This window comes from Somniosus microcephalus, chromosome 9, assembly GCF_052327205.1.
Source record: "Somniosus microcephalus isolate GS21.2 chromosome 9, FLI_Smic_1.0, whole genome shotgun sequence".
Taxonomy (NCBI): domain Eukaryota; kingdom Metazoa; phylum Chordata; class Chondrichthyes; order Squaliformes; family Somniosidae; genus Somniosus; species Somniosus microcephalus.
In genome coordinates, this window is record NC_140995.1 from 241,852,917 (window position 1) to 241,962,002 (window position 109,086).

The window sequence follows — 109,086 nt, forward strand, 5'->3', positions numbered from 1 at the left end:
TACCTGGGTCCATTCCCCTCTCTCTGTGATTACCTGGGTCCATTCCTCTCTCTCTCTCTCTCTCTGTGATTACCTGGGTCCATTCCTCTCTGTGATTACCTGGGTCCATTCCTCTCTCTCTCTCTGTGATTACCTGGGTCCATTCCTCTCTCTCTCTCTGTCTGTGATTACCTGGGTCCATTCCTCTCTCCGTGATTACCTGGGTCCATTCCTCTCTGTGATTACCTGGGTCCATTCCTCTCTCTCTCTCTGTGATTACCTGGGTCCATTCCTCTCTCTCTCTCTGTGATTACCTGGGTCCATTCCCCTCTCTCTCTCTCTCTCTGATTACCTGGGTCCATTCCTCTCTCTGATTACCTGGGTCCATTTCTCGCTCTCGCTCTCTGTGACCTGGGTGCATTCTCCACCCTCCTCTCTCTCGCTGTTTACCTGGGTCCATGGGTATAGACTGCCGACTGCTCTGCACTGCAGCCTCCTCCTCCTCCTCGTCACTGTCCACTGGTGCCTCAGGCAGGTAAAGCCGCAATTCCTGAAAAGACCATGGAGAAGGTCAGGTACTCATCCAACCTGAAAACACCCAAGATGCTGAGGGACACCAGTAACCAAGATGCTTTGCTCAGCATCCCATTTTCCCTCTATCGCTGTAATGAGGCAACAAGAGCAGGTCAGAGGCTGGGTATTCTGCGGCGAGTGTCTCACCTCCTGACTCCCCAAAGCCTTTCCACCATCCACATGGAACAAGTCAGGAGTGTGATGGAATACTCTCCACTTGCCTGGATGAGTGCAGCTCCAACAACACTCAAGAAGCTCAACACCATCCAGGACAAAGCAGCCTGCTTGATTGACACCCCATCCAGCACCTTAAACATTCACTCCCTCCACCACCGGTGTACCATGGTTGCAGTATGTACCATCTACAAGATGCAATGTAGCAACTCGCCAAGGCTTCTTTGGCAGCACCTCCCAAACCTGCGACCTCTTCCACCTAGAAGGACAAGGGCAGCAGGCGCATGGGAACACCACCACCTCCAAGTTCCCCTCCAAGACACCCGCCATCCTGACTTGGAAATATATCGCCGTTCCTTCATCGCCGCTGGGTCAAAATCCTGGAACTCCCTCCCTAACAGCACCGTGGGAGTACCTTCACCACACGGACTGCAGCGGTTCAAGGCGGCGGCTCACCACCACCTTCTGAAGGGCAATTAGGGATGGGCAATAAATGCCGGCCTTGCCAGCGACGCCCACATACCATTAACTAATTTTTTTTAAATGTCAAACACGATTTCATAAAACCATGCTGACACTGCCTAATCATGTTGTGATTTTCTAAGTGCCATGTTACCACGTCTATAATAATGTTCTAGCATTTTCCTTACTACTGATGTCAGGCTAACTGGCCTATAGTTCCCCGTTTCCTCTCTCCCTCCTTTCTTGAACAGTGGGGTGACATTTTCTACCTTCCAATCCATGGGGACTGTTCTAGAATCTAGGGAATTTTGGAAGATGAAAACCAATGCATCCACTATCTCTGTCGCCACCTCATTTAAATCTCTCGTGTGTAGACCATCAGGTCCAGGGGATTTGTCAGCTTTTAGTCCCATTAATTTTTCCAGTACTTTTTCTTTACTAATATTAAATACTTTAATGTCCTCACTCTCAGTAGACCATTGGTTCCCCACAATTGCCAGTATGTTCTGTGTGTCCTCTACTGTGATGACAGATACAAATTATTTGTTTAACGTCGCTGCCATTTCCTTATTCCCCATTATAATTTCCCCTGCCTCTGCCTCCATGGGACCCACATTTAATGTCAATAATCTCTTCCTTTTTACATACTTGTAAAGCTCTTACAATCTGTTTTTATGGCTCTTCGTAGTTTACTCTTCGTCTATATTCTCTCCATCAATTTCTTGGTCATCCTTTGCTGAATTTTAAAACACTCCCAATCCTCAGGCTTACTCCTCTTTTTGGCAACATTGTAAGCTTCTTTTAATCTAATACTATACTTAACTTCTCTAGTTGGCCATGGCTGTACCACTTTTCCAGTGGAGTTTTTATTCCTCAAGGGAAAGTATATTTGTTGAGAATTATGAATTATTTCTTTAAATGTTTGCCATTTCTTATCTACCATCATATCTTTTAATCTAATTCCCCAATCTACCTCAGCCAACTCGCCCCTCATGCCTCTGTAATTGGCTTTGTTTAAATTTAAAACCCTAGATTTGGACTTAACCACATCTCTTTTCTTCTTAGGCAGTCCCTCGGAACCGAGGACTTGCTTCCACACTAAAAATGAGTTCTCAGGTGACTGATGAGTCCAATGTGGGACCTACAGTCTCTGTCACAGGTGGGGCAGACGGTGGTTGAAGGGATGGGTGGGGTGGGGTGCTTGGGTTGACGTGCGCTCCTTCCGCTGTTTGCGCTTGGCTTCCGCTTGCTCCTGGCGAAGAGACTCGAGGTGTTCGGCACCTTCCCGGATGCTTCTCCTCCACTTTGTGCGGTCTTGGGCCAGGAATTCACAGGTGCCGGTGGGGATGTTACACTTTTTCAAGGAGGTTTTGAGGGTGTCCTTGAAGCATTTCCTCTGCCCACCTGGGGCTCTCTTGCCGTGTCGGAGCTCCAAGTAGAGCGCTTGTTTTGTGAGTCTCGTATCGGGCATGTTCATCAGAGCTGATCGAACGTGGTCAAAGCTTCGATGCTGGGGATGTTGGCCTGAGCAAGAACACAGACGTTGGTGCGTCTATCCTGCCAGTGGATTTGCAGGATCTTGCGGAGGCAGCGTTAGTGGTACCTCTCCAGCGCTTTGAGGTGCCTGCTGTACATGGTCAATGTCTCTGAAGCATACAGGAGGGCGGGTATCACTACTGCTCTGTCGACCAGCTTGGTGCCGGGTTTGAGGTCCTGGTCTTCAAACACTCTCTTCCTCAAACGACCGAAGGCTGCACTGGCACACTTAAGGCGGTGTTGAACTTCGTCATCGACGGCTGCCCTTGTTGACAGTAAGCTCCCGAGGTATGGAAAGTGGTTCACATTGTCCAAGGCCTCGTCACACTCAAACTTAATATGAAATTCTATTATGATCACTCTTCCCCAGAGGATCCTTTACTATATTACTCATTAACCCTGTCACATTACACAATACTAGATCTCAAATAACCTGTTCGTTAGTTGGTTCCTCGACATATGTTCTAGAAAACTGTCTTGAATGCATTCCATCAACTCATCCTCCAAGCTATTTTTACCAATTTGGTTTGCCCAGTCTATATGAAGATTGAAGTCACCCATGATTACTATGTTACCCTTGTTACATGCTCCTCTAATTTCCTGATTTATACACTGTCCAACACTATAATTACTGTTAGGGGGCCTATAAACTACTCCCACCAGTGTTTTCTGCCCTTTGTATTTTTTGGCTCCATCTGTCAATTATGCAGTACCTTATCAAAAGCCTTTTGAAAATCCAAATATATTACCCTTGTCTACCATGTCTGTTACTTCTTCAAAGAATTCAATAAATTTGGTCAACCATGGCCGTCCCGTTTGAAATCCGTGCTGACTACTCTGATTATATTTGCAGTTTCTATCTTTACATCTTCGAGTGAAGATTCCATTATCTTTCCTGCCACATTAAGCGAATGGTCTGTAGTTCCCTGGACTACTTCTATCTCCTGTTTTTAAATATTAGGAATAACATTAGCTAGTCTTCAAGCACTATTGATTTTCTATTGAATTGAATGTTTATATATAATAGTGCCACTGCAATCTCTTCCCAGCTCTATCTCACTACCACCTCTCTCGACCCCTCCAAAGTCTCTAATTTGTCACATGGCTTATCCAACATCCAGTCCTGGATGAGCAGAAATTTCCACCAACTAAATATCTTCAGTCCCTGCCACAAACCCTTACCCTAACCCCAATCACTAACTCCATCCATCTCCCTGGCAACTGTCTGAGGTCGGACCAGGCCATTCACAACCCCGAGATGAGATCTGACCCCAAAGTACCAAGACCCCCTACTTCCACCTTCATAACATCGTGCGACTCCGCCCCGCCTCAACGCATTTGCTGCTGAACCCTCATTCATGTCTTTGTTGCCTCTAGACTTGACTATTCCAACAGTCTCCTGGCCGACCTCCCAGCCTCCAGCCTCCACCCTCCATAAACTTGAATGCATCCAAGACTCTGCTGCCGGCATCCTAACTCACACCAAGTCCCATTCACCCATCACCCCTGGTGCTCGCTCCTGTTCCTGATGATCGCTCCAGAAAATAATTAAAAAGGCTAATGGGATGCTGGCCTTTATATCTCGAGGACTAGAATACAAGGGGGTAGAAGTTATGCTGCTGCTGTACAAAACCCTGGTTAGACCACACCTGGAGCACTGTGAGCAGTTCTGGGCACCACACCTTAGGAAGGAGATATTGGCCTTGGAGGGAGTGCAGCGTAGGTTTACCAGAATGATACCCGGACTCCAGGGGTTAAGTTACGAGGAGAGATTACACAAATTAGGGGTGTATGCCCTAGAATTTAGAAGGTTAAAGGGGGTGATCTGATCGAAGTTTTCAGGATATTAAGGGGAACAGATAGGGTCGATAGAGAGAAACTATCTCTGCTGGTTGGGGAGTCTAGGACTAGGGGGCAGTGTCTAAAAATTAGAGCCAGACCTTTCAGGAGTGAAATTAGGAAACACTTCTACACACAAAGGGTGGTAGAAGTTTGGAACTCTCTTCCTCAAACGGCAATTGATGCTAGATCAATTGTTAATTTAAAATCTGAGATTGATAGCTTTTTGTTAACCAAATGTATTAAGGGGTATGGAGTTAAATCACAGATCAGCCATGATCTCACTGAATGGTGGAACGGGCTCCAGGGATTGAGGGGCCTCCTCCTCCTGAGAGACTTGGGTTAATGGTTAAGGCCGCTGGCCTTTCCTCACAGCCTCCGCCGCCTGCTCACCTGCAGCCGCTCCCCAATGTCTTGCTCGGCGGCCCCGCTGTCGGCCGCCCCCTGGCCGGGCTCCTGATTGAGGGGCAGGTACTGATAGCCGCCGCCGGGGCCTGGCCCGGGGCCCTGGTAACTACCCGCCGCCGCCGCCGCCTCTTCCTCCTCCTCCTCCTCGCTACTCCAGAGCGCCGGTCCCAGCCCCAGCCCCAGCCCCGGGCCCAGCTCCTGCTGCTGCTCGTCCTCGGGTTCAGGCAACACTCGCTCCGGGCTCATCCTGAAAGCCGCTACCTCCACCCGCAGGCCTCGGGCCTCCGCCTTGCCATTGACGACCGCAACTTCCGGCCGCCAGCCCCAAAACTTCCGGTCAAGGAGATGGTTGCGGAGCAAGAGCGGCAGCCCAGCCCGGCTCGCCTCTGCCCCCTGGCGGCGGAGGTCAGGCAGCGGCTGCAGCAACACTGCAGGAGGCTGCTGGCTGCTGTGGTGCCTCCCAGGCACTCAACTCAGTCAACTGGGCTAGCTCACTCGCCTCTGGGTCAGAAAGAGCTGTGAGTTCGCAGTCCCACTCCAGAGACTTCAGCACATCATCTAGGCAAGGGAGTGCTGCACTGTCCGAGGTGCCGTCTATCAGATGAGACATTAAACCGAGGCCCCGTCTGCTCGCTCAGGTGGGCGTAAAAGATCCCAAGGCACTATTTTGAAGAAGAGCAGGGGAGTTAGCCCCAGTGTCCTGGTCAATATTTATCCCTCAACCAACATCACATTGCTGTTTGTGGGAGCGTGCTGTGCACAAATTGGCTGCTGTGTTTCCTACATTACAACAGTGACTACACTTCAAAAAGTATTTATAATAGCAAAATACTGCGGATGCTGGAAATCTGAAATAACAGCAGAAAATGCTGGAAATACTCAGCAGGCCAGGCAGCATCCGTGGAGAGAGAAACAGAGTTAACGTTTCAGGTCTGGGACCCTTCATCAGAACTGGAAAAAGCTGGAAATGTAACAAATTTTAAGCAGGTACAGAGACAGGGGGGGAGGGGTTTAGGAGGGGAGGAAGGAATTGAAAGAACATGCTGTGAAAATGTTGTAAATGGGAATGGCAAAATCATACTGCATGAAAAATGGGGGATGGGATTATTATCTGAAATTGTTGAACTCAATGTTGAGTCCGGCAGGCTGTAAAGTGCCCAATCGAAAGATGAGGTGCTGTTCCTCGAGCTTACGTTGAGCTTCATTAGAACAATGTATTAGGCCGAGGACAGAGAGATCAGAGTGGGAGTGAAGTGGAGAATTAAAATGACAGGCGACCGGAAGCTCAGGGTCACCCTTACGGACTGAACGGAGGTGTTCCGCAAAGCGGTCGCCCAATCTGCGTTTGGTCTCCCCAATGTAGAGGAGACCGCATCGTGAGCAGTGAATACAGTATATTAAATTGCAAGTACAAGTAAATCGCTGTTTCACCTGGAAGGGGTGTTTGGGGCCCCGGACAGTGGGAAGGGAGGAGGTAAAAGGGCATGTGTTGCATCTCCTGCGCTTGCACAGAAAGGTGATTGGGGGTGATTGAGGAGTGGATCAGGGTGTCACGGAGGGAGCGGTCCCTTTGGAATGCTGAAAGGGGAGGTGAGGGGACGATGTGTTTGGTGGTGGGATCACGTTGGAGGTGGCGGAAATGGCGGAGGATGATCCGTTGAATGTGGAGGCTGGTGGGGTGAAAGGTGATGCGCTATCAATTACTGCGAAAGACTGGAAGTTAAGTCAGTAACAAACAGGCTTTTATTAACTAAAGAACGAAGGCATGCCTCCAGTGGTCGACCAGTCCTGAATGCCTGGGGAACTGCAGAGCAGCCGCCTTTATACCAGGGCATATGGGTGGAGCCAGGGGCGAAGCCAGCTGAGGCATGCACAGACAGGTACAACAATGGGCAAGAGTGAACAACAGTGACGTGAACAACAGTGGTTTACCACATTCACCCCTTGCTTAAAAATGAGTCCGACGGGGTGAAGTGTATTAAAAGTTCGTATAATTGAGTCTTTCTGGGGGTCTTGTATGCCGTCGTGGTGACGGCAGAGGTGGTGCAGCTTCCGACGCCGAGTCCCGCGTGGGCCGGCGCACTGGCGTGTCGTCCTCCTGGGTGTTGAGTTGGTTGGTGATCAATGGTGGGTCACGGGGCCACGGCGTGCCGTCTACAGGGGTTAGGTATGGGTCCGTTGCCGCCGGTACATTGTGGGTAGCGGTGATGTTGGTTTCAGGGGCCCCCGAGGGTGCGAGGTCTCGTATGGAGACTGTGTCCTCCCGCCCGTCCGGGTACGCAATGTAAGCATACTGGGGGTTGGCGTGGAGGAGGTCGACCCTCTCGACCAGGGGGTCCGTTTTATGGGTCCTCACGTGTCTTCTCAGTAGGACCGGCCCTGGGGACGTCAGCCATGGTGGTAGCGATGTCCCCGATGTGGACTTCCTTGGGAAGACAAACATTTTCTCGTGAGGGGTGGAGTTAGTGGCAGTGCAGAGCAGTGACCGAATAGAGTGGAGCGCATCGGGGAGCACATCCTGCCAGCGGGAGGTCGGAAGGCCCCTAGACTTTAAGGCTAGCAGGGCGGCCTTCCAAACTGTCGCATTCTCTCTTTCCACCTGTCCGTTCCCCCGGGGGTTGTAACTGGTGGTCCTGCTTGTGGCAATACCCCTAGCGAGCAGGTACTGATGGAGTTCGTCGCTCATAAACGATGAGCCCCCGTCGCTATGGATATAGCTGGGGAAACCGAACAGGGTGAAGCAGTCGTTCAGACATTTAATGACCGTGGCACTGGTCATGTCCGGGCAGGGGATGGCGAACAGGAAACGGGAGTACCCATCAATAATGTTGAGGAAGTACACATTGCGGTCGGAGGAGGGGAGAGGCCCTTTAAAATCAACGCTCAGGCGCTCGAAGGGGCGAGTGGCTTTTATCAGGTGAGCCCTGTCTGGTCTATAAAAGTGCAGTTTGCACTCAGCGCAGACTTGGCAGTTCCTGGTCATGGTCCTGACCTCCTCAATGGAGTAAGGCAGGTTGCGGGCCTTGATAAAATGGAAGAACCTGGTGACCCCCGGGTGGCAGAGGTCATTGTGGAGGGCCCGCAGTCTATCAACCTGCGCGTTGGCGCAGGTGCCACGCGATAGAGCATCCGGGGGCTCATTGAGTTTCCCGGGCCGGTACAAGATATCGTAATTGTAGGTGGAAAGTTCAATTCTCCACCTCAAAATCTTGTCATTTTTGATTTTGCCCCTCTGCTTGTTATTAAACATAAAAGCAACTGAACGCTGGTCAGTGAGTAGGGTGAATCGTTTTCCGGCCAGGTAATGCCTCCAATGTCTCACAGCTTCCACAATGGCCTGGGCCTCCTTTTCGACAGAGGAGTGTCTGATTTCGGAGCCTTGGAGGGTTCATGAAAAAAAGGCCACGGGCCTTCCCGCCTGGTTAAGGGTAGCGGCCAGGGCAAAGTCGGACGCATCGCTCTCCACCTGGAAGGGGATGGACTCATCCACCGCGTGCATGGTGGCTTTAGCGATGTCCTCTTTGATACGGTGGAAGGCTAAGCCGGCCTCTGCCGCCAGGGGAAAAGAGGTGGACTTGATAAGTGGACGGGCTTTGTCCGCATAATTAGGGACCCACTGGGCGTAGTAGGAGAAAAACCCCAGGCATCTCTTCAGGGCCTTGAGGCAGTGGGGCAGGGGAAGGTCCATAAGGGGGCGCATCCGGTCGAGGTCGGGGCCGATGACTCCGTGTTCCACAACACAGCCAAGGATAGCGAGGCGGGTCGTGCGGAATATGCACTTCTCCTTGTTATACGTAAGGTTTAGGAGTTGGGCAGTGCGGAGGAATTTGTCGAGGTTGGCGTCATGGTCCTGCAGGTCATGGCCGCAGATGGTCACATTGTCCAGGTAGGGAAAAGTGGCCTGCAACGCATTTTGGTCGACCATCCGGTCCATTTCCCTTTGGAAAACGGAGACCCCGTTGGTGACGCCGAAGGGGACCCGAAGGAAGTGGTAGAGGCGGCCGTTTGCCTCGAAGGCCTCATAGCGGATAGGGAGTTGGTGATATGCTGACTTAAGGTCAATGGTGGAGAATACGCGGTATTGCGCGATCTGATTGACCATATCAGATATGCGGGGGAGGGGGTATGCGTCCAGTTGGGTATATCGATTTATTGTTTGGCTGTAGTCAATGACCAGGCGCTGCTTCTCGCCAGTCTTGACGACTACAACCTGGGCTCGCCAAGGGCTGGTGCTAGCTTCGATAATCCCCTCCTTCAGGAGCCGCTCCACCTCAGATTTAATAAAAATTCTGTCACCAGCGCTGTATCGCCTGCTTTTGGTGGCAATTGGCTTACAGTCTGGGGCGAGGTTGGCGAACAACGGGGGGGGGGTGACTTTAAGCGTGGAGAGGCTGCAAAAGGTGCACGGCGGGCAATTTGAAAACTGCTGGTTGCACCGTACACCATCGTGACACTCTTAAGGTGGCACTGAAAATCCAACCCCAGTAGAACGGCAGCGCAGAGATCGGGTAGGACAAGCAGTTTAAAGTTTCTGTACTCTGTGCCTCTCACCGAAAGGGTCACCATGCAGTAGCCGCCGACGTCCGCTGAATGGGACTTGGAGGCCATAGAGACCCGGTGGCGCGCTGGCAGGACTGGGAGAGAGTAACGCCGCACCGTGTCGGGGTGGATAAAGCTCTCCGTGCTCCCGCAGTCGAAAAGGCAGGTCGTGGCGCGGCTGTTTACCTTAATGTCCATCATGGACCTGGCTAGTTGGTGAGGTCTAGACTGGTCCAGTGTAACGGAGGCCAGCGTAGGGTCAGGCGCATCGCTGTAGTCATCAGGTGAGGCGGTGGGTGAGTCGGGGGCCCGTTGCAAAAATGGCGGCCGGAACGGATCACCCATGGTCGAAGGCGTCGAAGATGGCGTCGAAGATGGCGGCGCCCATGATCCACACGTGGCTGGAGGCGTCCAAGATGGCGGCCCGCTCGGCCCACACGCGGCGCTGCTGGAGTTTGGGGTAGGTTTAGCCTTGCAGACGCTGGCGTAGTGCCCTTTCTTCCCACAGCCAGAGCAAGTAGCGTTTTTCGCCGGGCAGCGCGCTCTGGGGTGTTTGGCTTGGCCACAGAAGTAACACTTCGGGCCCCGGGACATCGCTGCAGAAGTTGGGCCGTTGGCGGGATGTGGCGGGGGTGGCGCGGCGCCGGGTGGCGGTCCTACCGTGTCCCAGGATGGCGGTGCTCGCGCCATCCACGATGCGGCCGCGCGGTCAGGGGAGTAGGCATCCATATTCCGTTGGACCACATCTAGCGAAAGTGCGAGGGCCGTGGCCTTCTTCAGGTCGAGTTCGCCCTGCTCTAACAGTCTCTGCCGGGTGTAGTTGGACCTGAGGCCCGCGACGAAGGCGTCCCGGACAAGTTCCTCCATGTACACCGCGGCCGACACCTCTTTACATTTGCAGGCCCGGCCGAGCACCTTCAGCGCCCGTAGGTATACCTCCATCGATTCCCCGGGTTGCTGTTTGCGGGACCCCAGGAGATGTCTGGCGTAAACTTCATTTACCGGGCGTGCGTACTGTTCTTTAAGGAGGTCGAGGGCACCCTCATAGGTAGTCGCATCTTGGATGAGCGAATAAGCTTGGTGGTTCACCTTGGAGGTCAGAATTTTTAGTTTGTCGCCATCGTTTTGAACAGAATCAACGGAGGCTTCTAGGAAAAGTTCAAAGCATCGCAGCCAGTGTGCGAACTTGGTAGATGAATCCGCCTCTTGAGGGTCTAGTTCCAGGCGTGCTGGTTTGAGGATTTGCTCCATCGAAAAAACTTTAGCTAATAAAATTGATGCGCTATCAATTACTGCGAAAGACTGGAAGTTAAGTGAGTAACAAACAGGCTTTTATTAGTTAAAGAATGAAGGCATGCCTCTAGTGGTCGACCGGTCCTGAATGCCTGGGGAACTGCAGAGCAGCCGCCTTTATACCAGGGCATATGGGTGGAGCCAGGGGCGGAGCCAGCTGAGGCATGCACAGACAGGTACAACAATGGGCAAGAGTGAACAACAGTGAAGTGAACAATAGTGAACAACAGTGGTTTACCACAAAAGGTGAGGACAAGGGGAACCCTATCGTGGTTTTGGGAGGGAGGGGAAGGGGTAAGAGCAGAAGTGCGGGAAATAGAACAGACACGGTCACGGGCTGTGTCAACCACGGTAGAGGGGAATCCTCAGTTGAGGAAAAAGGAAGACATGTCGGAAGCACTGGTATGGAAGGTGGCATCGTCGGAACAGACGCAGCGGAAATCGTGTCCGTTCTATTTCCCGCACTTCTGCTCTTACCCCTTTCCCTCCCTCCCACAACCACGATAGGGTTCCCCTTGTCCTCACTCTTCACCCCACCAGCCTCCACATTCAACGGATCATCCTCTGCCATTTTCGCCACCTCCAACGTGATCCCACCACTAAACACATCTTCCCCTCACCTCCCCTTTCAGCATTCCGAAGGGACCGCTCCCTCCGCGACACCCTGGTCCACTCCTCAATCACCCCCAACAGCCCTTCTCCTTCACCTGGCACCTTCCCGTGCAAGCGCAGGAGATGCAACACATGCCCTTTTACCTCCTCCCTTCCCACTGTCCAGGGCCCCAAACACCCCTTCCAGGTGCAACAGCGATTTACTTGTACTTCTTGCAATTTAATATACTGTATTCGCTGCTCACGATGCGGTCTCCTCTACATTGGGGAGACCAAACACAGATTGGGCGACCGCTTTGCGGAACACCTCCGTTCAGTCTGTAAGGGTGACCCTGAGCTTCCGGACGCCTGTCACTTTAATTCTCCACTTCACTCCCACTCTGATCTCTCTGTCCTCGGCCTAATACATTGTTCTAATGAAGCTCAACGTAAGCTCGAGGAACAGCACCTCATCTTTCGATTGGGCACTTTACAGCCTGCCGGACTCAACATTGAGTTCAACAATTTCAAACTATAACCCCTGCCCCCATTTTTCATGCAGTATGATTTTGCCATCCCCATTTACAACATTTTCACATCATGTTCTTTCAATTCCTTCCTCCCCTCCTAAACCCCTCCCCCCGTCTCTGCACCTGCTTAATATCTGTTACATCTCCAGCTTTTTCCAGTTCTGATGAAGGGTCCCAGACCTGAAACGTTAACCCTGCTTCTCTCTCCACGGATGCTGCCTGGCCTGCTGAGTATTTCCAGCATTTTCTGTTGTTATTTCAAAAAGTATTTAATTGGCTGTAAAGCACTTTGGGATGTCCTGAGTGTGATGAAATATTCCATTCATCACTGCCTGTGACTGTGGTTGGTTTCAGTTTCATTTCCCTTACCTCTGTTCCGTTTCCTCACCATTGTATTGTACTATGTGTAGGGCTCCGCCCATACCTGGCCCATTGTATTGTACTATGTGTAGGGCTCCGCCCATACCTGGCCCATTGTATTGTACTATGTGTAGGGCTCCGCCCATACCTGGCCCCTATGTAAGCTGGCCCAGCCTGCAGCACATCCAGTATGGCAGAGCTCTGGATGGAAGATACATCTCTCCTGTGTGTTACCTTCTAAGTCAATAAAAGCCTTGTTTTGTTTCGCTAACATCGAGTCTCGGATTTATTGAGGCACATCACTGAGGTCATGAAAGGCTCTATATAAATGCATATTCTTACTTGCTTTGAAAACTATTGCAATGTCTCTTACAGTGAAAAGTAAGCACAGTGCCACATATTAAATTGGTCTTACAACCGATCACACATTTTGATCAGGACTCACACTCTAGAACTTGTGAATGTAATTGTCTGAGGAGGCTCCCCAGCAGCAAGCTGAACTGCAGAGACTTGATCTTTGATGTATAGAATGGATAGGACCTATTTCCCTTAGCAGAGAGGTCAATATCCAGGGGGCATAGATTTAAAGTAAGTGATAGAAGGATTAGAGGGGAGTTGAGGAGAAATGTTTTCACCCAGAGGGTGGTGGGGGTCTGGAGCTCACTGCCTGAAAGGGTGGTAGAGGCAGAAACCTTTAACATATTTAAAAAGTTCTTGGATATGCACTTGAAGTGCTGTAACCTGCTAGGCTACAGACCAAGAATTGGAATGTGGGATTAGGCTGGAGAGCTCTTTTTCAGGCTGCACAGACACGATGAGCCAAATGGCCTCCTTCTGTGCCGTAACATTCTATGGTTCTATGTATGAGTAAAATCGGAGTTGACCCTGCCAGTCTTACTCAAGCTGTCCGCTGTCACACTCTTCAGGGTCACCGCATTGCAAACAAGCACATGTGTGGAAAAAAAGCATCTTCAATTGCAAACCTATTAGAATTAATACAGCTCTATCTCCCCACCGCCCCAGCCACCATGCAGTATTCTCCCCTCCTCTCCTGGAGGTACTGACTCCGAGTTGGAAATGGTTCCACAGGCATCGAACACGTCAGAACTTCACACAAGGTGTCAATTATTTAGCACCGTTAACTTGAAAAATCTGAAGGTGCTTCGCAGGGAGGGCGATAGAGAATAAATAAATAACAGTTAAAGGAACAGAGGGCGGCCCATGGTGTGGGGGTTGGGGACAGGGGGCGGTGGGGGAAGGGAGCGACAGGAGCTGGCTTGTCCAGTAGATTATTCCCTGTTCAGTGGGATAACTGTGGGATTCCACAGAACCTACAGGCCAGAAACCAGTGTTCAGACTTCCCACAGGCTCCTCACACATTCTCTGCCCACTCTATCCCCCAGCCCTCTTCCATTGCCCCGCCTATGTACCAGGGCCTCATTCCAGCGGGAACCAGGGAACCAGGGCCCGCGCCAGCCTGCCGACACACGCCCTGACGTCACCCGACGGGGTGTGGTGTGACGTCACGCGAGGGGGCGGGCGTGGTGTGGCGTCACGCGACAGGGCGGGTGGGGGTGACGTCACGTGACAGGGCAGGCGGGGTGTGGCGTCATGCGACAGGGTGGGCGGGGTGTGGCGTCACGTGAGGGGGCGGGGTGTGGCGTCACGTGAGGGGGCGGGCGTGGTGTGGCGTCACGCGACAGGGCGGGGCGTGACATCACGCGAGGGGGGCGGGCGTGGTGTGGCGTCACGCGACAGGGTGGGCGGGGGTGTGGCGTCACGCGAGGGGGCGGGCGTGGTGTGGGCGTCACGCGACAGGGCGGGCGGGGTGTGGCGTCACGCGACAGGGCGGGCGGGGTGTGGCGTCACGCGAGGGGGCGGGCGTGGGGTGGCGTCACGCGAGGGGGCGGGCGTGGTGTGGCGTCACGCGAGGGGGCGGGCGTGGTGTGGCGTCACGCGACAGGGCGGGCGGGGTGTGGCGTCACGCGACAGGGTGGGCGGGGTGTGGCGTCACGCGAGGGGGGCGGGCGTGGTGTGGCGTCACGCGAGGGGGCGGGCGGGGTGTGACGTCACGCGACAGGGCGGGCGGGGTGTGGCGTCACGCGACAGGGTGGGCGGGGTGTGGCGTCACGCGAGGGGGCGAGCGGGTGTGGCGTCACGCGACAGGGCGGGTGGGGGTGACGTCACGCGACAGGGCGGGCGGGGCGTGACGTCACCCGACGGGGCGGGCGGGGCGTGACGTCACGCGAGGGGGCGGGGCGCGGGCTGACGTCAGTTCCGGTCGAGCGGTGCGGGAAGATGGCGGCCGAGCGAGCGGACGGCGGCGGCGCGGGGCCCGAGGGAGAGGCGGGCCCGGACCCGGGGACTGGGCCCGGCACCGAGCCGCTGCACCAGGACAACCCGCTCCTCAACCTCCCCATCGTTGCCATCGACTCCATCCTCGGACTGCTCTCCTACGACGAGATCAGCGGCCTGCGACTGGTGAGGGACTGGGGGATAAATAACACCCGGAGGGAGGGAGGGGGATAAATAACACCCGGAGGGAGGGAGGGGGATAAATAACACCCGGAGGGAGGGAGGGAGGGGGATAAATAACACCCGGAGGGGGATAAATAACACCCGGAGGGAGGGAGGGAGGGGGATAAATAACACCCGGAGGGGGATAAATAACACCCGGAGGGGGATAAATAACACCCGGAGGGAGGGGGGATAAATAACACCCGGAGGGAGGGAGGGGGATAAATAACACCCGGAGGGAGGGAGGGGGATAAATAACACCCGGAGGGAGGGAGGGGGATAAATAACACCCGGAGGGAGGGAGGGGGATAAATAACACCCGGAGGGAGGGAGGGGGATAAATAACACCCGGAGGGAGGGAGGGGGATAAATAACACCCGGAGGGAGGGAGGGGGATAAATAACACCCGGAGGGAGGGAGGGAGGGAGGGGGATAAATAACACCCGGAGGGAGGGAGGGGGATAAATAACACCCGGAGGGAGGGAGGAAGGGGGATAAATAACACCCGGAGGGAGGGGGATAAATAACACCCGGAGGGAGGGAGGAAGGGGGATAAATAACACCGGGAGGGAGGGGGATAAATAACACCGGGAGGGAGGGGGATAAATAACACCGGGAGGGAGGGGGATAAATAACACCGGGAGGGAGGGGGATAAATAACACCCGGAGGGAGGGAGGGAGGAAGGGGGATAAATAACACCCGGAGGGAGGGGGATAAATAACACCCGGAGGGAGGGAGGAAGGGGGATAAATAACACCGGGAGGGAGGGGGATAAATAACACCGGGAGGGAGGGGGATAAATAACACCGGGAGGGAGGGGGATAAATAACACCGGGAGGGAGGGGGATAAATAACACCCGGAGGGAGGGAGGGAGGGGGATAAATAACACCCGGAGGGAGGGAGGGGGATAAATAACACCCGGAGGGAGGGAGGGGGATAAATAACACCCGGAGGGAGGGGGATAAATAACACCCGGAGGGAGGGAGGGAGGAAGGGAGATAAATAACACCCGGAGGGAGGGGGGGGGATAAATAACACCCGGAGGGAGGGAGGGGGTTAAATAACACCCGGAGGGAGGGAGGGGGATAAATAACACCCGGAGGGAGGGAGGGGGGTTAAATAACACCCGGAGGGAGGGAGGGGGATAAATAACACCCGGAGGGAGGGAGGGGGATAAATAACACCCGGAGGGAGGGAGGGGGTTAAATAACACCCGGAGGGAGGGAGGGGGATCAATAACACCCGGAGGGGAGGGAGGGAGGGGGATCAATAACACCCGGAGGGAGGGAGGGGGATAAATAACACCCGGAGGGAGGGAGGGGGATAAATAACACCCGGAGGGAGGGAGGGAGATAAATAACACCCGGAGGGAGGGAGGGGGATAAATAACACCCGGAGGGAGGGAGGGAGGGGGATAAATAACACCCGGAGGGAGGGAGGGGGATAAATAACACCCGGAGGGAGGGAGGGGGATAAATAACACCCGGAGGGAGGGAGGGGGATAAATAACACCCGGAGGGAGGGGGATAAATAACACCCGGAGGGAGGGAGGGAGGAAGGGAGATAAATAACACCCGGAGGGAGGGGGATAAATAACACCCGGAGGGAGGGAGGGAGGAAGGGAGATAAATAACACCCGGAGGGAGGGGGATAAATAACACCCGGAGGGAGGGAGGGAGGGGGATAAATAACACCCGGAGGGAGGGAGGGGGATAAATAACACCCGGAGGGGACGGGAGGGAGGGGGATAAATAACACCCGGAGGGAGGGAGGGAGGGGGATAAATAACACCCGGAGGGAGGGAGGGGGATAAATAACACCCGGAGGGAGGGGGATAAATAACACCCGGAGGGAGGGGGATAAATAACACCCGGAGGGAGGGAGGGGGATAAATAACACCCGGAGGGAGGGAGGGGGATCAATAACACCCGGAGGGGAGGGAGGGGGATAAATAACACCCGGAGGGAGGGAGGGGGATAAATAACACCCGGAGGGAGGGAGGGGGATAAATAACACCCGGAGGGAGGGAGGGGGATAAATAACACCGGAGGGAGGGAGGGGGATAAATAACACCCGGAGGGAGGGAGGGGATAAATAACACCCGGAGGGAGGAGGATAAATAACACCCGGAGGGAGGGGGATAAATAACACCCGGAGGGGGATAAATAACACCCGGAGGGAGGAGGATAAATAACACCGGGAGGGAGGGGGATAAATAACACCCGGAGGGGGATAAATAACACCCGGAGGGAGGGGGATAAATAACACCCGGAGGGAGGGGGATAAATAACACCCGGAGGGAGGAGGATAAATAACACCCGGAGGGAGGGAGGAAGGGGGATAAATAACACCCGGAGGGAGGGAGGGGGATAAATAACACCGGGAGGGAGGGGGATAAATAACACCCGGAGGGAGGGAGGGGGTTAAATAACACCCGGAGGGAGGGAGAGGGTTAAATAACACCCGGAGGGAGGGAGGGGGATAAATAACACCCGGAGGGAGGGAGGGGGATAAATAACACCCGGAGGGAGGGAGGGGGATAAATAACACCCGGAGGGAGGGAGGGGGATAAATAACACCCGGAGGGAGGGAGGGGGTTAAATAACACCCGGAGGGAGGGAGGGAGGGGGTTAAATAACACACGGAGGGAGGGAGGGTGATAAATAACACCCGGAGGGAGGGAGGGGGATAAATAACACCCGGAGGGAGGGAGGGGGGTTAAATAACACACGGAGGGAGGGAGGGGGATAAATAACACCCGGAGGGAGGGAGGGGGATAAATAACACCCGGAGGGAGGGAGGGGGATAAATAACACCCGGAGGGAGGGAGAGGGTTAAATAACACCCGGAGGGAGGGAGGGGGATAAATAACACCCGGAGGGAGGGAGGGGGATAAGTAACACCCGGAGGGAGGGAGGGGGGTTAAATAACACCCGGAGGGAGGGAGGGAGGGGGTTAAATAACACACGGAGGGAGGGAGGGTGATAAATAACACCCGGAGGGAGGGAGGGAGGGGGATCAATAACACCCGGAGGGAGGGAGGGGGATAAATAACACCCGGAGGGAGGGAGGGGGATAAATAACACCCGGAGGGAGGGAGGGGGATAAATAACACCCGGAGGGAGGGGGGGGGATCAATAACACCCGGAGGGAGGGAGGGGGATCAATAACACCCGGAGGGAGGGAGGGGGATCAATAACACCCGGAGGGAGGGAGGGGGATAAATAACACCCGGAGGGAGGGAGATAAATAACACCCGGAGGGAGGGAGGGAGGGGGATAAATAACACCCGGAGGGAGGGAGGGAGGGGGATAAATAACACCCGGAGGGAGGGAGGGGGATAAATAACACCCGGAGGGAGGGAGGGGGATAAATAACACCCGGAGGGAGGGGGATAAATAACACCCGGAGGGAGGGAGGGAGGAAGGGAGATAAATAACACCCGGAGGGAGGGAGGGGGATAAATAACACCCGGAGGGAGGGAGGGAGGGGGATAAATAACACCCGGAGGGAGGGAGGGGGTTAAATAACACCCGGAGGGAGGGAGGGGGATAAATAACACCCGGAGGGAGGGAGGGAGATAAATAACACCCGGAGGGAGGGAGGGGGATAAATAACACCCGGAGGGAGGGAGGGAGGGGGATAAATAACACCCGGAGGGAGGGAGGGGGTTAAATAACACCCGGAGGGAGGGAGGGGGATCAATAACACCCGGAGGGAGGGAGGGGGATAAATAACACCCGGAGGGAGGGAGGGGGATAAATAACACCCGGAGGGAGGGAGGGGGATAAATAACACCCGGAGGGAGGGAGGGAGGGGGATAAATAACACCCGGAGGGAGGGAGGGAGGGGGATAAATAACACCCGGAGGGAGGGAGGAAGGATGATAAATAACACCGGGAGGGAGGGAGGGGGTTAAATAACACCCGGAGGGAGGGAGCGGGTTAAATAACACCCGGAGGGAGGGAGGGGGTTAAATAACACCCGGAGGGAGGGAGGGGGATAAATAACACCCGGAGGGAGGGAGGGGGATAAATAACACCCGGAGGGAGGGAGGGGGATAAATAACACCCGGTGGGAGGGAGGGAGGGGGATCAATAACACCCGGAGGGGGGGGGGGGGGGGGGATAAATAACACCCAGAGGGAGGGGGATAAATAACACCCGGAGGGAGGGAGGGGGATAAATAACACCCGGAGGGAGGGAGGGGGATAAATAACACCCGGAGGGAGGGAGGGGGATAAATAACACCCGGAGGGAGGGAGGGGGTTAAATAACACCCGGAGGGAGGGAGGGGGATCAATAACACCCGGAGGGGAGGGAGGGGGATCAATAACACCCGGAGGGAGGGAGGGGGGATAAATAACACCCGGAGGGAGGGGGGGGGATAAATTACACCCGGAGGGAGGGAGGGAGGGGGATAAATAACACCCGGAGGGAGGGAGGGAGGGGGATAAATAACACCCGGAGGGAGGGAGGGAGGGGGATAAATAACACCCGGAGGGAGGGAGGGAGGGGGATAAATAACACCCGGAGGGAGGGAGGGAGGGGGATAAATAACACCCGGAGGGAGGGAGGGAGGGAGGGGGATAAATAACACCCGGAGGGAGGGAGGGGGATAAATAACACCCGGAGGGAGGGAGGGAGGGAGGGGGATAAATAACACCCGGAGGGAGGGAGGGAGGGAGATAAATAACACCCGGAGGGAGGGAGGGGGATAAATAACACCCGGAGGGAGGGAGGGGGATAAATAACACCCGGGGAGGAGGGTGCGGGCTGGGCCGGGGATTAATAACAGCCTGTTCCCAGGTGAAGTGTCAGTGTGTTTGGTGTGGGAATCCCGCTGTGTTCCTGTTGAAGGGTCCGGCTCTCGGCATCCCTGGCTGATCACAGAATCACAGAAACCTCACAGTGCAGATAGAGGCCATTTCGGCCCATCGAGCCTGCACCGACACATACCCCACCCGATCCCCGTAACCCCTACACCAACATATATCCCACCCTATCCCCACGTATTTAATCCCCCTAACACTAAGGGTCAATTTTTATCATAGCCAATCAACCTAACCCGCACATCTTTGGACTGTGGGAGGAAACCGGAGCACCCGGAGGAAACCCACGCAAACACGGGGAGAATGTGCAAACACGGGGAGAATGGAAGAATGAGGGTGGGGGTTCACTCAGGGTTTGAGATACAGTATGTTTGTTTCTACACCTCAGAGTGCTGGAGGTGCGAGTGGGAATCTCCATCACCTTCTCCTGTCCTTTCCCCAGGTTTGTAAGCGGATGGATGCTGTCTGCCAGCGGATGCTGAACCAGGGATTCCTGAAGGTAGAGCGGTACCACAGCCTGTGTCAGAAACAGGTGAAAGCTCAGCTGCCACGGTGAGTAACCAGTGGGGTACCGTACGGTCCTCGCCACAGGCTCAGATTTCACACACTCTTAGCTTAAAGTTCTCATCTGACAGTAAGCGTGGAAGGGCAGCAGGCCCTCCACAGATCCTTGGGAACCCGAATGGGGCGCATTGGGAACCCGGATGGGGCGCATTGGGAACCCGGATGGGGCGCATTGGGAACCCGGATGGGGCGCATTGGGAACCCGGATGTTGTGTATTTGTTGGCATTAATGGTTAGACAAAGAGCGAAGTGTGCAAGTGCTTTTTGTTCATTTAGTGATTTGCTTCCTCGGTTACTGAATAGTGGTAGACGTTTAAGTAGATAAACATGTGAAGTGCATTATACACGATTGTAGTGTGTGAAATGGTTTTTCTATTAAAATCAGTGGACGTGGCTATAAAGGTGTCGCCATGGACACACCTGCAGCCAGTCAGCAATTTCTGTTGGACAGCACTAGACTGGGCTCAGCCTCCTGCCGATACTGTCGCGTCTAACACACGAGCAATCGCTACGGGTCAGGAGGTGGAAGGCGGATGATGGAGCGGTGCCCGAGCCCCAGTCATTGCTGTCTGAGAGAGATGGGCACTGACTGCACTTTGTTGATATATCACCCGTTAAGAGGTGCTTTAATTCATTGGGAAGGCATTGCAGAGACTGCGCGTTAACTCTTGGTGCCCTTCGGCTGTTGCTGTGAACTCACATGCTGTCAGTGAGGAGCACCCAGGAGCCTGGGTCACCCGTCAGTGAGGAGCACCCAGGAGCCTGGGTCACCCGGCAGTGAGGAGCACCCAGGAGCCTGGGTCACCCGGCAGTGAGGAGCACCCAGGAGCCTGGGTCACCCGGCAGTGAGGAGCACCCAGGAGCCTGGGTCACCCGTCAGTGAGGAGCACCCAGGAGCCTGGGTCACCCGTCAGTGAGGAGCACCCAGGAGCCTGGGTCACCCGGCAGTGAGGAGCACCCAGGATCCTGGGTCACCCGGCAGTGAGGAGCACCCAGGAGCCTGGGTCACCCGGCAGTGAGGAGCACCCAGGAGCCTGGGCCACCCGGCAGTGAGGAGCACCCAGGAGCCTGGGTCACCCGTCAGTGAGGAGCACCCAGGAGCCTGGGTCACCCGGCAGTGAGGAGCACCCAGGAGCCTGAGTCACCCGGCAGTGAGGAGCACCCAGGAGCCTGGGCCACCCGGCAGTGAGGAGCACCCAGGAGCCTGGGTCACCCGGCAGTGAGGAGCACCCAGGATCCTGGGTCACCCGGCAGTGAGGAGCACCCAGGAGCCTGGGTCACCCGGCAGTGAGGAGCACCCAGAAGCCTGGGTCACCCGTCAGTGAGGAGCACCCAGAAGCCTGGGTCACCCGGCAGTGAGGAGCACCCAGGAGCCTGAGTCACCCGGCAGTGAGGAGCACCCAGGAGCCTGGGCCACCCGGCAGTGAGGAGCACCCAGGAGCCTGGGTCACCCGGCAGTGAGGAGCACCCAGGAGCCTGGGCCACCCGGCAGTGAGGAGCACCCAGGAGCCTGGGTCACCCGGCAGTGCTGGCAGTGGGCAGAACTGTTGCAAATGGAGTTTGATGTGAGGTCATCCACTGTGGCTCTGAGAAAGACAAATCGGTATTTCCTTAATGGTGAGAATCGAGCAGAGAGATTTCGGTGTCCGTGTGCACAAATCACTAAAAGCTAGGGGACAGGTACAAAAAGTAATCGAATGTTGGCCTTTATCACACAGGGGTTGGAATACCAAAGTGAGGAGGTGATTCTTCAGTTGCACAGAGCCTTGGTCAGACCCCGTCTGGAGCACTGCCTTCAGTTTTGGATGCTGCACCTCAGGAAATATATTTTGGGTTTAGGGGTACAGCGCAGATTAACCAGAATGATACTCGGGCTAAAAGGGTTAAATGATGAGGACAGGTTGTAGAAACCTGATGTGTATTCCCTCGAGTTTACAAATTGAGCGGTGACCTAATTGAGGTGTTTAAATGATAGAGATTTGACAGGGTAGGTACAGAGAAATCATTCTCTCTGGTGGGAGAATCCAGAACAACAGAACATCTTTAGCAGTGAAATCAGGAAGCACTTTTTTACGCAAAGGTTAGTGGAAATCTGCAACTCTCTCCCCTAAAAGGCTGTGGATGATGAGGGTCAATTGGAATGTAGAGACTGACGTCGATAGATTTTTGTTAGGTAGGGATATGGAACAAAGGCAGGTAGATGGAGTTGGGACACAGATCAGTCATGATCTAATTGACAGGCAGAATAGTCGAGCGAATGGGGGGTGGGGGGGGTTGTTAGATTGGGAGCCGGGGGGGGTGGTTAGAGCAGGGGGGGGGGTCAGAGCGGGGGCGGGGGTTAGAGCAGGGGGGGGTCGGGGCGGGGGCGGGGGTTAGAGCAGGGGGGGGTCGGGGCGGGGGTTTAGAATGGGAGGGGGGTGTTAGAGTGGGAGCTGAATGATGAACAACATGCATTTGTATAGCGCTTTTAATGCAGTAAAAATCCAAGGCACTTCAGAGGAGCGATATCAACCAAAAGTTGACACTGAGCCACAGAAGTGGGTATTCGGGCAGATGACCGAAAGCTTGGTCAAACAGGTAGGTTTTAAGGAGTGTCTTCAAGGACAAAGGAGAGGCAGAGGGGTTTAGGGAGGATATTCCAGAGCTTAGGGCCTTGGCAGCTGAAGGCACGGCCATCAGCGAATAAAATCGGGGCTGCTTAACAGGCCAGAATTGGAGGAGTGCAGATATCTCGGGTTGTAGAGATAGAGAGAGGCGAGACCACAGAGGGATTTGAAAACAAGGATGAGAATGTTAAAATCGAGGTGTTGCTGGACTGGAGGTAATGTAGGTCAGCGAGCACAGGGGTGACGGGTGAACGGGAATTGGTGCGAGTTAGGACACGGGTCAGCGAGCACAGGGGTGAAGGGTGAACGGGACTTGGTGCGAGTTAGGACACGAAGCAGTGAGCACAGGGGTGAAGGGTGAACGGGACTGGGTGTGAGTTAGGACACGGGGCAGTGAGCACAGGGGGTGATAGGTGAACGGGATGGGGTGTGAGTTAGGACACGGGGCAGTGAGCACAGGGGGTGATGGGTGAACGGGACTTGGTGCGAGTTAGGACACGGGGCAGTGAGCACGGGCGAAGGGTGAACGGGACTTGGTGCGACTTAGGACACGGGGCAGTGAGCACAGGGGTGAAGGGTGAACGGGACTGGGTGTGAGTTAGGACACGGGGCAGTGAGCACGGGGTGATGGGTGAACGGGACTGGGTGTGAGTTAGGACACGGGGCAGTGAGCACAGGGGGTGATGGGTGAACGGGACTGGGTGTGAGTTAGGACACGGGGCTGTGAGCACAGGGCGTGATGGGTGAACGGGACTGGGTGTGAGCTAGGACACGGGGCAGTGAGCACAGGGGGTGATGGGTGAAAGGGACTTGGTGCGAGTTAGGACACGGGTCAGCGAGCACAGGGGTGAAGGGTGAACGGGACTGGGTGCGAGTTAGGACACGGGGCAGCGAGCACAGGGGGTGATGGGTGAACGGGACTGGGTGTGAGGACACGGGGCAGTGAGCACGGGGTGATGGGTGAAAGGGACTGGGTGTGAGTTAGGACACGGGGCAGTGAGCACAGGGGTGAAGGGTGAACGGGACTGGGTGTGAGTTAGGACACGGGGCAGCGAGCACAGGGGGTGATGGGTGAACGGGACTTGGTGCGAGTTAGGACACGGGGCAGCGAGCACAGGGGTGATGGGTGAACGGGACTTGGTGTGAGTTAGGACACGGGGCAGTGAGCACGGGGTGATGGGTGAACGGGACTTGGTGTGAGTTAGGACACGGGGCAGTGAGCACAGGGGGTGATGTGTGAACGGGACTGGGTGTGTGTTAGGACACGGGGCAGTGAGCACAGGGGGTGATGGGTGAACGGGACTGGGTGTGAGTTAGGACACGGGGCAGTGAGCACAGGGGGTGATGGGTGAACGGGACTGGGTGTGAGTTAGGACACGGGGCAGTGAGCACGGGGTGATGGGTGAACGGGACTTGGTGTGAGTTAGGACACGGGGCAGTGAGCACGGGGTGATGGGTGAACGGGACTGGGTGTGAGTTAGGACACGGGGCAGTGAGCACACGGGTGATGGGTGAACGGGACTGGGTGTGAGTTAGGACACGGGGCAGTGAGCACGGGGTGATGGGTGAACGGGACTGGGTGTGAGTTACGACACGGGGCAGTGAGCACGGGGTGATGGGTGAACGGGACTGGGTGTGAGTTAGGACACGGGGCAGCGAGCACGGGGTGAAGGCTGAACGGGATTTGGTGCGAGCTAGGACACGGGGCAGTGAGCACAGGGGTGAAGGGTGAACGGGACTTGGTGCGAGTTAGGACACGGGGCAGCGAGCACGGGTGAAGGGTGAACGGGACTGGGTGTGAGTTAGGACACGGGGCAGCGAGCACGGGTGAAGGGTGAACGGGACTTGGTGCGAGTTGGGACACGGGGCAGGGAGCACAGGGGGTGATGGGTGAACGGGACTGGGTGTGAGTTAGGACACGGGGCAGGGAGCACGGGGTGATGGGTGAACGGGACTGGGTGTGAGTTAGGACACGGGTCAGCGAGCGCGGGTGAAGGGTGAACGGGACTTGGTGCGAGTTAGGACACGGGTCAGCGAGCACAGGGGTGAAGGATCAACGGGACTGGGTGTGAGTTAGGACACGGGTCAGTGAGCACGGGTGAAGGGTGAACGGGACTTGGTACGAGTTAGGACACGGGGCAGTGAGCACAGGGGGTGATGTGTGAACGGGACTGGGTGTGAGTTAGGACACGGGGCAGTGAGCACCCGCTGATGGGTGAACGGGACTGGGTGTGAATTAGGACACGAGGCAGTGAGCACGGGGTGATTGGTGAAAGGGACTGGGTGAGTGTTAGGACACGGGGCAGTGAGCACGGGGTGATGGGTGAACGGGACTGGGTGTGAGTTAGGACACGGGGCAGTGAGCACGGGGTGATGCGTGAACGGGACTTGGTGCGAGTTAGGACACGGGGCAGCGAGGACAAGGGTGAACGGGACTTGGTGCGAGTTAGGACACGGGGCAGTGAGCACGGGGTGATGGGTGAACGGGACTGGGTGTGAGTTAGGACACGGGGCAGTGAGCACGGGTGAAGGGTGAACGGGACTTGGTGCGAGTTAGGACACGGGGCAGTGAGCACGGGTGAAGGGTGAACGGGACTTGGTGCAAGTTAGGACACGGGGCAGCGAGCACGGGTGATGGGTGAACGTGACTGGGTGTGAGTTAGGACACGGGGCAGTGAGCACAGGGGGTGATGGGTGAACGGGACTGGGTGTGAGTTAGGACACGGGGCAGTGAGCACAGGGGGTGATGGGTGAATGGGACTGGGTGTGAGTAAGGACACGGGGCAGTGAGCACGGGTGTAGGGTGAACGGGACTTGGTGCGAGTTAGGACACGGCAGTGAGCACGGGGTGATGGGTGATCGGGACTGGGTGTGAGTTAGGACACGGGTCAGTGAGCACGGGGTGATGGGTGAACGGGACTGGGTGCGAGTTAGGTCATGGGGCAGTGAGCACGGGGTGATGGGTGAACGGGACTTGGTGCGAGTTAGGACACGGGCCAGTGAGCACGGGGTGATGGGTGAACGGGACTTGGTGCGAGTTAGGACACGGGGCAGTGAGCACAGGCGGTGATGGGTGAACGGGACTGGGTGTGAGTTAGGACACGGGGCAGTGAGCACAGGGGGTGATGGGTGAACGGGACTGGGTGTGAGTTAGGACACGGGGCAGTGAGCACAGGGCGTGATGGGTGAAGGGGAATGGGTGTGAGTTAGGACACGGGGCAGTGAGCACGGGGTGATGGGTGAACGGGACTGGGTGTGAGTTAGGACACGGGGCAGTGAGCACAGGGGTGATGGGTGAACGGGACTGGGTGTGAGTTAGGACACGGGGCAGTGAGCACAGGGGCTGATGGGTGAATGGGACTGGGTGTGAGTTACGACACCGGGCAGTGAGCACAGGGGTGATGGGTGAAGGGGACTGGGTGTGAGTTAGGGCACGGGGCAGTGAGCACGGGGTGATGGGTGAACGGGACTGGGTGTGAGTTATGACACGGGGCAGTGAGCACAGGGGGTGATGGGTGAACGGGACTGGGTGTGAGTTAGGACACGGGGCAGTGAGCACGGGGTGATGGGTGAACGGGACTGGGTGTGAGTTAGGACACGATGCAGTGAGCACAGGGGGTGATGGGTGAACGGGACTGGGCGTGAGTTAGGACACGGGGCAGTGAGCACAGGGGCTGATGGGTGAACGGGACTGGGTGTGAGTTAGGACACGGGGCAGTGAGCACAGGGGGTGATGGGTGAACGGGACTGGGTGTGAGTTAGGACACGGGGCAGTGAGCAAGGGGTGATGGGTGAACGGGACTGGGTGTGAGTTAGGACACGGGGCAGTGAGCACGGGGTGATGGGTGAACGGGACTGGGTGTGAGTTAGGACACGGGGCAGTGAGCACAGGGGGTGATGGGTGAACGGGACTGTGTGTGAGTTAGAACACGGGGCAGTGAGCACAGGGGGTGATTGGTGAAAGGGACTGGGTGAGTGTTAGGACACGGGGCAGTGAGCACGGGGTGATGGGTGAACGGGACTGGGTGTGAGTTAGGACACGGGGCAGTGAGCACGGGGTGATGCGTGAACGGGACTTGGTGCGAGTTAGGACACGGGGCAGCGAGGACAAGGGTGAACGGGACTTGGTGCGAGTTAGGACACGGGGCAGTGAGCACGGGGTGATGGGTGAACGGGACTGGGTGTGAGTTAGGACACGGGGCAGTGAGCACGGGTGAAGGGTGAACGGGACTTGGTGCGAGTTAGGACACGGGGCAGTGAGCACGGGTGAAGGGTGAACGGGACTTGGTGCAAGTTAGGACACGGGGCAGCGAGCACGGGTGATGGGTGAACGTGACTGGGTGTGAGTTAGGACACGGGGCAGTGAGCACAGGGGGTGATGGGTGAAGGGGACTGGGTGTGAGTTAGGACACGGGGCAGTGAGCACAGGGGGTGATGGGTGAATGGGACTGGGTGTGAGTAAGGACACGGGGCAGTGAGCACGGGTGTAGGGTGAACGGGACTTGGTGCGAGTTAGGACACGGCAGTGAGCACGGGGTGATGGGTGATCGGGACTGGGTGTGAGTTAGGACACGGGTCAGTGAGCACGGGGTGATGGGTGAACGGGACTGGGTGCGAGTTAGGTCATGGGGCAGTGAGCACGGGGTGATGGGTGAACGGGACTTGGTGCGAGTTAGGACACGGGCCAGTGAGCACGGGGTGATGGGTGAACGGGACTTGGTGCGAGTTAGGACACGGGGCAGTGAGCACAGGCGGTGATGGGTGAACGGGACTGGGTGTGAGTTAGGACACGGGGCAGTGAGCACAGGGGGTGATGGGTGAACGGGACTGGGTGTGAGTTAGGACACGGGGCAGTGAGCACAGGGCGTGATGGGTGAAGGGGACTGGGTGTGAGTTAGGACACGGGGCAGTGAGCACGGGGTGATGGGTGAACGGGACTGGGTGTGAGTTAGGACACGGGGCAGTGAGCACAGGGGTGATGGGTGAACGGGACTGGGTGTGAGTTAGGACACGGGGCAGTGAGCACAGGCGGTGATGGGTGAACGGGACTGGGTGTGAGTTAGGGCACGGGGCAGTGAGCACGGGGTGATGGGTGAACGGGACTGGGTGTGAGTTATGACACGGGGCAGTGAGCACAGGGGGTGATGGGTGAACGGGACTGGGTGCGAGTTAGGACACGGGGCAGTGAGCACAGGCGGTGATGGGTGAACGGGACTGGGTGTGAGTTAGGACACGGGGCAGTGAGCACAGGGGGTGATGGGTGAACGGGACTGGGTGTGAGTTAGGACACGGGGCAGTGAGCACAGGGCGTGATGGGTGAAGGGGACTGGGTGTGAGTTAGGACACGGGGCAGTGAGCACGGGGTGATGGGTGAACGGGACTGGGTGTGAGTTAGGACACGGGGCAGTGAGCACAGGGGTGATGGGTGAACGGGACTGGGTGTGAGTTAGGACACGGGGCAGTGAGCACAGGCGGTGATGGGTGAACGGGACTGGGTGTGAGTTAGGGCACGGGGCAGTGAGCACGGGGTGATGGGTGAACGGGACTGGGTGTGAGTTATGACACGGGGCAGTGAGCACAGGGGGTGATGGGTGAACGGGACTGGGTGTGAGTTAGGACACGGGGCAGTGAGCACGGGGTGATGGGTGAACGGGACTGGGTGTGAGTTAGGACACGATGCAGTGAGCACAGGGGGTGATGGGTGAACGGGACTGGGCGTGAGTTAGGACACGGGGCAGTGAGCACAGGGGCTGATGGGTGAACGGGACTGGGTGTGAGTTAGGACACGGGGCAGTGAGCACAGGGGGTGATGGGTGAACGGGACTGGGTGTGAGTTAGGACACGGGGCAGTGAGCAAGGGGTGATGGGTGAACGGGACTGGGTGTGAGTTAGGACACGGGGCAGTGAGCACGGGGTGATGGGTGAACGGGACTGGGTGTGAGTTAGGACACGGGGCAGTGAGCACAGGGGGTGATGGGTGAACGGGACTGGGTGTGAGTTAGAACACGGGGCAGTGAGCACGGGGTGATGGGTGAACGGGACTGGGTGTGAGTTAGGACACGGGGCAGTGAGCACGGGGTGATGGGTGAACGGGACTGGGTGTGAGTTAGGACACGGGAGCAGTGAGCACAGGGGGTGATGGGTGAACAGGACTGGGTGTGAGTTAGGACACGGCAGTGAGCACAGGGGGTGATGGGTGAACGGGACAAGGTGTGAGTTAGGACACGGGGCAGTGAGCACAGGGGGTGATGGGTGAACGGGACTGGGTGTGAGTTAGGACACGGGGCAGGGAGCACAGGGGGTGATGGGTGAACAGGACTGGGTGTGAGTTAGGACACGGGGCAGTGAGCACGGGGTGATGGGTGAACGGGACTAGGTGTGAGTTAGGACACGGGGCTGTGAGCACGGGGTGATGGGTGAACGGGACTGGGTGTGAGTTAGGACACGGGTCAGTGAGCACAGGGGGTGATGGGTGAACGGGACTAGGTGTGAGTTAGGACACGGGGCAGTGAGCACGGGGTGATGGGTGAACGGGACTAGGTGTGAGTTAGGACACGGGGCAGTGAGCACGGGGTGATGGGTGAATGGGACTGGGTGTGAGTTAGGACACAGGGCAGTGAGCACAGGGGGTGATGGGTGAACGGGACTGGGTGTGAGTTAGGACACGGGGCAGTGAGCACGGGGGTGATGGGTGAACGGGACTGGGTGAGAGTTAGGACAAGGGGCAGTTAGCACAGGGGGTGATGGATGAACCGGACTGGATGTGAGTTAGGACACGGGGCAGTGAGCACAGGGGGTGATGGGTGAACGGGACTGGGTGTGAGTTCGGACACGGGGCTGTGAGCACGGGGTGATGGGTGAACGGGACTCGGTGCGAGTTAGGACACGGGGCAGTGAGCACGGGGTGATGGGTGAACGGGACTGGGTGTGAGTTAGGACACGGGGCAGTGAGCACAGGGGGTGATGGGTGAACGGGACTGGGTGTGAGTTACGACACGGGGCAGTGAGCACGGGGTGATGGGTGAACGGGACTGGGTGTGAGTTAGGACACGGGGCAGCGAGCACGGGGTGAAGGGTGAACGGGACTTGGTGCGAGCTAGGACACGGGGCAGTGAGCACAGGGGTGAAGGGTGAACGGGACTTGGTGCGAGTTAGGACACGGGGCAGTGAGCACGGGGTGATGGGTGAACGGGACTGGGTGTGAGTTAGGACACGGGGCAGTGAGCACAGGGGTGAAGGGTGAACGGGACTTGGTGCGAGTTAGGACACGGGGCAGCGACCACAGGGGGTGATGGGTGAACGGGACTTGGTGCGAGTTAGGACACGGGGCAGCGAGCACAGGGGTGAAGGGTGAACGGGACTTGGTGCGAGTTAGGACACGGGGCAGTGAGCACGGGGTGATGGGTGAACGGGACTGGGTGTGAGTTAGGACACGGGGCAGTGAGCACAGGGGTGAAGGGTGAACGGGACTTGGTGCGAGTTAGGACACGGGGCAGTGAGCACGGGTGAAGGGTGAACGGGACTTGGTGCCAGTTAGGACACGGGGCAGCGAGCACGGGTGATGGGTGAACGTGACTGGGTGTGAGTTAGGACGAGGGGCAGTGAGCACAGGGGGTGATGGGTGAACGGGACTGGGTGTGAGTTAGGACACGGGGCAGTGAGCACAGGGGGTGATGGGTGAATGGGACTGGGTGTGAGTTAGGACACGGGGCAGTGAGCACGGGTGAAGGGTGAACGGGACTTGGTGCGAGTTAGGACACGGCAGTGAGCACGGGGTGATGGGTGATCGGGACTGGGTGTGAGTTAGGACACGGGTCAGTGAGCACGGGGTGATGGGTGAACGGGACTGGGTGTGAGATAGGACACGGGGCAGTGAGCACGGGGTGATGGGTGAACGGGACTGGGTGTGAGTTAGGACACGGGGCAGTGAGCACGTGGTGATGGGTGAACGGTACTGGGTGCGAGTTTGGTCATGGGGCAGTGAGCACAGCGGGTGATGGGTGAACGGGACTTGGTGCGAGTTAGGACACGGGCCAGTGAGCACGGGGTGATGGGTGAACGGGACTTGGTGCGAGTTAGGACACGGGGCAGTGAGCACAGGGGGTGATGGGTGAACGGGACTGGGTGTGAGTTCGGACACGGGGCAGTGAGCACAGGGGGTGATGGGTGAACGGGACTGGGTGTGAGTTAGGACACGGGGCAGTGAGCACAGGGCGTGATGGGTGAAGGGGACTGGGTGTGAGTTAGGACACGGGGCAGTGAGCACGGGGTGATGGGTGAACGGGACTGGGTGTGAGTTAGGACACGGGGCAGTGAGCACAGGGGTGATGGGTGAACGGGACTGGGTGTGAGTTAGGACACGGGGCAGTGAGCACAGGGGCTGATGGGTGAATGGGACTGGGTGTGAGTTACGACACCGGGCACTGAGCACAGGGGTGATGGGTGAACGGGACTGGGTGTGAGTTAGGGCACGGGGCAGTGAGCACAGGGGGTGATGGGTGAACGGGACTGGGTGTGAGTGAGGACACGGGGCAGTGAGCACGGGGTGATGGGTGAACGGGACTGGGTGTGAGTTAGGACACGGTGCAGTGAGCACAGGGGGTGATGGGTGAACGGGACTGGGTGTGAGTTAGGACACGGGGCAGTGAGCACAGTGGGTGATGGGTGAACGGGACTGGGTGTGAGTTAGGACACGGGGCAGTGAGCACAGGGGCTGATGGGTGAACGGGACTGGGTGTGAGTTAGGACACGGGGCAGTGAGCACAGGGGTGATGGGTGAACGGGACTGGGTGTGAGTTAGGACACGGGGCAGTGAGCACAGGGGGTGATGGGTGAACGGGACTGGGTGTGAGTTAGGACACGGGGCAGTGAGCACAGGGCGTGATGGGTGAACGGGACTGGGTGTGAGTTAGGACACGGGTCAGTGAGCACGGGTGAAGGGTGAACGGGACTTGGTACGAGTTAGGACACGGGGCAGTGAGCACAGGGGTGTAGGGTGAACGGGACTGGGTGTGAGTTAGAACACGGGGCAGTGAGCACAGGGGGTGATGGGTGAACGGGACTAGATGTGAGTTAGGACACGGGGCAGTGAGCACGGGGTGATGGGTGAACGGGACTAGGTGTGAGTTAGGACACGGGGCTGTGAGCACGGGGTGATGGGTGAACGGGACTGGGTGTGAGTTAGGACACGGGTCAGTGAGCACAGGGGGTGATGGGTGAACGGGACTAGGTGTGAGTTAGGGCACGGGGCAGTGAGCACGGGGTGATGGGTGAACGGTACTGGGTGCAAGTTAGGACATGGGGCAGTGAGCACGGGGTGATGGGTGAACGGGACTTGGTGCGAGTTAGGACACGGGCCAGTGAGCACGGGGTGATGGGTGAACGGGACTTGGTGCGAGTTAGGACACGGGGCAGTGAGCACAGGGGGTGATGGGTGAACGGGACTGGGTGTGAGTTAGGACACGGGGCAGTGAGCACAGGGGGTGATCTGTGAACGGGACTGGGTGTGAGTTAGGACACGGGGCAGTGAGCACGGGGTGATGGGCGAACGGGACTGGGTGTGAGTGAGGACACGGGGCAGTGAGCACGGGCTGATGGGTGAATGGGACTGGGTGTGAGTTACGACACGGGGCAGTGAGCACAGGGGTGATGGGTGAACGGGACTGGGTGTGAGTTAGGGCACGGGGCAGTGAGCACGGGGTGATGGGTGAACGGGACTGGGTGTGAGTTACGACACGGGGCAGTGAGCACAGGGGGTGATGGGTGAACGGGACTGGGTGTGAGTTAGGACACGGGGCAGTGAGCACGGGGTGATGGGTGAACGGGACTGGGTGTGAGTTAGGACACGGGGCAGTGAGCACGGGCTGATGGGTGAACGGGACTGGGTGTGAGTTCGGATACGGGGCTGTAAGCACAGGGGGTGATGGGTGAACGGGACTGGGTGTGAGTTAGGACACGGGGCAGTGAGCACGGGGTGATGGGTGAACGGGACTGGGTGTGAGTTAGGACACGGGGCAGTGAGCACGGGGTGATGGGTGAACGGGACTGGGTGTGAGTTAGGACACGGGGCAGTGAGCACGGGGTGATGGGTGAACCGGACTGGGTGTGAGTTAGGACACGGGGCAGTGAGCACAGTGGGTGATGGGTGAACGGGACTGGGTGTGAGTTAGGACACGGGGCAGTGAGCACAGGGGGTGATGGGTGAACGGGACTTGGTGCGAGTTAGGACACGGGGCAGTGAGCACGGGGTGATGGGTGAACGGGACTTGGTGCGAGTTAGGACACGGGGCAGTGAGCACAGGGGGTGATGGGTGAACGGGACTGGGTGTGAGTTAGGACACGGGGCAGTGAGCACAGGGGGTGATGGGTGAACGGGACTGGGTGTGAGTTAGGACACGGGGCAGTGAGCACAGTGGGTGATGGGTGAACGGGACTGGGTGTGAGTTAGGACACGGGGCAGTGAGCACAGGGGGTGATGGGTGAACGGGACTTGGAGCGAGTTAGGACACGGGGCAGTGAGCACGGGGTGATGGGTGAACGGGACTTGGTGCGAGTTAGGACACGGGGCAGTGAGCACGGGGTGATGGGTGAACGGGACTGGGTGTGAGTTAGGACACGGGGCAGTGAGCACGGGGTGATCGGTGAACGTGACTGGGTGTGAGTTTGGACACGGGGCAGCGAGCACAGGGGGTGATGGGTGAACGGGACTGGGTGTGAGTTAGGACACGGGGCAGTGAGCACAGGGGAGATGGGTGAACGGGACTGGGTGTGAGTTAGGACACGGGGCAGTGAGCACGGGGGTGATGAGTGAACGGGACTGGGTGTGAGTTAGGACACGGGGCAGTGAGCACAGGGGGTGATGGGTGAACGGGACTGGGTGTGAGTTAGGACACGGGGCAGTGAGCACAGGGGGTGATGGGTGAACGGGACTGGGTGTGAGTTAGGAGACGGGGCAGTGAGCACGGGGTGATGGGTGAACGGGACTGGGTGTGAGCTAGGGCACGGGGTGACGAGTGAACGGGACTGGGTGAGAGTTAGGACACGGGGCAGTGAGCACAGGGGGTGATGGGTGAACGGGACTTGGTGCGAGTTAGGACACGGGGCAGTGAGCACAGGGGGTGATGGGTGAACGGGACTGGGTGTGAGTTAGGACACGGGGCAGTGAGCACAGGGGGTGATGGGTGAACGGGACTGGGTGTGAATTAGGACACGGGGTAGTGAGCACAGCGGTGATGGGTGAAGAGGTCTGGGTGTGAGTTAGGACACGGGGCAGTGAGCACGGGATGATGGGTGAACGGGACTGGGTGAGAGTTAGGACACGGGGCAGTGAGCATAGGGGGTGATGGGTGAATGGGACTGGGTGTGACTTAGGACACGGGGCAGTGAGCACGGGGTGATGGGTGAACGGGACTGGGTGTGAGTTAGGACACGGGGCAGTGAGCACAGGGGTGATGGGTGAATGGGACTGGGTGTGAGTTAGGACACGGGGCATTGAGCACGGGGTGATGGGTGAACGGGACTGGGTGTGAGTTAGGACACGGGGCAGTGAGCACAGGGGTGATGGGTGAACGGGACTGGGTGAGAGTTAGGACACGGGGCTGTGAGCACGGGGTGATGAGTGAACGGGACTGGGTGAGAGTTCGGACACGGGGCAGTGAGCACAGGGGGGTGATGGGTGAACGGGACTGGGTGTGAGTTAGGACACGGGGCAGTGAGCACAGGGGGTGATGGGTGAACGGGACTGGGTGTGAGTTAGGACACGGGGCAGTGAGCACGGGGTGATGGGTGAACGAGACTGGGTGTGAGTTAGGACACGGGGCAGTGAGCACGGGGTGATGGGTGAACGGGAGTAGGTGTGAGTTAGGACACGGGGCAGTGAGCACAGGGGGTGATGGGTGAACGGGACTGGGTGTGAGTTAGGACACGGGGCAGTGAGCACAGGGGGTGATGGGTGAACAGGACTGGGTGTGAGTTAGGACACGGGGCAGTGAGCACAGGGGGTGATGGGTGAACGGGACTGGGTGTGAGTTAGGACACGGGGCTGTGAGCACAGGGGGTGATGGGTGAACGGGACTGGGTGTGAGTTAGGACACGGGTCAGTGAGCACAGGGGGTGATGGGTGAACAGGACTAGGTGTGAGTTAGGACACGGGGCAGTGAGCACAGGGCGTGATGGGTGAACGGGACTGGGTGTGAGTTAGGACACGGGGAAGTGAGCAGAGGGGCTGATGGGTGAACGGGACTGGGTGTGAGTTAGGACACGGGGCAGTAAGCACAGCGGGTGATGGGTGAACGGGACTGGGTGTGAGTTAGGACACGGGGCAGTGAGCACGGGGTGATGGGTGAACGGGACTGGGTGTGAGTTAGGACACGGGGCAGTGAGCACGGGGTGATGGGTGAACGGGACTGGGTGTGAGTTAGGACACGGGGCAGTGAGCACGGGGTGATGGGTGAACGGGACTGGGAGTGAGTTAGGACACGGGGCAGTGAGCACAGGGGGTGATGGGTGAACGGGACTGGGTGTGAGTTAGGACATGGGGCAGTGAGCACAGGGGGTGATGGGTGAACGGGACTGGGTGTGAGTTAGGACACGGGGCAGTGAGCACAGTGGGTGATGGGTGAACGGGACTGGGTGTGAGTTAGGACACGGGGCAGTGAGCACAGGGGGTGATGGGTGAACGGGACTTGGTGCGAGTTAGGACACGGGGCAGTGAGCACGGGGTGATGGGTGAACGGGACTTGGTGCGAGTTAGGACACGGGGCAGTGAGCACGGGGTGATGGGTGAACGGGACTGGGTGTGAGTTAGGACACGGGGCAGTGAGCACGGGGTGATCGGTGAACGGGACTGGGTGTGAGTTTGGACACGGGGCAGCGAGCACAGGGGGTGATGGGTGAACGGGACTGGGTGTGAGTTAGGACACGGGGCAGTGAGCACAGGGGAGATGGGTGAACGGGACTGGGTGTGAGTTAGGACGCGGGGCAGTGAGCACGGGGTGATGAGTGAACGGGACTGGGTGTGAGTTAGGACACGGGGCAGTGAGCACGGGGTGATGGGTGAACGGGACTGGGTGTGAGTTAGGACACGGGGCAGTGAGCACGGGGTGATGGGTGAACGGGACTGGGTGTGAGCTAGGACACGGGGCATTGAGCACGGGGTGACGAGTGAAAGGGACTGGGTGAGAGTTAGGACACGGGGCAGTGAGCACAGGGGGTGATGGGTGAACGGGACTTGGTGCGAGTTAGGACACGGGGCAGTGAGCACAGGGGGTGATGGGTGAACGGGACTGGGTGTGAGTTAGGACACGGGGCAGTGAGCACAGGGGGTGATGGGTGAACGGGACTGGGTGTGAGTTAGGACACGGGGTAGTGAGCACAGGGGTGATGGGTGAAGAGGTCTGGGTGTGAGTTAGGACACGGGGCAGTGAGCACGGGATGATGGGTGAACGGGACTGGGTGAGAGTGAGGACACGGGGCAGTGAGCATAGGGGGTGATGGGTGAATGGGACTGGGTGTGACTTAGGACACGGGGCTGTGAGCACGGGGTGATGGGTGAACGGGACTGGGTGTGAGTTAGGACACGGGGCAGTGAGCACAGGGGTGATGGGTGAATGGGACTGGGTGTGAGTTAGGACACGGGGCATTGAGCACGGGGTGATGGGTGAACGGGACTGGGTGTGAGTTAGGACACGGGGCAGTAAGCACAGCGGGTGATGGGTGAACGGGACTGGGTGTGAGTTAGGACACGGGGCAGTGAGCACGGGGTGATGGGTGAACGGGACTGGGTGTGAGTTAGGACACGGGGCAGTGAGCACGGGGTGATGGGTGAACGGGACTGGGTGTGAGTTAGGACACGGGGCAGTGAGCACGGGGTGATGGGTGAACGGGACTGGGAGTGAGTTAGGACACGGGGCAGTGAGCACGGGGTGATGGGTGAACGGGACTGGGTGTGAGTTAGGACATGGGGCAGTGAGCACAGGGGGTGATGGGTGAACGGGACTGGGTGTGAGTTAGGACACGGGGCAGTGAGCACAGTGGGTGATGGGTGAACGGGACTGGGTGTGAGTTAGGACACGGGGCAGTGAGCACAGTGGGTGATGGGTGAACGGGACTTGGTGCGAGTTAGGACACGGGGCAGTGAGCACGGGGTGATGGGTGAACGGGACTTGGTGCGAGTTAGGACACGGGGCAGTGAGCACGGTGTGATGGGTGAACGGGACTGGGTGTGAGTTAGGACACGGGGCAGTGAGCACGGGGTGATCGGTGAACGGGACTGGGTGTGAGTTTGGACACGGGGCAGCGAGCACAGGGGGTGATGGGTGAACGGGACTGGGTGTGAGTTAGGACACGGGGCAGTGAGCACGGGGTGATGAGTGAACGGGACTGGGTGTGAGTTAGGACACGGGGCAGTGAGCACAGGGGTGATGGGTGAACGGGACTGGGTGTGAGTTAGGACACGGGTCAGTGAGCACAGGGGGTGATGGGTGAACGGGACTAGGTGTGAGTTAGGGCACGGGGCAGTGAGCACGGGGTGATGGGTGAACGGTACTGGGTGCAAGTTAGGACATGGGGCAGTGAGCACGGGGTGATGGTGAACGGGACTTGGTGCGAGTTAGGACACGGGCCAGTGAGCACGGGGTGATGGGTGAACGGGACTTGGTGCGAGTTAGGACACGGGGCAGTGAGCACAGGGGGTGATGGGTGAACGGGACTGGGTGTGAGTTAGGACACGGGGCAGTGAGCACAGGGGGTGATCTGTGAACGGGACTGGGTGTGAGTTAGGACACGGGGCAGTGAGCACGGGGTGATGGGCGAACGGGACTGGGTGTGAGTGAGGACACGGGGCAGTGAGCACGGGCTGATGGGTGAATGGGACTGGGTGTGAGTTACGACACGGGGCAGTGAGCACAGGGGGTGATGGGTGAACGGGACTGGGTGTGAGTTAGGGCACGGGGCAGTGAGCACGGGGTGATGGGTGAACGGGACTGGGTGTGAGTTACGACACGGGGCAGTGAGCACAGGGGGTGATGGGTGAACGGGACTGGGTGTGAGTTAGGACACGGGGCAGTGAGCACGGGGTGATGGGTGAACGGGACTGGGTGTGAGTTAGGACACGGGGCAGTGAGCACGGGCTGATGGGTGAACGGGACTGGGTGTGAGTTCGGATACGGGGCAGTAAGCACAGGGGGTGATGGGTGAACGGGACTGGGTGTGAGTTAGGACACGGGGCAGTGAGCACGGGGTGATGGGTGAACGGGACTGGGTGTGAGTTAGGACACGGGGCAGTGAGCACGGGGTGATGGGTGAACGGGACTGGGTGTGAGTTAGGACACGGGGCAGTGAGCACGGGGTGATGGGTGAACCGGACTGGGTGTGAGTTAGGACACGGGGCAGTGAGCACAGTGGGTGATGGGTGAACGGGACTGGGTGTGAGTTAGGACACGGGGCAGTGAGCACAGGGGGTGATGGGTGAACGGGACTTGGTGCGAGTTAGGACACGGGGCAGTGAGCACGGGGTGATGGGTGAACGGGACTTGGTGCGAGTTAGGACACGGGGCAGTGAGCACAGGGGGTGATGGGTGAACGGGACTGGGTGTGAGTTAGGACACGGGGCAGTGAGCACAGGGGGTGATGGGTGAACGGGACTGGGTGTGAGTTAGGACACGGGGCAGTGAGCACAGTGGGTGATGGGTGAACGGGACTGGGTGTGAGTTAGGACACGGGGCAGTGAGCACAGTGGGTGATGGGTGAACGGGACTGGGTGTGAGTTAGGACACGGGGCAGTGAGCACAGGGGGTGATGGGTGAACGGGACTTGGAGCGAGTTAGGACACGGGGCAGTGAGCACGGGGTGATGGGTGAACGGGACTTGGTGCGAGTTAGGACACGGGGCAGTGAGCACGGGGTGATGGGTGAACGGGACTGGGTGTGAGTTAGGACACGGGGCAGTGAGCACGGGGTGATCGGTGAACGTGACTGGGTGTGAGTTTGGACACGGGGCAGCGAGCACAGGGGGTGATGGGTGAACGGGACTGGGTGTGAGTTAGGACACGGGGCAGTGAGCACAGGGGAGATGGGTGAACGGGACTGGGTGTGAGTTAGGACACGGGGCAGTGAGCACGGGGTGATGAGTGAACGGGACTGGGTGTGAGTTAGGACACGGGGCAGTGAGCACAGGGGGTGATGGGTGAACGGGACTGGGTGTGAGTTAGGACACGGGGCAGTGAGCACAGGGGGTGATGGGTGAACGGGACTGGGTGTGAGTTAGGACACGGGGCAGTGAGCACGGGGTGATGGGTGAACGGGACTGGGTGTGAGCTAGGGCACGGGGTGACGATGTGAACGGGACTGGGTGAGAGTTAGGACACGGGGCAGTGAGCACAGGGGGTGATGGGTGAACGGGACTTGGTGCGAGTTAGGACACGGGGCAGTGAGCACAGGGGGTGATGGGTGAACGGGACTGGGTGTGAGTTAGGACACGGGGCAGTGAGCACAGGGGGTGATGGGTGAACGGGACTGGGTGTGAATTAGGACACGGGGTAGTGAGCACAGCGGTGATGGGTGAAGAGGTCTGGGTGTGAGTTAGGACACGGGGCAGTGAGCACGGGATGATGGGTGAACGGGACTGGGTGAGAGTTAGGACACGGGGCAGTGAGCATAGGGGGTGATGGGTGAATGGGACTGGGTGTGACTTAGGACACGGGGCAGTGAGCACGGGGTGATGGGTGAACGGGACTGGGTGTGAGTTAGGACACGGGGCAGTGAGCACAGGGGTGATGGGTGAATGGGACTGGGTGTGAGTTAGGACACGGGGCATTGAGCACGGGGTGATGGGTGAACGGGACTGGGTGTGAGTTAGGACACGGGGCAGTGAGCACGGGTGATGGGTGAACGGGACTGGGTGAGAGTTAGGACACGGGGCTGTGAGCACGGGGTGATGAGTGAACGGGACTGGGTGAGAGTTGGGACACGGGGCAGTGAGCACAGGGGGGTGATGGTGTGAACGGGACTGGGTGTGAGTTAGGACACGGGGCAGTGAGCACAGGGGGTGATGGGTGAACGGGACTGGGTGTGAGTTAGGACACGGGGCAGTGAGCACGGGGTGATGGGTGAACGAGACTGGGTGTGAGTTAGGACACGGGGCAGTGAGCACGGGGTGATGGGTGAACGGGAGTAGGTGTGAGTTAGGACACGGGGCAGTGAGCACAGGGGGTGATGGGTGAACGGGACTGGGTGTGAGTTAGGACACGGGGCAGTGAGCACAGGGGGTGATGGGTGAACAGGACTGGGTGTGAGTTAGGACACGGGGCAGTGAGCACAGGGGGTGATGGGTGAACGGGACTGGGTGTGAGTTAGGACACGGGGCTGTGAGCACGGGGTGATGGGTGAACGGGACTGGGTGTGAGTTAGGACACGGGTCAGTGAGCACAGGGGGTGATGGGTGAACAGGACTAGGTGTGAGTTAGGACACGGGGCAGTGAGCACAGGGCGTGATGGGTGAACGGGACTGGGTGTGAGTTAGGACACGGGGAAGTGAGCAGAGGGGCTGATGGGTGAACGGGACTGGGTGTGAGTTAGGACACGGGGCAGTAAGCACAGCGGGTGATGGGTGAACGGGACTGGGTGTGAGTTAGGACACGGGGCAGTGAGCACGGGGTGATGGGTGAACGGGACTGGGTGTGAGTTAGGACACGGGGCAGTGAGCACGGGGTGATGGGTGAACGGGACTGGGTGTGAGTTAGGACACGGGGCAGTGAGCACGGGGTGATGGGTGAACGGGACTGGGAGTGAGTTAGGACACGGGGCAGTGAGCACAGGGGGTGATGGGTGAACGGGACTGGGTGTGAGTTAGGACATGGGGCATTGAGCACAGGGGGTGATGGGTGAACGGGACTGGGTGTGAGTTAGGACACGGGGCAGTGAGCACAGTGGGTGATGGGTGAACGGGACTGGGTGTGAGTTAGGACACGGGGCAGTGAGCACAGGGGGTGATGGGTGAACGGGACTTGGTGCGAGTTAGGACACGGGGCAGTGAGCACGGGGTGATGGGTGAACGGGACTTGGTGCGAGTTAGGACACGGGGCAGTGAGCACGGGGTGATGGGTGAACGGGACTGGGTGTGAGTTAGGACACGGGGCAGTGAGCACGGGGTGATCGCTGAACGGGACTGGGTGTGAGTTTGGACACGGGGCAGCGAGCACAGGGGGTGATGGGTGAACGGGACTGGGTGTGAGTTAGGACACGGGGCAGTGAGCACAGGGGAGATGGGTGAACGGGACTGGGTGTGAGTTAGGACGCGGGGCAGTGAGCACGGGGTGATGAGTGAACGGGACTGGGTGTGAGTTAGGACACGGGGCAGTGAGCACGGGGTGATGGGTGAACGGGACTGGGTGTGAGTTAGGACACGGGGCAGTGAGCACAGGGGGTGATGGGTGAACGGGACTGGGTGTGAGTTAGGACACGGGGCAGTGAGCACGGGGTGATGGGTGAACGGGACTGGGTGTGAGCTAGGACACGGGGCATTGAGCACGGGGTGACGAGTGAAAGGGACTGGGTGAGAGTTAGGACACGGGGCAGTGAGCACGGGGTGATGGGTGAACGGGACTTGGTGCGAGTTAGGACACGGGGCAGTGAGCACAGGGGGTGATGGGTGAACGGGACTGGGTGTGAGTTAGGACACGGGGCAGTGAGCACAGGGGGTGATGGGTGAACGGGACTGGGTGTGAGTTAGGACACGGGGTAGTGAGCACAGGGGTGATGGGTGAAGAGGTCTGGGTGTGAGTTAGGACACGGGGCAGTGAGCACGGGATGATGGGTGAACGGGACTGGGTGAGAGTGAGGACACGGGGCAGTGAGCATAGGGGGTGATGGGTGAATGGGACTGGGTGTGACTTAGGACACGGGGTGATGGGTGAACGGGACTGGGTGTGAGTTAGGACACGGGGCAGTGAGCACAGGGGTGATGGGTGAATGGGACTGGGTGTGAGTTAGGACACGGGGCATTGAGCACGGGGTGATGGGTGAACGGGACTGGGTGTGAGTTAGGACACGGGGCAGTAAGCACAGCGGGTGATGGGTGAACGGGACTGGGTGTGAGTTAGGACACGGGGCAGTGAGCACGGGGTGATGGGTGAACGGGACTGGGTGTGAGTTAGGACACGGGGCAGTGAGCACGGGGTGATGGGTGAACGGGACTGGGTGTGAGTTAGGACACGGGGCAGTGAGCACGGGGTGATGGGTGAACGGGACTGGGAGTGAGTTAGGACACGGGGCAGTGAGCACGGGGTGATGGGTGAACGGGACTGGGTGTGAGTTAGGACATGGGGCAGTGAGCACAGGGGGTGATGGGTGAACGGGACTGGGTGTGAGTTAGGACACGGGGCAGTGAGCACAGTGGGTGATGGGTGAACGGGACTGGGTGTGAGTTAGGACACGGGGCAGTGAGCACAGGGGGTGATGGGTGAACGGGACTTGGTGCGAGTTAGGACACGGGGCAGTGAGCACGGGGTGATGGGTGAACGGGACTTGGTGCGAGTTAGGACACGGGGCAGTGAGCACGGTGTGATGGGTGAACGGGACTGGGTGTGAGTTAGGACACGGGGCAGTGAGCACGGGGTGATGAGTGAACGGGACTGGGTGTGAGTTAGGACACGGGGCAGTGAGCACAGGGGTGATGGGTGAACGGGACTGGGTGTGAGTTAGGACACGGGGCAGTGAGCACGGGGTGATGAGTGAACGGTACTGGGTGTGAGTTAGGACACGGGGCAGTGAGCACAGGGGAGATGGGTGAACGGGACTGGGTGTGAGTTAGGACACGGGGCAGTGAGCACGGGGTGATGAGTGAACGGTACTGGGTGTGAGTTAGGACACGGGGCAGTGAGCACAGGGGGTGATGGGTGAACGGGACTGGGTGTGAGTTAGGACACGGGGCAGTGAGCACAGGGGGTGATGGGTGAACGGGACTGGGTGTGAGTTAGGACACGGGGCAGTGAGCACGGGGTGATGGGTGAACGGGACTGGGTGTGAGCTAGGGCACGGGGGTGACGAGTGAACGGGACTGGGTGAGAGTTAGGACACGGGGCAGTGAGCACAGGGGGTGATGGGTGAACGGGACTTGGTGCGAGTTAGGACACGGGGCAGTGAGCACAGGGGGTGATGGTGTGAACGGGACTGGGTGTGAGTTAGGACACGGGGCAGTGAGCACAGGGGGTGATGGGTGAACGGGACTGGGTGTGAGTTAGGACACGGGGCAGTGAGCACAGGGGGTGATGGGTGAACGGGACTGGGTGTGAGTTAGGACACGGGGCTGTGAGCACAGGGGGTGATGGGTGAACGGGACTGGGTGTGAGTTAGGACACGGGTTAGTGAGCACAGGGGGTGATGGGTGAACAGGACTAGGTGTGAGTTAGGACACGGGGCAGTGAGCACAGGGCGTGATGGGTGAACGGGACTGGGTGTGAGTTAGGACACGGGGAAGTGAGCAGAGGGGCTGATGGGTGAACGGGACTGGGTGTGAGTTAGGACACGGGGCAGTAAGCACAGCGGGTGATGGGTGAACGGGACTGGGTGTGAGTTAGGACACGGGGCAGTGAGCACGGGGTGATGGGTGAACGGGACTGGGTGTGAGTTAGGACACGGGGCAGTGAGCACGGGGTGATGGGTGAACGGGACTGGGTGTGAGTTAGGACACGGGGCAGTGAGCACGGGGTGATGGGTGAACGGGACTGGGAGTGAGTTAGGACACGGGGCAGTGAGCACAGGGGGTGATGGGTGAACGGGACTGGGTGTGAGTTAGGACATGGGGCAGTGAGCACAGGGGGTGATGGGTGAACGGGACTGGGTGTGAGTTAGGACACGGGGCAGTGAGCACAGTGGGTGATGGGTGAACGGGACTGGGTGTGAGTTAGGACACGGGGCAGTGAGCACAGGGGGTGATGGGTGAACGGGACTTGGTGCGAGTTAGGACACGGGGCAGTGAGCACGGGGTGATGGGTGAACGGGACTTGGTGCGAGTTAGGACACGGGGCAGTGAGCACGGGGTGATGGGTGAACGGGACTGGGTGTGAGTTAGGACACGGGGCAGTGAGCACGGGGTGATCGGTGAACGGGACTGGGTGTGAGTTTGGACACGGGGCAGCGAGCACAGGGGGTGATGGGTGAACGGGACTGGGTGTGAGTTAGGACACGGGGCAGTGAGCACAGGGGAGATGGGTGAACGGGACTGGGTGTGAGTTAGGACGCGGGGCAGTGAGCACGGGGTGATGAGTGAACGGGACTGGGTGTGAGTTAGGACACGGGGCAGTGAGCACGGGGTGATGGGTGAACGGGACTGGGTGTGAGTTAGGACACGGGGCAGTGAGCACAGGGGGTGATGGGTGAACGGGACTGGGTGTGAGTTAGGACACGGGGCAGTGAGCACGGGGTGATGGGTGAACGGGACTGGGTGTGAGCTAGGACACGGGGCATTGAGCACGGGGTGACGAGTGAAAGGGACTGGGTGAGAGTTAGGACACGGGGCAGTGAGCACAGGGGGTGATGGGTGAACGGGACTTGGTGCGAGTTAGGACACGGGGCAGTGAGCACAGGGGGTGATGGGGTGAACGGGACTGGGTGTGAGTTAGGACACGGGGCAGTGAGCACAGGGGGTGATGGGTGAACGGGACTGGGTGTGAGTTAGGACACGGGGTAGTGAGCACAGGGGTGATGGGTGAAGAGGTCTGGGTGTGAGTTAGGACACGGGGCAGTGAGCACGGGATGATGGGTGAACGGGACTGGGTGAGAGTGAGGACACGGGGCAGTGAGCATAGGGGGTGATGGGTGAATGGGACTGGGTGTGACTTAGGACACGGGGCTGTGAGCACGGGGTGATGGGTGAACGGGACTGGGTGTGAGTTAGGACACGGGGCAGTGAGCACAGGGGTGATGGGTGAATGGGACTGGGTGTGAGTTAGGACACGGGGCATTGAGCACGGGGTGATGGGTGAACGGGACTGGGTGTGAGTTAGGACACGGGGCAGTAAGCACAGCGGGTGATGGGTGAACGGGACTGGGTGTGAGTTAGGACACGGGGCAGTGAGCACAGGGGGTGATGGGTGAACGGGACTGGGTGTGAGTTAGGACACGGGGCAGTGAGCACGGGGTGATGGGTGAACGGGACTGGGTGTGAGTTAGGACACGGGGCAGTGAGCACGGGGTGATGGGTGAACGGGACTGGGAGTGAGTTAGGACACGGGGCAGTGAGCACGGGGTGATGGGTGAACGGGACTGGGTGTGAGTTAGGACATGGGGCAGTGAGCACAGGGGGTGATGGGTGAACGGGACTGGGTGTGAGTTAGGACACGGGGCAGTGAGCACAGTGGGTGATGGGTGAACGGGACTGGGTGTGAGTTAGGACACGGGGCAGTGAGCACAGGGGGTGATGGGTGAACGGGACTTGGTGCGAGTTAGGACACGGGGCAGTGAGCACGGGGTGATGGGTGAACGGGACTTGGTGCGAGTTAGGACACGGGGCAGTGAGCACGGTGTGATGGGTGAACGGGACTGGGTGTGAGTTAGGACACGGGGCAGTGAGCACGGGGTGATCGGTGAACGGGACTGGGTGTGAGTTTGGACACGGGGCAGCGAGCACAGGGGGTGATGGGTGAACGGGACTGGGTGTGAGTTAGGACACGGGGCAGTGAGCACGGGGTGATGAGTGAACGGGACTGGGTGTGAGTTAGGACACGGGGCAGTGAGCACAGGGGTGATGGGTGAACGGGACTGGGTGTGAGTTAGGACACGGGGCAGTGAGCACGGGGTGATGAGTGAACGGTACTGGGTGTGAGTTAGGACACGGGGCAGTGAGCACAGGGGAGATGGGTGAACGGGACTGGGTGTGAGTTAGGACACGGGGCAGTGAGCACGGGGTGATGAGTGAACGGTACTGGGTGTGAGTTAGGACACGGGGCAGTGAGCACAGGGGGTGATGGGTGAACGGGACTGGGTGTGAGTTAGGACACGGGGCAGTGAGCACAGGGGGTGATGGGTGAACGGGACTGGGTGTGAGTTAGGACACGGGGCAGTGAGCACGGGGTGATGGGTGAACGGGACTGGGTGTGAGCTAGGGCACGGGGTGACGAGTGAACGGGACTGGGTGAGAGTTAGGACACGGGGCAGTGAGCACGGGGTGATGGGTGAACGGGACTTGGTGCGAGTTAGGACACGGGGCAGTGAGCACAGGGGGTGATGGGTGAACGGGACTGGGTGTGAGTTAGGACACGGGGCAGTGAGCACAGGGGGTGATGGGTGAACGGGACTGGGTGTGAGTTAGGACACGGGGTAGTGAGCACAGCGGTGATGGGTGAAGAGGTCTGGGTGTGAGTTAGGACACGGGGCAGTGAGCACGGGATGATGGGTGAACGGGACTGGGTGAGAGTTAGGACACGGGGCAGTGAGCATAGGGGGTGATGGGTGAATGGGACTGGGTGTGACTTAGGACACGGGGCAGTGAGCACGGGGTGATGGGTGAACGGGACTGGGTGTGAGTTAGGACACGGGGCAGTGAGCACAGGGGTGATGGGTGAATGGGACTGGGTGAGAGTTAGGACACGGGGCTGTGAGCACGGGGTGATGAGTGAACGGGACTGGGTGAGAGTTCGGACACGGGGCAGTGAGCACAGGGGGGTGATGGGTGAACGGGACTGGGTGTGAGTTAGGACACGGGGCAGTGAGCACAGGGGGTGATGGGTGAACGGGACTGGGTGTGAGTTAGGACACGGGGCAGTGAGCACGGGGTGATGGGTGAACGAGACTGGGTGTGAGTTAGGACACGGGGCAGTGAGCACGGGGTGATGGGTGAACGGGAGTAGGTGTGAGTTAGGACACGGGGCAGTGAGCACAGGGGGTGATGGGTGAACGGGACTGGGTGTGAGTTAGGACACGGGGCAGTGAGCACAGGGGGTGATGGGTGAACAGGACTGGGTGTGAGTTAGGACACGGGGCAGTGAGCACAGGGGGTGATGGGTGAACGGGACTGGGTGTGAGTTAGGACACGGGGCTGTGAGCACGGGGTGATGGGTGAACGGGACTGGGTGTGAGTTAGGACACGGGTCAGTGAGCACAGGGGGTGATGGGTGAACAGGACTAGGTGTGAGTTAGGACACGGGGCAGTGAGCACAGAGGGTGATGGGTGAACGGGACTGGGTGTGAGTTAGGACACGGGGCAGTGAGCACGGGGTGATGGGTGAACGGGACTAGGTGTGAGTTAGGACACGGGGCAGTGAGCACAGGGGGTGATGGGTGAACGGCACTGGGTGTGAGTTAGGACACGGGGCAGTGAGCACGGGGGTGATGGGTGAACGGGACTGGGTGTGAGTTAGGGCACGGGGTGATGGATGAACGGGACTGGATGTGAGTTCGGACACGGGGCAGTGAGCACAGGGGGTGATGGGTGAACGGGACTGGGTGTGAGTTAGGACACGGGGCAGTGAGCACAGGGGTGAAGGGTGAACGGGACTGGGTGTGAGTTAGGACACGGGGCAGTGAGCACGGGGTGATGGGTGAACGGGACTGGGTGTGAGTTAGGACACGGGAGCAGTGAGCACAGGGGGTGATGGGTGAACGGGACTGGGTGTGAGTTAGGACACGGGGCAGTGAGCACGGGGTGATGGGTGAACGGGACTGGGTGTGAGTTAGGACACGGGGCAGTGAGCACGGGGTGATGGGTGAACGGGACTGGGTGTGAGTTAGGACACGGGACAGTGAGCACAGGGGTGATGGGTGAACGGGACTGGGTGTGAGTTAGGACACGGGGCAGTGAGCACAGGGAGTGATGGGTGAACGGGACTGGGTGTGAGTTAGGACACGGGGCAGTGAGCACACGGGACGATGGGTGAACGGGACTGGGTGTGAGTTAGGACACGGGGCAGTGAGGACACGGGACGATGGGTGAACAGGACTGGGTGTGAGTTAGGACACGGGGCAGTGAGCACGGGGTGATGGGTGAACGGGACTGGGTGTGAGTTAGGACACGGGGCAGTGAGCGCACGGGACGATGGGTGAACAGGACTTGGTGTGAGTTAGGACACGGGGCGGTGAGCACAGGGGGTGATGGGTGAACGGGACTGGGTGTGAGTTAGGACACGGGGCAGTGAGCACAGGGGGTGATGGGTGAACGGGACTGGGTGTGAGTTAGGACACGGGGCAGTGAGCACAGGTGGTGATGGGTGAACGGGACTGGGTGCGAGTTAGGACACGGGGCAGTGAGCACGGGGTGATGGGTGAACGGGACCGGGTGTGAGTTAGGACACAGGGCAGTGAGCACGGGGTGATGGGTGAACGGGACTGGGTGTGAGTTAGGACACGGGGCAGTGAGCACGGGGTGATGGGTGAACGGGACGGGGTGTGAGTAAGGACACGGGGCAGTGAGCACAGAGGTGATGGGTGAACGGGACTGGGTGTGAGTTCGGACACGGGGCAGTGAGCACGGGGTGATGGGTGAACGGGACTGGGTGTGAGTTAGGACACGGGGCAGTGAGCACAGGGGGTGATGGGTGAACGGGACTGGGTGTGAGTTAGGACACGGCGCAGTGAGCGCACGGGACGATGGGTGAACAGGACTGGGTGTGAGTTAGGACACGGGTAGCAGGGTTTTGGATGAGCTCAAGTTTATGGAGGGTGGAAAATGGTAGGCAGGCCAAGAGAGTGTTGGAATCGTCGAGTCTGGAGGTAACAAGGGCATGGATGAGGGTTTCAACAGCAGATGAGCTGAGGCGGGGTGGAGACGGGTGATGTTACGGAGGTGGAAGTAGGCAGCCGTGGTGAGCGGCCGGAAGCTCAGCTCAGGGTCAAATCCAACACTAAGGTTGCGAATGGTCTGGCTCAGTCTTGGTTTCAGCAGGTGGATAATGGAGGGCTGAGGTGCAGCACAGCAGCTGGGAAGGAAGAAGAGGGAAAGTAAAGGACTACTGCAGAATCGGTGAAAGAGATTGATTGAGGTGCGAGCGAAGGATCTGGGCTCCCCATGCGTTAGACTTTGGGGAACTCTGCAATACAAGGGTTAATTCTCTCTTCTTGCAGACGGGAGTCGGAGCGGAGGAATCACTCGCTGGCGCGTCACGCCGATATCTTGGCAGCTGTGGAGACAAGACTGTCCCTGCTGAACATGACCTTCATGAAATATGTCGACACCAATCTGTGCTGTTTCATCCCTGGCAAGGTGGGTGAGGAAAGGGGCAGAGTGATGGGGAGTGGGCAACTCGCACTGCTTTTAAAACTGGCCTTTTTATAATCTGACCCATCACAATGGGCTGACAATCTGCCCTTTGTGTTGTTTGGAAATATGGGGGAGTTTTAAAGAAAGAAATAAGAAATACTTCTATTTAAATAGCGCCTTTCATGACCTCCGGACATCCCAAAGTGTTTTGGGATACAGGATAAAGCTCCCTCTACACTGTCCCATCAAACACTCCCAGGGCAGGTACAGCACGGGTTAGATACAGAGTAAAGCTCCCTCTACACTGTCCCATCAAACACTCCCTGGGCAGGTACAGCACGGGTTAGATACAGAGTAAAGCTCCCTCTACACTGTCCCATCAAACACTCCCTGGGCAGGTACAGCACGGGTTAGATACAGAGTAAAGCTCCCTCTACACTGTCCCATCAAACACTCCCAGGGCAGGTACAGCACGGGTTAGATACAGAGTAAAGCTCCCTCTGCACTGTCCCAAACACTCCCAGGGCAGGTACAGCACAGGTTAGATACAGAGTAAAGCCCCCTCTACACTGTCCAATCAAACACTCCCAGGGCAGGTACAGCACAGGTTAGATACAAAGTAAAGCTCACTCTACACTGTCCCATCAAACACTCCCAGGGCAGGTACAGCACGGGTTAGATACAGAGTAAAGCTCCCTCTACACTGTCCCATCAAACACTCCCAGGGCAGGTACAGCACAGGTTTGATACAGAGTAAAGCTCCCTCTACACTGTCCCATCAAACACTCCCAGGGCAGGTACAGTGTGGGTTAGATACAGAGTAAAGTTCCCTCTACACTGTCCCATCAAACACACTCAGGGCAGGTACAGCACGGGTTTGATACAGAGTAAAGCTCCCTCTACACTGTCCCATCACACACTCCCAGGGCAGGTACAGCACGGGTTAGATACAGAGTAAAGCTCCCTCTACACTGTCCCAATCACTCCCAGGGCAGGTACAGCACGGATTAGATACAGAGTAACGCTCCCTCTACACTGTCCCAAACTCTCCATGGGCAGTGTTTGATGTGACAGTGTAGAGCGAGTTTTACCACCTGTATCTTAACCCTATGCTGCCCCTGCCCTGGGAGTGTTTAACGGGACAGTGTAGAGGGAGCTTTACTCTGCATCTCTGCTACTGTTCCCCAATGTACAGAGTACATAGTGGTTATGTTACTGGACTAATGATCCAGAGACGTGAGTTCAAATCCCACCACGGCAGCTGGGGAATTTAAATTCAGTTAAATTAAATCTGCAACAAAAAGCTAGTATCAATAATGGTGACCATGAAACTACCGGATTTCAGTAAATACCCATCTGGTTCACTAATGCCCTTTTAGGGAAGGAAATCTGCCGTCCTTACCCGGTCTGGCCTATATGTGACTTCAGACCCACAGCAATGTGGTTGACTCTTAACTGCCCTCTGAAATGGCCCAGCAAGCCACTCCGTTGTAATAAACCACTACGAGAAACTAAATAAAACAGGACGGACCACTTGGAACTGGCTTCGGACACGACAACGGCACACCCAGCCCAGTCCACCCTGCAAAGTCCCCCTCACCAACATCTGGGGACTTATGCTAAAATTGGGAGCGTTGTCCCACAGACTAGTCAAGCAACAGCCTGACAGTCACACTCACAGAATCATACCTTTCAGCCAATGTCCCAGAATCCTCCATCCCCATCCCTGGGTATGTCTTGTCCCACCAGAGGTGGCGGCACAGTGGTATACAGTCGGGAGGGAGTGACCCTGGGAGTCCTTAACATTCACTCCGGACCCCATGAAGTCTCATGGCTTCAGGTCAAGCATGGGCAAGGAAACCTCCTGCTGATTACCACCTACCGTCCTCCCTCAGTTGATGAATCAGTACTCCTCCGTGTTTAACACCACTTGGAAGAAGCACTGAGAGTAGCAAGGGCACAGAATGTACTCTGGGTGGGGACTTCAATGTCCATCACCAAGAGTGGCTCAGTAGCACCACTACTGACCAAGCTGGCTGAGTCCTGAAGGACATAACTGCCAGACTAGGACTGCGGCAGGTGGTGAGAGAACCAACACAAGGGAAAAACCTACTTGACTGCGTCCTCACCAATCTACCTGTCGCAGATGCATCTGTCCATGACGACATTGGTAGGATATACCACCGCACAGTCCTTGTGGAGACGAAATCCCGTCTTCACACTGAGGACACCCTCCATCGTGTTTGGCACTACCACTGTGCTAAATGGTATAGATCTAGGAGCTCAAAACTGGGAATCCATGAGGCGCTGTGGGCCATCAGCAGCAGCAGAATTGTATTCCACCACAATCTGTAACCTCATGGCCTGGCATATCCCTCACTCTACTGTTACCATCAAGGCAGGGGACCAACCCTGGTTCAATAAGGAGTGTAGAAGAGCATGCCAGGAGCAGCACCAGGCATACCTAAAAATGAGGTGCCAACCTGGGGAAGCTGCAACACAGGACTACATGCATGCTAAAAAGCGGAAGCCGCATGCTGTAGACAGAGCTAAGCGATCCCACAATCAACAGATCAGATCAAAGCTCTGCCGTCCTGCCACATCCAGTTGTGAATGGTGGGGGACAATTAAACAACTAACGGGAGGAGGAGGCTCCATGAATATCCCATCCTCGATGACGGAGACCAACACGCGAGTGCAAAAGACAAGGCTGAAGTGTTTGCAACCATCTTCAGCCAGAAGTGCCGAGTGGATGATCCATCTTGGTCCCCTCCTGAGGTCCCCACCATCACAGAAGCCAGTCTTCAGCCACTTCGATTCACTTCACTTGATATCAAGAAACGTCTGAGCGCACTGGATACAGCAAAGGCTATGAACCCCGACAACATCCCGGCTGTCGTGCTGAAGACTTGTGCTCCAGAACTAGCCGCGCCTCTAGCCAAGCTTTTCTAGTACAGCTACAACACTGGCATCTACCTGACAATGTGGAAAAGGCCATCGACCTGAAACGTTAACTCTGTTTCTCTCTTCACAGATGCTGCCTGACCTGCTGAGTATCTCCAGCATTTTCTGTTTTTATATTAATGTGGAAAACTGCCCAGTTATGTCCTGTCCACAAAACGTAGGACAAACCCAATCCAGCCAATTACTGCCCCATCAGTCTACTCTCAATCATCAGCAAAGTGATGGAAGGTGCTGTCGACAGTGCTATCAAGCGGCACTTACTTGCCAATAACCTGCTCACCGATGTCCATTTGGGTTCCGCCAGGACCACTCGGCTCCAGACCTCATTACAGCCTTGGTCCAAACATGGACAAAAGAGCTGAATTCCAGAGGTGAGGTGAGAGTGACTGCCCTTGACATCAAGGCAGCATTTGACCGAGTGTGGCATCAAGGAGCCCTAGTAAAACTGAAGTCAGTGGGAATCGGGGGGGAAAACTCTCCACTGGCTGGAGTCAAACCAGCACAAAGGAAGAAGGTATTAGCTGTTGGAGGTCAAACATCACAGCCCCAGGACATCGCTGCAGGAGTTCCTCAGGGCAGTGTCCTAGGCCCAACCATCTTCAGCTGCTTCGTCAATGACCTTCACTCAATTATAAGGTCAGAAATGGGAATGACAAAGCAGCCCACTTGATTGGCACCCCATCCACCACCTTAAACATTCACTCCCTGGACCACCAGCGTACCGTGGCTGCCGTGTGTACCGTCTACAAGATGCACTGCAGCAACTCGCCAAGGCTTCTTTGGCAGCACCTCCCAAACCCGCGACCTCTTCCACCTAGAAGGACTTGGACATCAGGCGCATAGGAACACCCTCACCTGCAAGTTCCCCTCCAAGTTACACCATCCTGGCTTGGAAATATATCGGCCGTTCCTTCATCGTTGCTGGGTCAAAATCCTGGAACTCCCTCCCTAACAGCACTGTGGGAGTACCTTCACCACACGGACTGCAGCGGTTCAGCACCACCTTCTCAAGGGCAATTAGGGATGGGCAATAAATGCTGGCCTTGCCAGCGACGCCAACATCCCAGGAACAAATATTTTTTTTAAATCTAACGTGCTGTACCTGCCCTGGGAGTGTTCGATGGGACAGTGTAGAGGGAGCGTTACTCTATCTAACCCGTGCTGTACCTGCCCTGGGAGTGTTTGATGGGACAGTGTAGAGGGATCTTTCCTCTGTATCTAACACGTGCTGTACCTGCCCTGGGAGTTTTTGATGGGACAGTGTAGAGGGAGCTTTACTCTGTATCTAACCCGTGCTGTACCTGTCCTGGGAGTGTTTGATGGGACAGTGTAGAGGGAGCTTTACTCTGTATCTAACCTGTGCTGCACCTGCCCCGGGGGAGTTTGATATGAGTGTAGAGGGAGCGTTACTCTGTATTTTATGCGTGATGTACCTGCCCTGGGAGTGTTTGATGGAACAGTGTAGAGAGAGCTTTAGTCAGTATTAACTCGTGTTGTACCTGCCCTGGGAGTGTTTGATGGGGACAGTGTAGAGGGAGCTTTACTCTGTATCTAACCCGTGCTGTACTTGCCCTGGGAGTGTTTGATGGGACAGTGTAGAGGGAGCTTTACTCTGTATTTTATGCGTGCTGTACCTGCCCTGGGAGTGTTTGATGGAACAGTATAAAGGGAGCTTTACTCTGTATCTACCCGTGCTGTACCTGCCCTGGGAGTGTTTGATGGGACAGTGTAGAGGGAGCTTTACTCTGTATCTAAACCGTGCTGTCCCTGCCCTGGGAGTGTTTGATGGGACAGTGTAGAGGGAGCTTTACTCTGTATCTAACCCGTGCTGTACCTGTCCTGGGAGTGTTTGATGGGACAGTGTAGAGGGAGCTTTACTCTGTATCTAACCCGTGCTGTACCTGCCCTGGGAGTGTGTGATGGGACAGTGTAGAGGGAGCTTCACTCTGTATCTAACCCGTACTGTACCTGTCCTGGGAGTGTTTGATGGGACAGTGTAGAGGGAGCTTTACTCTGTATCTAACCCGTGCTGTACCTGCCCTGGGACTGTGTGATGGGACAGTGTAGAGGGAGCTTTAGTCAGTATCTAACTCGTGTTGTACCTGCCCTGGGAGTGTTTGATGGGGACTGTGTAGAAACATAGAAACATAGAGATAGGAACAGGAGTAGGCCATTCGGCCCTTCGAGCCTGCTCCGCCATTCAATGAGATCATGGCTGATCTTCGTCTGAGATCTTAGCTGATCTTACCAGTTCAGTACCCCGTCCCCGCCTTTTCTCCGTAACCCTTAATCCCCTTAGCCTTCAGAAATATATCCAATTCTCTCTTGAAAATATTTATTGAATTAGCCTTCACAGCCCTCTGTGGCAGGGAATTCCACAGGCTCACCACTCTTTGAGTGAAGAAATTCTTCCTCATCTCTGTTTTAAATGATTTGCCCGCTATTTTTAGACTGTGGCCCCTGGTTCTGTGCTCCCCTGCCATTGGAAACATTCTCTCTGAATTCAGCCTGTCCAGGCCTGCCATAATTTTATATGTTTCGATGAGATCCCCTCTCAATCTTCTAAACTCCAGTGAGTACAAGCCCAAACTATTCAATCTCTCCTCGTAGGTCATTCCCGCCATTCCAGGTATCAGCCTGGTGAATCGCCGCTGCACTCTTTCCATGGCAAGAACATCCTTCCGCAGATGGGGCGACCAAAACTGTACACAATACTCCAGATGCGGTCTCACCAGCACCTTGTACAGCTGTAGTAAGGTATCCCTATTCCTATACTCGAACCCCCTTGATATGAAGGCCAACATACCATTTGCCTTCTTAATCGCCTGTTGCACCTGCATGCTCTCCTTCAGTGACTGGTGCACAAGAACACCCAGGTCCCTCTGCACTTCCCCATCTCCCAATCTATTGCCATTTAGATAATAATCTACCCTCCTGTTTTTACCCCCAAAGTGGATAACCTCGCATTTATCCACATTATAGTGCATCTGCCACGTATCCGCCCATTCCCCCAACCTGTCCAAATCGCACTGTAGCCTCCTGACATCCTCATCAGAGCCCACCCCTCCTCCTAGTTTAGTGTCGTCAGCGAATTTGGAAATATTGCATCCAATTCCCTGATCCAGATCATTTATATATATTGTGAACAGCTGGGGTCCCAGGACAGATCCTTGCGGCACCCCGCTGGTCACTGCCTGCCACTCCGAAAACGAGCCGTTTATTCCAACTCTCTGTTTTCTATCCGCCAGCCAGTTCTCTATCCACGTTAATACTTTGCCCCCAATCCCATGAGCCTTAATTTTGCATGATAATCTTTTGTGTGGAACCTTATCGAAGGCTTTCTGGAAGTCAAGGTACACCACATCCACTGGCTCTCCCCCATCTATTTTACCAGTTACTTCCTCAAAAAATTCCAGCAGATTAGTCAAACACGATTTACCCTTTGTAAATCCATGTTGACTCTGTCCGATCCTTTCCCCATTTGTCAAGTGCTCCGCTATTTTATCCTTAATAATGGACTCTAGCATTTTGCCCACAACCGATGTAAGGCTTACTGGTCTATAATTCCCTGCTTTCTCTCTACCCCCCTTTTTAAATATTGGGGTAACATTAGCTACCCTCCAATCCACGGGTACTGTTCCCGAGTCAATGGAGTTCCGGAAGATGATCCTTAGAGCATCTGCTATCTCCAGGGCCACCTCCTTAAGTACCCTAGGATGTAGTTTATCAGGCCCCGGGGATTTGTCGGCCTTCAGTCCCCTCAACTTACCCAACACCATATCCCTAGAGATACTAATTTCTGTCAGCTCCTCCCTCTCATTAGTCCCTATGTTTGCCGATATTCCTGGGAGGTTTACTCTGTATCTAACCCGTGCTGTACCTGCCCTGGGACTGTGTGATGGGACAGTGTAGAGGTGTCAGGGGATTTCTCTGTTGCCTGGTCCCTTGCTGTGTGCGGTTACCCATTTGCCTGGTGTGCTGTGATTTGTCGTGCAGGTGATTGATGAGATTTACCGGGTCCTGAGGTATGTGAACTCCACCCGGTCCCCTCAAAGAGCCCACGAGGTTCTGCAGGAGCTGCGGGACATCTCCTCCATGGCCATGGAATACTTTGACGAGAAGATCGTACCCATCCTGAAGAAAAAGCTGAGTGGCTCAGATATGTCGGGTCGTCTGCTCGGAGTCCCGCCAGGTACTTCCCCAAAACACTGACAATCCCTTCATTCTGTGGTCTTTGAGGGGCCTGAAATCTGCCTGGGCGAATGTGGAAGGACCCTCCTCCCAGGGGGGCAGGGATTGTGCGTGTGTGCATGGTTAAAACGCACGCATATACACGCATGCACAAGGACATATATGCACGTGCTCACTCATGCATATACATAGACACAAACATACAAAGATAGGAGTAGGCCATTCGGTCCCTCGAGCCTGCTCCGCCATTTAATGAGATCATGGCTGATCATCCAAATTCAGTACCCTGTCCCTGCCTTCTCCCCATATCCCTTGATCCCTTTAGCCTTAAGAAATATATCTAACACCTTCTTGAATATATTTAATGAATTGGCCTCAACTGTCTTCTGTGGTAGAGAATTCCACAGGTTCACCACTCTGGGTGAAGAAATTCCTCCTCATCTCAGTCCTAAATGGCTTACCCCTTATCCTTAGCCTGTGACCCCTGGTTCTGCCATCGGGAACATCCTTCCTGCATCTAGTCTGTCTAGCCCTGTCCTGTTAGAATTTTATAAGTTTCAATGAGATCCCCTCTCATTCTTCTAAACTCCAGCGAATATAAGCCCAATCTCTCCTCATACGTCATTCCTGCCATCCCAGGTATCAGTCTGGTGAATCTTCGCTGCACTCCCTCCATGGCAAGAACATCCTTCCTCAGATAAGGCGACCAAAACTGCACACAATACTCAAGGTGCGGTCTCACCAAGGCCCTGTACAACTGCAGCAAGACATCCTTGTTCCTGTACTCGAACCCTCTCGCTATGAAGGCCAACATATCATTTGCCTTCTTAACCACCTGCTGCACCTGCATGCTTACCTTCAGCGACTGGTGCACAAGGACACCCAGGTCTCGTTGCACCTCCCCTTTTCCCAACCTATTGCCATTCCGATAATAATCTGCCTCCTTGTTTTTGCCTCCAAAGTGGATAACCTCGCATTTATCCACATTATTCTGCATCTGCCATGCATCTGCCCAATCACCCAACCTGTCCAAATCATACTGCTGCATCCTCCTCACAACGCACACGCCCACCCAGCTTTGTGTCGTCTGCAAACTTGGAGCTATTACATCTAGTTCCCTTGTCTAGATCATTACTATATATTGTGAATAGCTGGGGTCCAAGGACCGATCCCTGCGGTACCCCACTAGTCACTGCTTGCCACTCGGAAAAAGACCCATTTATTCCAACTCTTTGCTTCCTGTCTGCCAACCAGTTCTCTATCCAAGTCAGTACCTTACCCCCAGTCCCATGTGCTTTAACTTTGCACGCTAATCTCTTACGCGGGACCTTACCGAAAGCTTTCTGAAAGTCCAAATACACCACATCCACTGGTTCTCCCTTATCTATTCTACCAGTTATATCCTCAAAAAATTCCAGTAGATTAGTCAAGCACGATTTACCTTTTGTAAATCTATGTTGACTTTGTCCGATCCTGACGCTGTTTTCCAAGTGCTCTGCTATTACATCTTTCATAATGGACTAGCATTTTCCCCACAACCGATGTCAGGCTTAATTCCCCGTTTTCTCTCTACCACCTTTTTTGAACAGTGGGGTAACATTAGCTACCCTCCAATCCATGGGAACTGTGCCAGAGTCTATAGAATTTTGGAAGATGACCAGCAATGCATCTACTATTTCTAGGGCCACTTCCTTAAGTACCCTAGGATGTAGATTATCAGGCCCTGGGGATTTATCGCATAGATGCAACTACACAAACACACATGTATATGCCATACAAGCATTCACCCGTACACACACGCACACTGCACACGCTTGGTGCTGCAGACATGGTGAATGTTGCTGGATCTCCGCTTCTCCCCTGACCGACAGCCCCAGCATAAATTGTCAAGTCCCCACCCCTCCCACATGCCCCTCCAGACTGAACCCAGAGGTGGAGTTGTACCAGCTCACTGCCCAGTATTTGCCATTAGCCAGGTACGGCGGGGTCACTGGATAGCAGTCTGGAGCGGCAGCTCTGCCCGATCTTACTCACCCTAACCCAGGACACTGAGGCCAGTTGTAGAGCCGCTGCGGCCAAGGTCCAGTGATGCTGGAGCTCAGCCCAGACCAGGGACTGCTTTACCACATTGGCCAGTGTGCCCAGCTACATTGCAGGTGAAGTGAGGTGCCCGGGGTGGAGGTTAGGGTCGAGGCCCCTTGCGGTACGTGGAGAAATTCAGGCTGATCAGTGAACCCCCCCAATTGGGAAAAGCATGTGCAGACAATGGGGCCTGGATGTGAAACTGCTTCCCCCCCCCCCCCCCCCCCACCCCAAGGAATAATAGTCTGCCATCGAAATGGGCTCGAGTAAACAGAGAATGGCTACTCGGGTGAATTACCAGAGGGCAGTGTTCCCTTTAAGCCGCACAACTCTCTGGAGCTCCTGCGCAGCCGGCTCACTGGCTTTTAAATGCAAAAACCGCGCATGCGCAGGTTTTTGAATGGGCCTCACAGCCCCTTAAAGAGCTCACTGCTCAAATTAGGGCGAACATTGCTGGAGGGGTGTCCAGGGAAATGTACCAACATAGGGACAGGAGTAGGCCATTCAGCCCCTTGAGCCTGTTCCGCCATTGAATGAGATCATGGCTGATCCGTTATCTAACTCCATATACCCGCCTTTGGCCCATATCCCTTAATACTTTTAGTTAACAGAAAGCTATCAATCTCCGATTTAAAATTAACAATTGATCTAGCATCAATTGCTGTTTGCGGAAGAGAGTTCCAAACTTCTACCACCCTTTGTGTGTAGAAGTGTTTCCTAATTTCACTCCTGAAAGGTCTGGCTCTAATTTTTAGACTATGCCCCCTAGTTCTAGACTCCCCAACCAGCGGAAATAGTCTCTCTCTATAGAAGATAGGAGCAGGAGTAGGCCAATCGGCCACTCGAGCCTGCTCCGCCATTCAATGAGATCATGGCTGATCATCCAAATTCAGTACCCGGTCCCTGCCTTCTCTTCATATCCCTTGATCCCTTTAGCCTTAAGAAATATAGAAACATAGAAGATACCCTATCTGTTCCCCTTAATATCTTGAAAACTTTGATCAGATCACCCCTTAACATTCTAAATTCTAAGGAATACAACAATAATTTGTGTAATAAAAAAAGAAAATGCTGGAGAAACTCAGCAGGTCAGGCAGCATCTGTGAAGAGAGAAACAGAGTTAACATTTCAGGTCGATGACCTTTCGTCAGAACTGGAAAAAGCAGGAAATGGAACAGATTTTCAAGCAAGTGTAGGAGCTGGGAAATGGGAGAGGGGAGAAAGAACAAAAGGGAAAGCCTGTGATCGGCTGGAAGGCAAGAGAGATTGAGAGAGAGAGTGAGAGAGATTGAGAGAGAGACAGTGAGTGACGGTGAGTGACATTCAAGGCGAGAGGAGATGGTAATGGGACCGGTTAAGAAACAAAGGATGGCTTTAGATGAAGTGTAAATTGCGCTGGCAGAATGGAAGACAGCCGCCATGTGGGAGAGAACAGAACAAGAGTGTGGATAAAAAATATATATATGATAGGGGCCGGTGTTATGATCTGAAATTGTTGAACTCTATATTGAGTCCAGAAGGCTGTGACATGCCTAATCGAAAGATGAGGTGCTGTTCTTCGAGCTTACGCAGAACAATGCAAGGGGAGTGGAGCGGTGAATTAAAGTGACAGGCGACCAGAAGCTCGGGGTCCCCCTTACGGACTGAACGGAGGTGTTCCGCAAAGCGGTCACCCAATCTGCGTTTGATCTCCCCAGTGCAGAGGAGACCACATCGTGAGCAGTGAATACAGTATACTAGATTGCAAGAAGTACAAGTAAATCGCTGTTTCACCTGGAAGGGGTGTTTGGGGTCCTGGAAAGTGGGGAGGTATAAGGGCATGTGTTGCATCTCCTGCGCTTGCATGGGAAGGTGCCAGGAGAAGGGGTGTTGTGGGCGATAGAGGAGTGGACTAGGGTGTCGCGGAGGGAGCGGTCCCTACGGAATGCTGAAAGGGGAGGTGAGGGGAAGATGCGTTTGGTGGTGGGATCACGCTGGAGGTGGCGGAACTGGCAGAGGATGATCCGTTGAATGTGGAGGCTGGTGGGGTGAAAGGTGAGGACAAGGGGAACCCTATCGTGGTTGTGGGAGGGAGGGGCAGGAGTGAGGGGGAACCCTTGGTTGAGGAAAAAGGAAGACATGTCGGAAGCACTGGTATGGAAGTTGGCATCGTCAGAGCAGATGCGACGGAGAAACTGGGAGAATGGAATGGAGTCCTTACAGGAGGCTGGGTGGAAGGAAGTATAGTCCAGGTAGCTGTGGGAGTCAGTGGGCCTGTAGTGAATGTTTGTCAATAACCTGTCCCCAGAGATGGAGACGGAGAAGTCAAGGAAGGGATTTGTGTAATCTCTCCTCGTAACTTAACCCTGGAGTCCGGGTATCATTCTGGTAAACCTACGCTGCACTCCCTCCAAGGCCAATATCTCCTTCCTAAGGTGTGGTGCCCAGAACTGCTCACAGTGCTCCAGGTGTAGTCTAACCAGGGTGTTGTACAGCTGCAGCATAACTTCGACCCCCTTGTACTCTAGCCCTCTACATATAAAGGCCAGCATTCCATTGGACCTTGATTATTTTCTGTACCTGTTCATGATATTTTGATGATCTATGGACCTGAACCCCCAAGTCTCTTTGGACATCCACTGGTTTTAGCTTTTCACCATTTCGAAAGTACCCTGTTCTATACTTTTTAGGTCCAAAGTGGATGACCTTACATTTGCCTACATTGAAATCCATTTGCCACAGTTTAGCTCATTCACTTAATCTATCAATATCCCTTTGTAATTTTATACTTTCATCTACACTGCCTACAAGGCCGCTTATCTTTGCAACCGCCTACCTTCTCCAGCAAGGCCCTGGAGCTGTAGATTGGAGGTGGAGAGAGTGGGAGGAGCATAGGGTGCAGGGTGTTTTTTCACGATGTTTTGTTCCTGTTTTGTGTGCGCAGTTCCAGGGCCGTCCACCACACTCACGGCCGTGCAGCTCTTCTCCAAGCAGAACCCCGCTCGGCAGGAGCTCTGCAAACTCCAGCAGCAGATGAAGGCACAGGGACTGAACGTGACGGCCACCAGGCGTGAGGTGTCAGAGTTCCGCGTCAAGTTCCAGGAGCAGCTCAAGCAGCTGCAGGACCAGGACCAGAAGATCCTGGAGCAGAACCAGATCATCGGCGAGCAGAACGCCCGCCTGGCTGAGCTGGACCGCAAGCTGGGCGAGCACACACTCAAACACCAGCAGAATGAGCAGAAGATCAAGGACCTGCAGGAGCTGCTGGAGCGGGTCATCGAGACGGGGGCCGGGGGCGGGCAAGCCACCAGTGGGCAGAACAAGCGCAAGAAGGCGCCGTCCGAGAGCACCGCCTTGGACTCACCCGGCCGTGCCAAGCGCCTTCGGAGCCGGAAGTGAGCTGGTGGTGGCGGAGGGAGGTGTCTCCCTATCTGTGTGTGTGTTGCTGCTGCACCTGCACCAGGTTACACTGTGAATGGTGCAGGGTGACACAGGTCAGGAGAACAGGCGAGGTATCGGGATCGCAACAAGCTCCAATCACAAGATTGCTCGGGGTTTGCGGGAATAGGGAGGGAGGGAGGGAGAGGGAAAGCATCCAGTGGGAACTGATTAGAACAGCTAGTGACTGAGTTAAACTCTGCCCCTTTCCCCCAGTACTGGGTGACTGAGAGTTAAACTCTGCCCCTTTCCCCCAGTACTGGGTGACTCAGAGTTAAACTCCCCTACACAGAGAGGTAGAAAGAAGTGTAATGCAGCCCACACCGTGCAGGTTTTTCCACTGTTTCGGGCTGACTCTTGCTACTGGAGTTATTCACCTAAATCTGTTTCAGGAAACCCTTTTGACAAGAGTGGCAAACTTAAAATTGTGCTGTTGTGGCAGTTTCTGTCTGTGCTGAATTTGCTGGTCTTGGGCAGCGCAGCGGTACAACTGGCCTCAGTACCAGCATCTGTTCGCCCCTCTCCTCTCCCGCCCACCCCCCAACATCCCCCAGGGTGTCGTGTGGTTCCTGCTTCTCTGCAGTCCAGTGCCCTCTGCTGCAAATACATGTATACACACCAAGTGGGGACTGGATCAGGCTCAGCTGTGATTCCCCCATGGCCGAATAGCCTGCTGGCATCTAGAACATGGTAGCCTGGTGCCCAAGGGACTGTTTCTCTCCCCCCCCCCCACCCGCTCGCAAGAGTTAGAACATTCAGGAGAGGAGGGGAGCCTGTCTTTGACAGGATGCTGAATGTGGACCCTTTGGGCCACTGTATGTTTTCTTTGGATGGTCCAGTAGCCCTTGGATTTTCAGGGGGGTTATTTCACTCCCCACCTCTGCATGTCCAGTCTCCAAATCACATAGGGTGGGGAGGGGAGGTGGGGGGGTAATGGTAGGGTGGTTTGTACACATGTTGGGATCATTAAAGCTTTTAAGTCCAGAATTCCTCTGGCTTAACCCTTTTGAGTACTGGAGGAAGATTGGAACAAGGGGAAAACTTAATGCCAGAGATAAACTGTAAATGAAACTGCACACAAGCAGCTGCTGTCACATTGAAAGGGTGATGGAGTGCCAGGAGAGTGTGAATCCCTCTGTCACAGTCCTCCCGCTGGAGCTGTACGGACAGGCTCCGTCACACAGTCCTCCCGCTGTACGGACAGGCTCCGTCACACAGTCCTCCCGCTGTACGGACAGGCTCCGTCACACAGTCCTGGCGCTGTACGGACACGCTCTGTCACACAGTCCTCCCGCTGTACGGACTGGCTCTGTCACACAGTCCTCCCGCTGTACGGACTGGCTCTGTCACACAGTCCTCCCGCTGTACGGACTGGCTCTGTCACACAGTCCTCCCGCTGTACGGACTGGCTCTGTCACACAGTCCTCCCGCTGTACGGACGGGCTCTGTCACACAGTCCTCCCGCTGTACGGACGGGCTCTGTCACACAGTCCTGGCGCTGTACGGACAGGCTCCGTCACACAGTCCTGGCGCTGTACGGACGGGCTCTGTCACACAGTCCTCCCGCTGTACGGACAGGCTCTGTCACACAGTCCTGGCGCTGTACGGACTGGCTCTGTCACACAGTCCTGGCGCTGTACGGACTGGCTCTGTCACACAGTCCTCCCGCTGTACGGACTGGCTCTGTCACACAGTCCTCCCGCTGTACGGACAGGCTCCGTCACACAGTCCTGGCGCTGTACGGACTGGCTCTGTCACACAGTCCTCCCGCTGTACGGACGGGCTCTGTCACACAGTCCTCCCGCTGTACGGACTGGCTCTGTCGCACAGTCCTGGCGCTGTACGGACGGGCTCTGTCACACAGTCCTCCCGCTGTACGGACTGGCTCCGTCACACAGTCCTGGCGCTGTACGGACAGGCTCTGTCACATAGTCCTCCCGCTGTACGGACGGGCTCTGTCACACAGTCCTGGCGCTGTACGGACGGGCTCTGTCACATAGTCCTCCCGCTGTACGGACGGGCTCTGTCACACAGTCCTGGCGCTGTACGGACTGGCTCTGTCACATAGTCCTCCCGCTGTACGGACACGCTCTGTCACACAGTCCTGGCGCTGTACGGACGGGCTCTGTCACATAGTCCTCCCGCTGTACGGACGGGCTCTGTCACACAGTCCTGGCGCTGTACGGACAGGCTCCGTCACACAGTCCTGGTGCTGTACGGACGGGCTGTCACACAGTCCTCCCGCTGTACGGACTGGCTCTGTCACACAGTCCTCCCGCTGTACGGACAGGCTCCGTCACACAGTCCTCCCGCTGTACGGACAGGCTCTGTCACACAGTCCTCCCGCTGTACGGACGGGCTCTGTCACACAGTCCTCCCGCTGTACGGACGGGCTCTGTCACACAGTCCTCCCGCTGTACGGACAGGCTCTGTCACACAGTCCTCCCGCTGTACGGACGGGCTCTGTCACACAGTCCTGGCACTGTACGGACAGGCTCCGTCACACAGTCCTGGCGCTGTACGGACGGGCTGTCACACAGTCCTCCCGCTGTACGGACGGGCTCTGTCACACAGTCCTGGCGCTGTACGGACGGGCTCTGTCACACAGTCCTCCCGCTGTACGGACGGGCTCTGTCACACAGTCCTCCCGCTGTACGGACGGGCTCTGTCACACAGTCCTGGCGCTGTACGGACGGGCTCTGTCACACAGTCCTGGCGCTGTACGGACACGCTCTGTCACACAGTCCTCCCGCTGTACGGACTGGCTCTGTCACATAGTCCTCCCGCTGTACGGACTGGCTCCGTCACACAGTCCTCCCGCTGTACGGACGGGCTGTCACACAGTCCTCCCGCTGTACGGACAGGCTCTGTCACACAGTCCTCCCGCTGTACGGACGGGCTCTGTCACACAGTCCTCCCGCTGTACGGACGGGCTCTGTCACACAGTCCTCCCGCTGTACGGACTGGCTCTGTCACACAGTCCTCCCGCTGTACGGACAGGCTCCGTCACACAGTCCTCCCGCTGTACGGACGGGCTCTGTCACACAGTCCTGGCGCTGTACGGACGGGCTCTGTCACACAGTCCTGGCGCTGTACGGACAGGCTCTGTCACACAGTCCTCCCGCTGTACGGACTGGCTCTGTCACACAGTCCTCCCGCTGTACGGACGGGCTCTGTCACACAGTCCTGGCGCTGTACAGACAGGCTCCATCACACAGTCCTCCCGCTGTACGGACAGGCTCCATCACACAGTCCTCCCGCTGTACGGACAGGCTCCATCACACAGTCCTCCCGCTGTACGGATGGGCTCTGTCACACAGTCCGCCCGCTGGTGGCTTTGCATTTGACCCGTGCGTTCAGGGTCTCTAAACACACCGACACTGCCAGGGAGCAGAGGGCTCTGTCCCTTCTAACTCTTCGCCCTGTGGTATTAGCAGTGTGATTAATCCTGGGGGTGGGGGGGGGGGGGGGGGGGGTGGTTTGTAGCCATATAATTAGAAGAAGATCTTAATTCTCGGAGGCAAGGTCTGATTCTGACCCTGGCATTGGCTGTCGGGAGGGGGCTATTGTAACGCCTGCCACTGGTCCATGGTTAGTTATTCATCGATTCTGGTGGAAGTTAGTGACAATAAATCAGAAATCCAGCTAATGGTCTGGGAAAAGCGGACGGGATGTCCTGGTATATGCTGTGAACTCTCACCCAGTGCTGGGTGCAGCCTACCTTTGTTCGTGTCTCAAGGTGGGTGTGATGTGTGTGACCAGGAATAATCTGATACCTCAAAAACTGAATTTACCTTGCCGTCACTCAAAACGTTGCCTGGAGGGGCGGCATTGTCGCTTGTTAACCCGGCGGCGGCGCTCCCACTGATGTCACAGGTTTCAGCTGCTCTATCCCCCCGATGAAGCTCCCACAATCCCGCACTTTATCTGCGTGTCACCTTCCCGCGAAGCGCGATCACCGCCGATCTCACCGCCTGCATTTGCTTTCCTTCCCTCAACTTCCGTTCCTCATCCCTTGCTAGCCTCGAGAGGTACAAACGCCTATTGTGAGTGTCAGCGCCTATTCCACCACAGGTGATGTCACCGCCGAGCCCGCCCCTGCCCGTCTTCACCTGAGGTCCACACATGCACTCTCCAGCAGCGGGTCACTGGAAATCTGCTGGGTTTTTCCTCCTGGACCATTGGAGCCAAATTGAATCTGGCCCTGAACTGGCTGAACACCAACTCAATTCTCTTCAAAAAAAAACCCATAAACTTAAAAGACCCTTAAAGCAATTGGTGTTGGTTACTGTGTTTTAGGGAGTGACAGTGTCAGGCTCTCCAAAAATCACTTGGTGTTAAACCAGTCTCCAAACCCTCTTCCATCTTGTGTTACTGTCACTGGCAGCTGTTGGTCTCCTCCTGTGCCACTTGTACACTCATCGAGCTTTCAGCTTGAATCAGAGTTAAATGACTACAACGGTGATTCGCTCCTCCGATCCCTCGCTCCCGCCCTGTGTGAGCTCCTTTCAACCTTTACCAAAAGGGTCCAGAATTAATCCTGTTTTAATTGAATCCTAATTCCCACTGCCCTGCTCTGTGAGTGTGCCTTTGAGCTGATATTCACCGATTGCCCATCAACAGCTTGGGTTTTGAGACGTCCTGAGTTACACCCTTGCACGGTATGGCACAATCCCCCTCAAATCTGCAGGATCTCACGGAGACGTCCCAGGACCCTCAAAGACCTCGTGCACCAATTTCCTGGGAGGGAATACGCCACTGAACTGAACCAAAACTATCGGAGTGAATAAAAGCCTTAAGGTCGTTGCGGGGCTGAACCCCGGTTCAATGAGGTCTGCAGAGACTCTTGACATACTGAGGATCCCGAGGGCACATCCCAGTCCCGCCCGTTTCAAGTCTGTGCTGACTCCTTCCTATTGTGTGGTGCCATGGTGTAGCAGGTTCTCGTTTACAGATACATTACCCCCCCCCCCCCCCCCCGTACAAACCCACCTACAGATTACAGAGGAGCTCAGTTTACAGCCCCATCCCGTTGAAGGAGACTAACATGAATTGAATAACTAGGCCGAGTGAGGCGGCGGTCAGGGCTGCTACAGTTGACCTAAGTGCCCTTGGCTGGGAAGGGAGCTATTGGCCAATCGTGATCCAATGATGTGTGATCAGGGAGGGCGTGCCCATTGGAAGACCGCATTGGGCTCGGCTGTGATGCACTCCGTAGTTGAACATCTTTCCAGAATTAACGCAGGAAGGAATGACCACTTTGGTACCAGAGGGCTGTCCGTGCTTGTGGAATTAGCTTTGGAGGAGGGGAGCGGGAGAGAATAAAATAAAATGTTCAGTGTGGGATTTCTTTTTTTTAAGCTCAACAAAAATGAGTGGCCAAATGCACCATAAGTCATGATGTCAGCGTCTTTATATGTCCTTAAAGCTGTGTGAAAGGGCAATGGAGTACTCCAAGGGTTAAACACCTTGCTTTACAAAAGGGGGGAAAAAGCACATTTCTATTTGTTTGAAATATGTTTAGTTCGCTGATTAAGATGTCCGGGAGGGGCTGTTCCTTAAGTTGAGACTGTACTGACTGTTGTAACAAGCAGCAAAGGTTAACCGTTCATGGATTGTTGTGAGTTGAAAAAACAAGGTTTTTTTTTTAAAAAAAAGCACCGCACTGCTTTCTCGGTGGCGGTTGGAGTTCTTGTCTTCTTTACATTTACACCTGGCCTACTCCTCATCATTCACAGGCTGTCTTCTCTGGTCTGGCCCCGTTCTCACTGTCTCTGATTCAATGTGATGTTGCCTCTTTAGGTTCCAAATCTTTCCCATTCCATTTGAAAGATGCTGAATTGGGCGACACCAGACTCATGGACTGATGGCCGCTGTTGGCTGATCTCTCCACTGGGCATGTGGCCCTCGGGGAGGAAGGAGAGACCAGTGATCGATGCTGCCCGCTGAGCAACATTTGGCCTGGTTGATGCTAGAGTCATGGGGTTGGTGGCTTGGAGGAGAGGAAATGAAATCCAACCCCCTCCGAACAAACCAGCTATAGGATAGCTCCGGTTCCACCGCTGGATCCTGCCCTGGGATGTCTCATCGTTCTGGGATTAAACGGCAACAGCTTCCAAAACAGAATTTGGGTTCTTATCCCTGCCCTCTAAATCCAGTTGTACACCTGACAGCTCCTGGTGAGACAGTGCTCTCTCTGTCCACGAGTCCTTGTAAGGCAGGAACCAGATTCAGAGGGCCGAGCCCCAGTGGTTGTACAGTCGATGTGGCTATTGTGCAACCATTCAATGTGTAATTCGTGCAGTCGGTGTCATAAGAATTAGGAGCAGGAGTAGGCCATACGGCCGCTCGAGCCTGCTCCGCCATTCAATAAGATCATGGCTGAACTTCTACATCAACTTCACTTTCCTGCCATATCCCTTGAGTCTCTTAGTGCCCAAAAACCTATTGATGTCAGTCTTGAATATACTCCACGACTGAGCATCCACAGCCCTGGTGTCGCTTAAAGGGGCCGTGCACCCCCCAAAAATTAAAGGGAATATTGCCCATCACCCTGTGCTTCCTGACCTACCAGCAATGCCTCGATTTGAAAATTCTCATCCTTGTGTTCAAATCTCTCCATAGCCTGGCCTTGCCCCTCCCTTTCTCTAACCTCCTCCAACCCTCCTAGATCGCTGTGCTCCAATTCTGTCCTCTTCCCCGAGTTTCATTGCTCTACCGTTGGTGGCCGTGCCTCTGCCCCAAGCTCTGTAATTTCCTCTCTACCTCCTTAAAGACGCTCTTTAAAACTCTTTGACCAAGCATTTGGTCACCTGTCCTAATATCACCTTATGTGGCTTGGTGTCAAAGCATGTTGGGATGTTTCACTATGTTAAAGGCATTGTATAATTTGTTATTTACTCTCAACAACAACTTGTGCTTATATAGCGCTTTTAACGTAAAATGGCCCAAGGCGCTGCACAGGAGTATAACACACAAAATGTGACACCGAGCCACATGATAAATTAGGGCAGGTGACCAAAAGCTTGGTCAAAGGTAGGTTTTAAGGAGTGTCTTAAAGGAGAAAAGAGGCTTAGGGAGGGAATTCCAGAGCTTAGAGCCTAGGCCACAGAAGGCACGGCCACCAATGGTTGAGTGACTATAATCGGGGATGCTCAAGAGGGCAGAGTTAGAGGAACGCAGATATCTTGAGGGGTTGTGGGAATGGAGGAGATTACACAGAGGGAGGAGCAAGGCCATGGAGGGATTTAAAAACAAGGATGAGAATTTTCAAATCGAGGTGTTGCTTAACCGGGAGCCAATGTAGGTCAGCGAGAACATGGGTGAACGGGACTTGGTGCGAGTTAGGACATGGGCAGCCAAGTTTTGGATGACCTCAAGTTTACGTAGGGTAGAATGTGGGAGGCCAGCCAGGAATGCATCGGAATAATCAAGTCTAGAGGTAACAAAGGAATGGATGAGGATTTCAGCAGTGGATGAGCTGAGGCAAGGGCGGAGTCGGGTGATGTTACGGAGGTGGAAATAGGCGGTCTTAGTGATGCTGCGGATATGTGGTCGGAAGCTCATTTCAGGGTCAAATATGACACCAAGGTTGTGAACACTGGTTCAGCTTCAGCCAGATGTTAGGGAGAGGGATGGAGTCGGTGGCTAGGGAACAGAATTTGTGGCGGGGACCGAAAACAATGGCTTCGGTCTTCCCAATATTTAATTGGAGAAAATTTCTGCTCATCCCGGACTGGATGTCGGACAAGCAGACTGACAATTTAGAGACCGTGGAGGGGTCGATAGAAGTGGTGGAGAGGTAGAGCTGGGTGTCATCAGTGCACTGTCCTGGTTTTTAATGAATACTTTGCATCTGTCTTCACAAAAAAGAGAGACGATGCAGACAGTGTAGTTAAGGAAGAGGAGTGTGAAATATTAGATGAGATAAACATAGTGAGAGAGGAAATATTAAGAGGTTTAGTATCTTTGAAAGTGGTTAAATCGCCAGGCCCGGATGTATCCCAGGCTGTTAAGAGAAGCAAGGGGGAAATAGTGGAAGCTCTGACCATCATTTGTCAATCCTCTCTGGCTACAGGTGTGGTGCCAGAGGACCGTTAACATTGTACCATTGTTCAAAAAGGGAGAAAGGGATAGACTGAGTAATTACAGGCCAGTCAGCCTAACCTCGGTGGTGGGCAAATTATTGGAAAAAATTCTGAGCAACAGTATAAATTGTCATTTAGAAAGGGATGGATTGATTAATCAAGGACATTCAGCATAGATTTGTTAAGGGAAGGTCATGTCTGACTAGATTGAATTTTTTGAGCAGGTAATGAGGGTATCGCATCTGATGTAGTCTACATGGATTTTAGCAAGGCCTTTGACAAGGTCCCACATGGCAGACTGGTCAGAAAAGTGGCAAGTTGGATCCAAAATTGATTCAGTGGCAGGAAGCAAAGGGTAATGGTCGACGGGTGTTTTTGTGACTGGCAGGCTGTTTCCAGTGGGGTTACGCAGGGCTCAGTACTCGGTCCCTTGCTTTTTGTGGTATATATCAATGACTTAGACTTCAATGTAGGGGGCATGATTAAGAGATTTGCAGATGATACAAAAATTGGCCGTGTGGCTGATAATGAAGAAGAAAGCTGCAGACTGCAGGAAGATATCAATGGACTGGTCAGGTGGGCAGAAAAGTGGCAAATGGAATTCAATCCAGAGAAGTGTGAGGTAATGCATTTGGGGAGGGCCACCAAGGTAAGGAAATACACAATAAATGGTAGGATACTGAGCAGTGTAGAGGAACAGAGGGACCTTGGAGTGCATGTCCTCAGATCCCTGAAAGTTGCAGGACAGATCGATAAGGTGGTTAAGAAGGCATATGGGATACATAGAAGATAGGAGCAGGAGTAGGCCATTCGGCCCCTCGAGCCTGCTCCGCCATTCAATGCGATCATGGCTGATTATCCAAATTCAGTACCCGGTCCCTGCTTTCTCCCCATACCACTTGATCCCTTTAGCCTTAAGAAATATATCCAACTCCTTCTTGGAATATATTTAATGAATTGGCCTCTACTGCCTTCTGTGGTAGAGAATTCCACAGGTTCACCACTCTGGGTGAAGAAATTCCTCCTCATTTCTGTCCTAAATGGCTTACCCCTTATCCTTAGACTGTGACCCCTGGTTCTGGGCTCCCTGACCATTGGGAACATCCTTCCTGCATCTAGTCTGTCCAGTCCTGTCAGAATTTTATAAGTTTCAATGAGATCCCCTCTCATCCTTCTAAACTCCAGCGAGTACAAGCCCACTCGACCCAATCTCTCCTCATACGTCATTCCTGACATCCCAGGTATCAGCCTGGTGAATCTTTGCTGAACTCCTTCCATGGCAAGAACATCCTTCCTCAGATAAGGTGACCAAAACTGCACACAATACTCAAGATGTGGTCTCACCAAGGCCCTGTACAACTGCAGCAAGACATCCTTGTTCCTGTACTCAAACCCTCTCGCTACGAAGGCCAACATACCATTTGCTTTCTTAACCGCCTGCTGCACCTGCATGCTTACCTTCAGCGACTGGTGCACAAGGACACCCAAGTCTCGTTGCACTTCCCTTTCTCCCAATCTATTGCCATTCAGATAATAATCTGCCTTCCTGTTTTTGCCACCAAAGTGGATAACCTCACATTTATCCACGTTATATTGCATCTGCCATGCTTCTGCCCAATCACCCAACCTGTCCAAATCATCCTGGAGTTTCTCAGCATCCTCCTCACAACACACACGCCCACCCAGCTTTGTGTCATCTGCAAATTTGGAGATATTACATCTAGTTCCCTTGTCTAGATCATTAATATATATTGTGAATAGCTGGGGTCCAAGGACCGATCCCGGTGGTACCCCACTAGTCATTGCCTGCCACTTGAAAAAAGACCCATTTATTCCAACTGTTTGCTTTCTGTCTGTCAACCAGTTCTCTATCCAAGTCAATACCTTGCCACCAATCCCGTGTGCCTTAACTTTACACGCTTATCTCTTATGCGGGACCTTATCGAAAGCCTTCTGAAAGTCCAAGTACACCACATCCACTGGTTCTCCCGTATCTATTTTACCAGTTACATCCTCAAAAAATTCCAGTAGATTAGTCAAGCTCGATTTACCTTTTGTAAATCCATGTTGACTTTGTCCGATCCTGTCACTGTTTTCCAAGTGCTATGCTATTACATATTTTATAATGGACTCTAGCATTTTCCCCACTACCGATGTCAGGCTTACCGGTCTGTAATACCCCGTTTTCTCTCTACCACCTTTTTTGAATAGTGGGGTAACATTAGCTACCCTCCAATCCATGGGTACAGTTCAAGATTCCATCGAATGTTGGAAGATGATCAGCAATGCATCTACTATTTCTAGGGCCACTTCCTTAAGCACCCTAGGATGAAGATTATCAGACCCTGGGGATTTATCGGCCTTCAATCCCATCAATTTCCCTAACACCATTTCCCTACAAATACTGATTTCTTTCAGTTCCCCCCTTTCATCAGACCCTATGTTCCCTGACATCTCTGGGAGGTTATTTGTGTCCTCCTTTGTGAAGATAATTGGTCTGCCATTTCTTTGTTCCCCATTATAAATTCCCCTGATTCTGACTGCAAGGGACCTACGCTTGACTTCACCAATCTTTTTCTCTTCACATATCTATAAAAACTTTTACAGTCAGTTTTTATGTTCTCTGCAAGCTTACTCTCGTATTCTATTTTCCCCTTAATTAATCCCTTTGTCCTCCTTTGTTGAATCCTACACTGCTCCCAATCCTCAGGTTTACTGCTTTTTCTGGCCAATTTATATGTCCTCTCCTTGGATCTTATGCTATCCCTAATTTCCCTTGTTAGCCACGGTTGAGTCACCTTTTTTGTTTTATTTTTATGCCAAACTGGGATGAACAAATTCTGTAGTTCATCCATGCGGTCTTTGAATGTTTGCCATTGCCTATCCACTGTCAACCCTTTGAGTGACATTCCTCAATCAATCCTACCCAACTCGCACCTCAGACCATCGTAGTTTCCTTTATTTAAATTCAGGACCCTAGTCTCTGAGTCAACTACTTCATTCTCCATCTTAATGAAGAATTCTATCATATTATGATCGCTCCGACCCAAGGGGCCTCGTACAACAAGATTGCTAATTAATCCTTTCTCGTTACATAATACCCAGTCTAAGATGGCCTGATCTCTGGTTGGTTCCTCGACATATTGGTCCAGGAAACCAGCCCGTAAACACTCCAGGAATTCCTCCTCCACAGTATTGTTACTAATTTGGTTAGCCCAATCTATATGTAGATTAAAGTCACCCAAGATGACTGCTGTGCCCTTATTGCATGCTTCTCTAATTTCCCTTTTAATGCCATCCCCAACCTCCACATTACTGTTTGGAGGTCTATATACCACTCCCACTAACGTTTTCTGCCCCTTGGTATTTCTACCCATACAGATTCCACATCATCAGAGCAAATATCCTTCCTTACAATTGTGTTAATCCCTTCTTTAACCAGCAATGCTACCCCACTTCCCTTTCCTTTTTGCCTATCTTTCCTGAATATTGAATACCCCTGGATGTTGAGTTCCCAGCCTTGGCCTCCCTGGAGCCATGTTTCCGTAATCCCAATCAAATCCTATTCGTTTACCTCTATTTGCGCAGCTAATTCATCCACCTTATTACGAATGCTCCTCGCATTAAGACACAAATCCTTCAGACTTGTTTTTTTAATGCTCTTAGACCTATTAGAATTATTATTTACTGTGGCCATGTTTGATTTAAACCGTTGATTTCTCTGACTGCCACTTTTGTTTTTCTCCTTCCTATCTTTTGCTTTTATCCTTGTTTCCCTTTCCTCTGTCTCCCTGCTCAGGTTCCCAACCCCCTGCCATTTTAGTTTAAACCCTCCCCAGAGCACGAGCAAACACTCCCCCTAGGACATCGGTCCCAGCCCTGCCCAGGTGCAAACCGTCTGGTTTGAACTGGTCCCACCTCCCCCAGAACCGGTTCCAATGTCCCAGGAATTTGAATCCCTCCCCCTTGCACCATTCCTCTAGCCACGTATTCCTCTGAAATATCCTTCTATTTCTACTCTGACTAGCACGTGGCACTGGTAGCAATCCTGAGATTATTACCTTTGAGGTCCTATTTTTTAATTTACCTCCTAACTCCCTATATTAAGCTTTTAGGACCTCATCCCGTTTTTTACCTATATCGTTGGTACCTATATGCACCACGACAACTGGCTGTTCACCCTCTCCTTCCAAAATGTTCTGCAGCCGCTCTGAGACATCCTTGACCCTTGCACCAGGGAGGCAACACACCATCCTGGAGTCTCGTTTGCGGCCGCAGAAATGCCTATCTATTCCCCTTACAATAGAATCCCCTATTACTATAGCTCTCCCCCTCTTTTTCCTCCCGTCCTGTGCAGCAGAGCCACCCCTGGTGCCAGGAAGTTGGCTGCTGCTGCCTTCCTCTGATAAGCCATCCCCCCCAACAGTATTCAACGTGGTATATCTGTTTGAGAGGGGGATGTCCACAGGGGACCCCTGCACTACCTTTCCTTTATTAGCCGAGGCATAAAATATAAGAGCAGGGAGGTTATGCTTGAACTGTATAAAACACTAGTTAGGCCACAGCTAGAGTACTGTGTACAGTTCTGGTCACCACATTACAGGAAAGATGTGATTGCACTGGAGAGTGTACAAAGGAGATTTACAAGGATGTTGCCAGGACTGGGGAATTTTAGCTATAAGGAAAGATTGGATAGGCTGAGGTTGTTTTCTTTGGAACAGAGGAGGCTGAGGGGAGATCTAATTGAGGTGTATACAATTATGAGGGGCCTAGATAGAGTGGATAGGAAGGACCTGTTTCCCTTGGCAGAGGGGTCAGTAACCAGGGGACATCGATTTAAAGTAACTGGTAGAAGGATTAGAGTGGAGTTGAGGAGAATTTTTTCACCCAGAAGGTGGTGGGGGTCTGGAACTCACTGCCTGAAAGGGTGGTACAGACAGAAACTCTCTCATCACATTTAAAAAGTACTTTGATATGCACATAATGATGTGCCGTAACCTACAAGGTTATTGAGCAAGAGCTGGAAATTGGGATTAGGGTGGATAGCTCTTTTTTGGCTGGCACAGACAGGATGGGTCGAATGGCCTCCTTCTGTGCCGTAACTTTCTGTGATTCTATGAAAGCTTGAAGCCCTTACTGTGTTACAGTTCCACAGGCAAAGGCTGTGAGCTGCAGCAGTATTCACAATGTGGTGCGTGGGTCTTATCAAACACGGCTGCAGTTTCTGGTACTGCAGAGTTAAAACCATGGATGATGTTCTTTGGGGGTGGGGGGGTTGGGAAGAGTGGCCAATATAGTCCTCCAAATACTGTCCTGCTGAGTTGAGCTAACTCGGGACAGGCAGGGATTGAACCTTGAACCTGCCTGGGCAGTGTGCATCAACTGCTTGCTGTGTGAACTTATCGAGCTGGAAGGGGAGCTCTGTGCTCAGCTGTGCTGAGACAGCTGTGAGGGTGGCACAGCTTGCTCAGTGCTGCTGGATGGGGAGGGGAATGGGCCATAACTTTCCCTGCCTGAAAATCCACGGGATGCACCAAAGATCCCTTGATGGCTCAGTGAGTGACTGAGCCATTCAGACCAGTAGGTCCCTGGTCTGTGCGGAGTTATCTGATCCTCGCTGGGGCAGAGGTAGTGGATACGACATTTGGGAGGAAAAATCACCCGCTGTTCCTACTCGCCTCCATCCAGTGCACCCCTCCCCTCGAAGTAGTGCATGTGTACGCTCCAGGTGAGCATGGGAATAGGTTCAGCTGTGATGCTCCCACAGTCGAATAGTCTGCTGACACTAATACAAAAGCAAAATACTGCGGATGCTGGAAATCTGAAATAAAAACAGAAAATGCTGGAGAAACTCAGCAGGTCAGGCAGCATCTGTGAAGAGAGAAACAAGAGTTAACGTTTCAGGTTCTGACGAAAGGTCATCGCCCTGAAACGTTAACTCTGTTTCTCTCTTCACAGATGCTGCCTGACCTGCTGAGTTTCTCCAGCATTTTCTGTTTTTAAATCTGCTGACACTGTCCAGTTCACTCGAGGGAATTGCCTCCCAGGTAAAGTACTGCAGATACGGTGCACTTACATTTATTACTTAGCTTTTTATCTGATTCCCCTCTTCCCCAGCCTTTGACTGGATGGTGTGTCTGTCTCTCCAGAGATGTTCAGCCAGGATGGTCAGTGATTGTCACTGGCTTGTGCTGAGTTGGCTGAGGTCAGTGAGGGGATTGATTAGGGAGCTATAAATGGGCCTGAGCTGCTCAGATGGGAAGGGGACAAATGAGCGAGGATTGTGACTCCTGATTGCTGTTCGGAGGTGCCTCAATGCATTTTGGACCTGTGTGGGCGTCCGGTGAGAAAGGAGAGGCGATGCCCTTCATGGTAAAATAGCCTATCTGAACTAGTTAGGCTCTCATATGAATAGTCATTTGAGTGCAGTACTTTCAGATGAGATGTTAAACCGAGGCCCTGTCTGCTCTCTCAGGGGGAAGTAAAAGATCCCACGGCACTATTTTGAAGAGCAGGGAGTTATCCCCGGTGTCCTGGGCCAATATTTTATCCCTCAATCAGCATCACTAAAATAGATTATCTGGTCATTATCTCATTGCTGTTTGTGGAACCTTAGCTGCCACGTATCCTACATTACAACAGTGACTACACTTCAAAAGTACTTCATTAACTGTAAAGCGCTTTGGGGCGCACTGAGTTTGTGAAAGGCTCTGTATAAAAGCAGGTATTTCTTTTTAACTGAAGGACGATGAGTGTCTGTGGGAGCAATCTCCAGCAGGGGTCAGCACTCGAGAGAGAGAGAGAGAGAGGCAGAGAAGGACATTTTTGAAATAAAAGGTATTCTCCTTTGCTTTTCTTGCCAAGTCACTCCCATCTTGCGTGAAGGTGCTGACCCTTTGCTGGGGCATGTCTGTACCGCACACTCTGGTACCTCACCCAAGGGGCCACGTTTACTGCGTGGGCCGAGACAGTCAGTGTCAGTGCGCGAATTCAACAAGTATGCTAAGCCCAGCCCTGTCCTCACACACATCCACATTCCAGCAAGGATCATGGAATAGCAATCAGGAGGTGGCATGCTGGAAGATTCCTCCCCTCCCGAACACAGTGGTGTTGACTGCAGTTCTAGCACCCACTTACTGCAGTCTCAGCTACCAGCAGCTAACTCAGCGCAGCCCTGGGATCAGAACTGAGACCCTTATGGTCTGTGTGGCTCATAGGGATTTAAAGAGGCTCAGTCTTTGTAAAAATAACATTTGCCAAGCATGGGATTTGTTCTTAAATAAAAACAGAAAATGCTGGAAATACTCAGCAGGTCAGGCAGCATCTGTAGAGAGAGAAACAGTTAACATTTCAGGTCGATGACCCTTTGTCAAAACTGGCTGGGGTTTGTTCTTGTTTGGAGAGAGACAAACTGTTGTGTATGTAATATGTGTGCTACTTTAAACCTATGGACAGGACTGCACTACTTGTAGGGCGTAGTGATACGCAGTACCACTCCTGGCCATAGGGGTATAAATAGTACTGTGGGTACTGATCTCCCCTCAGTTCCCGCCTGTGGGCAAGAAGTAAAGACCTACGTGTAGTCCCTACCTCCAACCAGTAAAGACCTGTTTGAGTTATACGTTTAAGTCTTTGTGTTAATTGTTCAATACAATACACATACTTAACACTGGCGACGAGTCAGGTTCTTACCCTGCGGCAGTTGAAGAGAGGTTTCAAACCTCACCACCCCACTAGAAGTGACAGGCTTAGGACTCTGAAGCCTCCATCAGCGACTGAGCACTGGAGTGCAGCAGCCATCCTGACAGCTTCCAGCGACTGACAGAAGTCTTTCTGCAGTTTCCTTGTTCAACCTAGGTGGTGGGGTAAGCCGTGCAGCGTTGGCTGCAAAGACAGGGCTGGGGAAGTCGGAGCAGATAAGGGCCATCGATCGCGATCGGAGATAAGGCCGGGCCGCCTTCAAGTGCGAGGCGCAGCGCGGGCCAGCGATCGGGACCAAAGATAAGGGCCGCACTCGGACTGAAAGGCGCGGCGGCTGCAGAAGCTCAAGGTGCGAGAGCCGTGGTGCACAGTGCGGGTTATCGATTGCACAGAAGATAAGGGCCGAGAGCCGCTTTGGTCGGGAGCCACTTCGCGATCCAGCGATCGCATCCGCTGATAAGGGCCGCACTCAGGCGATCGCGGCGAAGATAAGGGCCGCACTCGGGGGCTGAAGGGAGACGGCGTCGGGGGACGGGTGAAGACCGCCAAGCGTGGGAAAACCGCCATTTTGTGGGCGGAGGACGACGGCAAGAGCGGGAAGCCGCCATCTTTGATAACAAGTAAAGAAAAGAAAATCTGAGAAATTGCAAATCTACAATGCCTAAACACGGGAATATTAGCACCTTTGATAGTGACCTCGAAGATTGGGCCATATATGTTGAAAGAGTAAAAAATTATTGTAAGGCCAATAAAATTCGTGACCAAGATAAAGCTCTAACATTATTAAATTTAATGGGTGCGAAGACATACGGGCAATTGAAACACCTGTTATCACCAGATGAACCGGCGGATAAGACGTTCGATGAGATTGTTACTGTCCTGAAAGATCATCTAAACCCCACGCCGCTGATGCTAGCGGAACGATTTAAATTTTACGACAGAAGGCAGCTACAGCATGAAAGCAATGCTGAATATTTGCTGGAATTGCGTAAATTAGCGAAATATTGCCAGTTTGGAACGGGACTGACAGATGCACTACGAGACAAATTTGTGTGTGGTTTATTTAAACAGGATACACAAAAGCGACTGCTCGAGGAGAATGAGCTGACGCTTGAGAAGGCGGTCACTATGGCAGCAGCACACGAAGCCGCAGCGAGAGGCACGGCAGTAATGCAGCTACGGTCACCGGAGCTCAGTGCACACAAATTGGGTGTGAGTTCTGGCAAATGTTATCGTTGTGGAAAGACAACGCATGATCAGAACCAGTGTTGGTTTAAAAACCAAGAATGTAGAACTTGTGGTAGGCTTGGACACATAGCTAGAGTATGCAGGTCAGGGAAGAAGACCAGCAACAAGAAGTCACCGCAAGGAAAATACGCAAAAGTACACAAGGTGGCCGAACAGGAGTCCGATTCAGACGCTAGCAGTAATGAACTGGCTGGCTTAAGGGTACTCAACGTGGGTAAGGGTGCAGACCTCCAGACAATTTGGGTCACTCTTCAGATAGAAGGAGTCCAAGTAAAACTGGAATTGGACACTGGATCGGCATTGACGGTCATAAATAAGAAAGATTATGGAAGGTTATTCCAACATATTCCCCTACAGGATACGGAGCTCATATTGAAAATATACACGGGGCAAAGAGTGTACCCCATCGGGAAAATTGAGGTCACAGTGGTCCACAAGGGCGAAGAAAGTCAAATAATGGACTTATATGTGCTATCTGAAGGAGGTCCTCCACTACTAGGACGGGAGTGGATTAGGAAAATGAATATGGACTGGCATTTCCTACAAACAATAACGAGTGAGAACTCGGTGAACATAATCAACCCAGACTCTGGAACTGATGATGGTAAGACCAACCTGTGTGCAAAAGACAAAGTTTCAGCACAGAATTCCACTGAGATAGAGAATTCTGAGTCTGTCCAGTCTACTGACATGCACATTTCTGAGGGACACCGGGCTCGAACTCAACTCCATTTCAAACTGCAACAGCAATTAGAACAAATGATTCGCCGTTTTGAGCAAGAGATGAAAGCGACGAAAGAGTTCTTTGATATAGAGTGGGAACATCTGGAAAGACAACAGAAGCAGCTGCTGGAGCAAATGGAGCAGGAGCACACAAAACGTCTGATGTCAGAGGAGTTAACGGTCAGCCAACTCCTGCATATGCTGAAGGACAGGACTCTGAAATGGGAAAAACTTGAACACGAACTTCAATATTCAAACGAAAGGGGTTCGGAGCTCTCAAAGGTTATTGGAAGAGCTGAGGTGGCAACACAGACTGAGATGACTGCAACATAGCAGCCCTTGGATGCCAAAAGTACGCTGACTCACGTCAACGTAGAACAACAGACCGCTGAAACAGCTGCTACGGTAGAGGGATTGAATAGTCCGATCAATCAATCTCCAAAAGAAGTTGAAGTATTAAAATCACAAATGAGGTCACTAGTAAACAACTTGCTGAAAGCCCAGAAAAAGTTAGAGGAAGCGGAACACGTGAAGAAGTCTCTTCAGGAAAGATGTCTGGATTTGGAACAAAAGCTGGCTGACGTCCAGCTGGGTAGGGAGGACATAGAAGACCCTCTCGCTGACCTGTCGGACGACTCCGAATATTACTATGTCCTGTCCTGCCCAACTTGTAACTTCGACTCCCACCATACAGAAATCATGGAGGAGCACCGAAAGTCTACGGAACATCGGGAGAAGGTGGCTCTACTACGGAAAAAGGAGGAAGAGAAGGAGGAACTGCGCATGCAGCTGGCAGCTGACAGTGGAGCCCAGAGAGTCTCCAAGAAGCAGAAAAGGAAAAGTCGAAACAGAAGATGACCCATCTGAACCATTATTACCTCTACCAGATCACACACGTGGTCCCTCCGAACGGAGCCAAATCAGTTCGGAAGTTCAAGCTGTTAAATCCATGGAAGGACTATTGAATGAGTCACTCCAGCAACGTGAACCGACTACACCACAGAGACTGAATTTGTGAACTATTTTCCGCAGAGATTGAATCTGTGAACTGTTTTCCGCAGAGACTGAATCTGTGATCTGTTTTGACATGAAGTTATCTATGTATCTATGTTATTCTGTTATGTAAACCTGAAGTTATATATGTATATATGTTATTACGTTATGTTAAATGGGGAGATGACTGTAAAGCTAAGAAGGGAGGAATGTTGTGTATGTAATATGTGTGCTACTTTAAACCTATGGACAGGACTGCACTACTTGTAGGGCGTAGTGATACGCAGTACCACTCCTGGCCATAGGGGTATAAATAGTACTGTGGGTACTGATCTCCCCTCAGTTCCCGCCTGTGGGCAAGAAGTAAAGACCTACGTGTAGTCCCTACCTCCAACCAGTAAAGACCTGTTTGAGTTATACGTTTAAGTCTTTGTGTTAATTGTTCAATACAATACACATACTTAACACAAACCACATGATTTACTTTGGAATAACATTGGATATACGGCCCAACCAGTCCATGCCGGCATTTATGCTCCTCACAAGCCTTCTCCCGTCTTTCCTCATCTAAATCTATCAGCATAACCCTCTATTCCCTTTTCCCTCATATGCTTGTCTAGCCTCCCCTGAAATGCATCTATACTATTCGCCTCAACCACTCCCTGTGGTAGTGAGTTCCACATTCTCACCACTCTTTGGGTAAAGAAGTTTCTTCTGAATTCCCTATTGGATTTCTTGGTGACTATCCTATATTGATGGCCTATAGTTATGCTCTTCCCCACAAGTGGAAACATTCTCTCTGTATCCACTCTATCAAAACCTTTCATCATTTTAAAGATCCCTATTAGGTCACCCCTCAGCCTTTTTTCAATAAAGAGACGAGACCCAGCCTGTTCATCCTTTCCTGATAATGTATACTCTCGCATTTCTGGTATCATCCTTGTAAATCTTCTCTGCACCCTCTCCAGTGCCTCTGTATCCTTTTATAATCTGGCGACCAGAACTGTACGCAGCACTCCAAGTGTGGTCCAACCAAGGTTCGATACAGGTTTAGCATAACTTCATTACTTTTCAATACAATCCATAGAGAAATAAATCTGAGTGCATGGTTTGCTTTTTTTATGACCTTGTTAACCTGTCTCACTACTTTTAGTGATTTGTACTCCAAGATCCCTTTGTTCCTCTACCCCACCCAGACTCTCGCTCTCCAAGTGATGTGACCTCCCTATTTTTCCTACTAAACTGTAATATCTCACATTTATCTGTGTTGAAATTCATTTGGCAATTGTATGCCCATTCTGCAAGTTTATTAATGTCTTCCTGTAATTTGTTGCTGTCCTCCTCAGTATTGATTTGGTGTCATCTGCAAATTTAGAAATTGTGTTTTTGATTCCTAGGTCTAAATCATTAATGTAAATTGTGAACAGCAGTGGTCCCAGCACTGATCCTTGAGGAACACCACTACCCACCTTCTGCCACTGTGAATAGCTGCCCTGCCACTGTGAATAGCTGCCCTGCCACTGTGAATAACATCACGCACTGGTACACATTGCTGTGATTTGTGTTGTATGTTTGTAAACAAGTGAAACAATGATTGTAAAACTCTCTGTAATGGAGGCAGTGTCGCTTTAAGAGAAGGAACACAGGGGACTGTAGCACGTTACATAAGCCGAGCACTGTGCAGGAAGCTGTTGGACTGTCGTGTTTTTTATTACCTGTTCAGAAGGAGACGACTTGCGTTTATACAGTACCTTTAACGTAGTAAAACGTCCCACTGTGCCTCACAGGAGCATAATCAGACAAAATGTGATACCGAGCCCCATAAACAAATATAAGCTGAATATAGAAAGTACAGAGGAGATTTAAAAAAGGATACAAGAAAGGAAGCCTCAGGCTACAGGACGATATAGACGGGTTGGTCAGATGGGCAGAACAGTGGCAAATGGAATTTAACCCTGAAAAGTGTGAGGTGATGCATTTTGGGAGGACTAACAAGGCAAGGGAATGCACAATGAATGGCAGGACCCTAGGAAGGACAGAGTGTTAGATCCGTGGTTCAGTGGATAAATAATTACACGGATGCTGTACATAAACAAACAACAGGACTTTACTGGAGGAGGGTCATCTCTAGACTGGGGTACAGAGGCATGCGCACAGCTTATATACCGGTGTGGTTACTGCCGGTACTACAGTATACAGGAGCTGTAAAAAGTAGTTCTGACTTAAAGCACATACACTACAATTCCTCCCTTTTTAGATTAATAATACCCCCTTAATATTCAAATAAAAATTACATTTTTACATGTACATTCAATAACAAAAGTCCATTTATAGATTCAGTCTTTGGGGCGGCTTCCTGACCCTTTCGGGATAGCGCCTTTCCGGAGGTTCTTGTTCTTGGTGCAGAGGCGATTCTGACCCCCTTTCATCGGGTAGTTCATCGGGTTCCACTGCAACTGGGTCTGAAGGAGATACTACCGGTATGTCGGGTTCATCCCCAGGTACTCGAGACACGGGGTTGACGCATTCCTGTGATGCTAAGATCTGATCGACGTGGCGTCTCACAATGTTCTCCCCGACATCCAATGTGTACATTAATGGCCCCTGCCTTGTGCATATTGTTCCGGGTTGCCACTTCTCTGTTCGATAGTCCCGGGCCAAGACTGGTTGCCCTACATTGAAGCTCCTTGTCGGCTTCTCGTTGATGTGCTGGAATTGTTTGTCCTCAACATTTCTTCGCACATTTGGTCTGAGCAAGTCCAGACGAGATCTCAACCTTCGGTTAAAGAACATCATGGCCGGGGTCTGGTTGGTAACTGCATGTGTCGCGTTTCGGTAGGCTAATAAGAAATTGTCCATCTTATGCTGTAGTGGAATTTCCTCGTCGCACATGGCCTTTATCGCCTTCTTAAAGGTTTGTACGAACCTCTCAGCCAATCCATTGGTGGCTGGATGATACGGGGCGGATGTGTAATGCCTTACCCCATTCCTTTTCATGAATTTTTGGAACTCGTCGGACACAAACTGTGGTCCATTATCAGAGCAGATCTGCTCTGGCAACCCGTTTCTGGCAAATATGGTCCGTAGGACTGCAATCGTTTTCTCTGTAGTGGTTGAAGACATCTTTATCACCTCAGGCCACTTTGAATGAGCATCCACTGCTATTAAGAACATTAAGTCCATGAATGGACCAGCGAAATCAATTTGCATCCGTTGCCATGGAGAGGAGGGCCACTCCCATGGGTGTAGAGGGGCATGTGGTGGTGCATTTTGGACCTTCTGGCATCCTAAGCAGCTCTTAGTTAGGTCTTCGATTTGTTGATCGATTCCCGGCCACCACACATAAGCCCTAGCTAGGCTTTTCATTTTCACTCCCCCCAGATGACCTTCATGTAGCTCATTTAGCACTCTCTCCCTTAACTTGGGTGGAATCACCACTCTGGATCCACACATCACTGTCCCCTGGCATACTGACAGCTGTTCTCTTCTGGATGAGAATGCTGGCAACAGTGAGTCGCCATGTGTTGGCCATCCCCTCACCATCAATTCATATACCCGTGACAGCGTCGGATCATTGCGGGTCTCCTCTATATCCGCATTTGTTACTGGCAATCGTTCAATTATCGACAAATAAAATATCTCGATAGGGTCCACTGCTGGTGCTTCCTCCACAGTAGGCAGTGGCAGGCGCGATAGCCCATCAGCGTTCCCATGCTGTCTCGTGCCTTTATATTCTATTTCATATTGATTCGCCCCTAGAAACAGGGACCATCTTTGTAACCGCTATGCAGTCATTACTGGCACGCCCTTCTTAGGATTAAAGATGGAGACAAGTGGTTGGTGGTCAGTCAGCAAGGTGAACTTCTGTCCATGCAGATAGTGGTTGAATTTTTTTACTCCCCATACTAGGCTGAGGGCCTCCCTGTCAATCTGGGCGTAGTTGCGCTCGGCTGAGGTTAGTGACCGAGACGCAAAGGCTACTGGCCTCTCCAACCCGTCTGGGAATTTGTGCGACAGCACCGCTCCAATGCCGTAGGGTGATGCATCACATGCCAAACGAATTGGTAGTGCTGGGTTGAAATGGGCCAACACCTCTTTTGATGTGATCAATTCTTTACACTTCTGGAAAGCTCGTCTACGTTCGTCATCCCACTTCCATGGTACCCCTGTTTGCAGTAGGGTGTTCAGCGGGTGTAATACCGTAGACAAATTTGGTAAGAACTTGTGGTAATAGTTTACCAGCCCGAGGAACGACCTAAGTTGTGACACATTTTCCGGTGCTGGAGCCTTGACTACTGTCTCTATCTTGTCAGGGGACTTATGTAACCCCTCTTCATCGATGACGTGGCCACAATACGAGATCTGTTTCTGGAAAAACTCGCACTTGTGGCGATTAGCTCGTAGCCCATATTCCTTTAATCTGGCGAGCACCTTCTCCAAGTTAGCGAGGTGATCACCGTCATTTTCGCCCGTGACCAAGATGTCGTCCAAATAACACTGGGTCCCTGGAATCCCTTGCAGGACCTGATCCATCGCCCTTTGCCAGATAGCCGGAGCCGAGGCTACTCCAAACACCAGCCGGTTGTATTGATAGAGACCTTTATGGGTGTTGATCGTAAGGTAATGTTTTGAAGCTTCTTCTACCTCCATTTGCAAGTACGCCTGGGCTAGATCAATTTTGGTGAAGCGTTTACCACCAGATAGCGAGGCGAAAATATCCTCAATTTGTGGAAGCAGATATTGCACCGTGTGAAGGACTGGGTTCACTGTCACCTTAAAATCCCCGCAGATGCGGACCTTCTTTGGTTCCCCAGGCGTATTACTCAACGACCTCTTCATTACAGGAACGATGGGTGTAGCCCACTCGCTCCAGTCCACTTTGGACAGTACTCCTGAACGTTCCAACCCTTCCAGCTCTGCTTCAACCGCTGGTCTGATCGCATAAGGCACTGGTCTGGCCTTCAGAAACTTTGGGCTTGCATTATCCTCTATTTTAATTGTTGCTGTTATTCCTTTTAGTGTTCCTAGTCCCTCCTGGAACACTTCTTTTGCGTCAGTTAGCATTTTTGACAGTCGTCCAGGTGTGATGTCGTCATCCTTTTTGGCCTCCACCTTCAGTGCCTGTATGGAATGCCAATCTAAATGTATCTTCCGGATCCATTCACATCCTAGCAGTGGTGGTCCTCCATTTGGCAATACATATATATCCATTTTAGGTATTTCCTGACCTTTATATGTCACTTTCACCCTTATTTTTCCTTTGGGGTAGACTTTTTGCCCCGTATACGTGTTCAAGACAATCTCTGTAGCTTTCAAGGGTATGTGTGAAAATAGCTGCTTGTAGTCTCTTTGATTTATGACTGTTAGAGCTGACCCTGTGTCCAATTCCATTTCCACTTGGACTCCGTCTATCTTGAGTGTAACCCAGATAGTCTGGTGATCCTCCATTTTGGTTACATTATGTAGTTTCAGACAACCCAGCTCCTTGCTTCCGGAGTCTGTCACTTTTCTGTTCGTCTGAACCACTGTCCATCACCTGGTGTACCTTTTTGTACTTCTCCTGTGGAGATTTCTTACTGTTGGTTTTCTTCCCAGACCTGCAGACTCTTGCTATGTGTCCTGCTTTCCCACACTGTCTGCACACTTGGTCCTTGAACCAACAATCTTTCTGGTCATGTGTTGTTCTGCCGCAGCGATAGCACTTCCCTGTTCCATAGGTCATTTCGTTGGTGCCATATTCTTGCGGTCTCCGTTGTATCTCTGCAGCGCCCCTTGCGGCTGCTTCGTGTGATACTGCCATACTGAAAGCTTTGTCCAGCGTAAGGTCCTTTTCTGATAGAAGCCGTTTCTGGGTTCCTTCACTTTGTAGCCCACACACAAACTTGTCCCTTAACGTGTCGGCTAGTCCCGCTCCAAACTGGCAGTATTTCGATAGCTTGCGCAGTTCCGTTAGGTACTCAGCATTGCTTTCGTCTTTGTGTTGGTTCCTTTTATGGAACTTAAATCGTTCTGCTATCAGCAGCAGTGTGGGGTTTAAGTGGTCCTGTAGGATTTCTACTATGCTTTCAAAATTCTTGTTTACCGGCTTCTCTGGGGTTATTAGATTTCGCAGTAACCCATAAGTTTTTGCACCCATGGAATTTAACAGAACCAGTGCTTTATTAGCATCTGGCACTTCATTCGCCCTGCAGTACACCTCAATACGTTCCACATATGTCGCCCAATGTTCAACTTCATTGTCGAACGTAGAGATACTGCCACTCTTCGGCATCCTTGGTTGTGCGTTAACTATCACCAATGGCGCCTCCCGCGCTTCCCCTTCTTCTCCGCTGGCACAAAATGGCGTCTCCCGCGCTTTCCTTCCTTCACGCGCTCGCCCGTCTTCTCTGCTGCGGCTTCACAAAATGGCGTCTCCCGCGCTCTTCCTTCTTCTCCGCGGCTCAATGGTGTCTCCCCTTGCTTCGCCCCGCGGACCCTGATCAGCCCATGATCCCTGGCTGTGCTCTGCGCGTTCTTCTCTTGATATTTGTCGACGCCGCTCAGTCTAGAACCCGGCTGTTTCTTACCCTCTCTCCGGTTTGCAGTATTTTTCCTCGACGCCGCTCGGTGATCAACCCCCAGCTGCGCCCTGCTCTCTTCACCCTCTTTCTTACCCCGTCGACGCTGCCCGGCTCTCTCTCTCTGCCGTCGGTCGGCTCCAGCCGCCGCTGCTCGGGAAGGGTCTGCTTTGGACCTGTCGTCGGTCTCTTACTGCTCGTTGTGGCTGGGGAACCAAGCCCGGCTCTGCACAGCCTCCCCAGCGAAGTTGGATCTCTGCCTGACTGCTGGGCGGTTGCTCGCGGTCGACGCCCGTGTTCCTGGACTCGACTATTTAAAAAAAATTTTTTTTTTTAATGTTCCAGGTAGATTCGCATCAACACTCGTCGCCACTGTTAGATCCGTGGTTCAGTGGATAAATAATTACATGGATGCTGTACATAAACAAATAACAGGTCTTTACTGGAGTAGGGTAATCTCTAGACTGGGGTACAGAGGCATGCGCACAGCTTATATACCGGTGTGGTCACTGCCGGTACTACAGTATACAGGAGCTGTAAAAAGTAGTTCTGACTTAAAGCACATACAATACACAGAGGATCAGAGGGACCTTGGTGTGCATGTACATAGATCCCTGAAGGCAGCAGGACAGGTAGATAAGGTGGTTAAAAAGACATATGGGATACTTATATTCTATGCCTCGGCTAATGAAGGCAAGAGCAGGGAGGTTATGATGGAGCTGTACAAAACGTTAGTTAGGCCACAGCTGGAATACTGTGTGCAGTTCTGGTCGCCACACTATAGGAAGGATGTGATTGCATTGGAGAGGGTGCAGAGGGGACTCACCAGGATGTTACCTGGGCTGGAGCGCTTCAGCTATGAAGAGAGACTGGACAGGCTGGGGTTGTTTTCCTTAGAGCAGAGAAGGCTGAAGGGGGACCAGATTGAGGTGTACAAAATTATGAGGGGCATAGATAGGGTAGATGGAAAGGAACTTTTCCCCTTAGTAGAAGGGTCAATAACCAGGGGGCATAGTTTCAAGGTAAGGGGCAGGAGGTTTAGAGGGGATTTGAGGAAAAACTTTTTCACCCAGAGGGTGGTTGGAATCTGGAACTCACTGCCTGAAAGGGTGGTAGAGGCAGGAACCCTCACAACATTCAAGAAGCATTTAGATGAGCACTTGAAACGCCATAGCATACAAGGTTATGGACCAAATGCTGGAAAATGGGATTAGAATAGACGGGGCCTGATGGCCGGCGCAGACACGATGGGCCGAAGGGCCTCTTTCTGTGCTGTATAACTCTGACTCTAAAGAGAGAGCACGAGAATAGATTAACAGCTAACATAAAAGGGAACCCAAAAATCTTTTATAAACACATAAATAGTAAAAGGGTGGTCAAAGGAAGGGTGGGGCCGATTAGGGACCAAAGCAGAGATGATCTTGTGGAGGCAGAGGGTGTGGCTGAGGTACTGAATGAGTACTCTGCACCTGCCTTCACTAGAGAAGAGGATGCTGCCAATGGAACAGGAAAATATCTCTTCAGGAAGGAGCGACGTTTCACCACACCTTCAATTTTATTTAAATTCTCAAGATGTGGGTGTTGCTGGCAAGGCCGACATTTATTGCCCACCCCTCGTCACTCTGAGAAGGTGGTGGTGGGTCTTCCTCTGCAGTGTGTAGCAATTTGATACATTCTGTGTTCCCAACTCCCCCCCCCCCCCGAGTGGCTCGCTCAGCCAATTCACAGGGCAGTTAAGAGTCACCCACATTGGTGCGGGTCTGGAATCACATATAGGCCAGACCGGGTAAAGACAGCAGGTTTCCTTCCCTAAAGGACATTAGTGAACCAGTTGAACATACGAAATAAGAGCAGGAGTTGGCCATACAGCCCCTCGAGCCTGCTCTGCCATTCAATAAGGTCATGGCTGATCATCGACCTCAACTCCACTTTCCTGCCCGATCTCCATAGCCCTCGATTCCCCTAGAGTCCAAAAATCTATCTCTCTCAGCCTTGAATATACTCAATGACTGAGCATTCACAGCCCTCTGGGGAAGAGAATTCCAAAGATTCACAACCCTGAGTAAAGAAATTCCTCCTCATCTCAGTCTTAAATGGCTGACCCCTTATCCTGAGACTATGCCCCCTAGCTCTAGACACTCCAGCCAGGGGAAACAGCCTCTCAGCATCTACCCTGTCAATCCCCCTCAGAATCTTGTATGTTTCAATGAGATCACCTCTCATTCTTCTAAACTTCAGAGAGTATCGGCCCATTCTACACAATCTCTTATCATAGGACAGCCCTCTCATCCCAGGAATCAATCTAGTGAATCTTTGTTGCACCGCTTCCAAGGCAAGTATATCCCTCCTTAGATAAGGAGACCAAAACTGTACACAGTACTCCAGGTGTGGTCTCACCAAGGCCCTGTACAATTGTCACAAGACTTTTATACTCCAACCCCTTGCAATAAAGGCCAACATGCCATTTGCCTTCCTTATTGCTTGCTGTACCTGCACGCTAGCTTTCTGTGTTTCTTGCACGAGGACACCCAAACCTCTCTGAAGACCAACATTTGAAAGTTTCTCACCATTTAAAAAACATTCTGTTTTTCTATTCTTCCTACCAGTGAATAACCTCACATTTCCCCACATTATGCTCCATCTGCCACCTTACTGCCCACTCACTCAGTCTATCTATATCCCTTTGCAGGCTCTTTGGCCCCGATTTTCGGCTTGTGTGGGAAATGGTCGGATTTCCCTGAATGTGGAGTTTCTGACACACACAAAAAAGTGTCAGCCAGCCCCACGCAATTTTCCCTCAATTGGCCAATTAATTCCCAGCATGTGGGAAGCCTTGCTAATTGTCTAAATCGAGTCAGAAATCCCCACAGTATGATGTCATCATTCGTGGTGCTTTCAAGGTCCATGGCAAGCACTGCATCCTCTGAAGGCTTCCAAATGAACCATACAGGATGGCAGAGGAGCCTGCAGCAGCTGTGGCCAGTGCCAGACCCCGAGCTGCCTCCAAATTCGACGAGGCTTCACTGCAGGCATTATTGGATGGGATTAGGGCCCACAGGGAGGTCCTCTTCCCTAGGTCAGGGAGGAAGAGGCCTCCCACTGAGACCAATGCTGCATGGGTGCAGGTGTCAGCAGATGCCAACTCGCTGGGAGTCATCAGAGGAACCTTGGCATTACATCTCTAACTCCTTCCTTTACTCCCCCACAGTACCATCCAGAGCCCCCGTCCTCACTGTGGAGGAGGAAGAGGCTGTGCAGCCAGACTCCTCAGAGGAAGCTCCAACCTCTGAGGGTGCAGCATCAGCAGAAGTAAGCGCACCCAGCACCAGCGCAGACACTCACACCTCGGGGGGACCTTTGGGACATAGAGTAGTGTTGTCACCTGGTGTTTCACAGCTGACAAGTGAGCCTCAGCAGATTCTGGAGACAGGGACAGCAGTGGAGAGTCCTCGTCGGAGGGCGCAGGGCTCTGCCAGCTCAGCTTAGCTGCGCTGCATCTCGACCCTCTGCCTCTGGGTCCATCCGCAAGAGAAGAGGTGATGGATCTCCATGCACAGATGCAGGAGTCTCTGGCAGGTTTTGTCTCCAGGGTCGCTGCGAGTGTGGAGCGAATGGAGGAGTCCATAGCGACCATGAGCAGAGCCTTTGTGGAGTCATTGGTGCATGAACGCAGCACCATGGAAAGGTTGGCAACCTCCATGGAGGAGATAAGTCGCCAGGGTAGGGAAAACATGGTGAGTGCTCATAAGAGAATGACATCTCTTGAGGAGCGTTGGCCATCTGTTGAACAGAGAAACCAGATCTTCATGGAAGTCCTTCTGAGTAGGACTGCCAGTGCAGAAACGGGTCCCACTGGCCCCCTAAAGCGCAGCAAGGTGATCCCAAGCCACTTCCAAGCACTGGCCCCTTCTGGCTTGTGCAGCTTCAGGTGAGTGAGCAGCAGCCTGGTGCTCCTGGTAATCATCCTGCTGTTCCTGGTTCTGCTGCTGCCACCTCTGCTGTTGGAGATCCTCTAATGCCAGGAAGGGAAGGTGCCAAAGGTCTCCCATGCTTCTAGCAGATGCCTCGGTTGAGGAGGTCCTGAGTTAGGGTGGTGAGAGGGGCTTCCCAGGAGCTCACACTGAAGAAGTGTGTGAGGCTCCAACTTTCTGCAACTGCTCCTAAGGCTTCAAATAGTTCCCCCAAGCCTTGATCAACAAGGTCCTGCAGCCTGCAAATGCTGCCTCTTTAAATATCTTCAGCCCTCAGCGACCTGCTGCTGCAAGCAAGCAAGCCAGCTGTTTTCACGCCAGCTCTCATCGGCGGGGTTCTCCGCAGGCGGGTTTCAGTTGGGGAAAGCCCCAAAGTCGCAACGGCATGGGAAAATCCACTTCAACAAGCAAATAATTGCTTGTTAGTGCTCCGACGAGCAGTCCCACCAGCGGCGGGCGGGACTGAAGCGGGGCGCGTGAAAACGGCAGTCCGAAAGTCGGACGGGGCGGGGAATCTGGCGGGAGGGTCCCGACCCGCCTTTTCCGCGATTTTCGGACCATGGCCGCATGAAAAGCCGCCCGACAGCTGCCCGAAAATCGGGGCCTTTGTGTTCTCACAGCTTACTGTCCCACCCAGCTTTGTATCATCAGCAAATTTGGATACATTACACTCGGTCCCTTCATCTAGGTTATTAATATAGATTGTAAATAGCTGAGGCCCCAACACTGATCCTTGCGGCACCCCACTAGTTACAGCCTGCCAACCTGAAAAAGAGCCGTTTATCCCTACTGTCTGTTTTCTGTCCATTAACCAATTCTCTATCCATGCTACTATATTACCCCCAACCCCATGAGCCCTAATCTTGTGTAATAACCTTTTATGTGGCACCTTATCAAATGCCTTTTGGAAATCCAAATATACTACATCCACTGGTTCCCCTTTATCTACCCTGCTAGTTACATCCTCAAAAAACTCTTAATAAATTTGTCAAACACGATTTCTCTTTCATAAAACCATGTTGACTCTGCCTAATCATGTTATGATTTTCTAAGTGACTTGATACCACTTCCTTAACACTGGATTCTAGCATTTTCCCATCGATTGATGTCAGTTGGGTTTTGATGATAATCCGACAGATTCATGGTCACTCTTACTGAGACTGGCTTTTTATCTCCAGACTTTTAAAACTGTATTCAAATTCTCAAACTGCCATAGTGGCATTTGAACTCACACTCTCAGATTACTAGTCTAGTAACAAAACCACAATTAGAACCTGTTAAATGCAACAGAGGAAACAGATGCATTTAAGGGGAAGCTAGATAAGCACATGAGGGAGAAAGGAACAGAAGGTTATGCTGATGGAGTTAGATGAAGTACGGTGGGAAGAGGCTCTTGTGGAGCTTTTTATTTTTTTTATTCGTTCGTGGGATATGGGCGTCACTGGCAAGGCCGGCGTTTATTGCCCATCCCTAGTTGCCCTGGAGAAGGTGGTGGTGAGCCACTGCCTTGGACCGCTACAGTCCGTGTGGTGAAGGTACTCCCACAGTGCTGACTTGGTCATAGCGGTTTTGATACAACTGAGTGGCTTGCTGGGCCATTTCAGAGGGCAGTTAAGAGTCAACCACATTGCTGTGGGTTTGGAGTCACATATAGGCCAGACCGGGTAAGGATGGCAGATTTCCTTCCCTAAAGGACATTAGTGAACCAGATGGGTTTTTGCGACAATCCGATATTTTCATGGTCACCATTACTGATACTAGCTTTTTATTCCAGATTTATTTAATTAACTGAATTTAAATTCCCCAGCTGTGGTGGTGGGATTTGAGCTCACGTCTCTGGATCATTAGTCCAGGCCTCTGGATTACTAGCCCAGTGACATTACCACTATGTACTCTGTACATTGGGGAACACTAGCAGAGACGCAGAGTAAAGCTCCCTCTACACTGTCCCATTAAACACTCCCAGGGCAGGGGCAGCATAGGGTTAGATACAGAGTAAAGCTCCCTCTACACTGTCCCATCAAACACTCCCAGTGCAGGTACAGCCCGGTTAGATACAGAGTAAAGCTCCCTCTACACTGTCCCATCAAACACTCCCAGGGCAGGTACAGCACGGGTTAGATACAGAGTAAAGCTCCCTCTACACTGTCCCATCAAACACTCCCAGGGCAGGTACAGCACAGGTTAGATACAAAGTAAAGTTCCCTCTACACTGTCCCATCAAACACTCCCAGGGCAGGTACAGCACAGGTTAGATACAGAGTAAAGCTTCCTCTACACTGTCCCATTAAACACTCCCAGGGCAGGTACAGCACGGATTAGATACAGAGTAAAACTCCCTCTACACTGTCCCATCAAACACTCCCAGGGCAGGTACAGCACGGGTTAGATACAGAGTAAAGCTCCCTCTACACTGTCCCATCAAACACTCCCAGGGCAGGTACAGCTCGGGTTAGATACAGAGTAAAGCTCCCTCTACACTGTCCCATCAAACACTCCCAGGGCAGGTACAGCACGGATTAGATACAGAGTAAAGCTCCCTCTACACTGTCCCATCAAACACTCCCAGGGCAGGTACAGCACGGGCTAGATACAGAGTAAAGCTCCCTCTACACTGCCCCATCAAACACTCCCAGGGCAGGTACAGCACGGGTTAGATACAGAGTAAAGCTCCCTCTACACTGCCCCATCAAACACTCCCAGGGCAGGTACAGCACGGGTTAGATACAGAGTAAAGCTCCCTCTACACTGTCCCATCAAACAGTCCCAGGGCAGGTACAGCACGGGTTAGATACAGAGTAAAGCTCCCTCTACACTGCCCCATCAAACACTCCCAGGGCTGCGGTGTAAATATTATGTAAACCCATTGTGATTGTGAGATAAGGACATGACAGTAAATTCTGAGGCAGTGCACACTGGACAACGTCATAACAGGAGGTGTAGGTTTCCGGTCAGAGCTGCATCCTGATTGGAGCTTTTGTTTTATGTTCATCATGGTGAGGGACATTAGTGCTGGAGAATGGAGTACAGATATCCAGCAACACCACCAAACACCCTCAGGGGAACTGAGGGCGGGGGAAAGAGGGGGAACCGAGGGCGGGGGAAAGATGGGAAACTGAGGGCGGGGGAAAGAGGGGGAACCGAGGGCGGGGGAAAGAGGGGGAACCGAGGGCGAGGGAAAGAGGGGGAACCAAGGGCGGGAGAAAGAGGGGGAACCGAGGGCGGGGGAAAGAGGAGGAACCGAGGGCGGGGGAAAGAGGGGGAACCGAGGGCGGGGGGAAAGAGGGGGAACCGAGAGCGAGGGAAGGGGGGGAACTGAGGGCGGGGGAAAGAGGGGGAACCGAGGGCGGGGGAAAGAGGGGGAACCGAGGGCGGGGGAAAGAGGGGGAACCGAGGGCGGGGGAAAGAGGGGAAACCGAGGGCGGGGGAAAGAGGGGGAACCGAGGGCGGTGGACAGAGGGGGAACCGAGGGAGGGGGCAAGAGGGGGAGCCGAGAGCGAGGGAAGGGGGGGAACTGAGGGCGGGGGAAAGAGGGGGAACCGAGGGCGGGGGAAAGAGGGGGAACCGAGGGCGGGGGAAAGAGGGGGAACCGAGGGCGGGGGAAAGAGGGGAAACCGAGGGCGGGGGAAAGAGGGGGAACCGAGGGAGGGGGAAAGAGGGGGAACCGAGAGCGAGGGAAGGGGGGGAACTGAGGGCGGGGGAAAGAGGGGGAACCGAGGGCGGGGGAAAGAGGGGGAACCGAGGGCGGGGGAAAGAGGGGGAACCGAGGGCGGGGGAAAGAGGGGAAACCGAGGGCGGGGGAAAGAGGGGGAACCGAGGGCGGTGGACAGAGGGGGAACCGAGGGAGGGGGCAAGAGGGGGAGCCGAGGGCGGGGGAAAGAGGGGGAACCGAGGGCGGGGGAAAGAGGGGGTACCGAGGGCGGGGGAAAGAGGGGGAACCGAGGGCGGTGGAAGGGGGGGAACCGAGGGCGGGGGAAAGAGGGGCAACCGAGGGCGGGGGCAAGAGGGGGAACCGAGGGCGGGGGAAAGAGGGGGGACTGAGGGCGGGGGAAAGAGGGGGAACCGAGGGCGAGGGAAAGAGGGGGAACCGAGGGCGGGGGAAAGAGAGGGAACCGAGGGCGGGGGAAAGAGGGGGAACCGAGGGCGGGGGAAAGAGGGGGAACCGAGGGCGGGGGAAGGGGGGGAACCGAGGGCGGGGGGAAAGAGGGGGACCCGAGGGCAGGGGGAAAGAGGGGGAACCGAGGGCGCGGAAAAGAGGGGGAACCGAGGGCGAGGGGAAAGAGGGGGAACCGAGGGCGGGGGAAAGAGGGGGAACCGAGGGCGGGGGCAAGAGGGGGAACCGAGGGCGGGGGAAAGAGGGGGGACCGAGGGCGGGGGAAACAGGGGGAACCGAGGGCGGGGGAAGGGGGGGAACCGAGGGCGGGGGGAAAGAGGGGGAACCGAGGGCGGGGGAAAGAGGGGGAACCGAGGGCGGGGGAAAGAGGGGGAACCGAGGGCGGGGGAAGGGGGGAACCGAGGGCGGGGGAAGGGGGGAACCGAGGGCGGGGGAAGGGGGGAACCGAGGGTGGGGGAAAGAGGGGAACCGAGGGCGGGGGAAAGAGGGGGAACCGAGGGCGGGGGAAAGAGGGGGAACCGATGGCGGGGGAAGGGGGGAACCGAGGGCGGGGGAAGGTGGGGAACCGAGGGCGGGGGAAAGAGGTGGAACCGAGGGCGGGGGAAGGGGGGGAACCGAGGGCGGGGAAAAGAGGGGGAACCGAGGGCGGGGGAAAGAGGTGGAACCGAGGGCGGGGGAAGGGGGGGAACCGAGGGCGGGGGAAAGAGGGGGAACCGAGGGCGGGGGAAGGGGGGAACCGAGGGTGGGGGAAAGAGGGCGAACTGAGGGTGGGGGAAAGAGGGGGAACCGAGGGTGGGGGAAAGAGGGGGAACCGAGGGCGGGGGAAAGAGGGGGACCGAGGGCGGGGGAAAGAGGGGGAACCGAGGGCGGGGGAAAGAGGGGGAACCGAGGGCGGGGGAAAGAGGGGGAACCGAGGGCGGGGGAAAGAGGGGGACCGAGGGCGGGGGAAGGGGGGGAACCGAGGGCGGGGGAAAGAGGGGGAACCGAGGGCGGGGGAAGGGGGGAACCGAGGGCGGGGGAAGGGGGGAACCGAGGGCGGGGGAGGGGGGGAACCGAGGGCGGGGGAAAGAGGGGGAACCGAGGGGGGTGGAAAGAGGGGGAACCAAGGGCGGGGGAAGGGGGGAACCGAGGGCGGGGGAAAGAGGGGGAACCAAGGGCGGGGGAAAGAGGGGGAACCGAGGGCGGGGGAAAGAGGGGGAACCGAGGGCGGGGGAAGGGGGGAACCGAGGGCGGGGGGAAGAGGGGGAACCGAGGGCGGGGGAAAGAGGGGGAACCGAGGGCGGGGGAAAGAGGGGGACCGAGGGCGGGGGAAAGAGGGGGAACTGAGGGCGGGGGAAAGAGGGGGAACCGAGGGCGGGGGTAGGGGGGGAACCGAGGGCGGGGGAAAGAGGGGGAACCGAGGGCGGGGGAAAGAGGGGGAACCGAGGGCGGGGGAAGGGGGGGAACCGAGGGCGGGGGAAAGAGGGGGAACCGAGGGCGAGGGAAGGGGGGAACTGAGGGCGGGGGAAAGAGGGGGAACCGAGGGCGGGGGAAAGAGGGGGAACCGAGGGCGAGGGAAAGAGGGGGAACCGAGGGCGGGGGGAAAGAGGGGGAACCGAGGGCGAGGGAAAGAGGGGGAAACGATAGCGGGGGAAAGAGGGGGAAACAAGGGTGGGGGAAAGAGGGGAAACCGAGGGCGGGGGGGAACCGAGGGCGGGGGAAAGAGGGGGAACCGAGGGCGGGGGAAAGAGGGGGAATCGAGGGCGGGGGAAAGAGGGGAAACCGAGGGCGGTGGAAGGGGAGTAACCGAGGGCGGGGGAAAGAGGGGGAACCGAGGGCGGGGGAAAGAGGGGGAACCGAGGGGGGGGAACCGAGGGCGGGGGAAAGAGGGGGAACCGAGGGCGGGGGAAAGAGGGGGAACCGAGGGCGGGGGAAAGAGCGGGAACCGAGGGCGGGGGAAAGAGGGGAAACCGAGGGCGGGGGAAAGAGGGGGAACCGAGGGCGGGGGAAAGAGGGGGAACGGAGGGCGGGGGAAAGAGGGGGAACCGAGGGCGGGGGAAAGATAGGGAACTGAGGGCGGGGGAAAGAGGGGGAACCGAGGGCGGGGGAAAGAGGGGGAACCGAGGGCGGGGGAAAGAGATGGAACCGAGGGCGGGGAAAGAGGGGGAACCGAGGGCGGGGGAAAGAGGGGGAACCGAGGGCGGGGGACAGAGGGGATCCGAGGGCGGGGGAAAGAGGGGGAACCGAGGGCGGGGGAAAGAGGGGGAACCGAGGGCGGGGGAAAATGGGGGAACCGAGGGCGGGGGAAAGAGGGGGAAGCGAGGGCGGGGGAAGGGGGGAACCGAGGGCGGGGGAAAGGGGGGGGAACCGAGGGCGGGGGAAAGAGGGGGAACCGAGGGGTGGGGAACCGAGGGCGGGGGAAAGAGGGGGAACCGAGGGTGGGGGAAAGAGGGGGAACCGAGGGTGGGGGGAAAGAGGGGAAACCGAGGGCGGGGGAAAGAGGGGGAACCGAGGGCTGGGGAAACAGGGGGAACCGAGGGCGGGGGAAGGGGGGAACCCAGGGCGGGGGAAGGGGGGGAACCGAGGGCGGGGGAAGGGGGGGAAACGAGGGCGGGGGAAAGAGGGGGAACCGAGGGCGGGGGAAAGAGGAGGAACCGAGGGCGGGGAAAAGAGGGGGAACCGAGGGCGGGGGAAAGAGCGGGAACCGAGGGCGGGGGAAAGAAGGGAAACCGAGGGCGGGGGAACCGAGGGCGGGGGAAAGAGGGGGAACCGAGGGCGGGGGAAAGAGGGGGAACCGAGGGCGGGGGATAGAGGGGGAACCGAGGGCGGGGGAAAGAGGGGGAACCGAGGGTGGGAGAAAGAGGGGGAACCGAGGGCGGGGGAAACAGGGGAAACCGAGGGCGGGGGAAAGAGTGGGAACCGAGGGCGGTGGAAAGAGGGGGAACCGAGGGCGAGGGAAAGAGGGGGAAACGAGGGCGGGGGAAAGGGGGGGAACCGAGGGCGAGGGAAAGAGGGGAACCGAGGGCGGGGGAAAGAGGGGGAACCGAGGGCGGGGGCAAAGAGGGGGAACCGAGGGCGGGGGAAAGAGGGGGAACCGAGGGCGAGGGAAAGAGGGGGAACCGAGGGCGGAGGAAAGAGGGGGAACCGAGGGCGGGGGAAGGGGGGAACCGAGGGCAGGGGAAAGAGGGGGAACCGTGGGCGGGGGAAAGAGGGGGAACCGAGGGCGGGGGAAGGGGGGAACCGAGGGTGGGGGAAAGAGGGGGAACCGAGGGCGGGGGAAAGAGGGGGAACCGAGGGCGGGGGAAAGAGGGGGAACCGAGGGCGGGGGAAAGAGGGGAAACCGAGGGCGGGGGAAGGGGGGAACCGAGGGCGAGGGGAAAGAGGGGGAACCGAGGGCGGGGGAAGGGTGGAACCGAGGGCGGGGGAAGGGGGGAACCGAGGGTGGGTGAAAGAGGGGGAACCGAGGGCGGGGGAAAGAGGGGGAACCGAGGGCGGGGGAAGGGGGGTAACCGAGGGCGGGGGAAAGAGGGGGAACCGAGGACGGGGGAAAGAGGGGGAACCGAGGGCGGGGGAAAGAGGGGGAACCGAGGGCGGGGGAAAGAGAGGGAAGCGAGGGCGGGGGAAAGAGGGGGAACCGAGGGCGGGAAAGAGTGGGAACCAAGGGCGGGGGAAAGAGGGGGGAACCGAGGGCGGGGGAAAGAGGGGGAACCGAGGGCGGGGGAAAGAGGGGGGAACCGAGGGCGGGGGAAAGAGGGGGAACCGAGGGGTGGGGAACCGAGGGCGGGGGAAAGAGGGGGAACCGAGGGTGGGGGAAAGAGGGGGAACCGAGGGTGGGGGGAAAGAGGGGAAACCGAGGGCGGGGGAAAGAGGGGGAACCGAGGGCTGGGGAAACAGGGGGAACCGAGGGCGGGGGAAGGGGGGAACCCAGGGCGGGGGAAGGGGGGAACCGAGGGCGGGGGAAGGGGGGGGAAACGAGGGCGGGGGAAAGAGGGGGAACCGAGGGCGGGGGAAAGAGGAGGAACCGAGGGCGGGGGAAAGAGGGGGAACCGAGGGCGGGGGAAAGAGCGGGAACCGAGGGCGGGGGAAAGAAGGGAAACCGAGGGCGGGGCAACCGAGGGCGGGGGAAAGAGGGGGAACCGAGGGCGGGGGAAAGAGGGGGAACCGAGGGCGGGGGATAGAGGGGGAACCGAGGGCGGGGGAAAGAGGGGGAACCGAGGGCGGGAGAAAGAGGGGGAACCGAGGGCGGGGGAAACAGGGGAAACCAAGGGCGGGGGAAAGAGTGGGAACCGAGGGCGGTGGAAAGAGGGGGAACCGAGGGCGAGGGAAAGAGGGGGAAACGAGGGCGGGGGAAAGAGGGGGAACCGAGGGCGAGGGAAAGAGGGGAACCGAGGGCGGGGGAAAGAGGGGGAACCGAGGGCGGGGGCAAAGAGGGGGAACCGAGGGCGGGGGAAAGAGGGGGAACCGAGGGCGAGGGAAAGAGGGGGAACCGAGGGCGGGGGAAAGAGGGGGAACCGAGGGCGGGGGAAAGAGGGGGAACCGAGGGCGGGGGAAGGGGGGAACCGAGGGCGGGGGAAAGAGGGGGAACCGTGGGCGGGGGAAAGAGGGGGAACCGAGGGCGGGGGAAGGGGGGAACCGAGGGTGGGGGAAAGAGGGGGAACCGAGGGCGGGGGAAAGAGGGGGAACCGAGGGCGGGGGAAAGAGGGGGAACCGTGGGCGGGGGAAAGAGGGGGAACCGAGGGCGGGGGAAAGAGGGGAAACCGAGGGCGGGGGAAGGGGGGAACCGAGGGCGAGGGGAAAGAGGGGGAACCGAGGGCGGGGGAAGGGGGGAACCGAGGGCGGGGGAAGGGGGGGAACCGAGGGTGGGTGAAAGAGGGGGAACCGAGGGCGGGGGAAAGAGGGGGAACCGAGGGCGGGGGAAGGGGGGTAACCGAGGGCGGGGGAAAGAGGGGGAACCGAGGACGGGGGAAAGAGGGGGAACCGAGGGCGGGGGAAAGAGGGGGAACCGAGGGCGGGGGAAAGAGAGGGAAGCGAGGGCGGGGGAAAGAGGGGGAACCGAGGGCGGGGGAAAGAGGGGGAACCGAGGGCGGGGGAAGGGGGGGAACCGAGGGCGGGGGGAAAGAGGGGGACCCGAGGGCAGGGGGAAAGAGGGGGAACCGAGGGCGCGGAAAAGAGGGGGAACCGAGGGCGAGGGGAAAGAGGGGGAACCGAGGGCGGGGGAAAGAGGGGGAACCGAGGGCGGGGGCAAGAGGGGGAACCGAGGGCGGGGGAAAGAGGGGGGACCGAGGGCGGGGGAAAGAGCGGGAACCGAGGGGGGGGGAAAGAGGGGGAACCGAGGGCGGGGGAAAGAGGGGGAACCGAGGGCGGGGGAAAGAGGGGGAACCGAGGGCGGGGGAAAGAGGGGGAACCGAGGGCCGGGGAAAGATGGGGAACCGAGGGCGGGGGAAAGAGGGGGAACCGAGGGCGGGGGAATGAGGGGGAACTGACGGCGGGGGAAAGAGGTGGAACCGAGGGCGGGGAAAGAGGGGGAACCGAGGGCGGGGAAAAAAGAGGGGGAACCGAGGGCGGGGGAAAGAGGGGGAAACGAGCGCGGGGGAAAGAGGGGGAACCGAGGGCGGGGGAAAGAGGGGGAACCGAGGGCGGGGGGAAAGAGGGGGAACCGAGGGCTGGGGAAAGAGTGGGAACCGAGGGCGGGGGAAAGAGGGGGGAACCGAGGGCGGGGGAAAGAGGGGGAACCGAGGGCGGGGGAAAGAGGGGGGAACCGAGGGCGGGGGAAAGAGGGGGAACCGAGGGGTGGGGAACCGAGGGCGGGGGAAAGAGGGGGAACCGAGGGCGGGGGAAAGAGGGGGAACCAAGGGTGAGGGGAAAGAGGGGAAACCGAGGGCGGGGGAAAGAGGGGGAACCGAGGGCTGGGGAAAGAGGGGGAACCGAGGGCGGGGGAAGGGGGGAACCCAGGGCGGGGGAAGGGGGGGAACCGAGGGCGGGGGAAAGAGGGGGAACCGAGGGCGGGGGAAAGAGGGGGAACCGAGGGCGGGGGATAGAGGGGGAACCGAGGGCGGGTGAAAGAGGGGGAACCGAGGGCGGGAGAAAGAGGAGGAACCGAGGGCGGGGGAAAGAGGGGAAACCGAGGGCGGGGGAAAGAGTGGGAACCGAGGGCGGGGGAAAGAGGGGGAACCGAGGGCGAGGGAAAGAGGGGGAAATGAGGGCGGGGGAAAGAGGGGGAACCGAGGGCGAGGGAAAGAGGGGGAACCGAGGGCGGGGGAAAAGAGGGGGAACCGAGGGCGGGGGAAAGAGGGGGAACCGAGGTAGGGGGAAAGAGGGGGAACCGAGGGCGGTGGAAAGAGGGGGAACCGAGGGCGGGGGAAGGGGGGAACCGAGGGCGGGGGAAAGAGGGGGAACCGTGGGCGGGGGAAAGAGGGGGAACCGAGGGCGGGGGAAGGGGGGAACCGAGGGCGGGGGAAAGAGGGGGAACCGAGGGCGGGGGAAAGAGGGGGAACCGAGGGCGGGGGAAAGAGGGGGAACCGAGGGCTGGGGAAACAGGGGGAACCGAGGGCGGGGGAAGGGGGGAACCGAGGGCGGGGGAAAGAGGGGGAACCGAGGGCGGGGGAAAGAGGGGGAACCGAGGGCGGGGGAAAGAGGGGGAACCGAGGGCGGGGGAAAGAGGGGGAACCGAGGGCGGGGGAAAGAGGGGAAACCAAGGGCGAGGGGAAAGAGGGGGAACCGAGGGCGGGGGAAGGGGGGAACCCAGGGCGGAGGAAGTGGGGGAACCGAGGGTGGGGGAAAGAGGGGGAACCGAGGGCGGGGGAAAGAGGGGGAACCGAGGGCGGGGGAAGGGGGGTAACCGAGGGCGGGGAAAGAGGGGGAACCGAGGACGGGGGAAAGAGGGGGAACCGAGGGCGGGGGAAAGAGGGGGAACCGAGGGCGGGGGAAAAAGGGGGAACCGAGGGCTGGGGAAAGAGGGGGAACCGAGGGCGGGGGAAAGAGGGGGAACCGAGGGCGGGGGAAAGAGGTGGAACCGAGGGCGGGGGAAGGTGGGGGAACCGAGGGCGGGAGAAAGAGGGGGAACCGATGGCGGAGGAAGTGGGGTAACCGAGGGCGGGGGAAAGGGGGGGAACCGAGGGCGGGGGAAAGAGGAGGAACCGAGGGCGGGGGAAAGAGGGGGAACCGAGGGCGGGGGAAAGAGGGGGAACCGAGGGCGGGGGTAAGAGGGAGAACCGAGGGCGGGGGAAGGGGGGGGAAACGAGGGCGGGGGAAAGCGAGGGAACCGAGGGCGGGGGAAAGAGGAGGAACCGAGGGCGGGGGAAAGAGGGGGAACCGAGGGCGGGGGAAAGAGGGGAAACCGAGGGCGGGGGAAAGCGAGGGAACCGAGGGCGGGGGAAAGAGGAGGAACCGAGGGCGGGGGGAAAGAGCGGGAACCGAGGGCCGGGGAAAGAGGGGAAACCGAGGGCGGGGGAAAGAGGGGGAACCGAGGGGGGCGGGGGAAAGAGGGGGAACCGAGGGCGGGGGAAAGAGGGGGAACCGAGGGCCGGGGAAAGATGGGGAACCGAGGGCGGGGGGAAGGGGGTAACCGCGGGCGGGGGGAAAGAGGGGGAACCGATGGCGGGGGAAAGAGGTGGAACCGAGGGCGGGGAAAGAGGGGGAACCGAGGGCGGGGGAAAGAGGGGGAACCGAGGGCGGGGGAAAGAGGGGGAACCGAGGGCGGGGGAAAGAGGGGAACCGAGGGCGGGGGAAAGAGGGGGAACCGAGGGCGGGGGGAAAGAGGGGGAACCGAGGGCGGGGGAAAGAGGGGGAACCGAGGGCGGGGAAGGGGGGAACCGAGGGCGGGGGAAAGAGGGGGAAACCGAGGGCGGGGGGAAAGAGGGGGAAACCGAGGGCTGGGGAACCGAGGGCGGGGGAAAGAGGAGGAACCGATGGCGGGGGGACAGAGGGGGAACCGAGGGCGGGGGAAAGAGGGGGAACCGAGGGCGGGGGAAAGGGGGGGAACCGAGGGCGGGGGAAAGGGGCGAACCGAGGGCGGGGGAATGGGGGGGATCCGAGGGCGGGGGAAAGAGGGGGAACCGAGGGCGGGGGAAAGAGGTGGAACCGAGGGCGGGGGAAGGGGGGGGAACCGAGGGAGGGGGAACCGAGGGCGGGGGAAAGAGGTGGAACCGAGGGCGGGGGAAGGGGGGAACCGAGGGCGGGGGAAAGAGGGGGGAACCGAGGGCGGGGCAATGGGGGAACCGAGGGGCGGGGGAATGAGGGGGAACTGAGGGCGGGGGAAAGAGGGGGAACCGAGGGCGGGGGAAAGAGGGGGAACCGAGGGCGGGGGAAAGAGGGGGAACCGAGGGCGGGGGAAAGAGGGGGGACCGAGGGCGGGGGAAAGAGGGGGACCGAGGGCGGGGGAAAGAGGGGGAAACCGAGTGCGGGGGAAGGGGGGGTACCGAGGGCGGGGGGAAAGAGGGGGAACCGAGGGCGGGGGGAAAGAGGGGGAACCGAGGGCTGGGGAAAGAGGGGGAACAGAGGGCGGGGGGGAAAGAGGGGGAACCGAGGGCGGGGGAAAGGGGGGGGAACCGAGGGCGGGGGGAAAGAGGCGGGAACCGAGGGCGGGGGAAAGAGGGGTAAACCGAGGGGTGGGGAACCGAGGGCGGGGCAAAGAGGGGGAACCGAGGGCGGGGGGACAGAGGGGGAACCGAGGGCGGGGGGAAAGAGGGGGAACCGAGGGCGGGGGAAAAGGGGGGGAACCGAGGGTGGGGGGAAAGAGGGGGGAACCGAGGGCGGGGGAATGGGGGGGAACCGAGGGCGGGGGAAAGAGGGGGAACCGAGGGCGGGGGAAAGAGGTGGAACTGAGGGCGGGGGAAGGGGGGGAACCGAGGGCGGGGGAAAAGAGGGGGAAACCGAGGGCGGGGGAAAGAGGTGGAACCGAGGGCGGGGGAAGGGGGGGGAAACCGAGGGCGGGGGAAAGAGGGGGAACCGAGGGCGGGGGAAGGGGGGGAACCGAGGGCGGGGGAAAGAGGGGGAAACCGAGGGCGGGGGAAAGAGGGGGAACCGAGGGCGGGGGAAAGAGGGGGACCGAGGGCGGGGGAAAGAGGGGGAACTGAGGGCAGGGGAAAGAGGGGGAACCGAGGGCGGGGGGAAGTGGGGAACCGAGGGCGGGGGAAAGAGGGGGGAACCGAGGGCGGGGGAAAGAGGGGGGAACCGAGGGCGGGGGAAAGAGGGGGAACCGAGGGCGGGGGAAAGAGGGGGAAACCGAGGGGCGGGGGAAAGAGGGGGAACCGAGGGCGGGGGAAAGAGGGGGAAACCGAGGGCGGGGGAAAAGAGGGGGACCGAGGGCGGGGGGAAAAAGGGGTCCGAGGGCGGGGGAAAGAGGGGGAAACCGAGGGCGGGGGAAAGAGGGGGGACCGAGGGCGGGGGAAGGGGGGGATCCGAGGGCGGGGAAAGAGGGGGAACCGAGGGCGGGGGAAGGGGGGAACCGAGGGCGGGGGAAAGAGGGGGAACCGAGGGCGGGGGAAAGAGGGGGAAACCGAGGGCGCGGGAAAGAGGGGGAACCGAGGGCGGGGGCAAGGGGGGAACTGAGGGTGGGGGAAAGAGGGGGAACCGAGGACGGGGGAAAGAGGGGGAACCGAGGGCGGGGGGAAAGGGGGGAACCGAGGGCAGGGGAAAGAGGGGGACTGAGGGCGGGGGGAAAGAGGGGGAACTGAGGGCAGGGGAAAGAGGGGGAACCGAGGGCGGGGGAAGTGGGGAACCGAGGGCGGGGGAAAGCGGGGGAACCGAGGGCGGGGGAAAGAGGGGGAACCGAGGGCGGGGGAAGGGGGGGGAACCGAGGGCGGGGGAAGGGGGGGGAACCGAGGGCGGGGGGAAAGAGGGGGAACCGAGGGCGGGGGGAAAGAGGGGGAAACCGAGGGCGGGGGAAAGAGGGGGAACCGAGGGCGCGGGAAAGAAGGGGAACCGAGGGCGGGGGAAGGGGGGGAACCGAGGGCGGGGGAAAGAGGGGGAACCGAGGACGGGGGAAAGAGGGGGAACCGAGGGCGGGGGAAAGAGGGGGAAACCGAGGGCAGGGGAAAGAGGGGGACCGAGGGCGGGGGAAAGAGGGGGAACTGAGGGCAGGGGAAAGAGGGGGAACCGAGGGCGGGGGAAGTGGGGGAAACCGAGGGCGGGGGAAAGAGGGGGAACCGAGGGCGGGGGAAAGAGGGGGAACCGAGGGCGTGGGAAGGGGGGGGGAACCGAGGGCGGGGGGAAAGAGGGGGAACTGAGGGCGGGGGGAAAGAGGGGGAAACCGAGGGCGGGGGAAAAGAGGGGGAACCGAGGGGGGACCGAGGGCGGGGGGAAGGGGGGGAACCGAGGGTGGAGGAAAGAGGGGGAACCGAGGGCGGGGGAAGGGGGGAAACCAGGGCGGGGGAAAGAGGGGGAACTGAGGGCAGGGGGAAAGAGGGGGAAACCGAGGGCGGGGGAAGTGGGGGAACCGAGGGCGGGGGAAAAGAGGGGGAACCGAGGGCGGGGGGAAGGGGGGGGAACCGAGGGCGGGGGAAAGAGGGGGAACTGAGGGCGGGAGAAAGAGGAGGAAACCGAGGGCGGGGGAAAGAGGGGGAACCGAGGGCGGGGGAAAGAGGGGGACCGAGGGCGGGGGAAAGAGGGGGGACCGAGGGCGGGGGAAAAGAGGGGGGACCGAGGGCGGGGGAAGGGGGGGGAACCGAGGGCGGGGGAAAGAGGGGGAACCAAGGGCGGGGGAAGGGGGGGAACCGAGGGTGGGGGGAAAGAGGGGGAACCGAGGGCGGGGGAAAGAGGGGGGAACCGAGGGCGCGGGGAAAGAGGGGGAACCGAGGGCGGGGGAAGGGGGGAACCGAGGGGCGGGGGGAAAGAGGGGGAACCGAGGGACGGGGGAAAGAGGGGGAACCGAGGGCGGGGGAAAGAGGGGGAACCGAGGGCAGGGGAAAGAGGGGGACCGAGGGCGGGGGGAAAGAGGGGGGAACTGAGGGCAGAGGAAAGAGGGGGAACCGAGGGCGGGGAAAGTGGGGAACCGAGGGCGGGGGAAAGAGGGGGGAACCGAGCGCGGGGGAAAGAGGGGGAACCGAGGGCGGGGGATGGGGGGGGAACCGAGGGCGGGGGAAAGAGGGGGAACCGAGGGCGGGGGAAAGAGGGGGAACCGAGGGCGGGGGAAAGAGGGGGACCGAGGGCGGGGGAAAGAGGGGGGACCGAGGGCGGGGGAAAGAGGGGGAACCGAGGGCGGGGGAAAGAGGGGGACCGAGGGCGGGGGAAGGGGGGCAACCGAGGGCGGGGGAAAGAGGGGCAGCCGAGGGCGGGGGAAGGGGGGAACCCAGGGCGGGGGAAGGGGGGAACCGAGGGCGGTGGAAGGGGGGGGAACCGAGGGCGGGGGGAAAGAGGGGGAAACCGAGGGCGGGGGAAAGAGGGGGAACCGGAGGGCGGGGGAAAGAGGGGGAAACCGATGGCGGAGGAAGGGGGGCAACCGAGGGCGGGGGGAAAGGGGGGGAACCGAGGGCGGGGGAAAGAGGGGGAACCGAGGGCGGGGGGAAAGAGGGGGAACCGAGGGCGGGGGAAAGAGGGGGAACCGAGGGCGGGGGAAGTGGGGAACCGAGGGCGGGGGAAAGAGGGGGAAACCGAGGGCGGGGGGAAGTGGGGGAACCGAGGGCGGGGGAAAGAGGGGGAACCGAGGGCGGGGGAAAGAGGGGGAAACCGAGGGCGGGGGAAGGGGGTGAACCGAGGGCGGGGGAAGGAGGTAACCGAGGGCGGGGGGAAAGAGGGGAAACCGAGGGCGGAGGGAAGGGGAGTAACCGAGGGCGGGGGAAAGAGGGGGAACCGAGGGCGGGGGAAAGAGGGGGAACCGAGGGCGGGGGAAAGAGGGGGAACCGAGGGGGGGGAACCGAGGGCGGGGGAAGGAGGGGGGAAACCGAGGGCGGGGGAGAGAGAGGGGGAAACGAGGGCGGGGGGAAAGAGCGGGAATCGAGGGCGGGGGAAAGAGGGGGATCCGAGGGCGGGGGAAAGAGGGGGAACCGAGGGGCGGGGGAAAGAGGGGGGGACCCGAGGGGGGGGAAAGAGGGGGAACCGAGGGCGGGGGAAAGATGGGGAACCGAGGGCGGCGGAAAGAGGGGGAACCGAGGGCGGGGGGAAAGAGGGGGGAACCGAGGGCGGGGAAAGAGGGGGGAAACCGAGGGCGGGGGGAAAGAGGGGGAATCGAGGGCGGGGGAAAGAGGGGGAAACCAAGGGCGGGGGAATGGGGATAACCGAGGGCGGGGGGAAAAGAGGGGAAAACCGAGGGCGGGGGAAGGGGAGTAACCGAGGGCGGGGGAAAGAGGGGGAACCGAGGGCAGGGGAAAGAGGGGGAACCGAGGGGGGGGAACCGAGGGCGGGGGAAGGAGGGGGAACCGAGGGCGGGGGAAAGAGGGGGAAGCCGAGGGCGGGGGAAAAGAGCGGGGAACCGAGGGCGGGGGAAAGAGGGGGAAACCGAGGGCGGGGGAGAAAGAGGGGGAACCGAGGGCGGGGGAAAGGGGGGGAACCGAGGGCGGGGGAAAGATGGGGAACCGAGGGCGGGGGAAAGAGGGGGAACCGAGGGCGGGGGAAAGAGGGGGAACCGAGGGCGGGGGAAAGAGATGGAACCGAGGGTGGGGAAAGACGGGGAAACCGAGGGCGGGGGAAAGAGGGGGAACCGAGGGCGGGGGAAAGAGGGGGAACCGAGGGCGGGGGAAAGATGGGGAACCGAGGGCGGGGGAAAGAGGGGGAAACCGAGGGCGGGGGAAAGAGGGGGAAACCGAGGGCGGGGGAAAAATGGGGGGAAACCGAGGGCGTGGGAAAGAGGGGGAAACGAGGGCGGGGGGAAAGAGGGGGGAAGCAGAGGGCGGGGGGAAGGGGGGGAACCGATGGTGGAGGAAGGGGGGCAACCGAGGGCGGGGGAAAGGGGGGGAACCGAGGGCGGGGGAAAGAGGGGGAAACCGAGGGCGGGGGAAAGAGGGGGAACCGAGGGCGGGGGAAGGGGGGGAACCGAGGGCGGGGGAAGGAGGTAACCGAGGGCGGGGGGAAAGAGGGGAAACCGAGGGCGGGGGAAAGGGGTAGGGAAGGTAAACCGAGGGCGGGGGGAAAGAGGGGGAACCGAGGGCGGGGGAAAGAGGGGGAAACCGAGGGCGGGGGAAAGAGGGGGGAACCGAGGGGGGGGAACCGAGGGCGGGATAAAGAGGGGGGAACGCGGGCGGGGGAAAGAGGGGGAACCGAGGGCGGGGGAAAAGAGGGGGAATCGAGGAGGCGGGGGAAAAGAGGGGGAAACCGAGGTCGGGGGAAAGAGGGGGAACCGAGGGGGGGGAAAGAGGGGGAAACCGAGGGCGGGGGAAAGATGGGGAACCGAGGGCGGGGGGAAAGAGGGGGAACCGAGGGCGGGGGAAAGAGGGGGAACAGAGGGCGGGGGGAAAGAGGTGGAAACCGAGGGCGGGGAAAGAGGGGGGAAACCGAGGGCGAGGGAAAGAGGGGGGAATCGAGGGCGGGGGAAAGAGGGGGGAATCGAGGGCGGGGGAAAGAGGGGAAAACCCAAGGGCGGGGGAAGGGGGATAACCGAGGGCGGGGGAAAGAGAGGAAACTCGAGGGCGGGGGAAAGAGGGGGGAAACCGAGGGAGTGGGGAAACCCGAGGGGCGGGGGAAAGAGGGGGGAAACCGAGGGCGGGGGAAAGAGGGGGAAACCGAGGGGTGGGGAACCGAGGGCGGGGGAAAGAGGGGGAACCGAGGGCGGGGGAAAGAGGGGGGAAACCGAGGGGCTGGGTAAACAGGGGGAACCGAGGGCGGGGGAAGGGGGGAACCCAGGGCGGGGGGAAGGGGGGGGAAACCGAGGGCGGGGGAAGGGGGGGGGAAACGACGGGCGGGGGAAAAGAGGGGGAACCGAGGGCGGGGGGAAAGAGGGAGGAAACCGAGGGCGGGGGGAAAAGAGGGGGGAAACCGAGGGCGGGGGGAAAGAGGGGGGAACTGAGGGCGGGGGGAAAAGAGCGGGAACCGAGGGCGGGGGAAAAGAGGGGGAAACCGAGGGCGGGGGGGAAATAGGGGGGAACCGAGGGCGGGGGGAAAGAGGGGGAACCGAGGGCGGGGGGAAAGAGGGGGATAA

General features: G+C 56.4%; 2 protein-coding genes across 5 annotated transcripts in view; one reads left to right on the top strand and one right to left on the bottom strand.

The window, feature by feature from the left end:
* mea1 (male-enhanced antigen 1) overlaps nucleotides 1-5,351 on the bottom strand; it is a 22,072-nt gene extending 16,721 nt beyond the window's left edge. Inside the window, exons 1-2 of one of the 3 annotated variants that reach the window (XM_085998078.1) lie at nucleotides 4,957-5,312; nucleotides 358-529 (exon numbers count right to left, since the gene is read on the bottom strand). In XM_085998078.1, the coding sequence (XP_085854204.1) occupies nucleotides 358-529; nucleotides 4,957-5,217 (433 nt within the window). In that variant the 5' untranslated portion in view covers nucleotides 5,218-5,312. Of the gene's footprint in view, nucleotides 1-357; nucleotides 530-4,956 lie in introns of all 3 variants that reach the window. The other 2 variants (XM_085998079.1, XM_085998080.1) reach the window with 2 other exon arrangements.
* Nucleotides 5,352-14,544: 9,193 nt separating this feature from the next.
* fbxo28 (F-box protein 28) lies at nucleotides 14,545-80,816 on the top strand. 2 transcript variants are annotated; one of them, XM_085998075.1, is made up of 6 exons: nucleotides 14,545-14,765; nucleotides 20,077-20,186; nucleotides 48,856-48,994; nucleotides 54,566-54,712; nucleotides 55,952-56,147; nucleotides 61,152-80,816. In XM_085998075.1, exons 1-6 carry the CDS (start codon nucleotides 14,583-14,585, stop codon nucleotides 61,604-61,606), a joined length of 1,230 nt encoding a protein of 409 aa, XP_085854201.1. In that variant the 5' UTR covers nucleotides 14,545-14,582; the 3' UTR covers nucleotides 61,607-80,816. The 2 variants fall into 2 exon arrangements, with proteins under 2 accessions (XP_085854201.1, XP_085854202.1); XM_085998076.1 differs by lacking the exon at nucleotides 54,566-54,712.
* Nucleotides 80,817-109,086: the final 28,270 nt, after the last annotated feature.

Bases quoted from the DNA above. Each gene is read 5' to 3' on its own strand.
- fbxo28 (XM_085998075.1), top strand. From the start codon at position 14,583: ATGGCGGCCGAGCGAGCGGACGGCGGCGGCGCGGGGCCCGAGGGAGAG. The intron at 14,766-20,076 runs GTGAGGGACTGG...TCCTTTCCCCAG, and splicing joins AGATCAGCGGCCTGCGACTG to GTTTGTAAGCGGATGGATGC. The intron at 54,713-55,951 runs GTATCCCTATTC...TTTGTCGTGCAG, and splicing joins CCTTGTACAGCTGTAGTAAG to GTGATTGATGAGATTTACCG.